At 34.6% G+C, this 107,696-nt stretch overlaps 11 protein-coding genes, 2 long non-coding RNA genes, 1 other non-coding gene and 4 pseudogenes across 15 annotated transcripts; 9 read left to right on the top strand and 9 right to left on the bottom strand.

The window, feature by feature from the left end:
* Nucleotides 1–1,213: 1,213 nt before the first annotated feature.
* On the bottom strand, nt 1,214–3,592 carry LOC104725355 (11-beta-hydroxysteroid dehydrogenase-like 6). Its single transcript, XM_010444014.3, has 6 exons — nt 3,091–3,592; nt 2,819–3,011; nt 2,410–2,495; nt 2,178–2,309; nt 1,912–2,076; nt 1,214–1,594 (listed from the first exon to the last, which is right to left on the bottom strand). The coding sequence occupies exons 1-6, from the start codon at nt 3,271–3,273 to the stop codon at nt 1,325–1,327; spliced, it is 1,029 nt and encodes a 342-aa protein (XP_010442316.1). The 5' UTR covers nt 3,274–3,592; the 3' UTR covers nt 1,214–1,324.
* Nucleotides 3,593–6,162: 2,570 nt separating this feature from the next.
* On the top strand, nt 6,163–8,066 carry LOC147948850 (uncharacterized; annotated as a pseudogene).
* An 858-nt stretch (nt 8,067–8,924) lies between these two features.
* On the top strand, nt 8,925–14,604 carry LOC104725361 (protein MICRORCHIDIA 4). Of its 2 annotated transcripts, none has more exons than XM_010444027.3 (21): nt 8,925–9,196; nt 9,792–10,185; nt 10,301–10,375; nt 10,457–10,491; nt 10,590–10,668; nt 10,766–10,858; nt 10,944–11,028; nt 11,158–11,233; nt 11,611–11,739; nt 11,883–11,981; nt 12,075–12,176; nt 12,387–12,548; nt 12,656–12,751; nt 12,854–12,905; nt 12,987–13,098; nt 13,196–13,269; nt 13,347–13,696; nt 13,784–13,863; nt 13,959–14,043; nt 14,129–14,251; nt 14,336–14,604. In XM_010444027.3, the coding sequence occupies exons 1-21, from the start codon at nt 9,167–9,169 to the stop codon at nt 14,390–14,392; spliced, it is 2,388 nt and encodes a 795-aa protein (XP_010442329.2). In that variant the 5' UTR covers nt 8,925–9,166; the 3' UTR covers nt 14,393–14,604. The 2 variants fall into 2 exon arrangements, with proteins under 2 accessions (XP_010442329.2, XP_087341852.1); XM_087485726.1 differs by having other exon boundaries at nt 8,976–9,196; nt 9,789–10,185.
* A 263-nt stretch (nt 14,605–14,867) lies between these two features.
* On the bottom strand, nt 14,868–16,742 carry LOC104725377 (bidirectional sugar transporter SWEET10). Its single transcript, XM_010444043.3, has 6 exons — nt 16,405–16,742; nt 16,227–16,263; nt 15,929–16,139; nt 15,675–15,836; nt 15,459–15,578; nt 14,868–15,348 (listed from the first exon to the last, which is right to left on the bottom strand). Exons 1-6 carry the CDS (start codon nt 16,448–16,450, stop codon nt 15,055–15,057), a joined length of 870 nt encoding a protein of 289 aa, XP_010442345.1. The 5' UTR covers nt 16,451–16,742; the 3' UTR covers nt 14,868–15,054.
* An 8,281-nt stretch (nt 16,743–25,023) lies between these two features.
* LOC104725387 (bidirectional sugar transporter SWEET13) lies at nt 25,024–27,390 on the bottom strand. The gene is made up of 6 exons (XM_010444056.2): nt 27,061–27,390; nt 26,906–26,942; nt 26,604–26,817; nt 26,312–26,473; nt 26,018–26,137; nt 25,024–25,549 (listed from the first exon to the last, which is right to left on the bottom strand). The coding sequence occupies exons 1-6, from the start codon at nt 27,104–27,106 to the stop codon at nt 25,241–25,243; spliced, it is 888 nt and encodes a 295-aa protein (XP_010442358.1). The 5' UTR covers nt 27,107–27,390; the 3' UTR covers nt 25,024–25,240.
* Nucleotides 27,391–35,963: 8,573 nt separating this feature from the next.
* On the top strand, nt 35,964–38,156 carry LOC147948851 (uncharacterized protein At3g43530-like; annotated as a pseudogene).
* Nucleotides 38,157–38,401: 245 nt separating this feature from the next.
* Nucleotides 38,402–39,193, bottom strand: LOC104725397 (uncharacterized). The gene is made up of 2 exons (XR_015573752.1): nt 38,871–39,193; nt 38,402–38,795 (listed from the first exon to the last, which is right to left on the bottom strand). It is a non-coding gene; the product is annotated as an uncharacterized LOC104725397 (long non-coding RNA).
* Nucleotides 39,194–40,075: 882 nt separating this feature from the next.
* LOC147948852 (uncharacterized) lies at nt 40,076–41,947 on the bottom strand. Its single transcript, XM_087468886.1, has 4 exons — nt 41,482–41,947; nt 40,839–41,333; nt 40,631–40,757; nt 40,076–40,517 (listed from the first exon to the last, which is right to left on the bottom strand). The coding sequence occupies exons 1-4, from the start codon at nt 41,945–41,947 to the stop codon at nt 40,076–40,078; spliced, it is 1,530 nt and encodes a 509-aa protein (XP_087325012.1).
* A 2,054-nt stretch (nt 41,948–44,001) lies between these two features.
* Nucleotides 44,002–44,073, top strand: TRNAQ-UUG (transfer RNA glutamine (anticodon UUG)). Its single transcript has one exon. It is a non-coding gene; the product is annotated as a tRNA-Gln (tRNA).
* Nucleotides 44,074–44,602: 529 nt separating this feature from the next.
* Nucleotides 44,603–45,601, bottom strand: LOC104725407 (mitochondrial import inner membrane translocase subunit TIM8). Its single transcript, XM_010444073.3, has 2 exons — nt 45,447–45,601; nt 44,603–45,012 (listed from the first exon to the last, which is right to left on the bottom strand). The coding sequence occupies exons 1-2, from the start codon at nt 45,492–45,494 to the stop codon at nt 44,827–44,829; spliced, it is 234 nt and encodes a 77-aa protein (XP_010442375.1). The 5' UTR covers nt 45,495–45,601; the 3' UTR covers nt 44,603–44,826.
* Nucleotides 45,602–52,565: 6,964 nt separating this feature from the next.
* Nucleotides 52,566–53,953, top strand: LOC104725416 (NAC domain-containing protein 83-like). Its single transcript, XM_010444082.3, has 3 exons — nt 52,566–52,771; nt 52,872–53,143; nt 53,563–53,953. Exons 1-3 carry the CDS (start codon nt 52,585–52,587, stop codon nt 53,683–53,685), a joined length of 582 nt encoding a protein of 193 aa, XP_010442384.3. The 5' UTR covers nt 52,566–52,584; the 3' UTR covers nt 53,686–53,953.
* A 1,091-nt stretch (nt 53,954–55,044) lies between these two features.
* On the top strand, nt 55,045–56,462 carry LOC104752423 (uncharacterized). The gene is made up of 3 exons (XM_010474554.2): nt 55,045–55,870; nt 56,138–56,202; nt 56,286–56,462. The coding sequence occupies exons 1-3, from the start codon at nt 55,258–55,260 to the stop codon at nt 56,448–56,450; spliced, it is 843 nt and encodes a 280-aa protein (XP_010472856.2). The 5' UTR covers nt 55,045–55,257; the 3' UTR covers nt 56,451–56,462.
* An 11,263-nt stretch (nt 56,463–67,725) lies between these two features.
* Nucleotides 67,726–68,222, top strand: LOC147948853 (uncharacterized protein At4g04775-like). Its single transcript, XM_087468890.1, has 2 exons — nt 67,726–67,905; nt 67,998–68,222. Exons 1-2 carry the CDS (start codon nt 67,726–67,728, stop codon nt 68,220–68,222), a joined length of 405 nt encoding a protein of 134 aa, XP_087325016.1.
* A 2,286-nt stretch (nt 68,223–70,508) lies between these two features.
* LOC147948854 (uncharacterized) lies at nt 70,509–71,164 on the bottom strand (annotated as a pseudogene).
* Nucleotides 71,165–88,280: 17,116 nt separating this feature from the next.
* Nucleotides 88,281–91,519, top strand: LOC104725426 (uncharacterized). The gene is made up of 11 exons (XM_010444093.3): nt 88,281–88,747; nt 88,834–88,919; nt 89,097–89,205; nt 89,308–89,375; nt 89,483–89,560; nt 90,090–90,154; nt 90,393–90,459; nt 90,570–90,752; nt 90,922–90,978; nt 91,082–91,177; nt 91,268–91,519. Exons 1-11 carry the CDS (start codon nt 88,468–88,470, stop codon nt 91,400–91,402), a joined length of 1,224 nt encoding a protein of 407 aa, XP_010442395.1. The 5' UTR covers nt 88,281–88,467; the 3' UTR covers nt 91,403–91,519.
* Nucleotides 91,520–91,654: 135 nt separating this feature from the next.
* LOC104752442 (uncharacterized) lies at nt 91,655–97,954 on the bottom strand. The gene is made up of 6 exons (XM_010474581.2): nt 97,909–97,954; nt 97,518–97,570; nt 97,314–97,418; nt 96,804–97,024; nt 96,421–96,648; nt 91,655–91,849 (listed from the first exon to the last, which is right to left on the bottom strand). Exons 1-6 carry the CDS (start codon nt 97,952–97,954, stop codon nt 91,768–91,770), a joined length of 735 nt encoding a protein of 244 aa, XP_010472883.2. The 3' UTR covers nt 91,655–91,767.
* A 3,464-nt stretch (nt 97,955–101,418) lies between these two features.
* On the bottom strand, nt 101,419–101,800 carry LOC147948855 (uncharacterized). The gene is made up of 2 exons (XR_015580634.1): nt 101,648–101,800; nt 101,419–101,558 (listed from the first exon to the last, which is right to left on the bottom strand). It is a non-coding gene; the product is annotated as an uncharacterized LOC147948855 (long non-coding RNA).
* Nucleotides 101,801–105,130: 3,330 nt separating this feature from the next.
* On the top strand, nt 105,131–106,527 carry LOC104752452 (F-box/kelch-repeat protein At4g23580 pseudogene; annotated as a pseudogene).
* Nucleotides 106,528–107,696: the final 1,169 nt, after the last annotated feature.

Below are 107,696 nucleotides of genomic sequence, written 5' to 3' on the forward strand. Positions count from 1 at the left end.
TAATTTTTATCCTAATTTTTCCTAGCTGGTGGTGAATCATGCAATATGCGTTGCTCATAATTTAGTTTTTGAAGCTTTTCAATCTTCTCACAAGCCATTTTATATGCACATTTTAATATAACAAGTTTAGATAATTAGTTCAAATATTCTCCTTGTGTAGTCTAAAACATTGACTTAACAAAGTCAGAAATGTAGAAGGTGATGTAATGCGCACCTATTTCTTTAGAGTAAAAAATCGACATGTTCATTAATAATAATGTGAAATTTCATATTCAAATACACAAATAAAATTAGGGAGTGTTATCCTTGTACTTACACTTGCACTTGGCAGGATTCAAACCTCCTTCAACTCCTTTTGTATCTCATATCTACATTTATAGCTGTCAAATGGGCGGGCCGCCCATGGACATGCCCATGTCCATATACATATAGGCGGACTATGGGCGGACCAAAAAATAAATGGTCTATTTGGGCATTAGACCATTTTTGTCCATGGACCATATGGTCTTTAACCAGATGGACAATGGGCTTGCCCACCTACCAAAATTAACATGTTTTTATTTTAAAAATATTTTTATGAGAAAATCCATTTAGAACTAAACAATTTTCAATTATTATATTTTACATTTATAAATTTTTATTTTCATAAAACAGATAAATTATTGTATTGGCGAAAAAATGATTTTACGCTTTTGACGGAAAAACACAATTTTACGGTTTTGGCGGGAAAACGTAATTTTACGGTTTTGGCGGAAAAACGTAATTTTACGGATTTAGCGGAAAAACGTAATTTAACGGATTTGGCGGGAAAACACAATTTTACGGTTTTGGCAGGAAAACGTAACTTTACGGATTTAGCAGAAAAACGTAATTTTACGGATGTGGCAGGAAAACACAATTTTACGGTTTTAGCGGAAAAACGTAACTTTACAGTTTTGGCGAGAAAACGCAATTTTACGAATTTTGGAGAGAAAACACAATTTTACGGTTTTATGTAGACTACATTCAATGTAGACTACATTGAATGTTAGAAACTCTTCAAAGAAAGAGCTCGAGTTAAATTATTTTACCGTGTTTTCATTTTGCATAAATTAGTTTGCATCCAACATACGGTCGTTTGAAGAGTTAATTTATACGACGAAACAGTATCATTTGTCAATTAATCAGTGACCAATCACAAACAATATTAAGTGTAACTAATTAAAACAGGATATGTCATATGAGTCATTTTCAATTTGGCCAATCTATCGAGAGTCCGTAGTCATCTTGTTTTGGTTTAAATGAAAACAACACAAGAAAAGGACTAAAATATCGATATAACTAATTAGTAATGCGGTAAAGAGAAGAAGGATCTAAAGGCATTGGCTACATCAAGGATCTTCTTGGTAGGAGCTTCCGTCACTGGCAATGTTGGTCCGGCCATCAGCAGCCAACGGGCTATGGACTCTGTTACTTCTGAACAAAACACCTTCCACAATATTACACAACCGATCCAGCTGGGTTCCAACAAGTACCTATCTCCTCTACACACACTCTTCATTATCGCCTTCGCACACCTCTCTGCTGATTCCACTGGCAATACGCTTACTTGCACCTAATTCATATATATTCATTCTATCAACTTTACATAGCAGCTAGTAGTTTAAGGTAACTGTAACTGGTGAATTATATTTGACCGTAAATGGAAATGAATTGGATCCTAAATCAAACAAAGCTTAGTGAATAGCTGGATTCCATCAAAAGATTACAGTTGACGTTGACAATAATTCTATATTTAAGTTCATGACTCTTAACTATAACTTCTATTCATTTTGATTTTATATAACCACAAATAATTACTATTAATTAAGCCCATACTCCCATACTTTTTAATCATATAAGAAAATTAGAAATTTAACCAGGAATGCTTACATCTCTTAGCTCTTTATCCACAACGAGGTTGCCATCCTTTGTCATGAACTTGCCTCGGCTCAATTCCGAGTCAACGACCCCTGGTGCTACTATTGTAATACCTATCTCTGATCCAAACTCTGTTCTTAGTGTTTCGTAAAAGGCGATCAGAGCGGCTTTACTTGCCTGAATTCATTGACAGAAAATTAAGGTATATCAAATTAATCTTTGAGATATATAACGCGGTTAAGTAAATTATAAGAGGCAAATGGATACAAAAATGTTACACAATAAAAGCTCAATCTAGGTGACGCAATGTAACCACATCCAGAAGCAATCGCGACAATCCTTCCTCTGGACTTCTTTAGGTATGGAGACGCATAGAATGTACAATACACAGATCCCCAGAAGTTTATGTCCTATGCAACAAAGGAAAAAAAATCAAAAATGGTTACAAACTACAAAGGGTTAGTAGAAAACATATTTTCTTAGAAAGATCTTTGGTCCGAGTCAATTGACCATAGCCGGCGAAGCCTTAGAGAGATCATCGATGTCTTCAAACAAATAGAGTGGAGCAACTCCAGCATTCGTCACTAGATGATCCACTGCTCAATTTAACCATTCAAAAGAAAATTATTATTTTAGTTTACTATATTCTCCTCCAGTACTTTTTTGGATTGTCCAATCTACTTATGTTGCATTGATTCATATGAATAATATAATTATAGTTTCAAATATATATCACTTTTCATGTGTTTTCTATGTAAAGTGCAAAGTGTCAATGCAAATTAATTATGTTACTTATGTAAAAAGATACCAGAGAGCCTAGCTAGGTTACAGTTTTAATAATTGCAAAAACGAAAAAAAAAAAGATTATGTCATAATAAATTGTAAATGCAAACAAACTATTTAGTACTTCTTGACTTACATCGGCCAAAATGAAGAACCGTGGCTCGGATAAAACGCTCACAATCTTCTAGTTTGGAAACATCCGCGACTAAGGGCATAACTTCAGGGGAGCCATAGAGCTCAGCTAGAGCCGCGACATGGAAGAGAGGATCTCCTCTTATGTCAACTAGTGCTAAATACGCTCCTCTCTTCCCATACTCATACGCTAGAGCCTATACACACACTATCACACCCATGACCCATATATACTTAACCCTAACCATGGATTTGTTTGTTTGTTTGTTGACTTACCTCGCCGATGCCAGAAGCTGCTCCGGTGATGACAACAACTTTTCCGGCGACATTTTCCGGGAACAGATTCCGGCAGATGGAGACAACGGATTTGAGCCTTTGGTAAGTTGGGTAGAAGACGAGAAGTGCATACAAGGTTAAAAGAGGAAACAAGAAGTTGATGATCTTGTTAATTGGATCCATGCATGGAGGACTTTGCTTCACTATGGTCTTTACTGTTCTACCTCTTTTTTTCTCTTCTTTATTCTGCTGGAAGCTCTCATGGCAATGTGGCAATCCTACAAGCTGATATACCAACACGTGTTTTGGACATAATCTACACAACCTCAATTACATATGGTACAAGAGAATTGCGAAAGAGCATTGAATGACGTGTGTAAGCAAAAGTAGGGAGGTGGATTGGGCTTAAGACTATATTGTACAATTAATGGTTCAAAAATTAAAAATCCATCCATTCTCTTTTCAACACTTTACATCATTTTTTCTTACTTCTACTTTCATTATTCAACATATTATTTGAATTTTAACCTTTATAATAATTTTGTTTGATAAAATTCAATACCTTAATCATGAGGCAGTAGGCTATTAGTTCTAACCATAGAAGATGTTGATCTAGGCCAAAGATTGATTCTCCCCAAACGCAGAATTATTAAATAATTTTATATTATAATTAGGAAAATTAAATTACATAAATTATTGTTAATATTTTATTTTATGTTTTAATTTATTTATGTAATTAATTTTTAAAAATTAAAATAATAATTATTAAAACAAACAAAGTTACAAATCTTTCAAAAGCAATACGATAAAAAATGCACAAAACAACTAATAAAACACATAACATAATTAGAACAATATACTCAACTGACAAACAATAAAACTTTTAAATCACATATAGAGAAATAAACATATTTTCAATCACGGAACATTCTGAATTTTACGCATATGTATTTGACTAGATCTGCTTTCAATTCGTGATGTACATTTGAACCACATAATTTGGATCTTGCACGCACATGATTTTCCAATGGAGGTAATACCTCGATTAAGAATGGTTGTGGTTTACGAAAACCACTTGCCTTATATTGATCATAATCAGTCCAAGGTTGAACATATATATTTCGTTCATCCTCCTCAATCATATTACGTAATATGATACATGACCACATGATGATAGCCAAATTAGTTATGTCCCACATGCAAACGTCTCAAATAATTTTAAATTGAGCTTGTAACACTACAAATGCATGTTCGATGTTTTTCCGACATCTTTCTTGATGTTGTGCAAATAACTTGTCTGGTTCACTTTGAGCAAATCGAATTGATTTGACAAAAGTTTGATAAGAAGGATAAATACCATCAGCTAGATAGTATGCGATATTATAGAAACATTTGTTCACAAAGAAGTTCACTCTTGAAATATTTTTCTTGTTCAACATCATCGAACAGTAGTAAACGATCTAAAATATTTATATCATTCAATGTGTCGGGGAACCCAAAAAAGGAATGCCATATCTAGAGATCATGAGATGAAACTGATTCAAGAATAACAGTGGTAGTTCTCTTATCTCCCTGGGTAAATTGACTTTCTCACGTCGTAGGACAATTTTTCCATTCCCAGTGCATGCAATCAATACTCCTAATCTTCCATGCAAAACCTCACTTCTCGCTAACATATAATCTTTGTAGGTCATCTTGAGTTAGAGCTTTGAGATAGACTTTCTCATACAATTGTATGATTCTTTTACAGAATCTTCGTATGCACTCAAATGTTGTAGTACCTCAATATTTTGATGTATTCCTCGATTTCGGCAGCCGCTACACGATATGCTAACATTCACATGGCCGTAATACATTTTCTTAATGAAGATATACCTTCGTTATTGGCTGCATGCATCAACTCGTTATGTGAAGTAGTTGTCACTTCTTAATAGGTCCTCTCGTTCGGTGAAGTAGTCGTTAATCAATTCTTTGGTTCGCGGCTACATGATCTATCTTGGAGTATTTTCTCTTGCTATGAACATGATAGTCTTCCTCTATTTTGTTTCGACCCTCTTTAAACTGGTTCACAATATATCCTTTTTTCAATTTCTGACTTTTTTTTAAAAAAATTTCGATATCAAACAAAAATTTAGATGGATCCATTTTTCTATTTTTTTTGTAAGATGAGATTTTTGTTATTGGTACAGTGAGGTTTCATTTATAAGAATTGAGTGGTTGAAATCATCGGATTCCTAACAAAATTTAGATTTACTTAATCAAGAGATATGTATTAGATTCTCTGAAAAATCTGAAAGTCACGGATCATATTGTTGGAGAAAAAGCCAAACATACATTATTAAAGAAGAAAAAACCAAAATATATTAGATTATTTGATAAAAGTCGAAAGTGACATATTATATTGTTGGAGAAAGAGCCAAACACACATTATGAAAGAAGAAAAAAACAAACACACACTATTAAAACACACAGAAATATACACCCATTAATCACATCCTTCCCCACACACATATAGATGATAGATCTCCCTTCTCCTTCTCTTAACCCTCCTCAAGGCTCTCTTTGCTCTCAGCATCAAACTCACCACCTTTCTCCTTCTCTCCCAGAAGCGACGAAGCCCTCCCCCCCCCCCCCCCCCCCCCAACAAAGAGAGGCTGCTCTTGACTTTTTCAAGGAGACCTAGGGTTTCCAACCCAAACCAAGCCAAACCGATCAATTTTGAAACAAACCGAACAACCACCAATTTAGTGGTGTTGACCGACACCCTCCATGGTGTCGATCGACACCCACCCAAAATTGGGTTCAGAATGTTACAGGGTGACACCATCTTTAATTTTTTCAAAGTCCTTAAGAATGTTCCATACATGATCAAATTTCTAACCAGATTTAAATATCATCACTTGAAGCACCACTTTGACGTCTATTTTTATATTGTTTGATGCATGCATGCAGTTTTCTTGCTGCTCTCTCGATATTTTGAAACCAACATTGGAGAGATTTTTGAACGTTCACTCTAGGTTTCCATTTTTCCATTATCGAAAGCTTCCGCCACACGATCCCAGAAATGATCGGATGGTTGATAATGACCTGTAATTGGAGCTTGAGAAATTTCTAGGTAGACATGACATAAATATTTATCTTCTTTTAAGAAAATAAGAGAAGGTGAAGATGTTATAATTTTGTGGAATGGTTGATTGGAAATAAAAATCAAAGATGGTATAAATAGATGTTTTTCAAAATTCTCACATTTTTAAATCATTTTCTGATGAATCAACAATTCAAATACAAAGCTATTATAAGATTCTCACGCTAGCCATGACAAGATTTGACATTATGATGACAAAGTGGTGCCAATATTTACACATTTTGTATTACACTATGTCAAGATTTGACAATATGCATGGTTCCAAGATTCTAACAAATTTTAATTCATTATGAGAATGAATAATGGTACAATGACAAAAAGATAGCAATATTTTCACGTTTTTCATTCAATTATGAAAAATATAACAATACAATAACAAAATGTGACTATCCAATATACTTTATATTTCTATAAATACCATTATAACTCTACAATGGTCATAAAATATTCTTACTAATAACACTATCTTCACCTTAGTTTTTGTTATCACTTAAAATAAATTTAATTTTAATATTCTACCAGATTTTCATATTTCATCATCTTTTCAAAATATGGAAATAGATTGTCAAAAAAAAAAAAAAAATAGAAATTATCAATAATCTCAACCAAGAAGACCAAACTATACTTCTTGCTATCGCTAATAATAACTAGATCATCCAATACCTTCTCAACAGACAAAGCAGCAATGTAATCCATGGTGGCTCAGTTCAAGGACGCTCTTTCATACACCAATATCGAGAAAATGCATATTATAGACTGATCAATGATTACTTTTCAGAGAATCCAATCTATAATGATGTTATGTTTCATATAAGGTATCATATGTCCGTTCCATATTCCTCCGTATTATTAATGTAGTTGAAGATCATGACAACTACTTCACACAGAGAAGAGATACAACTGGTAGATTAGGATTATCATCCCTTCAAAAAGGAAAGACCGTCTTTTGAATGCTAGCATATGGGATACCAGAGGATGTGACAGACGAGTATGTTAAGATAGACGAATTGACAACAATCAAAAGCATGAATAAATTTTGTCGAGCCATAATGGATATATTTTCAGAGCAATACTTACGATCACCAACAACTAATAATGTTGCCAGACTTCTTTACATCGGTGAAAAACGAGGTTTTTCAGGAATGTTGGATAGCTTAGATTGCATGCACTGGGAAGTAGAAAAATTGTCATACCGCTTGGTCTCGATAATATTAGGGACGTAGTGGATCACCAACTATCATTCTTGAAGTAGTGGCAGATTATGATCTTTGGATATAGCAGACATATTTTGGAATGTCGGGAACCAATAATGACATCAATTTATTGGAGTCTTTCCATTTATTCTCCAATCTAGCTCAAGGTATTGCTCCTCCTACGCATTATATCATTTAAGAAAAATAATATAATATGAGTTATTATTTAACTGATGGTATATATCTGAAGTGGTCTACCATAGTGCAAACTATTCACGAGCCAAGAGGGCCTAAAAAGTATTTTGCTACACAACAAGAAGCATGTAGGAAAGATGTAGAGCATGCATTTGGAGTTCTTCAATCACGTTTTGCAATTGTGAAAGGACCATATCGTTTTTGGAAGAAAAAACTGTGATTAATGATATAATGACTATATGTATAATTTTACATAACATGATAATCGAGGATGAGTGTGATCTTAATGCACCAATTGAAGTTGGAAGAGAAGCTCCACCATCCGAGATTGAAATACCGGATGATAAAATACTCAATTTCAAGAATTTCTTGCTCGATATAGACAAATCAAAGATAAAGAGGCTCATTTTTGGGAAAAATACACTAATGATGATATTTACTAAAATGTATTAGTCATTTGTTTTCTATTTATGAGATGTAATAAAATTATATTTTTCAAGTTTAATTTTAATAATATTTTAATTTTATTGATTTTTTGTTAAATTTAAAATAAATAGACATAATTTGTAGATTTTAAAACTAAAGGGTTATAGTAGAAATTAAGAACAAAATAAAAATATATAATAAACTGAAAATATTTGTTATAGAGTAACAAATAGAATAACCATTGGAGTAAATTTCTACCTTATTTTTAGAGATCTCTATATTTGGAGTAAAATATAGAGACAACCATTGGAGATGGTCTAAGTTTTGCGATTTTTCTTTTTAACATGAAAGTTTTGCGGTTAAGAATTTTTAAGGGGTATAACTATAAATTTAGTAAGGGATAATGGCAATTATTTTTTCCGCTCATCGTTCTGCAAAAAGCTTTCAGATCTGAAATGGCAAATTGATTTTTAAAAGCTAGTGACTGTTGCTGTTCAAATTAAAGCTAGGCTTTCTATCGCTGTTTTATCCAGAAATTCTGAAATGTTCAATCTAGAGTTGCATCGACAAATCTGAATGAGAGGAAAAGAAATAGTGAAGGAAAAACATGAGCTTTTTTTTGTCGTTAGTAGCTGTCGCTGCGACAGATTTACCAAACAGGGCAATCCTTATTTTGTTATTGATGGGCCTTGTTGTTTAAATCCAACACAGTGTGACTTTATTTTCTAAAATTTCACAGCCCATTTAAAATCGATAATTTATATAATCCTTAATTTAAAATAATTTTTACATTAAAAATCTCAACCGTTCACTTTCGAAGATTTTGTTAAGGATAGATACAATGAAATGAACAAATCATAATCCAATGAAATCTCAAGTGATAAGATTGAAATCTTAAAAGATAATAAAAAATATATTTCATGGTCAGTTTTTATCCGATATTTTTTTTTTTTTTTGCCAGCCGATATATAAACTGTAGATAACTCAGAATCTTTAAAGAACAGTTCAGAAAATTATAAAAATTCTCTATACAAAAGCAAGTTATCTTGCAATTAGAGATTCCGAAGAGTCAACAATCTCATCAACAAAGTGAGATTTATGATTTCGATAGGATTCGATGGTTCGTATTCGTAGATCAAGATATACGGTAAATACTATACCATGAAAATTTTCTAATTTTTTTTAGTAAAGTATGAAAATAACAAATGGAAAATGTTGTTAAGATTCCTATTTTGATTAAAAAAAATCAACAACTAAATTTCTGAATTTGGATTGACAAGATTAAATATTTGGTAGATAAGAGAAATCATTTACTTTTGGATCTCTATATATGCAGTATGCTGCTATGCTAGCTACTTGAATTTTTTCTTCTTTCTCATGTCTTACGAAAAAAACACTTCTATTCCAATCAAAACTATATCTCTCTTTAACAATCCTATAAGCTGCTCATAAATTGTTTTCACATCTTCATTCTTTTATTTTGTTTTTTTTTTCGATGAGTTTTATCAAATTGGTAAAAAAAGGTAAGTTCAGAAAAACTGACATAAACGACAGCGTTTTCCAAATCAGTAAATTCGAATTGGCTTTTCAAGTTCTTAACCTTTTTGCTATTCTCGAGAGATCTTTCCCAACTTTTCGAACAAAAACAAAAATAAAAAAATCGATTCTTGTTCTTCTCTAATTCAAATCATCTTCTTCGATTCTTGTTCTTGTTCGTTTTAATGGAAACTCGCGTGAAGCAGGAGAATCTTGTACCAACTACGACTACTCTCGCTACTTGGAAACCCGCCGCTGGGAACAGCACCGTTCCGCGGCGAGAATCCAGAGATGTTATCGAAGTTAGTAGTAGCGACGACGAAGGAGGATCCGAGTTAGGGGAAACCGTAGACCGAAGACTCGGTAACGATATTTCTGGGACGAAGAGAGCGAGAGGTGATTCTGTAGCCTCGTCGGCGAAAAAGCTAGCGGTTATGATTCCGGATGATGAGGAAGGGTTTGCGCAGGTTTTGGCTCTCCCGGCGACTCCTTTTAACGTTGTGGCGGCGCCTTCTCCTTCGCCTTGGGGAAGTTGTAAACAATTTTGGAAAGCTGGGGATTATGAAGGAACATCGGGTGGTGATTGGGAAATTTCTGCTGGTATAATTTGCTTTGTGTGATTTTGTTTATATTTCTCGGATTCTTTTGTTAATGGAACTTAGGAGAATAAATTGGGAATGTTAGTGATGGATTTTGTGTAAACTTGTGGTTTTAGGTGGCTTTGATCATGTAAGAGTACATCCTAAGTTCCTGCATTCTAATGCAACAAGTCACAAATGGTCCCTTGGAGGTACGCAACTTTGATGCAATCTATTTGAACACAATGTTTTATGTAATGGGAATGGTGGTTAAACAATGTTAACTCTTGCAGCGTTCGCTGAGCTTTTGGACAATGCTTTGGATGAGGTGTGATGTTTTTCTGATTTTTTAGAAATTTTACAAAGATGCGGATTTGGATTACTGGTTTGGTAGTATTGGTTGGTTACTCATCTTCTGATTATCAGGTTCAAACAGGAGCTACATATGTTAATGTAGACATGATCCAGAACAGGAAAGATGGAAGCAAGATGGTCTTGATTGAGGGTATACAGTTGATTTTTGTATTTGGTGTATCAAATTTTGACATTCCAGCGCTTTCTTGATCCTCATCTATGGATCATCCTTTATGTTTGAAATGCAGATGATGGAGGTGGGATGAATCCTGAAAAGATGCGGCACTGCATGTCTCTAGGATATTCTGCTAAGAGCAAACTTGCAGACACCATTGGACAATGTAACCATTTCTTTTTCCTGCAAGATAAATATATATATATCAAATGTTTTAGTTCAAGACTCTTAAATTTATTTACTTTTTATAGATGGTAATGGATTCAAGACTAGTACAATGAGACTCGGAGCTGATGTCATTGTTTTCTCACGTTGCAGTGGAAAAGATGGGAAGAGGTTAGTTATCTGTTACCACACCATTACCCCTGTCAGCTATCATGTTTATATAGTATCGATTGAAAAAATCAACAATGGCTATAGTTATATACATCTGACCATAGTTCTATTTACCTGATGTTTCTTTAGCTCGACACAGAGCATTGGCCTTCTATCATATACATTTCTAAAGAGCACCGGAAAAGAGGACATAGTTGTACCCATGGTAAGCTACTTTTATTTCACTGTATGGAACTATGGGTAAAAATCCACTTGATAATTTCGAATGGTGATTGTTAGCATGTGATTCAATTTTGAGCATTAATTAAGTTACATACACCGTTCATTTCAGCATTCTTTTGTTTGAAATACTGTTCTCATTTAACGTTAAAGGAAATGTAAAACAGAAATACGTCTACTCATCTTTCATTTTCAGGAGCAAAATATATTATGCAGAGAAAGCTAACATTGTCCTGTTCTCAGGATATCACTCATACGATTAAAATGACTTCATAACCAAAACATATATATTTTTTAGTTTGGTAGGCTTTTGTAGTCAGTTTATCTCTTCTAATCTTCTTCTGATGATGATTTAAATGAAAGCTTGACTATGAAAGAAGAGGTTCTGAATGGTGTCCAATAATGAGGTCCTCGGTTAGTGATTGGGATAAAAATGTGGACACAGTGGTTCAATGGTCGCCGTTTGCTAACGAAGAAGATCTTCTTCGTCAGGTAAAGCTCTTTCCTTTGTTACATGAGAGCCTTTATTACAAGGAGAAGCAAAAGAAAAACAAAGGAGTCGGTTCCCAAACGCTACTACTTCTTTACTAATATGTGAGAATTTTCCCACTAATCTTTTGCTCTGATTATTGTAGTTTAATCTAGTGAAGAATCATGGCACAAGGATAATCATATATAACCTCTGGGAAGATGACCAAGGAATGCTAGAACTTGATTTTGACACTGATCCACATGTATGTGTTTTTATTGCTGGATATACATAGATTACGTTCTGCAATGATGTAGAAGTTTCTGTGTCCATATAATCTACGTGTGGTTTATTGCAGGATATCCAGCTTCGAGGGGTCAATCGGGATGAGAAAAATATTGATATGGCTTCTCGATTCCCTAACTCCAGACACTTCCTGACATACAAGCACTCACTCAGGGTATAAATATTCTTTCCTTAGTTGTGGTAATTTTCGAAGTTAGTTTGGTTCAGTCTCCTGCTAAAATCACTATGATATTTCTTAAATGATTGAATCTGACGAATCTGGTGGTGGGTAGATATCAAAGCTTGATTTTGAATGATTATGAATCTCCTTATTGTTGGCTGCATTTTCGTTTCTTTTATTTGTTACCATTTTTCATGTTCACAGAGTTACGCATCTATTCTCTACCTAAAGATTACGCATGGGTTCCGTATCATTCTCCGAGGAAAAGATGTTGAGTATCACAACATAGTAAATGACATGATGCATACAGAAAAAATTACTTATCGGCCAAAAGAAGGGGCTGACGGATGCACTAAGTACTCAAATGTATGTTTTCATAATTTAACATAGTTAGAATTCTTCCTGTACTTAAATTAATGATATCAAGCAGCTTATGCCGAAAATTTTGGCTGCGTGTGCGCAATCTTTCACAGTTGTCTGCTGTTGTGACCATTGGATTTGTGAAGGATGCAAAACATCATGTGGATGTTCAAGGCTTCAATGTTTACCACAAAAATCGCCTAATAAAGGTTTCTGTTTCTTTTTGCTACTTTTTCCCACTCTACCTTAAAATGTGGCGAAAACAATATCAGCTTTACACTTTCCTTTAATATCTTCTCACTTGTTTTCAGCCATTTTGGAGGATATGGAATGCAGCAGGAAGTGATGGTCGTGGAGTCATCGGTATTGTTTTTAACTGGAAGGTCTAATATTTGATAAGCCTTATTGACGAGAAGTCTAATGTTAGTTCATTCTGCTACTAAGGTGTCTTGGAAGCTAATTTCGTTGAGCCTGCCCATGATAAGCAAGGGTTTGAGCGCACAACAGTTTTGTCTAGACTTGAGGCACGGCTACTTCAGATGCAGAAGGATTATTGGTCTGATTCTCTTCTCGTGCTTTTTAAATCATGCTTCCTAAGCTTGACTGGTTCATTGGACTATTCGGGTTGATGTTTTCGTTCTGCTTTTACGCAGGAAATCTAAATGTCACAAAATTGGATATGCTTCGAGGCAAGGCAAAAAGTCTGCTAAGAATACTGAAGACAGAGGTACAATATATTTTTACTATACTTCGACACTTAAACTTGTACTGAACAATCTCTTGGAAATGTTTCCCACTTTGTAGAATCATCACCAGAATATGATCGTAAAGGATCTGTCTCATCCAGTAGAAGGACCGCTGCTTCGAGCTTTAAAACTTCAACTGCTACTCCAAGCTTTAAAACTTCAACCGCAGCTTCAGAAAAATTCAACACAAGATCAAATGTGAATGGAGGAGGAAAAGGATCGGTGAAAGATTCTAGAGACACCGGGTATAAATCATCAGAGAAAGGTGCTAAACTTGGAAACTCCTCTTCCAAATCTAACCAACGCGCAAAGCCTCAAGGAGCTCGTGCTTTGGAGGTCGTCAATAGTGATGATGACTATGATCCTGATTCTTCACCAGAAAGAAATGTCACTGACCTTCCTGAGAAGGTCCCATCCTATTCTTTATTTTCCCTATGGACTCTTTCTCCAGTATATAGAATTTGAGAACATAACCTTTTCTACTTCTTCTCTCAGAGTTCCGAACTACCCAAGCCTCAGTCTGGTTCGCCTACCCTCAGTCAATTGGAGCAAGAGAATAAAGAGTTAAGAGAGAGGTTTGTTACCACCTTACGTACCATGTTAATTTGTCTATAAGATTTTTTTGTGTGTGTTAACATTGGAAGCTGTGCTTTTTTTTTTGGTTTCTCAGGGTCGATAAAAAAGAAGAAGTTTTCCTGTTACTGCAAAAGGACCTGCGACGTGAGAAAGAGCTTCGCAAAACACTTGAAGCTGAGGTAACTTCTACTTTCTGACATTTACTGTGTCTGCATGCAAACCTATAACAACACACTCACTGATGAATTCCTCCTGTCATTACAGGTTGAAGCAGTAAAGAAAAAGTTAGAAGAGACGGAGAAAGAGCAAAAGGATTTAATCGATGTTTTCTCCGAGGAAAGAGACAGACGCGACATGGAGGAAGAAAATCTCAGAAATAAGCTAGAGGTTCTGATCATCCGTTCAAACAACATTTCTGTAATTAGTATTTTAGATTTCAAGAATTAAAATGACTTGACTTTGTGGTTGCAGGAGGCGTCAAACACAATCCAGAAGTTGTTAGGTGGAAAAGCTGGAGGCAGAAGATAGAGCGTTGTAACCAGACGTTAGAGTTGCATTGATGATAGTACTGAGGGGCATCTTACATAATTGACTGAGTAGGTTGTTTGCTTTAAATCCTCTTTTTGTTGTGGTGTATGGTCTCTAGCCTGACCAAACCAGAGTTAGGAAAGAAGTGGGATATTGTTGTAAAGTGAGGTTATTGGTTTAATGTTTGAAACATTTGAATTTGGTTCTCGGCATTTCCAACCTACCCGGACGCAACCTCTCCTTAATCCAACTAACTCACCAATGTTGGCTTTAGTCAATATGATTAGAATCATTATATAACTTTTACAAATTCTCTTACATTTTGTCCCATAAAAAAAGATTAATATCTACCCAAATTAATATAATAGTTTTTTTTTCTTTTTTTTTGTGCAAAAAAAATATAATAGTTTTCTTTGTTTTCTTTTTAGAGCAACTACAGTATATCATTTTTCTTTGTTAAAAAGGAACCCATATATAATAGACAAACGACATATTCATTTATTTAAAATTAATAAGACATATTTTACATTCGAGATGAGAGAGGGAGAGAGATACACGATGACGTTGACCAGACCCAAATTAAACATTGAACCCTAACTTAACATGCAAGCAAATTGAGAGACAAACACACACACATCGACTCTTGATAGTAAAAGAGCTAATTAATTCTTAGAAATGAGAAATGCTTCTTTGTTGTCCTTAATCTTCTCAATGTCTCCTTTGATCTTCTCGTCTCGGTCAATGGTATCTTCCATGTCTGCACTGTCCTGTGGCACCAAAGTTCTCATCTGTGAGTTGCAAACCATCGAACTTAGCCTCACAACGTCGACGACATGCTCAGAGATGTCCTGAAGCTTGATCACTGACGGCTCCAGAACTTTCGTCCCAGGTTTCTTGTAGATCACGAAAAGTATCATCTGAAGCACTCCAAAGATGAAACCCAAAACATTTGGCAGCTGGAAAATATATATATTATCAAGATTAGAGAAAACACATTAGGTTTTAGCGACAGCCGATCATAATAAATAAGAGCTAGATACAAATATTAAGACTAGAAGACACTTACGGCAATGTTCTTGTCTTTAAGGAGAAGCCCGTAGAAAAACCACATGATAGCTGATAAGGTTAGGAAGAAGGAGAGACCGAACGGCATGAACTCGGCACTCTTCGTTTTGATCACTTTCCTCTGTGTGTCAATTAATATTTTTTTAATATAATTTTTATAGTCGATAAGAAAAAAGAAAAAAAAAATTGAAATGGTAACTAAGAAAACGAGGCTTACAATGATGCCAAGGGGAGCAACAAAAACAGACAGAGCAAAGACCATACAAATGTATCCAAGAACTTGAACACGTTTATTGCCATGAGTCAGAAAGTACGTCAACAAGAAGATTAGGCCGAACGCGAAAACGTCCACAAAGAGAACGAACTTCACCGTTAGAATCTGCCATAATGGAAGAAGACGTTCCGTTAAAGATATAGTAATTCTTGTGTGTAAACTCAAGACAATAAGTTATATTCATATAGAATAAGGACCTTTTCCTTCTTAGGAGCGTAGAAGAAGTATAAGGAGATGTAGACGATCTGTACGACAAAGGCAAAGGAGTTGATCGTGATCAACATCATAGCATCTTTCTTGATCATCGCGTAGTACAGCCATAGCATCGCACTGAACAGGGAAATCACGTAAGGGACCGACTGATACCCTTCAGATGATTTCCTCTTGTATATACGAATGAACGTCGGTCTAAATATATAAACAACACGTATTAATGCTTGAGTTAAAACGTTATTTTTATACGACGAATGTGCAAAAGAGTTATAGACTACTTACATTGGGGCAAGGCAGACGAAAAAGGAGATGATATTTCCTACAATATAGTTATTGTTATATGTTAGAATTTCACGATGTCTCATGTAAATGCATGCATTTTTGAATGTGTACGTAAATGTGAGAAGATATACACTAAGTCACTAAGTAACGCATTAAGAATAAGGACGAAAAAATATACCTAGAATGCCAAAGACAGTAGCCAAGACGGCTTGTGAAATTGCCATTTTTTATCTCTCTCTCTCTCAACGTAATGAAATGCTTCTTTAGAATATAAAGAAAAGAAAAATATTAATTCTAGTTAGAAAACTCTCCCTCTCTCTTCCTCTATTAAAGAGAACGCAAGTGAACGAACGGGTAAACTCTACAGGATCATACTGAGAATCTGTTCAAATCTATGATGCAATTCCAGATTGAGAAGTGTGGTGATTTATATAGGGAGAAGAGGAGAAAAGTGTATCAACTTGCAAAATGTGTCTGCGAGTGAGAGGAAGAGTTTGAACTCAATGGGGTTGTATAGTGGAGAAAAAAAGAATCAAAGAGCATTATCTATACTTTACAGTTGTATACTTCATACCCGATTGCCTCGGAAGGTTCCCTTTTTTTTTCACCTAAGCCTAATCTTACCCATCTTTTGATTTTATGATTCACGTACTATACACTACAACTTAATATGTTACTTAGTTTGTTTTTTTTCGAATAAAATGTAAACTTTATTCGAAAAAATACAGTTTTACAATATTTGCAGCGTATTTTAAACTGTTTCATTTTACAAATTTCCAAAAATAAAAACTCTTAGAAAAATAGCTGCGAAGATGTCATCTCGATGCAAACCAAGTCACCATATAACCATCAAACTTTTATGGTTACGTAGTTTCTTCGTTTTATGTAAACCGTTTATGTGACGACCTTTTAGATCTTACTCAAATACTCGTTTCGTCAAGAAGAATATATTGGTCAATATAGCATAATATAATTCATAAATTAATATAATCCGTTAGCATTAATCGTGCATGAAATTTAACCAAAAAACGCAATTGTATGAATTGCATCTGACCAATAAAGCAGTAAGTCTTTTGTAAATTTGCCATGAAATATTGCTCAAACATGTGAGGAATAGAATCCTCTCAATTTCAAAAATTGTCACATAATTTTCACTCTACATATCTCTACATATAATATCTTCAATGAGTAGGGTAATTTCACCATTTTTTTTATTCATCTCTAATGAAAAAAAAAAAACAAAGAAACGAATGATGGTTGTGCGCACATTGATGTCGGCATGCGAAATTAACCTAAATCTTATCTCATAAATTCTGTGGGAAATAATCAAACCCTAAAACCTAAAATGGGTGGGTATCTATCCAACTCAGCAACTTATGAGCACTAAAACCTTAAAAATCTTGCAAGTACCATTCTGGTACATTCTAGTGGACCAAAGTTTTGGCCTTTCTGACGTGTCACCAACCATAGTAGGTGTTGAGATGTTTACTGTTTACAACTCTCTTTGCTTAGGGTTTTACTAGTGCAATGAGAGCAAGTTGGTCTTTTACCTAAACCGAATTGTCATGCTCATAGTTTGGTTTCCAAATTGAAAGGACTCGTTTAGAGAAATACCCTTTTGAAATCTTTCCGCCAACATATTTACAAAAAAATCTATTTCCCCCTCAACATTATATTGAACTATGTAATTTCTTTGAAACAAATGATGAAAGCTGCAATAATCAATACAATTCTAGTAGGTGTGGATCCATAGTGTGTAGAATAGAGTTATTTGCTTTATAATTTTTTGTGATGTTAATCATTTTCTTTTTCTTGTTGTTCTCTTGTCTATATAGTAAATTGGTATATTATAAAGTAATGTATGTTATGTCAACCATTTTAATTACATGAAGTGCGTAAACCTTCTTCAAACCAGCTGCGAAGAGTGAAAACCTACAATCGAAATTTAAATGATCCTTAGACTTAACCATACGGGCCAACGAATACAATATAGCTAGCGGGGAATTAAAGAAGATAATAACAAGTTTTTTGAGTTCTTTGTTTTTTTTTTTGGTATGAAAACCAAATACGTACATCTTTACAAGATTAACATAGAAATAACATACTTGAACCATTTCTCTTGTATAATATGGTATCGAAGTGACAAAATTAAATACCTAAAATTGATTATCATTTTTTAATAAATAGTTGAATATCGTCTTTTCTATTTATTATATAACACTACTAATGTAGACATACTAAAACATTTCATTTCTCGACAAATTTATCGACCCATAATCCAATTTCTAATAGGTAGAGTAACGCGATGTAATGAAGTCAATCTTTCGTGGAAAAAACTGCATAACTCGGTCGATTTTGATGGTCAGTTGAACGTATCTCGATTACAAAGATAAATTTAGTTAATTTTTTTGTGAGTAGAATTTTGAGGGAAACTTTAATTGGTTTTTCAATCATGTCTAGACTGCCTTACTTTTCGTATAGTGTGTATAGATGTTGAACCATATACAAATTTATTAAACTCGTGTAGTCGATTTGCTTTAGTAATTCATTTCTATCTAAAGTATTCCGTTCATTGTTCTTGTAATTACTTTTGTTTTTCTTCTTGGTTTCGGTTGACTTTTGGATAAGTCCACATATAAATTGAGTTAACGAATAAAGTGAAATTGCATTAACATTTTTCTCGAAAATAATATATACTTATAGTAAAATTCTATACGTATGAGTTTGATACTCTCAGAATAAAATCTATTCGCAACGCCCATTGTCTTTGTTTTCTCGCATAGCTAATAGTTTTGACATATTACTCCATATATGCTCTAAAATTTTCGAACCATTATTATTTGAACCATTATACGATTCTTTTATTTTAAATTTTCCTAATACATATATGCTCAAGTGCTCAACTAAAAAGATATTACAGAGTCTCGTTGGACAGTCATTATCTAAAAAGAAACCAACATTTTAGCGTGGTAGTCATATACCTTTTGGCTTTATATCTTTATATATTCTTCGGTTTTATGACAAGTGTCCTTTTAGGATATTTTCTTATTTCACAAAATGAGTATATATATATATATATATATATATAATGCATAGCTTAGATATATTTTGTAAAAATGTGTGAGACAACTTTAATGTCAAAATACAAAATATTTTTTGGAATATATCGTAAATAGTTGCATGTTCTTTCCGTATAGATAAATCACTATGAACTTCAATGCTAATGCAACAACATATATATACTGATTGATATACACATTAGATATACGATTACAATGAATTCTCTTAATTAGATATACCAAACTTGAATTACTGATTTAAGTAGCAAGTGGTAGACCACTAATATAGGGTAACTTAAAGATAATTAGGAACGACAATTGATGGTATCATATAAAGTTAATTAGCCAAAGGATACAAAAGGAATCAAAACTGTTCATCCCTAATACTACGAGCACCTTAATATTATTAATTGTTGGACGTAACATGGTTTTAATTTGGCGATTGCCACTTAATTAAGAGTGGCCTTTATGATGTGTATGACATTGATGGCAGTGAAAGATACTGAGAATCTTTACAATCTAAGTGCAAACGAGAACAGATCCAGTGTCTTAGAGCCGAACTGTTTTTTTTTTTTTTCCTAATTGTAAGAGAATGTTCTGTTTTACGTCTACACAAAGATTCCCCTATTCTTTTTTTGCTCGTCAGAGTAATGGTACCGCCCTCACATAAGATCTTTGTTTCTTAAAAAGTGGTTTCAAAAAAAAAAAAAATCTTGAATATTCGATCATCATTGACATCTACGCACGATGGACATATTAAGGAATATACTTGACTCTCTTTTTTCTATGAATGCTCTTTTCAGTTTTAATGACGTTTCTTGGTGTGGTTTCTTATTCATAAATGGATTTGCAGAAAGTTTACTTTTTAATATTGATTAGTTAAAAATTCTCGTTTTACAAAGACCTAACATTGGATTCCCATTTACGTGCTCGGATACGTAATTGTTTTTGAGCCTTGATTAATAAAGTATAGGAGCTTCAACCAAGTCATACTAAGTTTTTAATTATATTCACACGTTAGAAAGGGTAGTTAATGAATGTTTTCTTGATAGGGAGAGTCCAATAACAAGATTTAGGGAGACAAATTACATAATCGTAGTAAGGCAAAATCAAATTAAGTAAATGAAAATAAGAAAGAAAAAAATGAAAATTCCATAAATCTAAATTATCTTCGTTTAAATGAAAACGTAACTCTTTTCAATAACATGATATTTATTCATGCAACGTGTTACTTTTTTCTTTATAAATTTATATAATTCTTGTTTATCACATGTCGTCTAAAGTTCTAATTAAGCACCACCGGTAAAAATCATCATTTCCGTATAATGAAATAAAATGTGCAATATATCATCCAAAAGTGGTTAAAAGTTGATTAACAATCATAATTATATTTCTATAGCTATTTTCTCAAATGCTTACCTAGAATTTGTTATTGGCTGCAAATACTCATTATAATAATATGTAAGCCGCTTGGAGTCCGGTTTAATTTTGCTTATGTAAGAAACAAAATGCAACACATAGTGGACCAAAATCTAGTATGTGGTTCCGAAGCATTCCCTCTCTCTTTTCGATGCTACTTTGATTTTCTGACATCACATGGTCACATAGGTAATAATAATAATAATAATAATAATAATAATAATAGGTTGCAGTGATGAGTGATCTATTTTAGCTGCAGGGTATTATTCAATAGGCTAACGTTGTTGGTTTTTCCATTCAACTGGGCTTTGTGAAAAAACAAAAGGGCTTAATTTGAGGCTGCATATATTTCACTGTATAATGATGTGGTGGTTACTTAAGACAAGCAATTTGATGCTATTGCTGTTGTCGGTTTTGTCCGATGTCACCTTTTGTCTTCAACCAGTCAACATCCATCGTTTCCTATCGAACTTCATCTTTAGGTCTCTCGAGTCTATGGCCATAAATGGAGACATATGGTTTGTCATCGTTTTAGTGAACCATTTCTCAATTATTTCACCATTCAAAGACTATTATTATCTACATACGCTTTTGATTTAAAAAGTGGGAAAAGAGAGAAATTTAACTATTAAAAAAAAGAGGAGAAAAAATATGCATACGGCCGTAATAATGCACACTACGTAAATATTAAATTCTTTGAATGAGGATGGTTCTGTAGAATGTTTTTTCAATCATCACAAGACTAATAGTTAGGTTCAAACAATATCATTTACTGTATGGATAAAGAAAAAAAGAGCTTATGTACTTTTCATCAGGTGATTAATTCAGTTGGACACATTGCAAACCAAACTGACTTTGTCGTAAATGATATATTAATATAAGGTTCCGATTAGCTAGAAACTGTGGAATCTATTTCCTAGGATGCATGCATTACGATCTACATGTATGATATATACACACCGACGTAACATGATTTATCTTTTCTTTTCTTTTTTTGCGATGAAGATTACATCATATCAATTTATTTTCAGAGTCTTTTTATGATAATTTATTGGTTATCTTCAGATCAAGAAAGTTTTAGACCGAGTCCGTAGTCTCTTCAGATCATCGACCAAAAAGAATATATAGAAATATCAATTTATTTTCAGAGTCTTTTTATGATAATTTATTGGTTATCTTCAGATCAAGAAAGTTTTAGACCGAGTCCGTAGTCTCTTCAGATCATCGACCAAAAAGAATATATATAAGTATTTTAGTTCACTCCCCATTGCCAGCATTCGCATTCGTGATCATAAAAACATTAAACCTTTGGATAGCTAGTTGATACATCGATTGAACTACTGACGTCCAGGAAGTTTTAGATTGTTGGTTTATTTTTATTTTTTTTTATAGTTTGATCAGCCACTCTAATACATATGGTGAATACACATTCCATCATTATTCTTTTCTATATATAAAATTGTACTTGAATTCGGATTTGATATGAAAAAAATAGTTTTGTTCTAACCGGTTGAGAATCTAATTATAACTGGTCGTAATTTATATTTCATACATAATTTATACTTGAGCTAGCAAAGTGCATAGGTGCAAAATATAAGGATGTAGATTCGTTTTTATTTTGTGTCAAGAAAAAAATATGTTTAGGTTGGAAGAATTATAAGCAAACAACGGACGTGGAATCTGGACAGGACGACCGTTGTGAAATTATAAATGGGTACAAAAGACTTTTGTGTAGTGGTAGACAATTTGCTCCTCCCCTTTTGGGTTCCCATGTGAAACCTCATATGATCTTACGTAAGTACGTGTCTTTTCTTAATTTTGGACTGTAAGGAGATAACTGTTTTCTTTCGTCTTATATATGCTAATTCAAATCTATCCCTATTTACACATTACAATATCCGACTTTTCTAAGGAAAAAGAACAAGAAAAAAATAATCATTGTAAGCTTCCATCGACTAGAAGGGGTGAAAATTACTTGCTTTTTGCAAAAAAATTCTTTGACTGAAGAAAACCCTTAAATGTTTTGACAGAAATAGAATATGTTTATATTTTATATTTATCGTAAACATTTTTCAATTCAACTTGCTAGGGCGGCTATAGAAATTTGGTTTAACTTATCAAACCTCTTATTCAATTAATGATTTGACGCTAAAACCAAACAAAAATGTTAGTTTTGTTTTTTTTTTTTTTTTTGTAAATTTGTGTAGCAAAGTCAAGAGGACAAGATCTTAGGTGGAACCAGAACGATTCTGAAATTTTGATTCTGCTTTTAGGTCCTTACAAATATTTTTGTTTGTTCATTACAGAGTTACGAACTTTTAACCTGAAAAATAATTATGCCTCTTTCATATTCATGTTCGATTTTCTACACTCGAGAAAATGAACAGTTTACCTGAACACTTTCTACTCTCTGTACTCTCTAGTATGACTCATTATCATTTTTTTTTTTTGCATGTTATAATCATTACTGTAATTATATTGTGATGAGCTAGTGGATCGTATTTAAGTGTGAAGTCTCTATGTGGGTTTAGATTTTTTTTTTTTAACCAAACATTAAATTATTGGTTGCCCAAACTGGAGGATAAGAATTTACAAAAAAAAAAATCAGAAATTAAAGATCTCGAAGAACGAGCTAGACAATCTGTCCTCACATTTGACTTATGCGGGAACCTGGAAAGAGTGAAGGAGGAGAAGGATGATCTGAGTGAAGTGAAATCGTCCAACAGATTCGAGAAGGCAGGCCAATCTTCCGGTGACTGCACCATCGCGACTAACTCTGAGCAATCTGTCTCAAAATTTTGATAGTCAGCGCCAACTGCCAGGAGGGACTCCATAGCCCAAATCAAGGCTTGTAACTCCGAGTGTAGGGGTGAAAGGCTGCGAGTATGACTCTGAGCTCCCAAAAGTAGCGTCTTATCTTCACTATTACAAAACCACCAACCAAGACCTATAAGAGGGTATAAACTTTTCCAAGAGCCATCAATCTGGCAACAGGGGAAAGGATCCCTGACTTCCAAAGTTGGCGAAGAATCCAAATATCGCACAGAGAAGGACTTAGCCTCTTCCCATAGTAATTTGTCATTAACCGCCTGATTCATAATATCCATTGGCTCTGTCTCTGTTCCCTGAAAACTTTTTTATTCCTATTCTTCCAAATTGACCATAAAATCTAGAAAAAATTTGAATACATACCTCAAACTTCATAGAGAATTTGAAATCTATACTAAATTTTTTTAGTCTTTGAAATGTACCTTATGTATTCAACTAAATGACTATATTATCCTCAATTACAAATTAAATTAAAATAAATACAATATAATTAAATTAATTCATTTGAAAAAATTATTTTTAAAAACATTGTGTAAACTAGATATTCAGAATTTTGCTAAAATTTTTTAATTTGAATTATTTAAAATTTAAAAATTTAAAAATTCGGTATTATTTAGTAATTTAATTTTAAAAATTTAGTATATAAAAATTTAAATAAAATTAATTAGAATTATTTTTTCCATTTATGTTTAGTAAATGTTTTAGATAATATTAGTTTTAAATAAATGTATAATTCACTAATAATTCTTCAGTTTTTTTCATTTAATAAAAAAGTTTTGAAAAATAATTATATATTTTAATTTATTTTGAAAATTGTTAACTTTATAAAATAATAAAAAATTGTAAGATTTTAGAAAATAAATCAACAGTTCAAACAAATCGACTATGTAACAAATCAATTATTAAAAGAATAATTTGACTTTTTAATATAAGTCAACAAAGAAAAAACATAAATCAACAGGATATAGGTTCGAATACACTTCGAATACACGGAGCCAAATGGGAAACCATCGGGTATTAGCGAAACACTTTACAACTTAACCATCTGTTTCCGTAAACGCTCTTAACAAAAAATTATTTAAACGGAGTACCCAATTAGTAAGAAATGGAGGGAGTATATCATTAATTAGATGATAATTTGTTAAGCCTTCTACAGTTCTACCCAATTAAGACTGAAACCTCAAAGTTTCACTTTCACACCGCTCATAAAAAAGAAAGTACTTCAATTTTCAAGGACGCTAGGAGGTGGGCCTATCCCGTTCAAGAGGCCTTCCTTATAAAGTGAACACAATTTGCCAAGGATTTGGAAGATTAATTACTGATAATTCAATTTTACAGTTGAAATTGATAATAAAAACTGTAAAGTCTATAAATAAAAAAAATCGCATGAGTTGGAAGATTAACTACTGATTTTATTTTATTTTCTTGTGACCAATCTAGAGAGGATTCAAATGATATTGAGTACTAGTATAGCAGAGATAGTTTATAAATTTAGTTTAAAAACTAATTCATTTATTGATCATAGCACAATTTCCAGATACCTGGAAAGAAAATGATGAGAAAAAAAAGAAGAAGAAGTGGTACATGAGAGAACTAAATAAAAGAGACGAAGACCACAAAATCCGAAAAAAAGGGAGAAGAAAAGTTAGCTAGAGTGCACAACTCAAACAATGCATTATTAATGAGTCTCTATATAAGAGTCACTACTTAAACTTGGTTTTGGTTCTGGACATCCTTGCTAGTCTGGTCTTCCGCATCGTTCATGTTCTGGCTCTTGACCTCGGTCACTTGAATCTGAGTCTCAAGAACATTGTGAACAGCAGGCGGTTGATGAACCGTCGAATCCGAAATCGGACCGGGTGTAATGGTTGTTAGCTTCGCTATATCGATGGAGTGTTCGGACGCAACCGCTTTGGATTTGTCTGTCTTCTGAGCCACCGGAGTTTTGTAGTACTTGAAAATTATGTAGAGAATCATTTGAACAGCTCCTAAGAACGCGCCCAATACATTTGGAAGCTTCAATAATAAACAAAATATGTGTAAAGGACATTAATATTCCATCTATTGTCGACAAAAGAAGTTGGCAAAGAAAAATAACAAAGAGAAATTACCGACATCGCAACAGAACAAATTAGATTTTTTGTTTCTAGTATATATCTTATTGTACACTCAATTCCTTAGCACATTTAGTGGGGGTCCAATTATTTTATAATAATGCTACTAATGAAGCGAAATGTGTGTACGGTTCAAAATCATATATTCGATGCCACGACATTCATATTCGACTATAAGTATTTAAAAATATAGTTTGAAATGAGGAAAAAAGACAAAGGTAACTACTGTTTTTTACTTTATTAAAGAACCACCCACAATAATAATCTAATCATTTTATGTTGTGCTGTCCTTTACAATATGCTTAGAAGTTAGAAATGATATAGAAACAGAATATAAATAATAATTGAGAATTATATGAATAAAACTCACCGCAACGTAGAAGTCTTTAATAGCAAGACCGTAGAATAGCCACGTGACAGCGCTTAACGTAAGAAACAACGATAAAGAGAAGGGCATAAACTCCACACTTCTTGTACGTACCACCACTCTCTGCACCAAAATTAGTAGTTTTTAACTATTTTACTTTTCCCAAAGTGAAACTATATAATATGCTCCATATAACCAGGAAAGGAAAGACAAAACAACTTTTTTTTGTATTATTTAGGCCCACTATATATAGGTCCAATTACGCAAAACATGGCTCGTTCGAACTTATAAACGTACCATGATACTCAAAGGAGCTGCGAACACACTAACGGAAAATCCAACGCAAATCCCTCCGAGCACTTTCTCACGTGTGGAACCTTTGGTTAAGAGCTCGCAGACAAGAACAATGACAGCAAACCCCAAAAAGTTCAAGAGACCAAGAACTTTCAGAGTGGATATCTGCAACATAAGCATCTAGTTATTAGCAAGCCGGACACAATAGCATTTACGTATGTGCATGTTTATGATCAACGTGAAAGCTACAATAAAACTTATAGAAAGGTATAGAAAAAGATGTTTCAACACATACTCTGGTTTTTTTGTTAGCATAGGTTACAAAGAGGACGATGTAGATGGTTTCGATGACGCATCCGACAGCGTTTATGGTGATGAGAAGGAAACCTGATCCATCCTTTTGCATAGCGTAGTAAATCCAAAGCATCGCGCTGAAAATTGCGGAAAGATAGGGAAGAGACTGAAATCCTTCTGTAGATTTCTTCTTGACGATCCGTATGAAAGTGGGTCTAAATAATACCAAAAAAAAATTGTTGAATTATTTTGAAACATCGACAAATATAAAGGAGATACTTGTAAGAACACGTTGATGCTTACACTGGGGCCAAGAACACGACGAATGATATGATGTTACCTGCAAATTTATTGTGTAATAAACATTGTGAGTTTTTAAAACGTAATTTAAAGTGTTGGTAGAGTTTGTTAGTATATATGATGAACCTTTCTGTGAATGCTTATATATACACACGTACCCATGATTCCGAACACAAACGCCCATACATTGTGAGTTAGAGCCATTTCTTGCTGTTTTCTCCCTTTGTTTGGTCGGACTATCGGAAAGTTATGAATGGGAAAATAAGTATTAAAAGACCAAGATCAGAAAGAGAGAGACAGAGATCTTGGAGCCTCTTCTAACCCTTGAAAGCCAAGCTCTAGTTTGTGAGTTTTAGCTATGAATTTACAATGCCAATGTTACAAGATATATATAGAGGGTTCACATGTGAAAGGGTGCAACGTTAGTACGTTTAAGACGACATCGTTTACAGAGCGGTGAGAGAAGGACATGTCACATTATTGGTCTCAGATATTTCTAATAATTGTTTTCTTTTAAATAGAAATTAAATGTATGACATTTTCATGTGGTATGCACTCTTGGCGTCTATTTTATTAGTATCAAACTTTTTTTTCTGATACCAAACTTAGATCTATATTTTATTATCGTACTCATACGAATGGAGCTTCAACAATTTTTTTCCTTTAAAACCAAAAAGAAAAACTTAAAAGAACGGTCGATAGAGGTTTCCTTATAAAGCCATTTAACGAGTGGTTACTTATTGTTTAGCGGTAACCAATAAGCCCCGGATCGGGTGTTAGCTTTCTAGTGAACCATTCAAGTAATATTTATCATTAATACGCCTTTTCATTCAATTTAAATCACCTTTTATAGTATATGATTCTCTAATTAATACTTAATTGGGAGAATCGAGCCAAACGATTCCCTAAATACCTTTTAGTTTTACTTACATTAGCCAATCAACATATATAGCTGATGGCTGATATTAAGTCATGTCACAGAAATTTGAGTTAAAAAGACTAGTTTATGACTTAAAACGACTTTAAGGACTTGTATGTTGGATTTGTTTATACGACTTGCAACAATTTGTATGTGTATTTAATTAGCCGTATTAAATTGCTTATAGAGGATATAAAATTTGTTGTAACAACAAAGAAGTTTAGTATATGTAAAACGAAAAAGTCACATCGAAGTTGCCATCGGACGGTACAACCTTTATAAATCCTAACCGTGATCGCTCCTTCTGTGTTCATCGTACCAGTCAACATGAACACTTTCCATTGAGTCTGCGCCACGTGTGCCATATTTTATGTTGCTTATGAGCATCATCATACTCCATGTTTTGGCAGCCAAAATTAGGTCCGTAACTAATTTATTAATACTCTTATTATAGTCTCATTTGTGTTTATCTCTTCATCTTATTTAAAATAAAAAACTTGTGTGACCAAAGTATATCCCTAATTTTTTATTCTTCCAAATAATCAATCTATTTATTACTAATTGCATTAGGGAGTTGGTAATGTTTTAAAATATTTCATCCAAACAGAAACGATCTCATAGTTAACTAGTCATTTTAGAGTATAAACCACTAAATTTTTTAAGAAGAAATGATTACAAAGAAAAATACAAATAGTATACTTTTCACTCTTATGTATAATTTTTTCTACCATATAAAAAAATTAAAGAAATAAAATAAGAATAGAGCTGTATTGCGTTTTATCTTAACGTGACTGTCGTGTGGTTATAGGTAGGATTCAACATCATACTTCTTGATGTTCCACTTGGCTACTTTTCGTGTTATCTAAATTTATCTACATTTACACAAAATGATATCATATCGAAGCAAATTGTCTCATTAACCTTTTCTTTTCTATATAATAAATCTCTATTATTAATATTTGCTTCCACCAGCTTGAACAAAACTTTATCGACTAGTTTGTGACAAATGAAAACATAAAGTTATAAAACATCACATGGGGATGTTATATATTTGAGCTGACTAAAGTGGATTGGTCACAAATTAATTGTTGCAGTTTAGAGAAAAACAAAATAATTACAGAAGTTTCCGATTTGTATCTTAATATACACTTGTTAAAAATTATTGTTGATATACTTGTTATTTTAATAAGTAAGAAATTAGAAAGAGAGACTTGAATATTTTTGGCATATTTCATTTTTGGATAAATCTATGATTTCCATTTTGGTTCCGTATTTCAAGTCATTTACAAATATGTGCATATCGACTTTGTCAATAACCCTAAAGGTTGTTGTCCTCTCGTTCTTTTTCTTATGAATTTGAAATCATGCAATGTAGTAAAGCGGTTATCACATCAGTTGATCGAGAGAAACACGTTTACAAAATTTAAAACATTTCATCCCGATCATCATAGCCCCTACAGTGAAGTAAAATAGTTAAAGTCTCTTGCATCTTCTTCTTCTTCTTCTTCTTTTTGACATCAGTCTCACTTGCATCTTCTTAAAACTTTGAAAGATGATGAAATTTCGTGACTTTTTAAAGTTAGGACCGCTTCTTTTCATGTCCTTTCGAAATGCAAAAGAAGACAATTTCTTATTATCAGTTTGACTTACTACTAAAAACTATATGTATATGGGGTAATTCACATTTGGCATAAGTTTTGGTTAACAACTAATGAGAAGATAGTTCCTTAATTATATTTATAGTATTCTTGATTTTTCTTTATCAGTATTATACCCCAGAGAGTTGAATTAAAAACTTACATACCCAATTTTTGAAATTCATCAAGATATTCAATCACCAGACTAGGAACTGTGAGACAAAAAGAAAATTTACTTTTCATGGAGTATATAAATTTGTGGAAAAGGTAACTAAAATTGATCACAGTAGTTCCATTCTATTGTTGTTGTCTCGTGATCGCCGTATCTATATATGAAAAAAAAAAAAAGCGTCAATCAATGTCAGAGCTTCTTGGGTGTGTGTGAATGTGCAATAGAATCAGTGTAAAATTGATAGTGATGATAGTGATGACTCATCGTTTGCTTTTACTTGTCGTTTACCATTCCAAGACAGTCTCTTGGTAAGCGTAGATTAAAACATCACATGACTCTATCTACTCATATAGACATTGCCCGCCCGGTTCTATTGTGTGCCGTTCGTGCCCATGCCACTTGTCACCATGGACCGACGCTCACCTTTTTAAGCACATTTTTTTGTTTTATCTTTTTGTAATTTACCTTTTATTCTTTGTTTGTTCCTTGGCCATTTTTGTCCTTCACTAACAATTTTAACATCACAAGAAAAAAATATGCACGCAATTATATTGGAATTGATAATTTAGTATGTTAGGTAGATTTGATCCCAAGAAACAAGAATGATTGAAAGATGGTGAATGTCAAAGAATGTAATTCTTGTTTACAAAGTAAAATTGTAAAATGTTTAAATTAATTATAAAACGATTTCTAAGGAGTTTGCATGTTGCCAAAAAAATATACATTCGTACGTAGAAAACGAGACTATTAAAATAAATTGTACAATACAACATAACTTGAACATAATAAAAAAACAGTTAACCGTCAATTTTGGATAATATATCCAATGATTTTGTTTTGTGATTCGGAGAAAATTGATGGGTGTCATGTGAATATTTTTTATTTGATTATTTCTATCTCTAAAAGACGTCTTTTAACATCTTTTAAACAAATTTCATAATTAAATATAGATGATCGATCTAGAGAAGAAGACTTTATGATTGGATATAGTATGTTTTATTTACTAAAAGTCTTATTGTTGCTATACAGATATTAATGAAATTTACCTATTTTCGCTCAAGAACTTCGGACGGTAAAGTTATTAATTATGAGGTGGTGAAACATATGCATTGTTACAGCTAATTTCAGAAGAAGAAAAAATCAGCCTAGGACTGGTTACCCGTTTGGGTTCGGCTATTACCCGTTCGGGTTCGGGTTAATGGATAATGGAAAATAGAACCCATTCGGATATTTTACTATGTTTGGGTTCGGTTCGGTTCGGGTAGTACCGGGTTCGGATCGGTTTGGGTTACAATTTTCAGAACCCAATTAGTACCCGAACTATCGGGTACCCGAAAAAATATAATTAAAATTAATAAATTTAAATAAATTTAGTTAAAGTTTGACTTATGTGACAATATATTTTAGATATTTTGATTATTTTTGATATTTAGGTATAAAACTAAATGAAATATTCAAAATTATAATCATAACTTTAGGGTAATTGCATTATATTAATGATAAATATTATAAATATGTTTATATGTTCGGGTTTATTGGGTACCCAAACGGGTATCGGGTATTACCCGACCCTAACCCGAACCCACGGGTATTAGAAAATAGAACCCAATAGAGTTTTATAGGCAAACCCGAACCCAACCCGAACCCGGTTTTTCGGGTCGGATTCCCGGTTGGGTATTTGGGTACGGTTTTTATGCCCAGGCCTAAATCAGCCTAAATTAAAAAATTAACGGTCCATTTCTAACCCCAATAGTTTGGAACGCCGGTTGACTGGTCATGTAATCATGAGTTATATTTTAGGATTTTTATGCTCTCTCACACCATACTACAAAACTTCAAATTGTTTTAGGAGATCATTCACCATAAAAGGAGTGCAAGTTAATTTTGATAACGTTTTTCTCAAAAAGCTGGTAAATTATACGTAGCGTTACCATATACTTATGTGGCTTTTTAGCTCTAACAACATGGAATCATATTAAGTGTCGATATATGAGTTAAAAATATTTTAGCAACAAAACAAAAACTTTTGAATTTGCGGATTGATGGCAATGAATCATGTGGCAGCACTGAGATATTTTTCGAGTCTTCAGAACTAAGTGAAGCATTTAATAAGTAAAGTGAGTCGGAGCAAGACGAAATAAATAAATAAAGCAAAAGCACAAAGTAAATATATGAAGATGGTACGATACAAGGAAGGAACGATCAGGAACACCTGTTCTTACTTTCCCGTCGAATAATGATATAATTAACCCTTTATCAAAAACAAAATGATACATGGTGTACACATAACTTTTTAATTGTTTACTTTTACATCATGCATTCTAGTAGAGTACATGTTTCTGATGTTTCTATTTTAAAGCATTCAAATTAATCTTTTAATGATTTAACATTTTTCTAATTAGACATTTTATATACATTATATATATATATATATATATATATATATATTTGGATGATTTTTGGAATTGATATCTCCTCTAGTCTTAGTTGTATATATATATTGATTATAGCTTTTCGTATGTTCACCATTGATTAAATCATATAGTCAAATGAAGGGCCCCAAACTCAAATAAGATACTTCAGTTTTAAAAAGGTGAAATATTGCAGTTTTTATTTGTTTTCACAAACTATTAATTTGTCATGTACTAGGAGGATAGGAAAGTCTGAAACTCTACGCGTTTTATATTTTCAACAATCAGTGAGATCTTTTTGGTCCACTGATTATATTTCTCTGGTTCACAACAACTTGAAAGTATCGTGAGATCAAAATTCACTTAATGTTAGCTGTCACAGACTTCAGTTTATAAAATGTTTTAACAAATTATATAATGAACAGAAACATCTAAATGATAAATAATATAGGGAATATGCACTAGATACCACAAAAATCAAAAGTAATTAAAAAACTAGCATAGGGCCCACAGGACATTCTCTCTCCTTATATATAATTACTTTTATACCCATTACATATATTACATGTTATTTTTTAAAATATCATATCATTTTTGTTTTTTGAACGAAATTATATATCGGTTTGGGTTCACAAATGAAATGATTAGGATTTAAATTTTACAATTAGAACGAAATTATATGTCGGTTTGGGTTCACAAATGAGATGGTTAGGGTTTAGATTTTACAATTAGAACGAAATTATATGTCGGTTTGGGTTCATAAATAAGATGGTTAGGGTTTAGATTTTACAATTAAAACAAAATTATATGTCGGTTTGGATACATAAATAAGATGGTTAGGATTTACATTTTACAATAAGAACAAAACTATATATCGGTTTGGGTTCACAAATGAGATGGTTAAGGTTTAGATTTTACAATTATAACGAAATTATATGTCGGTTTGGGTTCACAAATGAGATTGTTAGGGTTTAGATTTTACAATTAAAACAAAATTAGATGGTTAGGGTTTAGATTTTACAATTAAAACGAGACTATTTGTCGGTTTGGGTTTACAACTAAACGTTATTTAGTTCAATATAACATGTAAAATATAAATATTACATGCTATTTTTAAAAATCACACCAAATCTTTCATTCTTTCTATCTAACAATAAAACAAAAAGGGTGATTGTGTCTTTTTACTCCAAAAAAACGTGGACCCTATGGTATTTACCTATAAAAAAATGTTGTTGTGGTATTTTCTTTATTTTTCTTCGTATTTGTGCTATCTACTAATATTACCCAATAATAAACATGCCAAAACACTTCACATGAAACATCCAATTCCGATTAACTATATTACGATCGTAATTTCTTTTACTTATACCATATATACTTCGTCCGTTTAGATCAAATCTTGTTTTATTAAAAAAATCAATGTAAAATTTTGAGATTTTTTTTAAAAATTTGATCCCTACTATTTTAATACATATATTGATCTATAGATTTCTTTTTAGTGTAAAACAAAAATAATTAGATTTTATACAAGTGTGACTTTTTTTTGTCAATCATACAAGTGTGACTGTGAGAGAACTTCTAGTGTTGATCACATCACATCAAGTGTTTTTTTTTTTTTTATTAACATCAAGTGTTTCCTAACTTAGCAATTTACAATAACTATAATGTCTATGTTAAACTTTAAAAAATCTAAGGATGTTAAATACTTAAAAGTTAATTAAATATTCATTGCGTTAAAAAGGTGATATTATAAGAAAAATACAAATAAAAATTACGATGGATCCTAAATACTAGGTTACTAAATAGTAAAATACTCACCTAGCTAGCCTTTTTTATGATAAAGGATACTCACCTAGTAAGATTAACAATAATAATAATTAGTGTGACAGTTCTTTTTTTTTTTTTTTTTTTTTTTTGTGATTTGGTCTGTCTCTTTGTTTTCTTCCCTTCGACCACATGGAATCTTGTACCAGCAAACTTTGTCTCCAAATCCTTCATGTTTTAAAATACATTTTACATGGGATGGCTCATGTTCATAAGTTGATTGAGTGGCCTGTATAACTGAGTATTATCATCTTCAGATTCTACACAATGATATCCACATATATTGTTTCCGGTTGATGAAGAGTGCCACATCATTCGTTATTAAGGAGATGACCGCTGGTATTTTGATATGCCTAAATGGTCCGGTGTTGGCATGTTGCAGACTAGAAAATCCATTTTTTTTTCTTTTTGAGTCATTAAAATACTAAAAAGTTTGAAATCAACCTTGTATAATCTTTTACATTTGACACACTTTATAGGGGCAGTTTCCAATCTTTCAGTTGAAATCAACCTTGTATAATCTTTCTTTTTCATTTTTGGATATTGCGTCAAAAATATTTTCGATTGGAAATTCATTAATTTCTTTCAAAATTCTCCAAAGAGAGCAATATATCCCCTATAAATTAATAAAGAAGCACACTTGATAAAAAAGCTGATTTGTCAGCGTTACACTGCTCAATACACTTTTATCAAATATCCCTCAAAACATCTACTTATTTACAACTCCATGCCATTATATTTATTATAAAAAACAAATCTATAATCATCTCCTCTCACCTCATTATTATTTATATAAATATATCATTAACATATATAAGCTAATGTTCTTTTCTATAAGTTTTTAAAAATAAAAAATTTAATCAACAATTAAAATCAGAAATGTATTTAATTATCAATTTTATAACATATTTAATAATTAAAAATAAATTAAATTTCACAAACAATAAAAAAATTACTCATTTATTTACCACTTTTATACATTTTTCTCATTGAGTTTTTTAAACTTATGATTAGTTTAAATTAAATAGATTAGTCTAAAAAGTAGTTTTTTATCTATTTAATGGTATAGTGATGTAGATGATAATGTTAAACATAAAATATGTGAATTAGATTTTTGTAAACACAAAAACACATCAAAAATTTCTACACCACCTTAAAATTCTTTTCCAAGTTCAAATATTTCACGGGTAAAACGTATTTTACCGAAAGTAAACGCAAATTTGAATAAACAAAAAAAAATTTTTACTTACATATTTTGTTTTACACAAAATAAATCTTAAATCTCAAATAATAATTTTGCTTATAATATTTTATTTAAATCGATTTATCTCGCACATAGTGCGGGTTGGTACCTAGTGTAAATATACAGAGAACCATATATGAGCATGCCAAAGACTGAATCATATATAGGAATAAATCAAGCAAACTAGACGAAACAATGATACATTTTTGGGAATCTTTTCGGGGAAAAGGGTGTCAATGTTCAAAAGACAAGTAAGGAGATATCTACAGTAATTTAAAATTGTACCCATGACAATAGTTACATCCGTATATATAATCTGAGAAGTTCCTAAAAGATTTCTGACAATCTCAAAAGTCTCTCTCTTTTTTGGTATTTCTTTTTGATTTTTTTTTAAATCGAGAAAGTGGTGTTTTACATTATTGTCCAAAGAAAACTAAGATATTTACAAAAAATATCTGGGTAATATCTACCCAACCAAACGAAATCGGATCTAAGACCCGATTTAAAAAAAAAAACAGAATCAGATCTACTGAATCGGTATCTTTTAAAAAAAAAACTGTAAAATTTATGTTTAAAACCACTCTCTCTCGCCACTCTTCTCTTTCTTCGGGAAAACTTGAATCGATTTGGGTGAAACTGTAGAACTAGGGTTTTCTCGTTTTCTTTCAATCAACCAAAAATCAAGTAAGAAGATGGTGAAAACAAGGGGGGGGAGGTCGTGTGAGGAGGAGTGATCGTTTGAAAGAAAAGAAGATCTCACAAGGAGATGGTGGTTCGAAAGCAAAATCCGATTCGCTGGAAGTAGGTGTGTCGGGTTTGAGTCTGGCGACAGTAGGAGGAGAGAGAGCTTTGAGTATGGTGGCGGAAGAAAGTGAAACTCGAGTTTCGGAGGAACCCAATCCGTTGGTCGAAGGAGAAAATGCGAACGAAGGAGAGAAAGCAAAATCCAGTACTCCGGAATCAAGTAATCGAGAAGAAGATAATGAAGAAGGAGGAGATAACGAGAGATCTACTTCTGTGGAATCAAGCGATGGAGAAGAAGAAGGAAACGATGAAGGGGAAGAAGAAAACGATGAAGGAGAAGAAGGTGAAGAAGGGGAAGAAAAAGACGATGAAGGGGAAGAAGAAAACGATGAAGGAGAAGAATGAGAAGAAAAAAACGATGAAGGAGAAGAAGAAGAAGAAGATAAGGAGGGAAGTTCGAACTCGGCAGGTAACTCGAGAAGGAGTACAAGCGAAAGTGAGAGGGAGAACGAGGAGCACAACGATGCAAGTGTAAGTACAACTAGTCTGTGTCATTCGGAATTGAATTGGAATTTCAAATCGATCTAGTAGAACTAGTAGAACTGGTGCAACTATTGGGTGTAGAACTAGTAGAACTGGTACAACTAGGTGGTGTATAACTGGTACAACTAGGTGGTGTATAACTGGTACAACTAGTTGGTATATAACTGGTAGAACTCATGTAAAACTGATATTGTTGCAGGAATCAGAGGAGGAAACAGAAGCGATACAACCTTTAGGAATGCACTTCAAGCCTAGTCAGTACAACAAGAAAATCAAGCTATCGACAAGGTGTCATATTTTTGAAACTTTGACAACGCTTGAAAATTAGAGCATCCACTGACTAGTTTTGAGAGGGATTGGTTTGAGAAACATCCACAATTCAAGCACATTTTCCACATGCCAAGGGACCCAAACCACAAGCTTATGGGAATGTGGTTGCTCTTACTTCGAACGGCAGAAATTGAAAAAAAGAAGGAAGCATGGTTTGTCGTGAATGGTGTTCCAATCAGTTATGGTCTGAGAGAAATACGCGTTGATGTCTGGATTAGATTGTCGGTGCTATCCACTTGATTACAAGGAAGCCAGCAGTAACGAGTTTCGAATGAAGTATTTTTTACGAAAAAAGGTTAGACTTCAAGATGTGAGGGAAAAGCTAATGGTAATGCAACCAGGTCGTACTCGTGATAGGTTGAAGATGGCGGTTCTCTACTTTTTAGGAAGCATCATTGTAGGCCATACAAAAGACTCGGGGAAAGATGCTGCGGGTATCAATGATTTTGTTGTAAGAGCAGTGAATGATCTAGATTTTTGTGTGTCTTTTCCTTGGGGGAGATTATCATTCGATAACATGCTAGAAGAGATTTCCCATACAATGAGGCATTTTAAAGGGGTCATGCATAAAGAGGGTGCTTTATGGCCTGTTCCAGGTTTCTGTATTCCATTGGAGGTTAGTTAGTTTAAAATTTGAAGTCTTTTCATTGTTGATATTTCTTATAAGTGAAGCTGATTTTAGTTTTTTTTTTTGTGTTGTGTAGTTTTTACTATTTGAGGCAGTTCCAATTTTGGGGAACACTTACATTGACCATATTCCTGAGGCGGATGAAAGTTGTCCTAGGATGTGCAGGAGGAAATTTAAGAGTACCGGTCAGAAAGGTTTTCCTCTAACGAATATAGGTGATACACTTGGTACAACAACGGTTAGTTATCCTAATAACTGAAATTATTTATCATTTGAATAAATTGGTTTGTAATGTATCTAAAGTAGGTCTTTTACACATGCAATTGCTAGTGTGATCCCTCATATTGATGAAGAAATTCCTCTTCTCAATTTAATCATGAAAGAAGCTGAGGAAGACGATACCCATGATGTCGTTGTTGCCAGTTGGATATGGCGCCTTCGTAGAGGACTACCTGTACTTTTAGAGGAGATGTACACAGCAGATGTGGCTTCTCATTCAGGACAAAACGATGCGAATGAGGAAATAGACGGCAATGAACAACCGAGAGAAAATACTATTGAGTTGGTGGATCTTCTGAGCACCATGAAGCAGGATATGAAAAACCAGTTCGATTACATTTCGGTGAAGATTGATGGGCTTGAAAAAAGGATTGAACTGTTGGAAGTATATGTGAAAGTGCAAGAGAAATCAAAGGTAATACTTCGTAATACTATAGTAATACTTGGTAATACTAGAAGGTTAACAATATTTGGTTTCATGTCAGGCGCCTGTAGATGATGAACAACCGAGTACTTCGCAATAAGGAGGAAGAGGGACGAAGAGAAAAAGGTCTAAGAAGTAGTAAAACTATGTTATTTTATTTGATTTGTTATCGTAGTACTAGTAAAACTATGTAAAACTTCGTTATTTTCTTGGATTTGCGATTGATAATACTAGTAAAACTATGTTATTTTCTTAAGGATTTGTGATTGGTATTACTAGTAAAACTATGTAAAAATACGTTATTTTCTTGGATTTGCCGTTCGTATTTTTGGTAAAACTAAGTAAAACTAAACAAAACTAGAGAATTCATAGAAAAATATAGAACATGATTCAACAAGAGAAGTCATCAAGAAATTAATTCAACAAGAGAATTCATATAAAAGATAAGAAACTGATTCAACAAGTTTTAAACCAACGTAGAAGATCGACTCAGATATTATTAATCAAAACACAATCTATCCAGGAGATCAACTCGACCGGAAAGCAACTCCACCTCCTCCCTTAGTTTGGCAATCTCGCCATTTTTCTCCTTAAGCTGCATCTGCAAATTATAGATCTGAGTATGATGGGGGTCGAATTCCTTCAATCTCTCCCAATGGTTATCAACATCCTTCCTTAAGTTTTTTGTTTCTTCTTCAATTGCATCAGCCAAAATTTTCCGCATGTGCAATCCATCATCCTGCAAAATATAATATATCAACGAACAGAGATCATACTCAGATTTCTCAATTGTATTTGATTTAATTTAATTTACCTTATACTTAACGCAAGTAAACCATCTATTTTTCTCTGTTTCTGTTGGAGAGATCTCTTGGACGATTTGTTCGCCACATGGGCATATTCGAGGCATGCCCAAATCACCATCGGCTATGGCTTGTCGCAACGTTTCTAACTTCCTCGTCCTCTTCTGATCAGCATAGTATGGGTCGGCCTCAAATTGTTCCATAGTCTGAGAAGAGAGAAATTATAGATCTAGAATTCGACTTTTAAGATGAGAGAAGAGAAGACTTTCAGTTTCAAAGAAAATGAATGAATGGATGAGAATGAGGAGAGAGAAGACAATGGATGAGAGTGATTGAGTTGAGAAAAATCTTCGAGGGTGTGTGAAGAAAGAAAAAAGGAAATTTTGGCCACGTGTAAAAGATGTGTGGGTTCACACTGCGTGTTCACACTGTATGTTCACACTATGTGTTCACACATAGTTTTACCGATTAATGCAGTTGCACTAAACTTCCACATAGTTGTACTTTAGAGGTTTCTCAGTTTAATTAGTTATACTAAACCTTAACATTACTTTTTTTAGTTTTACAGTTGATTAAACTTAATTAACATACAATTACAAGCTTTTTGCAACTTCATAAGTTAAAACTTATAATTCTATAACTTTTTCATCCTTACTTGGTTATTATTTACAAAGTGACATTAAAAGTGTAAGGAAACACTTGTTGAGATTCTTTCATAAATAAATTAAAATTAGTATATTTTGGAAAATTATTCTTTTATAGTAGAAACCTATGTAGAACATTTATACAATATGTTCAATATGTATAGAACTAAATGTTAGTACTAATTTTATTATTTTCAGTAGTACCAATTTTACCATTTTTACCAGTTGTATCTTAGTTGTGCCATTTCTACTCTCTTATATGCACTTATTTTGAAAGAAGAAAACATTAATAGACTTCAAATTAAGTTTCAAATTAAGTTTAAAGAGGGAGTTATGCCATAAAAAAGTAGAGAGTAGTCAAACCAAACACAATTGATACATGAAGAGGTGAATCAAACATGAACATTATCTCCAAATAACAACCATTGGAGTCTTTGTCTCCGACGCCTTTTATTATGCGTCCTAGGTCGAGTTTTTGGTCGTTTTTCCCCAGCAGATGCATACCTTTTTGTTTTTTTTTCCTCTTTTTTTTTTCCAATCCGGAGAAATGATCTGCATATCTTGGACTTCATTTAGGACATCCCATCGAGACTTATCAGGTACCAAATAAATTGTCCTGCAATATGCAATTGCCCACAGCTCCGTCCAATAATACTTAGAACACAACTCATGTAACTCGTATCCTTACCTCCATATTTTTGGAATGTAATGAAAGACGCCAATGCATGCACACAAGGATACTTTTGTATATCGAAAAACCTGCAACTGCAACTTCTCAATCGCAACTTCACCAAATAAGGCTTTCCGTCACTGTCAATGACATTGTATTCAAGTTCGAAACCATTTAGCTCTGTCACCTTTAGTTTCTCAGCAGTTGCCCATAAATCATGTAAATAGTTCTCCACTAAAGGCACCAATTTATTTGCGACTGATCCAGACACAGCATCTTTCCGATGTTCATTAAACCATTCAGAGAATTTTTTAAGTATTGCATCAAGGAGTACCTCCTTGCATCTTTAAATACGCTGTTCATCGATTCAACACAGTTGCTTGTGTCTAGGTTGTATCTATCTCCTGGAAAAACACATCTTGCCTATCTTTCTTTCTGGGTAGATTCTTCAAGATACTTGACAGCAGATTGATATCTTGTCGTAAAAGAAGCGTAAGCAATGTTGAACTCAGCCACTGTGTAAAACCTACTACACTCCATGAATCTCCATGCAACAACGTCTTTGTTGACGTTACGAGCATGACCTTTCACATTTTAGGATAAATGCCATATACAAAAACCATGATGAGCCAGAGGATACACATTAGCTATGGCTTTTATGAGACTTGTATTTCTGCCAGTCATAAATACTATTTCAGAAGAATTCCCAACAACAGTTTTCAACATCTCCAAAAACCAATTCCAACTTGCATCATTCTCACCATAAAGAACACCAAACGCCAAGGGATAATGGTGACGGTTAGGATCTTGAGCTGATGCAAAAACAAGAACACCCTTATATCCGTTCTTTAGAAAAGTTGCATCCATAGTTATAACTTTCCTCATGACTTTAAATCCTTCAACGCTAGCTCCCAAAGCTATGAACAAGTACATGAATTTATTATTCTCATTGCAATGCACATATGATCTTTTACCATGATTAACCTTCTCTAACATGTGCAGATAACATCGCAGCATCTTGTAGCTTTCTTCTGGGCTACCTTTCAAATCAGTAACAGCTTGATTTTTCCCTCTCAACGCCGTGGAATATGATATATCAACACCTAATTTTGTCTTGACAAGATCCATGATAATTTTCGGAGGTGGAGTTTCCATTTGCCCTGGATAATCACCATGTAAAAGAGAAGCAACTAATTGTGGAGTGTCTTGTCTCTTACTTACTGTTGCTTGAACTTTGACTAGCCCGAGAGCATGTATGCATTTTGTTGTGCCTTCTAATCGAGAAAATATATGTATCTCGAATCCTACCAGCTCGTAAACCCCAATTGCATCCTTCTTTAGGACATTTGAGCACATAACGCACCTTGTCCGACTTTATTATTTCAAAACTAAAACAGTTAGCAAATGAAGCTCTATCCACCACATATTGCAATGCCTTCTTGTTTGGAAATTCTTGAAGTTTAGTCAGACCCAAACCATCATCCCATGGTTCAATATACTTACACGGTTCTACAATAGGGCGTGGTTCAGTATATTCATCACCTTCATCACGTGATGCAGATTCACCCTCTTTATTAGAATCACCCTCTACAGCATTTTCTTTGCCTACGTAGACAACAATGGCGTTAGGTCCGATTTCACCATCGTTCGCATGTTGGTTTTCAAAGTTCATACCAACAGAACTTTGGTCCACTATGGGAACTGTGGGCATTGTGGGCACTATAAGAACTTGCTCAGGCTGAGGCTCAGAAGGGATGACATTCACAAACAACATACATCTTTGCTTCTTATAATTAACGGAGTCTAGATACATTAACATCCTCATCATCATTAAGCTCACAATGCTCCAATGTTTCTACCAGTAGTGGCTTTTAGCTCAGCTGCAACTGAACGTTACTTTCAACAAACCCAAGCTTCATGAGTATCCTTGCTTTTAACATCAACAATGTTATATTCCTCTTGAACATTATACTATACATGCGACCTTCAAATTTAAAATGTAGGCTGACGTTCTCGCATATTGTATCCTGCCAAACCAACCAATAAAAAAAAATCTAAATTAGTACTACTACTAGTTTTACTAGTTGTACTACATGAATCAGTATTACTAGTTTTACTAAACATACCAGTATTACCAGTTTCACCACCTTCTTTCTCCTATCAAAATCGAATCGAATGGTAAACGAGTTCTAATCTTCTTAATTCACTGAAATCGAAAGCCAAATCCCTTTCTTATCTAATAGATAGCTCAATCGACCCATAAACCTTTGTAAAACACCTAATGTGCTAAGCTTTCTTCGATCTAAATCCAATTGAATTTCTAAATTTACAAATCAAAAACAAATTCAACCAAAAGCTACTCTAATGTGAAGTAAGCACCTGCATTTTGAAGAACAACTTGATTCAACTCGAGTTGGTGAAGAACGACAGCAGTAGGAGCTCCGACGACAGAAGAATCGCCGGCGGCTGGGTTGAGAAGTCAGTAACCAGGTCGGGTTTCTCGGGTTGAAAGAAACTGGGTTTATTTTTTTATTTAAAAATTTTAATCTAATTCAGTGAAACAAGAAAGGTAAAATCGTCTCACCACCTTTTATTAAAAAAGGTGGGGGTATGAATAATAGAGAAGGAGATAGGAGTTTTATCAAAAAAATTTAGGGACTTATGAGATTATCCCTCTATATAATGTGACATTTGTTATACCACCTACTTTGATGAATGTCCTACTCATCAATAAGTTGAATCCATATAACTGTAAATTTTATTATCCTCTTCAACTTTCCACATTTAGAAATCAACAGTTGCGTGGTCAAATCCAAAAAAAACATTGTACGTGTCTGAATAACTAGGTAGATCCATGTTCCACAATAAATTTACAATTTTAATAAATACTTTGATCCCAACCTATTTAGAAATTTAATTATTATTTTAATTTAATCATGTAACAAGATTCAAGACATTTTAATGTCGTATACGACACATTCTTAGTACGATTCTTATCCCTTTTCGCCAAAAAAAAAGTTCATTTATAACAACAACTCAGAAGTTATTTATGATATACGTCTACAACAAAAACATTTTTGCAATTCCACATTCCAATTTCAAAAGTTGCAAGACAACTCCATAAGGACCTTAACCAATTAAAATCCGCAAGAAATCCTTCCACTATTAACACCGTATATCGTAAGAAAAAAAGAACTTGAATGTGGTTTTTCGTTTGATGAAAATGGTAGCTTGCTTGTTTTTTTACCTATTAATACTTAACAAAGGGTTTGCTGAGTTTGGATCAATGAAGTTTACAGTAAAATCAACCCAAAAAAAAAAAGGTTTAAACGATATTGTATGGTAAAAATTAAGATAGTTGTGTTTTAGTAATTAAAATTTAGAATTCAGTTTATCAAAAAAAAAAAGTGATGCTTTTACACATTATAAATGGGTTATCGACGGATTTTACCGATATATATATAAATGGGTTACACATTATATTGTTGATGGAACATAACTCATCGTTTTCGTTTGAGTAAAAAAACACACATGAGACAAACATATCGTGTTTCTCCAACATAAAATTGTATTTAAAATTTATATTTCTAATTTGGGAAAATTTTCTACGGGTTTAGCTTGTAAGAGAATGAATTTCAAAGTTAATCTACATAAAAATTTGAAAAAATGAATCTGCTAAAAGTTAAGTTGGTTTTTGTTAAACTTTCATATTGTATAGCTGGTTTTATCGGATGAATGGTTTTTGGCATTTTCTTGTGACGGAGGAAAGATTTGCGGAAACGTTTAGCATTATCGGATTATCTATAAGGCTTCCATTTGCGCAAGTAAGGTTCTATGGTGTAGTGGTTAGCACTCTGGACTTTGAATCCAGCGACCTGGGTTCGACTCCCGGTAGGACCTTTATTTTTGCGTCCCATTTTATTTTCTCGTAGGTTCAGCCCATTTGCTATATAATATAGATATATGGGCCATCTTCCATACCATAACTTAATTACTTTTGGCAAGTGGCTTTTAAACGTAACACAATATAGACAAATTGAAATGTGTTGAAATCTGATTACTGGACTTAAAGATACAGAAGCAGTCGATTTAATCAAACAAGGACTTGCTTTCTTAATTTGATCATAGCTTAGCGGCTGAAATTATTAACCTTAGAATATAATTCTGTTTCTGTCGTCAAATAAGAGATAATTTCTTACTCTACTCACTCTTTACCAAGTTTGTTCCACCTCTTTTATTATCTCAACACTTTGCGCATCCATATAAAAAACCCCACAGGAATCCAAAAGCCTTACGGCCTTTGGTTCATGACTTCATTGGCCAACCATTCTGTACCATGACATGATGATTGTTACTCTAATGTTGCGCAATTTCATCACAATCTCAATGTGACATAAACCTGCAACCACATCCTAGTACTACAGCTCTCTCCTTACTAAAATCACATTATCCCACAATTGTTTCTGAATACATATAACTAGCCATCAATAACAATCTCAATCACATAACCAAACCATAAAGATTTCCTAAAAACACATATCCGAGAATACTCTTTGCAAAATCACTAGAGTGAAAAGGAGTTCAACACTTGCCAAGAGCAACAAAAGGATAATAAAATCGGAAACAAGTATGAGAATCAACTTCTCATCGAAGTTACTGCGACTGAAAGCGTTTCATGATGATCATACTCATATCCATGTAGCGTTGCGCGCAATGAGTGAGGCAAGAAGTCTCGCTTGAGCTGAACTTACTTCCAGGTGAGCTAGTGATGCATTTGTCCCAGCACACACTTGTTAGTTTTGCCACCATTTCATTCACCATCGCTCTTTCTTTCTCTTGCTGCCACAAACACAATTTTATTACATTCCACCAAAACATAAACCCAACTACCCAAGACAAAAAGAAAAAAAAAACATGACTTTGCATAAACCCAGACAAAACCAATTCTTGCAAACACATATTTGTACATCACTATATTCAAATTCAACTTGAGTCTAATCAAACCAACTAAACCAATTAGAAAGATCAGATCTTTAGACCAACCAAAGCTATTCTCTTCCTTAAAGAGGAGTCAAAGGAGATGGTTTCTAATGATTCCAGACAGGACTTAAAGACATCTTCTACTTACAATTCCGTTGTCCTAAAGCAGAACAGTGAGTTCAACTACGAGACCAGAGCTAAAGTTTCCATCTGAATCGACTTTAAAGAAAAAGAAAGACTTTAAATTGGGGGAAACAATTAACTATTCGTGAAAAAACCAATCGGAGACTTACGTTGAGGAATTGAAGCAATTCAGGGTTGTTGGCGAGGTTAGGATCCATGTCGGTTGAGTTTGAGGGAGCGTCTCTGCTTGAAGAAGAAGAAGAAGATGAATGAAAGAATGAATCAAAAGTTTTCTCAGCGACTGAAAACCCTAAAACAAAAACCCCCAAAGGATACACTTAAAAAGTTCAAGAGACGCCGCTTACTTGCTTATTGGGTCAAAAGCCCATTACAAGCCCAAATGTAACGTATTGCTCATATTCAGCTCAAATATAGTAGTGAACGTTTGTAAGTTGGATTTTATTAGGTGCTGATATGTTCTCCCGATTATCTTCCACAAATGTTTGTATTGGCATTTAGGCCGTTGCGGTTGTTAACGATTGGTGATACTGATAATCATATAAACCGTTTTATACAGTGTCGAACTGCTTTCAAAAGCTCCTTTTGGCAAGTATTCGTGTATCATGTTTGTCAGTGGCGGAGCTAGGAATTTAGTTTATCAGGGTCAAAAAAATTTTTAAAGGGTCAATTATGCTATTAAATATTTTTATAGGGGTCAATTGTGCTATTTTATAAGGGTCAATTTGATTTTTTTCCTTAAAATTCAGCAAAATTTAAAAATTCACCAGGGTCATTTGACCCACATAATACTATACTAGTTCCGCCACTGATGTTTGTGGTTCTTAAATCCTGATTAATTAGTGTAACTCTTATGAAAAAAATTCTTGGCATGTCTTTTACATAACTAGATTTTAACCCGCAATATACCACATGCATATAATTTTTATTATTATTTATATTTTATATTGTATTTATTTGTTAAATATTGGATGTTTTGTAAATAGAATAATAACTAAACTTTCCAACCGTTTGTGCGGCTAAATGTTTATATTAATTTTTTAACCTACAATATACTTTATAACCATTTGTTTGTTATATTTAGTTTGTTTTATTTAGTGTTTGAGATTCTATTTTGATTTTTAATTATTATAACAAAAAATAAGGATTCTAAATACATAATAAGTCATTTATACACTATGATTAAGTCACATTTTTTTAATGATTTAATTATTTTACACAATCTTAGTTAAATAAACTTGATTTTATATGTCAAATATTCTAATATTAATAGTGTTGACAGATAATAAAATGAGGATTTAAGCCGTATTAGTACAAATTAATAATATTTTATTAATTCTAATATGTCCTCTTTATAACTCATCTACTACATAACTTTATGATATAGTAGTTTAAACTTTTTAAATTTTACATATTCGTAATATTTTAAAATTTTAATAAGTTTATATATATATTAATTATAATATTTAAATAAATATAAACCGAAGTTCTTCTTACGTTAAGAATCAAAGCCCACAGATTTTGGAAAACAAAATGATAATCAAATTGTTGTTTTCTTTGTTTGCAAAGGATTCAGAAATAGAATATCTTCAAAACAAAATAGAAAGTGTAATTAAATATATCATAGTTTATGTTTCCATATTGATTGCTGTAATTTTTTTAGTTGGAATGGAACGTAAAATATTTAGGAAACAAAATCTGGAGTAATGCTATTTTGGAATTTTTTAGGGATTAACTTTGTAAATAAGTACAAATAAAAGGGTAGAACCCAAAATGTACTTAAAAAATGTATATATAGATATCTATAAAGGTAATCGGGAAGATCTACGAATTTGATCATTTATTTTGCAAGTTTGTCACATTACTTTTGATACTTGATACAATTTTTGGAGCATACTAAGCTTTGACTAGTTATATGGAGCAGTATTATGATGTACAAATTTGTGGACAAATTAAAATAACTAGTCAAAGCTTACACAAATTAAAGTAATATAGAAAAGCTGGCTAGTAACGACACTGGCTAAAACAACGTTACTTAACCCGTTAGAATTTGATGTTTCAGAATCTTGGATGTTACGTCGTTTTAAGAGCTATATTAGGAGATGGAAACTTTAATTGCTTCATATGAGCGTTAGCTTCCTCTAATTTACTTGACAAATTTAGTATGCTCTAGGATAAATTTCTGCATTTTTTTAAAATACAATTAAGCACGAAGAAGAGACTAGAACCATATCAATAACTTGAGACTAGAACCATATCAATATCAAGTTATCAACCCATCAATTGACAAGATTACGTTATAAAAGAAATGAAACTTTTCATCGATGTACTGTATGTCGTTGCTTAAGCAATGTCGCCACCAAATCATATAAATTTAAAGTAAACAAAAAAAAAAAACTGAAAACAAAATTAAATAAAGAAAATGGAAAGCCAACATCTTCGAGGTGAAGAAAAGTACCAAATCCAAATTGCTGCGTGGGAGGAGTAAAACATATGATTCTAAATTGACTAATTTTTAAAGCTTTTCTATTGTTTTTATTAGTTATAGACCAAATAAAGCTTTCTCGAATTTAAAAACATTATTTATTTATTATTTTTTTTTTTTTTGTAATCTTGAGTGATCTATGTGAGATCAGCACTAAACCGGAAGTATATAACTACAGCAGTACAACATGTGTTGTAACCACAACATACTTAATATGCTTGACTAATTTCAAAGGTCAGCCAGTCCAATTAGTAGAGAAAGCTTGTCTTACCAAAATTTCAATTTTATGCTAAACTGAAAAAAAAAATGATATAGGCTGCGATTGGTGACATATGTAATGCGGAATTGAGAAAAATAAAGTAAAAACCACACTTTGTACACCATTCACATTACATATGACAATTTACGGTTTTCAACCAAAAAAATAAAAAAATGAAATTTCCGGATTTATAGTGTTAATATTACACAGGACCGCACTTCAACAACTCAACACACTTTTATCCAGCGGTTTTACTTAAAATCCGCAAGAGTTATTGACCAGTGAAAAAAAAACTTTTTTTTTGTTTACTAAAATTTCTTATGTGTATCTATCTTTCCAAAAATCACATATACAAGTAAAAAAATCTTTAATGTTTTTAATATATTGATAGTTTAATTAATATATAGTTATAAATAATTTATAACTAGATGATAACCCGCACTGTGCAGTGCGGGAAAATATTTATGTAAATTTTGATTTATTAGTTACAAAATAATAGTATTATCTCTATTTGATTTATTCTACGTATTTTATAATTTATAAATTTAATTTACTTAGTTTCATACTCCGGTTTCGACTATAGTCGGTACAATAAACTTAACGACTTACCATTATTAGGTTTTGGGTATATTGCTTAAATTTTTTAGAATTGGTAGAATCAAGAAAACCCTTATTTACTTGTGATCCGATTTATAATTTGTAGCGGTATTGAGTCAACGTAAAAATTGAATTAAAGTGCAAGAAAATTATATGAGTGGGAGGTAGAATGGAGTATAACAAAATATTTTTGTTACTAAAACTCATCGATCTCAGTGCAAAATCATAAAATTTGAATATTTATAAGTATCAAATAAGTTAACCCGTAAAATATATATATATATGTTTTGAATAGTGTGACAGGACAATATATTACCTCTCCTACGATAGAGAATTTAGTCGATTTGTTAATCATCTCATTATATTAAATTATATATATCAAATCCTCTGAAATTTTGAACTGTTTAGATAGTGGAGGCTTAATAGTTTTCCACACTACTTACTATTTAATAGTTTCATAGTTTTCCGCACTATTTAATAGTTTTCCAAACTCCCAAATGTCATTTTGATCCTTTGATGAATTGATTATATATATCAAATCATCAATTGTAAAAAATTTACTAAAAAAAATTGTAACCCGTACTGTTTAGATAGTGGAGGCTTAATAGTTTTCTGTGGATAATTATTTTTATTTTTATTTCGAATGATCAAAAGTGAAAGAGTATATCTATAATGAGTATATCTTGACTGAAGAATATTTCATTTTAGATAGTTAGCACATGGAAATATATAGATAGTTACCCGTGCTATATATTTTATAATCTTTTATATTTCATTTACTTAGTTTCATACTTTAATTTCAAGCCGTTTTAGCTACATGATATAATGTTCAAATCCGTGAATCATATAAATTTGGTAAAATCCTAAAAATAAAACAAAACCTGTATTGAAGCGGTCATATTTAGAAATCTTGATTTAACTTTTTGATTTATTTTTTAGTTATATATATTATATTAAATAAAATACAATATTTGTGATTTCTTAGATTTTAATAAAATGTCTCTGCGTCGATGTGCATTGCAAACAAATATTTAATAAATTAGATATAATATTTTTATATTTTAAAATATAAGCAAAATTGTATCTTAGTTTTAAGATATATATGTCATTATTAAATGATTTAGGATGCATATATTTAATCTTAGTTTTATAGATAAAATTAATTTTTGTAATTGTTCTAAATAGTTTATTATTGTTTCCTAAAATTTCTGAAACAAAAAATGAATTCTGTTAAAATAATTCCAAAAATATTGGGCTATAAAAAAATAAAATTGTTTTATAAGATTTATTATTGTTCTAAAATATTATTTAAAAATATTTATAATATATTTACGTGAATCAATTAAGATTTTACATAACCAAGATTTTTTTTCTGATTTTATAAGTTTTTTTGAGTTGAAAAATAAAAAGAAAATAATTAATTAACACTAAAAATAAACTATATTAATATTTACGTGAATTTGTTTTTTTATTAACTATATTAATAAAAATCTGTTTTCTGGTTGCAACAAATTAATAATAATATTTTGTAATTAAATACAGTGGCATTTTGTGTAATATCTTACATGGAGTAAGGTTATTTGTTTAAAGAGTTGCTTAAATAATATAATAAAGATAATCACATTCTATAGAATATCATTCATTAAATATATGTTGTTTTATATATATTTGGAGTGTTTTTGTTCTCAATAATACAAAGCGGTCATGTGATTCAATACTTATCAATCTATACTTTTGTAATGCAAAAATTTATTATAGTAATAAGTTATATATTTCATTTGTAAGTAGACAAATATAATTAGAATGTTTAGTATTTTATAGTGATAATACTCTATTTTAATAATATTTAATGTATAAAATCAATTTAGTTATTAAAAACTAAACTTTCATTAAAACAAAACATACAATAATATACAATCATACTAGTTATTTTTATTTTTATTTTTATTTTTCGAAACAACTTATTATTGATTTATTTATTTATAACATATTTATATATTATTGTGAATCGCAATTATTTACATATTTAGATTTATTTTTTTGAAATAATTGTATTGTAAACTGCAATTATTTTTTCACCAATCAAGAATCACTCAGTACCGCTAATTTTGAATAAACCGCACTTGTCCCGTATATTTATTTCTTCTACATGAACCGCAGTTGAACCGTACCGCACTATCAAACTTTTTGTCCCACACAGCTAAATACACTGTTACCATTCGGACTTCGGAGCCATAATTTGATTTGTAAGAACCAGACAACACAATCATCCGACAACATAGACGGAGACAGTCTCTTCTTCCTAGCATACACAGTCTCTTCGTCTTGCCTTAGATATTACTATTACTAGGTCACAAACAAGTTGAACTCAGCCTAGAACTAGAGCGAGTTGCTAACAAGTTAAACTATTATCAAATATGGCGTGGCATTCGAACTCAAGATTCTGCAAAAGGAATCTAAAACACTATTTCCAAGTTCCAACCAGATTAAACTAATCGCAATTCCAATGAAACAATCATCTTTACTCATTTCATTTTCTTTTCGTAGTCTTTTGAAAGACAGATTATGTAGCTTTATTTCTAGTGTATATAAAGAAAACATTATACAAAAAGGAGTAAAACCTAAATGCTCTTTGTAAAATTCAAAGTCTGATGCTGGAAAGTTGCAGCAAAAAATTAGAACAACTTTGTTTTGGTGGGCTTTGGGAGCTTTATTGATCCAAGGAAAAAGAAGAAGAATAAAAGGCAAAACCACCAGTCCAAAGACAAACATATATACAATAATATATCTAAAATAATTGAAATTAAAGAAGTGCATGAGAGTAGAAAATTGAGTCAGACCAACAATCTCATAACTTACTCGTTAAGTCAGCTGCGTCCTCAAATCTTTAAGTTGGGATCGACTTGGACTCTCTTTCAATTTCACTTTTGTTTTCCGAATATACTTTCTTTTATTTTTTTTCTTATTTCTTCATCATTGCTTATGCCTATTTACTTAGACTTCTTGTTTTAAAAAATTGTATCGTACGCCCCGACATTATTATTTCACATGCGAAATTATAAAGACAAAGAAAGTTCTGATTCCGCGATGATATACGTTTTCTTTTTCCACGTACGAAAAGTGGATTTTGAACTACAAAATTTTACGTTAAACCTCCAGAACCATTTCGTTTACCAATATATCTTTTATGTAAGTCATTTTTCTAATACATATATCATTCCGACATCATTATTTCACATGCGCTTCTCTAAGAAAAAAGGTCGCATGAATAGTTTTACATGCATGATATGTTCCTAAACGAATTTTTTTTGTTTTCTTATATTAGAAAATATAGATTTCTGATAAATATGCGTAATGATGTAGTATGTAACTATGTTTAAGAGAGCTCTTAAAAATAAAAATAAAAAAGAGTACATAAAGAGCTTTCCAAATGTTTAAATTAGTTCTGGGTCAAATCAACCGTTGTTAGTACGTAATGCGATCGTTTTAATTATTGACAATGTATATGCATCATGCATGGTATGGTAACTAATGAAACAGCGTGAATATACATATGGTTTTACCTTGATAATTTAGTTTTAGTTGGAAAAAAAAAACCAACTTTGTCCAAAAAAAGGAACTAATTACCTTTACCAAAACATAAAGTAATAACTACTTATTAAAATAGAAAATAATACTCGTTCTATTCAAAATCCTAACAACGTTGACTGCATGGGTATGTATGCACAACAATTTTATTAAGGTGATCATTTAAATAAACTCAAATAAAACAATCTCTGAATTTGATGTTATATTTAAAAAAAATTATCTATTTATCTCTAGAAAATAATACGTAGAAAGTTTTAAAAGGAAAAGTAGAATTAGCTTTTGCCAAACTAAAGGTGACACACTCGTATAAGTATATAAACAACCTAAACCAAACACAAAGGATACTGATAAGGAAGCACTGATGGACATCTCTGCGCAGAGATTTGCCATGAACGGAAGAAGCATGAGACTCCCTCCTGGGTTTCGGTTTGATCCCGATGATGAAGATCTTGTGTTCGAGTATCTCGCCAAGAAGGTCCTCCACCGTCAGATGGACTTCGATCTCCCTGAGCTCCGTTCTTGCAATGTTGATCCTTGGGACTTGCTAGGTTTGCTACAAACTCTTTTATCTAATTACTATACCATATCACATTTAAATGTATTGCTCAATGTGGTTTAATAGATGTTGTACGTACACATTTGTTGTAGGAGAAAAGAACAAGGAAGTGTATTACTTCGTGAAGAAGGAAGAACGAGAGAGGAAGGGAAGAGAGACGTTATCAGGTTATTGGGAAGAGTGTGAAGAAGAGGAAGTAATGGAGGCTGGTGATCGTGAATGTAGTCATTTAGAAGGAAGGAGAAAGACATTTGCTTTCTATATTGGGAAAAGACCTCGAGGAACAATAACTCCATGGATCATGTATGAGTTCCGACTTATTTCCTCTAGAGCTACAAGATGGTCAACGTCCCTTTTGTCTCGGGTAAGCCACTCGTCTCTTATTAGTTCGGACACTACATTGGACTCTAATCTTTGGGGAATTATTTATAACGCCACTAATGTTTAGTGTAATTACTTAACAAACATAATAGTTAGAGTAACACAAATTTCCGGAGAAAAAAAAAGAAAAACCTTCATCAGATTTCAGCTTGAATATTTATTAAAATGTCATTTTGATTTGAATTTTTGAAAAAAGAAAAATTAATAAGCCAATATTTAAGGAATCCTAAATTACCGATTTTTTTTTCTTTTTCAAAATATATCATCCTATATTATGTGTCATTTTACTCATCCTTCCTTAATATTTTTCTGCGATATATACTTTGTTTGTAATAGTTTCCAGCTACTAATATATACCAATGTTTTGATTAGTTTGGGTTATTTTTTTTTTTGGGTTTTCAGGGTGATTTAGGGAAATGGAGGGCAGTGAAGGTGGTGGTGAAGGAAGAGAATGAGGAAGAGATGGTGGAGGATGAGCTCGAGTCGGACGAGTCTGATGGCGAAGAAGTTATTCAAAGCCGGTGACGATCATGGTTGATGCCAAATATATGTATTGGTTTTGTGGTGAATCCGATCCATTTGAGTTTAGTTAGTAACTTATAGTATTGTTAGAATATTAGAGAATATCTAAATGAAAATGAGGATATATGCTTAAATTTGTCTTATTATCTTCCAAGCCCTTTGGAATGTAATTAAGGTTGTGGTGAAAGATGCCACAAGTTGCTTTCACTCTCCCGTCTTATTTTGTTCTTGTCCAATTATATATATAGACTAAATTATCTATTATCTTTCATCATTAGTGTTTTCTTTTTAAACTCGAGATTTATAAATCTAGGATTTTCTAAATCCATGCATGGTAAATTCGTTGGGATGATTGACTTGATTTGATCAAACAATGAGAGATCTGTAACCGTAGTTGATTAATTTAGCATAATGAGCAATATGCATGTATGTAATATTTTCCCATGTACTTCAGTAGCACACAAGAGATATTAAGATTTAACTCACTTAACACATACAGATTAAGTTTGCAACCAACCAATTTCATGTTGAGCAAGAAGCCTTTAGATTTTATCTTTAGCCCTCACACAAATCTTACTAACAAAACGGAGTCAAAGCAACTGAAAAAGCTCCCTTCTACTTCTGTATATATTCGGCGTGATCAACTAGCATCGCATAGTTGTACGTACATAGATGTGTGGGTTAAGACAAGTCTCCCTGACAACGCTCAAACTAAGATGTCATATCATCTAACTGATAACTCCATCCTTGCCAACAGATCATTACGTCCCAACAGCTCCGCTTCTCTTCAAACTGCTCCTTGGCATTTTAATTTAATATCTTGGTCATGGTATATATACGTTATGCTGTGAGAAAATATTCGTGTTCGCCAAGTTACTAGCGTACAGTTACAAATCTCTTACAACTAGCTAGAGGAATCTAACATGTGGATGTCAGGAAACATCGATGTGATGTATTCAGAGGACACTGACGTAGTGACGTTCAAGTCAGTAAACGAATCCACGAAGCTTTGATAGAAAAATATAAAATAAAAATAAAATAAATAAAAACAAAAAAAACAAGAAGAAATATAAATGAGTTGTCATGACAACGGGTTTAAAATAAAAATCTGCTGTTGAGCCGAGTCAACTAGATAGCCTTGAGATTGCGGTTACCCAAAAGACTTCGAAGTTTGTTTGTGGGGTGGTTTTATATTGATCAAACAAAAATAATCTTACAGATATTGATGTTAAGACCAAACTGTAAGTCAAAAATGACAATAGGAATGAAGATGTCACTTAGAAACCAACTCCTGTATTTGCCAAAATAAATCACTATTTACCAAAATTAGCAAATAAATTGCAACTAGCCAATCAACCCATCACACAATCTCAACCCTATAATCTCACCTTCTCTCCCTTCTTCTTCTCGGATTCCTAAATATTATCTTTCACTCATCGTCCTCCCAATTTATTGGCTCTCTCTTCTCTCCTCTCCTTTGCCTATTTTCTAACATCTTCTCCCGCCACCCACCCCCTGCCGTATGATCTTTCTGGTGGCGGCGATTACACCATCAATTTGTTAGTTTTTATTAATATGGGTTGCGGTGGCTCGAGGCTTGGAGGTGTGGCGGCTGTCAGGGCCGGAGAAGGAGGCGTTGTGCCACTTCCGGCGGGAATTCGTCCACTTCTAAGGCGAAGGTTAGAGGAGATGAAGAAAAGGAGCCATGCAAGCGTCTTGAAAGGGAGCCAGACGCAGTCTAAGAAGGAGCTTCTTCGTCACGGCTCTTCTGATGACGGAGAAGACACTGACGGCAGTCTGAAGTCGTCGGCTAAGGTGGCTCCGGCACCTGATCATCACGTGGAAGAGAAGAAAGAGGTTATTTTAGAGAAGGTTCCGTCAAGAGATGATGTCAAAGAGGTGAATGAGGAAGAAGTGGTTGTTAAGAAACAAGGAGATGAAAATCATCGACAAGATGTTGTGAAGAAACAAGAGGAGGATAATAAAGAGGTTGTGAAGAAACAAGAAGAGGATATTCATCATGAGGATGTGACCATCAATGTTAAGAAGGAAGGAGAAGATGTCAAGAATCATGATGATGACGAAAGGAGTGTCATTAGCAACTTTGATGAAAGAATGATAGGTCCTGGATCTCCAAGCTTTAGGGTTTATTGCATCGATGTTCCTTCTTCTGATGATGATGATGAAGGTAAATCATACGTCCTTACAATAACACATATATATATATATATATATATATATATATATATATACAAGTGTACGTGCCAAATAGAAAGGTCAAGAATAATAAATATCCGTATGTATATGATTGCTAGGAATGCTAGTTTTATTTTTACCAAAACTATATTTCATCATGTAGTACTTTCACCTTTCTATGTATTTCTATGGTTGCCGATGCATCCTAAGGTTCGCAGTTGGGCTTATAATTGGAAAAATTATCTATTCATTAATGCAGAAAAAGATGGAGAAGACACAAGAAAATCGATGGAAATCGAAAGTGTCATGACAGAGATAAAAGAGGTGACTCACATTTGATTCACATTATTGATTTGATTTATGCGAGGCTTGATAATAATGATACTGTATATGTTTTGTATATATAGGACGGAAGCATCGTCAAAAAGGAGAAAAGGGAAAGGAGAGGGAAGAGGTTTGGAATCGGATTGCCGAAGAAGTATTTAGCCAATGTGACTGCACCGTGCTATGCTGGTGGAGGATGCATGGGGAACACTCATTCTCGTTTGGTGCAAGAGAAACCGAGACAGTGATATCGATAAAAATTATATATGTCGTTTGCCATCTGCCTTTATTTGTTGAAGTAAGAACGGTGAGGTGCACGTACTTACGTGACTGTGAGTAATCAAAACCACCCAACCACGGATACGAATTTAGACCTTTGATTTATTTCAACTTTTTAAGAGACCTTAATTGTTTCAGAATCTGTACACCTCTTCTTCATATTTGCTTTCTTTGATCAGGGTAAGTTAGTGTTTAAAGAATTTACTTTTTCCATGTGGAAAGATGTAAGTAATTTAATTTGTGCAATTAAAAAGTGTTGTTTAAATATGAAACTTATTGTTTAACAAAAAAATTGTTCAGATTACCCACTGGAAATAAAATTAGAGCAACATAGAAAACTGGCATTATATATAGAAGGAAAAAAAACATAGTAAAAGGTGTAAGTAATTGAACTTGTGCAATCAAGAAATGCTCTCTAATTGTAATATATATATATATATATATATATATATATATATATATATATATATATATATATATTCATCGTTAACACAGTTTATCACTAGAATTTAGTTTGTGTTTGTCTATATATGAACGGTTAAATAGGGGTGTCAAACCATACAAAATTTGTTTTAATTAGGAGGCTACGAAATTAATTTCGTGAGTTTTGGCAAGCAACCCATTTTAGATTGTGGGTTTAGAAACATGAATTCTAACTTGTTTTTATTCGAACGTCAGTACTAGCAACTTCAATCCTGATTAAATTACAATCTAGGATTGTTTTTTTTTTGGGTGAATTACTCAAATGTTACTCATTTTAGGTAATATTACCAGAATCTACAAAAAACTTTTTTATTACTAGAATGTTTCAGGTATTTTCAAAATACCCAGCGTGCCCCTGTTTTATGTTATCGGAAAAAACGTTATTACAAAAATGCCATTGCCACGTCAGACGCCACGTCAGAAATCGCTGACGTGTACCATAACTCAGCCGTAACGCGATACAGAGTATGTTGCGGCTGAATTATAGGTATGTTGCGGCTGAGTTACTCAAAAAAACATTTGAGTAAGAGCGGACGGCTGACTTATGAAAATCTGGCTGAGTTACGTTTATAAGTCAGCCAAGAGTTATGGCTGACTTATTAAATTTGGCTGAGTTATGCGCATAACTCAGCTGTAGTAATGGCTGAGTTTTCACCTGATGGTTGAGTTGTCAAGATTTTGGCTGAGTTATCGCTACGACACGGTTGAGTTGTCAAAATTTTGACTGAGTTATCACAACGACACGGCTGAGTTGCCATTTTCCGACTGGCTGAGTTATGAAAAATGGCTGACTTATGAGATGTAGGTACGGCCGAGTTATGGTAAAAAACTATAACTCAGCCGTAATAGGCTGACTTATCGACAAGTCAGCCGTTTGACGGCTGACTTATTGGCAAAAAATTAATTACTAGAATGTTTTTCAGTTACGGCTGACTTATCAAACGATACGGCTGAGTTACATATTTTCAGTTCATGAAGCGGCTGAGTTTGGCAGCAGTTTTTTTTGCTTTTTAATTACTGTAATGTTTTTCGTGTTGTGGCTGAGTTTTAGTTAGGCTGAGTTATGGTATTGTTTCATGGCTGATTTGCCACGTCGGATGCAGCATCCATGTCAGCATTCCATGTCATCATCTTTTTCTCTGGAAATACGAAACGTCGTTCGACTCTGGTTCTTCAACTGGTTAATAAGTGAACTATTTTTCCTTCTTATTCACCTTGTTCTTCTACTTCTTCTTCACTTTCTTCTTCACACCTTGTTCTTCTACTTTTGTTCTTCTCCACCTTGTTCTTCATTATATTTCATGGATCCAGTGCCGGTACTAGTTGTGTCCGGTAATTGGATAAAGACACAGAGATATGTATTTAACTCCGACGAGAGAGGGTGTATAGTTGTGCAGATAGATGGAGGCACAACATACGACAAGCTTGTTAAGGTTGTTCTTGAAGACTACGGATTGGACTCGTTTAGACATGAGCTAAAGCTGAGCTACATGTTCTCGAACAGGGCAATGAAACATATGGTGCATGATACTCCACCAGTTTTTGTCTCCAATGATCGACAGTTGCAATGTTTTTTGGGTCTATGGAAAACCGATCAGCTACGTCTCTGTGTAGAGTTTTCGGCGAAAGAGTCTACAGAAACTAGTGGAGCTAGAGGAAGTATGATTCGGCGAAGCAGAGACTCGAAAGCAGAATCTACCCCCGAAGTGTGCGGTGGGGGATTTGAAGGCACTTGTTTTGATTATGGTAAGATTGTTGACAAAGAAAACGAAGAAGAAGCTGTTGAAGTAGCATCTGACGAAGAAGAAGACGATGAATTTTCAACCCGATTTGATGTTTTCGACGACTCCGATGGTGAGTCATCTGATGACGAGAAGTTTTCTGTATTGGGCGAGCCTCAGAGTACAGTGGAAGACCCACCTACTCCGCCTCCTCAGAAGAAAGCTCATAGAGATGATAACTTTGCCGGATCGAAGATGAATCCGGAGGCTATTAGGTTGGAGGTGTCAACGCTAAAAATTGTTGTAGGACAACGATACAGTAGCAAAAAGCAGTTCAGGAATCACGTGAAACTTATTTCGGTTAGGGATGGATTTGATTTTAATGTACCAGTCTCAAATCCGAGACAAGTGGTTTTTAGGTGTTGGGTTAAAGGATGTATTTGGAGAGTTCGTGCATCTGTACAAGGAGATGACCCGGATTTTCATGTTCGTGTATACGATTCGGAACACACATGTTCTGTGACGGAACGTTCTACTAGATGCCGTCAATCAACAGCTGATGTACTGGCAGGTCTTTACAGGGACTATCTTGGTGATCTTGGTCCGGATGTTAAACCTAAAAGTGTCGGAGTCATTTTCAATAAGCAATTTAGTCTAAAGGTAATTACTATGTTTCGACTGACTTATTGATAATAATGGTTGAGTTATAGGTATGTATAGGCTGAGTTAATTATTGATAACAATGGCTGAGTTATAGGTATGTATAGGCTGAATTATTTACATTTTACGGCTCATTTATTGATTATTTAAGGCTGACTTATTCGAATGTATCGGCTGAGTTATTTATATATTATGGCTGATTTATTAATTTGTTGGTGTCGACAGATGGGTTATTGGAAGGCATATCGAACGCTGCTGAATGCAAGGCAGATCCATCAGGGAACTCCTGAGGAAAGTTTTAGCGAGTTGCCTTCTTACATATTCAAGTTAAAAAGGGAAAATCCGGGTACAGTCACGCGTCTTCAAATAGGTGATGAAGATAGATTCAAATATGTTTTTATTGCTTTTGGTGCGAGTATTGCTGGGTTTGCTTTCATGCGCAAAGTTGTTGTTGTCGACGGAACGTTTCTCCATGGTAGTTACAAAGGGACACTTCTAACAGCCCTAGCTCAGGATGGTAACTTTCAAATTTTCCCATTAGCTTTCGCTGTTGTTGACACTGAAAATTATGAGTCTTGGCGTTGGTTCTTTACACAACTCAAAGTTGCCATTCCAGACGAAAAGGATCTTGCGGTAATCTCCGACAGACATCAGTCAATAGGGAAAGCGATTCGTCAAGTGTATCCGTTGGCTTCACGTGGAATTTGCACTTACCATTTGTATAAGAACATCTTGGTGAAGTTCAAAGGAAAACATTTGTTCCCTCTGGTGAAAAAAGCGGCAAAGTGTTTTAGGCTAACTGATTTTAATGAGGCTTTCAATGAGATTGAAGCACGTCATCCCGAACTACATGGATACCTCCAACGAGCTGATGTCCGAATGTGGGCGCGTGTTCATTTCCCGGGTGAAAGGTACAATTTAATGACAACGAATATTGCAGAATCAATGAACCATGCACTGTCAATGCTAGAAGTCTTCCTATAGTTCAACTTCTAGAATCGATACGGGATATGATGACCATATGGTTTTCTAAACGGAGAGAGGATGCGAAATCGCAGCAAACAACGCTCACTCTAGGTGTTGAGAAACTATTACAGGTAATTTTACATAAGTCAGTCGTCAATGTTGATAACTCAGCCGTAACAGTTACCATATCTCTGCCGTAATTGTTTCCTTATCTCAGCCATTACCATTATAGTTTCCATAACTCAGCCATTGTTGTTTCAATAACTCAGCTATAATTGTTTTCATAACTCAGCCTAAAGCGTTTTGTTTTTTGTTCTACTCCCTTATAGGACCTTGTCATCGGAGCAAGACTTATGGAGGTACAAACGATTGATGCTGTACGTGTTCAAGTGAAATATGGATCATCTTTGCATGTTGTAAATTTAGAAATAAAAAGTTGCACATGCCGTCGTTTCGACCACGAGAAAATACCATGCATCCATGCAATCGCAGCTGCAGAGCATATGGATATGTCTCGTATATCCATGTGCGATACGAAATTTAGGAGTGTCGATTTGGTTAACGGATGGGCTGGTTCAATCATGCCTCCAGATGAATCATTCCCTGCTCCTGAAATTGTGGATAATCAGAAGTGCTTGCCTCCGATTGTTGTGAACCAGCCAGGAAGACCAAAGAAGCGTAGGATTAAATCATCTTTGGAAGTTGCCACTGAAAATAAACGCCCTAGGAAGCAACACGCATGTTCGCGATGTAAGCAAGTTGGGCACAATGCGAAAACTTGTGCTCTATAGTTTATATTGTGTTATTACTCATCTGTCAAAGTATTATTACTTTATTTTGTGGTATTACTCATCTGTCAAGTAGTATAACTCTGCCATAACACACTATAACTCAGCCATAACACACTATAACTCAGCCATCACATGAATCGACGATATATTTCGTCCTGTATCATGATAACTCAGTCGTAATAAACTATAACTCAGCCATATAATCAGTCGTATAAATCAGTCGTTTGATTGTTTCTTTGATAACTCAGTCATGACATGAATCGACTATATATTTCGTTTTCCCGTAAAAGCTATAACTCAGCCGTAAATTTTATAACTCAGCCATGACATTAAACTTCACTAAAATCGTTTTGATTAGTTTCCATTACACTTCATCCAAACAACAACAAAAAATATATATAATAACAACGCCTAAACGAGAGATCTCTGGTCGGGGGAGCCCGATCGAAAAGTTTCGCCACCAACCCTCTAGCGTTCTGGACGGTCCTGCAATCGCAGAACGGGAGCTGGGCCAGATATGTCAGTCTCCAATGGTTCCTCCACTGCGAGTTCATTCACCGCAATTCGACAGAAATCTCGTACCCGTTGTAAGGCCTCTAGCCTTTCGATTGGCAATCCGGAGCCTCTGGACATCATGTCCTCTATAAAGGCACATGGGCCTTCAAGAAGATGGCGCTTGCGGAAGGCTTCACCCGACGACTCCAGGAAATTGACGTATCGGATTAACCTAGTCAAGCAAGCTCGATAGGCCCAGACATCCGTCACGAACGGGAAGGCGGTTTCCCTCAAGGGTTCGCGATCGCCTTTCTGGAGATCGGGTACATCCATCTGATCGACCAGTTCTTTGCACGCCTTGTGCTCATCAACTAGACGGACCATTCGCCAGTGTGCCAAGAAGTAACCTTCGACGATAAGGTCTTCCAAGACTAGAATGGTTCCCTCTAAACGGTAAAAACGATGGAGCTGGTCAAGTTTTAGCCGAAGCGCCCGAATATACGCGCTCATCCTCTTTCGCCGAGCTCGGTACTCTCGGAGTTCTAGTTGAAGGGGAGACACACCGGGGTCGACTGTATTTGAGTTTGGAGCGACCTCACGAGATCGGGACGTCTCTCCTACCTCCTGTGGAATGGGATTTTCCGGCCCCCGATTGCCGGATGCGGCGGCTATCCTTTCCCGGGCCTGTCTCAGCAATGCGGATCGAGTTCTTGCTGGCATCCTTCTATTTCTTACGCTGGTGGAAGTTTGAATGATTTATTCCCCAAACCTTCATCCCTATTTATATAGAGTCATGGGATGTAACCGCCGCTGAGTCCACCAATCAGACTGCAGCGAAAATTCCGCTGTGTCCCGAGAATAACTATAAAAGACCGTGCAACACATTTAATGAATCGCGTCTTTCGTTTTCCCGTAAAGCTATAACTCAGCCGTTAAGCAATATTTTGGCAAGTTAACCTAATAATTACAAAAACATTTCTTTTGATAACTCAGCCATATAGATCAGTCGTTTGTTTTCATATTGTCTTTTTCGATAACTCAGTCATAACTCACTATAACTCAACCATGACATGAATCGACTATATCTTTCGTTTTCCCGTAAAGCTATAACTCAGCCGTTAAGCAATATTTTGGCAAGTTAACCTAATAATAGACGCAACCTTTCTTTTGATAACTCAGCCATATAGATTGTTCATTTTGATATTTCATCCGTTATTCACTATAACTCAGCCGTCACATGAATCGACGTGACCTTTCGTGTTCCCGTAAAACTATAACTCAGTCAATACATGAGAGTAGATACTAAAATGTGGAAGCATGAAAGGTGGATACATAGAATTAGCCGAAGAAAAAAAGGGACGTTTAATACATGAAAAAGATGGGAAACTATACGACTAAATGGAAAACAATTATTTTAAAATAAACAGAAATTAGAGTCACGAATTGATAAGGTAAAACTAAAAATCACTGCTGGAAACCCTAAAGGATCTCCGAGACTTTGAGGGACAACCACAGAAGGTAACAGTTTTCGCACATGATTTCATAGTCTCCGTAGCGGAGAGAATGGAAACCATAATTCAAACAACACATCACAGCACAAGTGGGTGAAGGGAGTGGCGGGCTGTCAGGATAGCGATGGGAGGCTGAGTATGAGTTTTTCCGGGCCGTCCTATAACGAGATAAATCATCCAGAAAATAATTACCGGTTACAATGGCATCCGAAGACTTCAGAGGATAATGATTTGCATCAAACAGCTGGAGGTAATGGACGGCCATATCCTCATTCCCTTGACAAATACTTAGTACCCCACATGCTAAGGTGGCATAACCATTGGCCGATACAATACGACTGAGAATATCAATCCCACGCTGGATATCTCTATCCTCAGCCACAACCCTTAGCCCTTCGAAGTAAATGGCAATGGGGTTGCCGGCCTCAAAGCATTTGACGAAGAAAAGCCTGTGCTGTCCTTCATTTTGGAGGCTACCATCAGGGGCATTGGATGTGTTGATTTCTGATAGATCAGTACAAAGCCAATATATAGCAGCTGTCTTTAGAACTTCATCACTGTATACTGCATTTTTCCCCCTATAACCAGCCCTTAAAATAGAACCAAGTGCGGTCCATCCACCATATTCTGCAGCATTTTCTGCAACAAGGGAAACGATTTTGATGAAAACATCGTCGGGGAGATCCGGCATCTTGGGTGCTAGCGCGGACATAGTGTTGAAAAAAATAATTTTATTCTAGTTTGTAGTTGAGAGGTAATAGACTAAAAACGGGAATATTATAACTCAGACACTTGGTTCTATTTGTAGTTGAGAGGTAATAAATAGACTAATGATTTTAGGGTTAAGCATATTTTGGCGGGAAACCATAAATTATTCATGTAAAACAGCCATAACATGAATCGACGTGACCTTTCGCTTTCCCGTAAAACTATAACTCAGCCGTAAAGCAATATTTTGGCGGAAAACTAAACAATAAAATTATTGCAAGTTAACCTAATTTATTGGTAAGCAATATTTTGGCGGGAAACCATAAGTTATTCCTGTAAAAGACGCATCGACGAGACCTTTTCAGATTATTCCTACTGATAATTCAGCCATTACTAACTAGAACTCAGTCAATACATGAATCGATGAGAATTATGGCTGAGTTATCATTAGAAACGAAGGTCATTTCTTCAAATTGTTTATAATGATAACTCAGTCATCATTCTCTATAACTCAGCCGTCACATGACCTGTAACTCAGCTATATAGATTGTTCCTATAACTCAGTCATAACTCACTATAACTCGGCCGTTAAGCAATATTTTTGCAAGTTAACCTAATAATAGAATCGACCTTTCTTTTGATAACTCAGCCATATATATTGTTCATTTTGATAACTCATCCGTTATTTACTATAACTCAGCCGTCACATGAATCGACGTGACCTTTCATGTTCCCGTAAAACTATAACTCAGCCAATACATGAGAGTAGATACTAAAATGTGGAAGCATGAAAGGTGGATACATAGAATTAGCCGAAGAAAAAAGGGACGTTTAATACATGAAAAAGATGGGAAACTATACGAATAAATGGAAAACAATTATTTTAAAATAAACAGAAATTAGAGTCACAAATTGATAAGGTAAAACTGGAAATCACTGCTAGAAACCCTAAAGGATCTTAGAGACTTTGAGGGACAACCACCAAAGGTAACAGTTTTTGCACTTGATTTCAAAGTCTCCGAAGCAGAGAGAACGGGAACACATCACAGCACAAGTGGGTGAAGGGAGTGGCGGGCTGTCAGGATAGCGATGGGAGGCTGAGTATGACTTTTTCCGAGCCGTATCAAAACGAGATAAATCATCCAGAAAATAATTACCGCTTACAATGGTATCCGAAGACATCAGAGGATAATGATTTGCATCAAACAGCTGGAGATAATGGATGGCCATATCCTCATTCCCTTGACAAATACTTAGTACCCCACATGCTAAGGTGGCATGACAATCGGCCGGTATAATACGACTGAGAATATCAATCCCACGCTGGATATCTCTATCCTCAGCCACAACCCTTAGCCCTTCGAAGTAAATGGCAATGGGGTTGCCGGCGTCAAAGCATTTGACGAAGAAAGGCCTGTGCCGCCCTTCATTTTGGAGGCCACCATCAGGGGCGTTGGATGTGTTGATTTCTGATGAGGGATCAATACAAAGGCAATAGATAGCAGTTGTCTTTATAACTTCATCACTATATACTGCATTTTTCCCCCTACGACCAGCCCTTAAAATAGAACCAAGTGCGGTCCATCCACCATATTCTGCAGCATTTTCTGCAACAAGGGAAACGATTTTGATGAAAACGTCGTCGGGGAGATCCGGCATCTTGGGTGCTAGCGCGGACATAGTGTTGAAAAAAATAATTTTATTCTAGTTTGTAGTTGAGAGGTAATAGACTAAAAACGGGAATATTATAACTCAGGCACTTGGTTCTATTTGTAGTTGAGAAGTAATAAATAGACTAATGATTTTAGGGTTAAGCATATTTTGGCGGGAAACCATAAGTTATTCATGTAATAGACTAATAATCCTAGTGATAACTCAGCCGTCAAGTCATATATATATTTCAGCCATCACTTACTATAACTCAGCCATTACATGAATATACGAGACCTTTCGTTTTCCCGTAAAACTATAACTCAGCCGTTAAGCAAAATTTTGGCGGGAAACCGTAAGTTAACCTAATAATAGACGCGACCTTTCTTTTGATATCTATAACTCAGCCATCACATGAATCCATAAAACTATAACTCAGCCGTTAACTAATATTTTAGCGGGAAACCATAAGTTAACCTAATAATCGACGTGACCTTTCGTTTTTCTATTGTTTTTCCTTTATATTCTCTTAATTCATTGTATCGTATTTTGGTGGGAAACCATAAGCTATTCATGTAATAGACTAATAATCCTAGTGATAACTCAGCCGTCAAGTTATATATATATATATATATATATATATATATTTCAGCCATCACTTACTATAACTCAGCCATCACATGAATATACAAGACCTTTCGTTTTCCCGTAAAAAACTATAACTCAGCCGTTAAGCGATATTTTGGCGGGAAACCGTAAGTTAACCTAATAATAGACGCGACCTGTCTTTTGATAACTATAACTCAGCCATAACATGAATCCGTAAAAATATAACTCAGCTGTAAAGCAATATTTTGGCGGGAAACCATAAGTTAACCTAATAGTCGACGTGACCTTTCGTTTTTCCAAAAGTTAACCTATTGTTTTTCCTTTAAATTCTCTTAATTCATTGTATCGTTTCGGTTTCTTACTCATTGTATCGTTTCGGTTTCTTACTCATTGTATCGTTTCCTTCTTCTCCGCTCACAATATATTGCACCTACAAATCTCCTCTACAACCAATATCAATATATCCTTCGATCATTGCATATGTAAGTCTCCTCTCCATCCCCTCTCAATCTATTGCATATTTTCCAATCATTGCACCTATCAGTTGGTGACGGTTGTTTTTATTTTGATAGCCGAGCTATGGACGGAGAGGGTTCCAGTAGACGTCAAAAACGCAAGGCAGACGAAGCATTATCGCCAGCAAGAGTCCCAGAAGCTTACGAGTGGGAAGAGGAATCACTAATGGGTGTGTCCGAAGCCTTTTCTCAGACAAGGGCCGCGGTCGAGGCGGAGTCAAAGTGTCGCTACGCAGAAATTCTGCGTATGATGGATGAGCATATGAAAAAGAAGGAAGAGAAGACCGTCCTCGTGCATCAAGTGGAACTAATCGACGCTCAACTAAACCAACTGAATCAAATCTTGGCTGGAGAACTTGTCGACTTAGCGACAGAGCACAAGAAGTTAGAGGAGATGAGAGAGATTGCGGAGGCCGATGCCGACCTGTGTGTGGTTCCTCCTCCTGTTGATTGGGATTAACTAAAAGCTCATGGTTCCTCCTCCTCTTAATCGGTTTTTAGAAGTTAATTCCATTGTAATGTCGTCTCTTCTTCTTTATGAACCCTGAACTTGTTTGATTTTTATTTCTTTTTGTAATGTTTCATATTAATATAACTCAGCCGGTATTATGATAAATCAGCCACTAAAGATTTATAAATCAGCCGTCACATGAATCGTTGAGAGTTTTCGTTTTCCCATAAATATTGTAACTCAGCCGCAAAGTCATATATATCAGCCATTTATTTTCATAAAGTTTCTTGAGGTAACTCAGCCATACTCACTCTAACTCAGCCGTAACATGAATCGGTGCGACATTTCGAATTCCCGTAAATATGATATCTCAGCCGTCAAATCATATATATCATTCATTTACTTTCAAATTTTTTCTTGTGATAACTCAGCCATAAGTCACTATAACTCAGCCGTTACGTGACTTTTCGTTTTCCAATAATGGTTATAACTCAGCCGTAAAGCGATATTTTGGCGGGAAACCATAAGTTAACCTAATAATTTTAAAATCCAGTTGTTGGCGGGAAACCATAAGTTAACCTAATAATATTAATATTTAATTGTCGAGTGATGTTCTTCTTCTTAAAAACGAAAATCCCCAAATGTCGAATGCTTAAACCCTAAAAAATCAAATTCTCGTAAATCATGAGCAATGTATCTGGAGATTCGAGTTGTGCATCAAATGTCCGAGAGAGAGGACGAGGTACATTTGTTGGCGTACCTAAGAGATGTTGGTGTCGAGAAGCAATCGTGGCAAAAAATTCGAAATCGGAGTCAAATCCTTGTCGACGATACTTCCGTTGTGGGTATGCAGCTGCGAAGAAGGTAGAGTCTGTTCTTGGTTATGTTGAATCTGTTTTTGTTGGTTTATATTGAATCTGTTCTTGTTCCAATTGTTGTCTCCATCACCTTGATAGCTTATGAATGATGAACACGTCTTCAAGTGGGTCGATGAGGCACTGTTGGATGAGGTAGAGTCTTTCTCTGTTCAAACTGAAAAACTACAAATGGAGCTTGGGAAGGAGCTATTTGAGAGGGTTGAAGATGCAAAATCAGAATTGAAAGCAAGGATGAAGGTTATGATAGTTGTGATAGTTTTTGGTTATATAATCATGTTTGGTCTATTTAAGATAGCAGGATGAGATAGTGTATGATGGGATTATGTTTCCATAATGTTGTTGTTAATGGTTATGGATTCCAAGCAAACTAATGTTGTTGTTAGTGGTGTTTTATCAATCTTTTTTACTAACTCAGCCATATATTTACTATAACTCATCCATAACTTACTATAACTCAGCCGTCACATGACCTTTCGTTTTCCCGTAAATATTATAACTCAGCCGTCAAGTTATATATATCATTCATTTACAAGAGTATATCTGGTTTTTAGAAAGTTTTAAAAGGTTTTACAAATTGTTTATAATGATATATATCAATTTTATTTGCTTTTCTAAAAGCTTTACAAGTTGTTTCTAATATTAAAACAGTAGACTCTGAATAAAATATTTTTAAAATAGAGTTTACAAGACTGAAATATTTTAAACACTCCCCCTTCATAAGGAGTGTTCACCGGTCCGATTAGGGTGGCCTCCCAACGGAAAATGTCGTCATCAACAGTTACTAAAAAAAAGTCAAACACTCAGGATGGGAGCGGACCGTATAGATCGGACTCCAACGGTTCTTCCACCACCAGCTTGCTCAGTTCAGATCGCCAGATCTGACAATCCCGCCTTAAGGATTCAAGCCTTTCCATCGGCACTTCGGAGCCCTTGGACACCATCTCCTCCAAGAAGGCACATGGACCTTCTACGTCATGGCTTTCGCGGAAGAAATAGTCCGTTGACTCCAAGTGGTTGATGTACCGCCTCAGCCTCTCCAGGCAAGCTCGGTAGGCCAAGACTTCCGTGTTGTGCGGGAAGTCAGAATTTCCCAAAGGTTCGTAATCACCTTCGGGTAAGTTGGGCACCACCATACGGGAGACCTGTTCTACGCAAGAGGCATGCTCAGCAAGTAGACGAGTCATGCGCCACTTCGTCAGAAAAAAACCTTCGGCGATGAGCTCATCCAGGACTCGGATAGTCCCTTCCAATCGGCAGAGACGAAAGACTTGCTCGAATTTAAGACGAAATGCTTTAATATAAGCGCCAAGTCTCTTGCGGCGAGCTCGGTACATCCGGAGTTCCCTTTGCAAAGGATTAAAGTAACGGGATTGAGACGGAGACTCTTGAGGGGGGGCATTATCCGACGCATTTGGACCGAAACCGCTAGTTCTAGCGGCTGTCAGTTCTCGGGCCCGTTTCAACCATGCAGATCGAGTAGTCACTGGCATCTTTGCTAGTTTCGTTCTAGTTTGGAATGCTCTTAACATTTCCAACCCTTTCCCTATTTATACTAAAACTTGGAACGCAACCCCTATTGATTCCACTGCCGGGAAACCATAAGTTAACCAAATAATAGGCGGGAAACCATAAGTTAACCAAATAATAGAACGTGTAAAAATCACTATAAGTCTATAAAAATCCTACATTACGGATTTATAATTGGTACGATATCTCAGCCATTACGGATTTATAAATCAATATATATCAGATTGTTTCTAGTGATAACTCAGCCATAACTCAGCTGTCAAGTGAAAATATCAGCCATTACTCTTTTGATAACTCAGCCATAACTCACTATAACTCAGTCGTAACTTGACCTTTCGTTTTCCCGTAAATAATATAACTCTTTTGATAACTCAGCCGTTATAATATATCATTCATTTACCCGTCAAGTCATATATATCACTCATTTACTTTAAAATTGTTTCTTGTGATAACTCAGCCATTACTCAGACGTCACATGACCATTCGTTCTACCGTAAATATTATAACTCAGTCATCAAGTCATATATATCACTTTACTCAGCCATAATGTTACTATCTCAACCATAACTCAGCTGTCACATGAATCGACGAGACCTTTCGTTTTCTCGTAAATATAATAAATCAGCCGTCACATGACCTTTCGTTTTCCCGAAAATACAATAACTCAGCCATAAAATCATATTTTGGCGGGAAAAAATAGTTATATGATTTGGCGGTATTACGGTATCAAGGCAACTAACACCAGTTAGACAACACCATTTTAGCTGTATTACGATATCTCAGCCATTGCGGATTTATAAATCACTAAAACTCAGCCGTTATATTAATCGACGAGACCTTTCGTTTTCCCTTAAATACCATAGCTCAGCCATACATTAGTATAACTCAGTCATTTGCTTTCAGATTGTTTGTTGTGATAACTCAGCCATTACGTTACTGAAATATTTAATTAAAAAAGGAGTTTACAACAGCAGAGACTGAAATATTTAATTAAAAAGAACAAATATAAGATAAATTATTCAAGAGTTCTTAAAAATAGATTTGAACTATTTAAGTTCATATTCAGTTTCCACTCCCAGCATATTGATTAGTCATCTCTCTAGCCATGGCGTCAAACCTTCTCCTATCAGATTTGTAGAGGTTAGCAAGGTATTCAATGGTCTGTTCCTCATCATTGACCTCTGGTTCAATTAACTTCTCCACTAATTCCTTGGAAACCTTAACAATGGACATGGGAGTCCACCAGTCGCGCCTTAAACGTTTTAGGTGAATGCCTCCCCTATCTGCTACATTTGGGTGGCAAATTCTTGTAATGAAAACAACATGCATAATCAAGAAATTTTATTTAAAAAACTATTGAGTTGCTGCAAAAAAGGAGTACTAATAATCATGCTTGCTAAAATAAAAAGGAGTATAATCAAAAATAGATACCTTGGGGGGACTACTTGGGTAATCAGGTGGAAAAGTAAGCCTAAGTTTAAACACTCCCCCTTCATAAGGAGTATTTACTGGTCCGATTAGAGTAGCCTCCCAACGGAAAATGTCGTCATCAACAGTTACTAAAAAAAAGGCAAACACTCAATCTCTTTTATCCTTAACAGTAAAACAAATCTACTCTGAAGATGTATGTGTTTACCTGCTGTGATGTTTGGCGAAAGATCCCTGTTCAGACATCTCAGATCAGTCCTTATAAGGCTTGAAGGAGAACAACGGGCCATTTCTGACGGATTGAAGGAAGAATGTAAATAGATTTTTCGAATCTGAGAGATGATTTAGGAGTTTTCGTGAGACAAATGTTTGATGAGTAAGTCCGATAGCAAAAAGTATTTATAATACGCAAAACGTCGCTTTGGTTTACAAAAAGTACCCCTTCGGCTTCATAAGCGACGCTTCGCGTATTACGCCTTCAATCAATTACGGTTTTACAAGTCTCTGATAGCGCTGTTTCGAACTATAACTCAGCCTTAACGTTACTATCTCAACCATAACTCACTATAACTCAGCCGTCACATGACCTTTTGTTTTCTCGTTACTATTATAACTCAGACGTCAAGTCATATATATCACTCATTTACTTTCAAATTGTTTCTTGTGATAACTCAGCCATGACATGACCTTTTTTTTTCCGTAAATATTATAACTCAGCCGTCAAGTCATATATATCACTCATTTACTTTCATATTGTTTCTTGTGATAACTCAGCCATTAATGAGAGGAGAGGAGATACTAAATTGTGGAAAATAGGGACCTTTAATACATGAAAAAAGATACTCGCTTTTAATACAAGAAATGGAAAATAATTATTTTAAAATAAACAGACTTTAGAGTCGCGAGTTGATAAGGTAAAACTGGAATTCACTGCTGGAAACCCTAAAGGATCTCAGAGACTTTGATGGACAACCACCAAAGGTAACAGTTTTTGCAAATGATTTCAAAGATGTCTCCACAGTGGAGAGGAAGGAGACCGTTGAGATGATGGAGACCGTCTTCTAAATAACACATCACAGCACAAACGGGTGAAGGGAGTAGCGGGTTGTCAGGATAGCGAAGGGAGACTGTGTATGAGTTTTTTCGGGCCGTCTTATAACGAGATAACTCAAACATAAAATAATTACCGGTTAACATGGCATCCGAAGACTTCAGAGGATAATGATTCGCATCAAACAGCTGGAGGTAATGGACGGCCATATCCTCATTCCCTTGAAAAATACTTAGTACCCCACATGCTAAGGTGGCATAACCGTCGGCCGGTACAATACGACTGAGAATATCAATCCCACGCTGGATATCTCTATCCTCAGCCACAACCCTTAGCCCTTCGTAGTAAATGGCAATGGGGTTGCCGGCCTCAAAGCATTTGACGAAGAAAGGCCTGTGCCGCCCTTCATTTTGGAGGCTACCATCAGGGGCATTGGATGTGTTGATTTCTGATGGATCAGTACAAAGCCAATATATAGCAGCTGTCTTTAGAACTTCATCACTGTATACTGCATTTTTCCCCCTATGACCAGCCCTTAAAATAGAATCAAGTGAGGACCATCCACCATATTCTGCAGCATTTTATGCAACAAGGGAAACGATTTTTATGAAAACATCGTCGGGGAAATCCGGCATCTTGGGTGCTCGAGCGGACAGAGTGTTGTAAAAAATAATTTTATTCTAGTTTGTAGTTGAGAGGTAATAGACTAAAGTAACGGGAATACTTGTATATATACAGAGATGGAATAATATTATATTATTTGGTTGGACCAGAGTACAAGAAAGTTTTCCCGTAAATATTACAACTCAGCTGTAAAGTGAATATATCAGCCATTACTCTTTCGATAACTCAGCCATACCCCACTATAACTCAGTCGTAACATGACCTTTCGTTTTCCCGTAAATAATAGTATAACTCAGCCGTCAAATCATATATATCATTCATTTACCTTTAAAAATTTTCTTCTAATAACCCAGCCATTACTCTCTATAACTCAGTTATAATATGTCCTTTTGTTTCCCGTATATATTATAACTCAGCCGTCAAGCGATATTTTGGCGGGAAACCATAAGTTAACCTAATAATAAACGCGACCTTTCGTTTTTCCTATTGTTTTTCCTTTATATTTTCCTCATTCATATGTCTGACTCTCTTTCATCTCTTTCATCTCTTCTTCGTTTCTATTGTTTCTCTTTATCTTCTCTTAAATCACAGATCTGTCTATCTGTTACATCTTCCTATCGACATGGAAGTTGTTCCTCACATCGATGGACAGTTTTTTAGAGATGTCGAAGCGATCATCTGCGCCACTGGTCGAGAGAATATTCCGGTTCTAAACCCTGGTGTGGGTTCCTTGGTTGACAAAACCACTGTTACGTGGTTCAAGTTCCTTCACGTTCTCTCTATCGCGATCGGAGGAATACTTCAACACAACTGGTACCATGCGTGGCCGACGTACCGCTTGATTCCCTTCCACTTTAAGAGACGGTGGTTTCTCCTCCTCGCGGTAAGATCAATAAAACAAACCATATTGATATTATTCTTTACTCTTACCGTTCCTTTCCTTCAATTGTAGCGTAAATACACGTGGGATCCAAAGCATACTTTAACGGTCTGGACGCAGTTTAATTTGGTGGCTAGAACGATATTCAGATCCCAGATACGTGCTCTCAGGAGGATATGGGCGAGTGGTGGCAATAAACCCAAGATGCTGACTAGCATAGTTTGGAATGATTTGGTCGATATGTTTGAAGAATTTGGCCCAGATGACGTCGGTTTCAAAAAGTGATTGTCATTGTACTTTTGTGTCGTCTTCTACATGAACTAATGAACTATGAACTACGAACTATGATTTTGTGTTTTTTTTTATTTTTTTATTTCGTTTTGTTAGTACTTTCATAGTAATATAAGGGAAGGGAATCAGTCGTTATTACGATATCTCAGGCATCACAGAATCATAACTCAATCATAAAGTTCAATAAGTCAACCACATTATAGAATAACTCAGACATCACTTTACCGTAACACTTTGAATAATTATTTTAAATTTAGATTTGAGTTATAATAATTTTAATTTAAATTGTCGGACAAATACTTTTACAAAAAATAAAAATGCGTGAAACGTTTTAATAATATCGAGAGACGTTTTAATACTTTAAGAAAAATAAAATTCAAAATTCGAATAATAGTTATTTAATTATTTGCAATAATATCTTGTGATAAAAAGCTCACTTTATGAATTTATTATGCGTGTGGATTTGAGCAGGCACAGAATTAGTGATTTTTCACGCTTCCCTAACAACACTTTTTGTAATATCGAGAGATGTTTTAATACTTATTAGTAATCTGACAGAACAAAAGACCCAAGAAAGAAAGAAGAATACGTTTTCATATCTTCATATTATTGAGAAGACCCTAAACAATAACTCAGCCATAACGTTACCATAACTCAGCCAACCCCAATTTAGAATGACTATATAACTGACCAAACCGATCCAAACCGGAAACTAATTTTTCCATTATTTTCGGTTAATTACGGTTATATTCGGCTTGCTATCGGTTATTTTAAGTTAATCGACCTAATTTGGATAACATTTGGGTTATTTATGGTTATTTTAATTTTGAGTTATAATAGTTATAATTTACAAATATTTCATAAGTCAGCCGTTTATGTCGACAACTCAGCCGTATCAGTCAAATGTTTGAGAAATACTTTTATTAAAATTTTTTTTTTAATTCAAATTCAAATTTTAAATTCTTTTTAAATAAAAAATCGCTAAAATCTTACTTATTACGCGTGTGGTTCTTAACAGTAAACATAATTATTGTTTGTGTCTCTCCAACAACACTTTTTGTCTTCTCGAGAAGGTATATAATAAATTAATATACCGTAAACGATAACTCAGCAATAACTTTACCATATCTCAGCCAACCCCAAATTAGAATGAATAAATAACCGACCAACCGAACCAAACCGGAAACTATTTTTACATTATTTTCGGTTAGTTACGGTTATATTCGGCCTGCTATCGGTTATATTAAGTTAATCGACCTAATTTGGATAACATTTGAGTTATTTATGGTTATATAGTCGTCTAACCGACACATAACCGGAAATAACCGAAAAGTAATTTCAGAATTTTTTAAAAAATTTGAAAAATGGTTATCATATTAGTATATCCAAATTACCACCTTAAACCAAACACAATATAACCAAAACCAAACTGTTATATTAAAACCCATAATATTGAAAATATGAAACATACATATCTAACCCTAACCCTAACCCTAACCCTAACCCCTAAACGTCATGTGTTGTATGTTTTACACATCCTTGGTGAGAATGTGTAAAAATCAATATTTGTATATAATTATTACTTTTCATTGCTTATAGTGATTGTAATATTCCTTTTTTCATTCTATATTTTAATTTTGAGTTATAATAATTATAATTTACAAATATTTCATAAGTCAGCCGTTTATGTCGACAACTCAGCCGTATCAGTCAAATGTTTGAGAAATACTTTTATTAAAAAAAAATTTTAATAACCGACACATAACCGGAAATAAACGAAAAATAATTTCAAAATTGGAAATATGAAACATACACCTCTAACCCTAACACTAACCCTAACCCCTAAATGTCATGTTTTGAATGTTTTACACATTTTGATCAGAATGTGTAAAAATCAATCTTTGTCTATAATTATTACTTTTCATTGCTTATAGTGATTGTCATATTCCTTTTTTCATTCTATATTTTAATTTTGAGTTATAATAATTTTAATTTACAAATATTTCATAAGTCAGCCGTGTGAAGTATGTAAATCAGCCGTAACTTAACCGTAAACCAGCCATAATTTTGAAAATAGACAAATTAAAGTTTTACAAATCCAAGTACAACGAGATAACAAACGAAACGAAGGAAGGACATAATGCATTATTTAATTTGGATCAAAAAAACCAGGTGCCTCATTGTAGAATTCTGCAGCCATTTTAACCCGTATAGCCTGGATATTTTGATCACTGATTCCATCGAAAGACACACCAAGCGCTAGACATTCAATAAACTTTAAAGCGTACACGCCACAGTCACCAACCTGAACGTTTTGAGGGACCTTGGAGGCACTCTTCCTCCTGAAACCGAACTGACTGGCAGTAGGTGTACGAATTTCGTGAGGAACGTTCGCGTTCATCATTGCTGGAATCATCTGTGTAAACGCCCTACAATCATTCAGCATTGTAAGCTCACTCTTTTCGGTTACTTGTCCCACGATGCTATCATAGCAATCAATATGCCTTCTCTTTAGATCCACGTGCAGCGCCACCCAGTGATTGCCTCCAGTTTCTGGACAAATATACAGGTGATCCACATCTTCTATCCACTTCAAATTAGTCGGTTCATCTAGTGGTAACAAACCTTTAACTAACTCTTCATAACTATTGCCAGTCATTTTAAAAAACTTGGGTTTCATATTGAACATCGTATAATCACCAATCATCGATCTAGTGAACCACGGGTCTATAAACGCAATGCGTTTGTTGTGGAATGGGAAGGGATCTCGTTTGTACCTAATACTGAGGAGTCTCATAAACGCGCCCAAGTGCTGTAAAACAGAAAACTGATTAGTAAACAACAACTCAGCCATAATGTAATATAAGTCAGTCGTAAACAATAACAAATCATACCACTGCCACCTACTGTCAATATGTATTATATCTCAGCCGTAAACATAATAACTCAGCCATCACTTATAATATCTCAGCCGTAAACATAATAACTCAGACATCAAGTTAAACTTACTTTATCAGACAGCCACCCAAATGTACCAGACGGCCAGTTATTTCTTTCGGTGATGAGAGTCCTATAGAATTCAATATTTGATGTTGACTTGCCAAATGGTGTACCCCTAAGAAAAAAATAAGAACAGGTTAATATAATTTTAACAAGATGTGATTAACAAGGGTCTAAAGGGTCATACTCGGCTTTCTTTAGGTACTCCAAAAGTTTCTGCAACTTGACCGGATCAACAGGTGCCAGAGGATCATATATTCTAGGTCCAGGTGAACAGTTCTTCCTCATGCACGTCAGTCCGTTGTCCCCAATATAAGGAAAAGTCCTCTCTTGTGTAGCTTGTAGTTTATTCAATGAACTTCCATCCGGGGACACCTTAACATTCTCCAGCCTTAAAGCTTTGATTCTATCAAGCCTAATCTTTTCCTCCTCATCATCCTCAGATTCAGGTTCAAGGATATTGTATTCAGCCATAATCTTGGCTGTCATATCACATATACTGCTGTCAGCAGCGTCGGCACCAGCGTTTGCACCAGCTTTGGATACTCCCTCATTCAAATCAGATCCCAATTGATTGATTTGATTAGGCTTAGTAGTCTTTCTAACTCTTTTCTTTGGCGGATTATTTCCATCCTTCTCTTCCGCCAACTCTTTGACCTTCTTTGCAGCCGCCGCCTCATCTTCTGCTTTCTTTTCCGCAAACTCTTTGACCTTCTTCGCAGCCGCCGCCTCATCTTTGGCCTTCTTTGCCGCCAACTCTTTGTTCTTCTTCGCAGCGGCCGCCTCAACTTTGGCCTTCTTTGCATTTAATTCTTCGTCCTTCTTTCCATCATTGGCATTTTTCCTCGTGTTAGTCCGTTGAATTGGTTTCGTAGCAGCTGGAGACTTCTCAATGAAATTAAGAAGATGATCTTTATCAAACTCATCTTTATCAAACTCTTTATTCAGATTCCTACTGACCCCAGCCAAACCACTGCCAACTACCTGTATAACATAAGCGAAGACAATTAAAGATAATGATAACTCAACCTAAACAATCTGGAAACTCAGCCATAAGATTAACATAATTCAGACATTACCGGAGGACTGTTGACAGAGTAGTTTTGGTGCATTTTTCCTGGAACTGCTGGTACTGGTGGACTTTTTGGTGACAACAGTTCATCAATAAGGTTCTTTATTTTGAAATTTTTACAAGTGTTTTGTGACAACAGTTCATCCCCAAGGTCTTCAACATTGTTTTGGCCAGTTTGCCCAACACCCAAGGAAAGCACGTGCTCTTTCATCTGCTTGAGATCACTCTCAACAGAACGAAACCTGGTTTCAAACCTTTCATTCATCCTCTCTTCTATTCTATCTCCAATGCTTTTTTCCAAGGTGTCAAACCTTGAGGTTAAATTAGACACCAACTCAATAAGAGTTCCAACCGGTCCACCACCCTGACTGTTGGAAACTACCACCTTCTGTTCAGCTCCTTCACCAAATCCACCACCCTGACTGTTGGAAACTACCACCTTCTGTTCAGCTCCTTCACCAGATCCACCACCCTGACTGTTGGAAACTACCACCTTCTTGACTTTCTGCTTCTTTGCGGGAGGAGAGTCAGAATCAACATCCCAAAAACCTTTAACAAACTTATCCTCATGTATGTCTTGGATAAGGCGATCAACTGCTGGGTCATCTTTTTGATCTGGCCACGTATCAAATAGCTCCCGTACATCATCCTTCATAACCATTTTAGTCACACGCAGCTGTAACATAAGAGAATATGAGACCCATCAGGGAATAATAACTCAGCCAACACTAAACAATAACTCAGCCAACACTAAACCATAACTCAGCCGTTACTAAACAATAAATTAGTCATAACTAAATCATAGCGAAGCCATTACTAAACAATCACTCAACCAGATATAAACCTTACCTCACCAAGCGCTTTGATCTCTTTAGCAATTACCGATACCATCGTAGAACGTGTACGGTTTCCACCCCATTGAAGCATCGGTATGCCACCATCATTAGCTGATGCATTCCCAAACCGTTCTCCAAAGCATTTAATGGACTCATACGCCCAAGCCTGTAACACGGGTGTAAACCCACTGAGGGTGTACGACTTTCCCGTAGGGTTCAGCATCTTTATGGAATCAACAAGAGCTTCAAATGCTGACCGACCCCACGGATACGTCTTCATTGCTTCATCATCAAAAACTCTTTTGGCACTTTCATATGGAATTCTAGAGTTATGATGCAAACCATAAAGTCCAATGTGTTGAAGAAGCAATAGCCCCAACCATTTACGATGATCAAGGTTAACCCATCCCCGGCACACTTTTAATGCTTCCCTGAGTTCAAGTAGCGTTGGACCTGCCCCACCAGGCACTTTCAAAAGTCGGAAGAACTTTTTGTGTTCCTCTTCAAGTTCAAACTGTTCAGTAGGCATTGGGTCTATGTTTAACCCCGTCAGATAATGAAATTCATTCAAACCAAACCTGATAGGTTGACCGCCGACCACAAACCAAAGCTCCTTCTTATGTACCCTTAACTGGTTACATAGTAGGAAATGAACAACCTTACCAGACCAGACGAATTGGCTATCAACTAGCTTAGAGATTATTCCAATTGGTACTTTCTTCGTTTCATCCCACACATCCAGTCCTATTGATTCCCTAATCTGAGGTAATTCTAACATCCTGAAATTTGTGTTTACATCTCTAGACTCTATTTTAGCGTATAGTCTTGGTGGGTAATCCCTTGCTTGTTCTTCAGAAATATCCTTCGCCATCTGATAGTAAAGCATAAAATAAATCAGCCATAACATATGGCAAACACAAGGCATATAATAACTCCGCCATAATACATAACTCAGTCGTAAAGCATAAGATAACTCAGTCCAAACTCAGCCATCCAAGATGGCGACAATCACCCGTATCTCAAAAATAAATAGGAAGACACATACCGGAACTCGAAGACGAGACGGCTTAGACGGAAACGAACAAGACCAGCGCCGACGAAGAGAAGAAAGAGCGAATGAGGATATCGAGCGAGGACGGCGAGAGATGACGGCGGGAGAGTAGAAAAAGACAGATTATCGCCGGTGCAATTAGGGTTAGATTTCGCCGACGATAAGGACAGAGAGTTTTTTTTTCCACGGTTTAAAAATCGTTCACTTTCCCTCTCATTGTAACTGTCGATGCTGGAAAGATAACTCAGCAGTCATAAACGGTATCTCAGCCAACCCTCAAATTAGAATGATTAAATAACCGACTAAACCGAACCGAACCGAAAAAATAATTTTTCCCAATTTGGTATTTTTGTATTGGTATGTTTGCCTAGTTTTCTTATATTCGGCTTATTTCGGTTATATTATGCTAATCTACCTAATTACAATATATTTTGGGATATTTATTGTAAGATATTCATCTAACCGACCAATAACCGGAAATAACCAAAAATTAATTTCAAAATTTTAAAATTTCTTAAAAAAAATTATTTTCAAAATGGTTCAACCATAAGTATATCCATATTACCACCTTAATCCAAACACATTATATCCAAAACCAAACTGTTATATTAAAAACAAATAATGTTACCTCATCTAACTCTAAACCCTAAACCCTAACCCTAACCCTAACCCCTAAACAACATGTTTTGGTATGTTTGACACATTTTGATCAGAATGTGTAAAAATCACTCTTTTTGTCTATAATTATTATTTTTATTGGTTATAATAATAGTAATATTCATTTTGCCATTCTAAATTTTAATTTTGAGTTATAATAACCTTATTTTACAAATATCTCATAACTCAGCCGTTTAAGTCAATAACCCAGCCACTACTTAGTCAAATTACTGGCCCTTTCTTTAATAATAAATAAAAATACATGACAAATTTGAATTCAAATTTTTGAATTTATTTTTAATAATAAATCGTTTAAAATATTTTTATTAAGCGTATGGATGATAACAAGAAACATAATTATTGTTTGCGTCTCCCCAACAACCCTTTTTGCATTCCCGAGCGGGTATATAATAAATTAATAGGGTGGCCGTCGGATAACTCAGCCGTAAAACCATTATTATGGCCGTTGCATAAGTCAGCCATAACAAAGTTGTTAATTTAACTGACTATCCTAAGTCAGTCGTGTAAAGAACACAACTCAGCCTTCAAGTATATTACTGTCAAACGACGTCGTTCGATATATTGTTTTAGTATAAATTAAGGGATTTGGTGTGATTTATTGCTTCAGTAATCGAGATCGAGTCAAGATGATGGCAAATAGAGATATATACGGCGGCAAATCCAGGGCTGATGAGAAAACTGCTTCTGAAGCACTAGCTGAGGTAGATCTCTAGACTATCTGAAATCTCAAAGCATTATCTTAATATTGTGTTTGTGGAACTGTAGGAACTGAATCGTAATGAAATAAATATGAAAATGAGGTACGGCAAAATCCGGAGGCGAGACAAGGGCGTTCCAATCGGGTGTAATTGCGGTGCGGTGCTTCTCGTTGCCACTTCTAATGATCCTACCACGAGAGGAGAACGTTATTTCAGTTGTCCGTATGACATCACAGATGTAAAGATTTTTGTACTCTTATTGTTGAGTTTTGTGTTCTGTTTCTGACTTTTTTTTAGTCTAATATGAATTATGTACTATTTGTAAGGGTCCCGGTCAAGGCTGCGGTTTCAGGAAGTGGTGGACTGATGCAGTGCGCGAAGAGTTTAGGGTTACTCAGGAGGAGAAGAATGAGATGAAGCAGGACTTGGATGCAACCAAGAAGCGCATCAAGATTCAAGAAGAAATGATCTTGTATTTGGAAAAGAAATATGACGCGCTGGAGAAGAAGTTTGAGAGCTTGAACAAGTATCTGTGAGATTAGTCAAGCTCCGTTGTTTTTTTTTTTTTTTTTTGGAATTGATATGAACTTTCTATGTTGTGGTGTTTTATCAATCTATTTTAATAACTCAGTCATGATTAATTATAACTCAGTCATCATTAATTATAACTCAGCCGTCATAGACGATATCTCAGCCAACCCTCAAACTAGAATGACTAAATAACCGACTTAACCGAACCGATCGATAAAATAAATTTTCCAATTTGATATTTTTGAATTGGTATGTTTGGTTTATTTCGGATATATTCGGCTTAATTTCGGTTATATTAGGCTAATCTACTTTATTACAATATATTTTGGGTTATTTATTAGAATGCCTAAATAACCGACTAAACCGAACCGACCGATAAAATAAATTTTCCAATTTGATATTTTGAATTGGTATGTTTAATTAATTTCGGATATATTCGGCTTAATTTCTGTTATATTAGGCTAATCTACTTAATTACAATATATTTTGGGTTATTTATGGTTAGATATTAATATAACCGACCCATAACCGGAAATAACCAAATATTTTTTGATTTTTTGATTTTTTAAAAAAATATTCAAATGGTAATAATATTATTATATCCATATTACCACCTTAAACTATACACATTAAAACACATTAGAACCAAATCCAAAAATCAAATAATCTGAACCCTACATCTCAAACCCTAAACCCCAACCCTAACCCTAACCCTAACCCCTAAACGTCATGTGTTGTATGTTTTACACATCCTTGGTGAGAATGTGTAAAAATCAATCTTTCTCTATAATTATTACTTTTTATTGGTTATAATAATTGTAATATTCATAATTCAATTTTACATTTAAATGTTGAGTTATAATAATGTAAATTTACAAATATTTTATAAGTCAGCCGTGTAAGTCAATAACTCAGCCATCACTTAGTCAATTTGTCGGAATTTTAAGATTTTTTATTCGAATTTTGAGTTCAATTTTTTAATTATTTTGTATAATATATTGTGAAAAAACTAACTTTATAAATTGATTACGCGTGTGGATCTGAGCAGGCATATAATTATTGTTTGGGCTTCCCCAACAACACTTTTAGTAATATCGAGGCACGGCACGAAAGACTAAACGAAGCCGTACCAAGTTCATAACTCAGCCATAACTCACTCATCCGTACGAAGTAGATAACTCAGCCGTTCGAAATCTATAACTCAGCCATAACATATATGTTTATTCAATATTTAATTATAACTCAGCCGTGTGAAGTACATAACTCATCCGTAACATTGAAAAGATACTAAACAAAGAACTTTCTTATCCAAGTACAATTCCTACCAAAAGAAATCCAGATGTTTTTTTACATATCCAAGTACAATTCCTACCAAAAGAAATCCAAAGGTTTTTTTACATATCCAAAGTGCAAGTCCTACCTACCAAAAGAAATACAAATGTTTTTTACGTGAACTGATTCATAAAATCAGGTGACTCATCGAAGATTTCTGCTGCCATTTTAACACGTATACCCTGGATGTTTTGATCACAGATTCCATCGAAAGACACACCAAGCGCTAGACATTCTATAAACTTTAAAGCGTACACGCCACAGTCACCAACCTGTACGTTTTGAGGGACCTTGGAGACTGTCCTCCTCCTGAAGGTAAACTGTTTGTAAGTAGGTGTACGAATTTCGTGAGGAACGTTCGCGTTCATCATTGCTGGAATCATCCGCGTAAACGCCCTACAAGCATTCAGCATTCTAAGCTCACTCTCTCCGGTTACTTGTCCCACGATGCTATCATAGCAATCAATATGCCTTCTGTTGAGATCCACGTGCAGCGCCACCCAGTGATCACCTCCAATTTGTGGAGCAATATACAGGTGATCCACATCTTCTATCCACTTCAAATTAGTTTGTTCATCTGATGGAATCAAACCTTTAACTAATTCTTCATAACAATTGCCAGTCATTGTAAAAAACTTGGGTTCGGACTTGAACAACGGATAATGACGGTGAACCATTTCACTGGTGAACCACGGGTCTATAAACGCAATGCGTTTGTTGTGGAATGGGAAGGGATCTCGTTTGTACCTACACCTAAGGACTCTCATAAACGCGCCCAAGTGCTGTACAACAGAAAACTGAGTAGTAAACAACAACGCAGCCATAATGTAATATAAGTCAGACAACGACAACAATAACTAAGACATTAAGATAAACTTACTTCATCAGTAACCCACCCATATTTACCATATTCTTCTGGCTTCACTGGCCATTCCTTTCGTTCGGTGATTAGCACCCTATAGAATTCAATTTCCATTCCGCCTTTGCCTAACGGGATATTCCTAACAAACAAATAAACACAAGTTAATATAATGTTAACAAGCTGTTATTAACTTGTTAAGCAAAAGGGTCTAAAGGGTCATACTCGGCTTTCTTTAGGTACTCCAAAAGTTTCTGCAACTTCACCGGATCAACAGGTGCCAGAGGATCATATATTCTAGGTCCAGGTGAACAGTTCTTCCTTATGCACGTCAGTCCGTTGTCTCCAATATTAGGGAAAATCCAGCTTGGATGATCTTGTTGTGTATTCAATGCACTCCCATCCGCTGACAGCTTAACACTCTCCAGCCTTAAAGCTTTAATTCTATCAAGCCTAATCTTTTCCTCCTCATCATCCTCAGATTCAGGTTCAAGTGAGTCGGCTTCAGCAAAATACTCGTCTGTAATATCTTCTGCACCAGCTTCTGCACCAGTTTCTGCACCAGCTTCTGCACCAGCTTCTGAACCTCCAGGTAGTACAAATTTCAACGGCTTAACACCAGCAGCCACAACAGCAGCAGTAGGATTTGTAGGCGCCCTACCTCTACCTCTACCTCTACATGTACCTCTACCTCTACCTCTACCTCTACCTCCACCTCTACCTCCAGCCGCAGCTACTTCTTTAGCCTGCTTTGCCGCAGCTACTTCTTTGGGCTTCTTTAACGCAGCTACTTCTTTGGCCTTCTCTGCCGCCTCTAACTCTTTGGCCTCCTCTGCCGCCTCTAACTCTTTAACATTTCTCCTCGTGGAAGGCCATCTTTTCGTATCAGCTGGTCTCTTAGTAGCTGGAGACTTCTTAGCATCTGGAGAAGTCAAATAGTTCTTTTCCTGTATATTAAAATTATAATAACTCAGCCTAAATATTCTGAAAAATCAGCCATAAAACAAAGATGAATCAGACATTACCTTCTCTCCCGCCTCTAACTCTTTGGCCTTCTCTGACGCCTCTAACTCTTTGGCATTTCTCCTCGTGGAAGGCCTTGTTTTCGTATCAGCTGGTTTCTTAGCAGCTGGAGACTTCTTAGGAGAAGTCAAAGAGTTCTTTTCCTGTATATCATAGCGAAGACAATTAAAATTATAATAACTCAGCCTAAACATTCTGAAACATCAGCCATAAAACAAAGATAAACCAGACATTACCGGCTCTCCCGCCTCTAACTCTTTGGCCTTCTATGACGCCTCTAACTCTTTGGCATTTCTCCTCGTGGAAGGCCCTGTTTTCGTATCAGCTGGTTTCTTAGCATCTGGAGACTTCTTAGGAGAAGTCAAAGAGTTCTTTTCTTGTATATCATAGCGAAGACAATTGAAATTATAATAACTCAGCCTAAACATTTTGAAAAATCAGCCATAAAACAAAGATAAACCAGACATTACCGGAACTTTTGGTGGACCTTTTGATGTCTGAAGTTCCTGTCCATGTCCCAGGTTATTTAGTTCCTGTCCCATTTTTAAAGTCTGGTCAGTCGTGCTCTTTGAAAGCACGAGCTCTTTCATCTGTTTGAGGTCCGTCTCAAAAGATCCAAGCCTGGTTTCAATCCTTTCATCCATCTTCTTCTCTAGATTCGCCGATACATTTTCAATGTTCCTATCAACGGTGTCAAACCTTGTGTATAACTTAGAGATCAATTCGTAGAGATCATCTTCCCCAGCATCTTCCTCCTCACTTACCTTTTTTCCTTTCTTCTTCCTCTCCTGTGCAACTCCTTCACTAGTTTCCTGACTGTTGAAAACTTTCATCTTCTGAACTTTCCGCTTCTTTGCGGGAGGAGATTCAGACTCAACAACTGCTTCAGCTTTCTTTTTCTTTTTCTTCTTATCACTCCCCTTAACATCCCAAAAACCTTTAACAAACGTATTCAGATGTATGTCTTCGATCAGGCGATCGATTGCTGGGTCGTCTTCTTCTTCTGGCCACAAATGAAATAGCTCGCAGCCATTTTCCTTCATAACCATATTAATCACACGCAGCTGTAACATAAGAGATTATGAAACCCATCAGTAAGTTTTAACTCAGTCATTACTAATGAAAGCATAAATCAGTCATTACTAAAACATAACTCAGCCAACACTAAAGCATAAATCATCCATTACTAAAACATAACTCAGCCGTTACTAAACAATAACTCAGCCATAACTACATCATAACTCATCCATTACTAAACAATCACTCAACCAGATATAAACCTTACCTCACCAAGCGCTTTGATCTCTTCAGCAATTGCGGTTTCCAGCGATGAACGTGTACGGTTTCCACCCCATTGAAGCATCGGTATGCCACCATCATTAGCTGATGCATTCCCAAACCGTTCTCCAAAGCATTTGATGGACTCATACGCCCAAGCCTGTAACACAGGTGTAAACCCATTGAGGATGTACGACTTTCCCGTAGGGTTCAACATCTTTATGGAATCAACAAGAGCTTCAAATGCTGACCGACCCCACGGATACGTCTTCATTGCTTCATCATCAAAAACTCTTTTGGCACTTTCATATGGAATTCTAGAGTTATGATGCAAACCATAAAGTCCAATGTGTTGAAGAAGCAACAGCCCCAACCATTTACGATGATCAAGGTTAACCCATCCCCGGCACACTCTTAATGCTTCCCTGAGTTCAAGTAGCGTTGGACCTGCCCCACCAGGCACTTTCAAAAGTCTGAAGAAATCTTTGTGTTCCTCTTCAAGTTCAAACCGTTCAGTAGGCATTGGGTCTATGTTTAACCCCGTCAGAAAATGAAACTCATTCAACCCAAACCTGATAGGTTGACCGCCGACCACAAACCAAAGCTCCTTCTTATGTACCCTTAACTGGTTACATAGTAGGAAATGAACAACCTTACCAGACCAGACGAATTGGCTATCAACTAGCTTAGAGATTATTCCAATAGGTACTTTCTTCGTTTCTTCCCACGCATCCAGTCCTATTGATTCCCTAATCTGAGGGAATTCTTTCATCCTGAAATTTGTGTTTATATCTCTAGACTCTATTTTAGCGTATAGTCTTGGGGGGTAATCCCTTGCTTGTTCTTCAGAAGAAATAATCACCATCGACATCTGTTATAGTTCATAAGTAAATCATAAAATGAATCAGCCATAACATAAAACAAACTCATACACAAAGCATAACATAACTCAGCCACAAACACATAACTCAGATCTAAAGCACAAAATATCTCAGTCACAACTCATCCGTCAGCAAAATAAAACAAACAGTAAATCAGCCATCGAATCGAATAAATCTAACAAATCAGCCATAAACCCTAAAATAACTGAGCCGCAACATAAAACAAAAAGTAAATCAGCCATCGAATCGAATAGATCTAACAAATCAGCCGTCATTAAGAACGGCGACAATCAGTGGTAAATCATCGAAAAAACCCACATTCAGCCGGAAAACTCGAAACTAAACAGTCGACACATACCGGATAGACGAAGACGAAGAAGACGAAGAAGACGAAGAGATAGAGAGAACCAATTGAAGAAAGAGAGTGCGACGACGAAGAAAGACGGTGAGAGATGACAGTGAGAGATGACGGCGAGAGATGACGGCGGGAGATTGACGGCAAGAGAGTGGACAATGACAGTATCGCCGGCGATGAGAGACGAGAGTTTCGATAATTTTTTTTTCTCGCGGTTTGTGAATAGTTAAAACTATTCACTTTCCCTCTCTTTGATATAAACGAGAGAAAACAAAACTGTGGATCTTAAAAAAACTGCTTAATGACGTGTTAATTCATATCTGATGTGTATTTTAATTTGTTGATGTGTATTTTTTTTTTTTTTTTTTACTCAAATTCGGAAAACAAAACCCAAGGGGTAAATTGTAATTACACCCAGGGCACTAAACATTCTAGTAATTTTCAAAAGATTTATAGATTTGAGTAATAAACCAACTTTTGGATAACATTTGAGTAATTTTTTTTTTTTTTTTGTTAAAATCTAGGATTGTTTGGGTTAACTTCGTTTAAGTTTTTTGTCCGCAGTCGGGAAGTGGCTATCTATTTTCTATAAACATCTAAAAGTGTAACCATAATCCAATTTATGAAATTAGATTTTAACTCTAAAATGACAACTAAAAATAAACAGAGGAAGAATAATTCTACACATGAAATTAGTTTTCAATTCATTAAGTTTTTTTGTTTTTGTTTTGTTTTTTTTTTTTAATTTGGTTTTTTAAGTATAAACCAATTGTAAGAATATATCAAACTTGAAAAACTCATCTATTTAGATGATCATTTTCAAACATTTAATTATATAACATTTGATTTTCAAACTCATGTAATAATGAATTGATAATATTGAAATTATTAAAAATTCAAGAAGACTTTAAAAAAAAAAAATTCAAGAAGACTTTATTAAACAAGAAACTATATAGTATAATAAATAACATTAAAAATTCCGACAAAACATAAGAATAAGATTAAAATTTTAGTTAAAGACAAAATTAAATAACCCGTAATAAGGTTTTTGCTCAATTGCGTCACAAATTGTTAGAGATCATTTGGGTTTATTTCAATCAATCTCAGGTCATTCGTAAATAAGGTTTCCAGATCCAGGGGTTTCAAAAACAAAATGGAGGAGTCACCGCACTCGAATTTGCTTCCCGAAGTCGATTCCTTACCCGATGGATTCGTCGACAGCGCTACAGAGCCACCACCTCTCAATTCTCCGAAGACCAACCATGAAGCTGTTGCCGTCGAGAAAACAGAGAAGCCGAGAACTTTCCCCGTTCCCTTGTGTGAAACAGATGGTAATGATGACGACGACGTAGATGACCTAATTCAAGATTCGAGCAAGCTTAGCTTAGAGCATAAAGAAGAGGAAGAAGCTTCTCCTCCTGTTTGTCAAACATGTGAGTAGTAGTAAATGACCTAATTCAAGATTCAAGCAAGCTTTACTTCCTTTTGTAACCTGACGTTTGCTTTTGTTGAGGTATAGTATCAGAAGGGTCAACTCAAAATCCAACCTTTGCTAAGGAAACAGAGTCGAGTCAGAGTATGGATTCGCTCAAACCCAAGAAACAAGTTAGTATTTTTATGTTCTGTCTTTGATGAACTATCACTATCTTTGGGATATCAAAATGTTGATAGGATTGAATCTTGTGTGTTAAGATGAGTAGCAGGAATTGCTGTGTATGTTCATTGTTGTTTTGAGAAGTAATATATGATTTGTCCTGATTTTTCCTGATGTTGAAAATGCAGGAGACGGTTGAGACTAAGCGTAAGGGTTCAAAGAATATGTTTAAATCAGAGAAAGAGTTTCTTGAATTCATGCTCAAGTATCAGCAAGTACTTTCTGAAAGAGATTCGGGTAAATAGGAAATCAGTAAAGCTAAGCTAGTTTTGTGTTACTTTAATTGCTGTATGGTTTATATAGTCTGTACTCATCTTTTTCTCCTTTTTTTAACTGTAGCTATTACTGTTCGTGACAAGCTTGAATCGCTTTGTAGAGAGTTACAACGTCAAAACAAAATGTTGATGGTATGTTCTTTCTTCTAGTTTAGTCAACTTGGTGTGCCATGTTTTCTTGTCTTGTTTTGAGGGACTAAGTTTTTGGTATGTGAATTGAATGTACCTTTGTATAACAGGAAGAATGCAAGCGGGTGTCAACTGAGGGACAGAGTTTAAGATCAGATTTATCGACAAAGTTCCAGGATGCAATAAAGGTAGTTGACCACATTTTAGTTCTATGTGAATACTTCCCAGCGTTTTGATATTTACTGAATATTGAAAATCTGAGCCATTTTGCCTTTGGTATTGGCAGTTCTAGAGAGGAACAAGTATTGTGTAAATAGCTTTGTTCTGTGTTCCTAAGTAGGCAAATCCTAAATGCACATCATTCTTGGTCCTTGTTCTATTCCGTTAGGAGGTTATCTCCATTAATCTTCTGTGCTATATGCTTTGGAGAGTCATGAAAACCTCTTTTTCTTCTTTGTGAAAATCTCTACACTAATATTGGCCCATGTTAGTATCGAAATCGTACAGACCTATTTAGTCCTTTGAAATAATTGGAACTCACTTTATATATATAGTAGAAAATCGTTTCAAGTTATAGATTGATAGAAATAAGTTTGATGAATTGCTTGTAAGCTTTTGCAACATCAGAAACTTACGAAAACGAAAGCAGAATATTCTACTTAATTCACTATTTTTTACTCTCTACCATACTGAATACTGATCCTCTTTGGTTAATAGGATGTGAGCATTAAGTTGGACGAGCAAAAGGATGAAAGCCTCGCACAGCTAAAAGAAAATGAGATGTAAGCCAAACGAACTCCATCATAACGTTTTCACTTGTAAAATAAGAAAATTCTAGTATATTTACTATGTAGGTATAGTTTTGTTGTAGATTAAGTCAAAACAGCAGTACAAATATGCTTATCACATTCTCCAAACTATATTCTTACATGCGTATAAATTATAAAACGGCTTCGCCTGTACCAGCTCGGTAACATATTATAAATGTCCTTTACAGTGGATTTGTTTCTTAATTTCCAGGTTGAGGACGAAGTTGAAGCACCTGGCTGATCAATATACACTTTCAGAACAACAACATGAGCAAAGAGTAATTTACATATTCGTTTTTCCAACTATATATGAAGCATCATTTAGCCAAAAAAAAAATTGGCTTAACTGTGATGTATACTTGACAACATCTCATTTTCGAATGAACAGTTGAAGCAGAAGACACTTGAGCTACAGATCTCTGCTTTAAAAATTAAACAGCATGAGGAGAAACTCATCCATGAACAATCTCAGATGAAAGTTTATGCAGACCAAGTTTCTCAGCTTTTATCTACTGAGAAAAATTTGCGGTTGCAGCTAACTGCTGATGGAGATAAATTCCAGCAGTTCCAGGTCTGCTCTCTTCTCCTTTTACACTTCCTAAATAAGTCTTTTATCATCTTCTCGATTCAATATGATCACCGATAGTTATATTGCTTGATTTGGGTGTGATGCAATTCTCTTTTAATATAGTCGATATTATATGAAAAGAAAGTAAAGTGAAAGACTTTTGGTTATGCAGGACGCGTTGGTGAAGAGCAACGAGGTGTTTGAAACATTCAAACAAGAAATCGATAAGGTAACACCATTGTACTGTCTTCATTGTTCTTTGAAAGACCAGACGTTTTATTTCTCTGAGATCTTATTAAACTTGATCCTGTGTCTATTGGTGTTTTGAGTAGATGTCAAAAGCAATCAAAGAACTTAGGAAAGAAAACGCATTCTTGAAGAGCAAAAGTGAGAAGTCGGACATCACTCTCATAGAACTCGTTGAAGAGGTAAAAGACAAACGAAACCGTCTGGTTTTTTAATTGTAGATTTTGTTTATGAAATCAGTAAAATCACGGTTTTTGGTTGACATTGAACAGCGTGAAAGATTGAAGAAACTGTTGGAGAAGACTAAGAAACAGAAAGATAAGCTTGAGTCGCTATGCAGATCCCTTCAAGCTGAAAGAAAACAGAAGGAAACTAACAGTGCCGATTCTGCTGCGGTTCAACCATGAAGCAGAGAAAGACTATGAATTCAGTTTTTTGCTTGTTTTGTTTTGTCAGAGTTTTGAACTAATTAGCACTTCAGATTTTATTTATTTATAAAAAAAACTGCAAAATTCACTTGACAATGTCATATAACATCAAATTGACTGTGCCCTTTGCGAGCTAACACTATTTATTTCACAAACTCAAATTAGTTATGAACATAATATTATATAAGCAAAACATAAAAACTTGCATAAATTATGAAACAGCGGGAGTCACAATACAAGAGTTTTCCTTATTCAAGTTAAACACACATGAACATAAAAATTACTGATGTTGGTCGATAAAGACATTATAGCAGTAACAAAACAAAAAAAACGACCAATACATACTAGCTGTGGTTGGTCACCATTGCTTCATCACCATCCTCTTCATCATCAGAATCCTCTTCATCAGAAGAAGTGCAATGCATCCTGCATTGAAAGATAATGAATTCCCTTGAGGGATCATGTATTGACATTGAGGAAAATATATACACGGTCATGAACCGTAATTACAGGGATTACAAATGATACACAAGTGATTACACTTGATATGCAAGTATCGTATCAATCAGAATTAATTACAGAATATGTCTAATATCTATCACCCTCCCGCAGTTTAAATGTCGGGTCTACAGACGGTTAAGCTGGAACGGAAATCATTGAACAGCATGGTGGGTAGACCTTTTGTGAAGATATCTGCGAACTGAAGTGAAGAGGGGACATGAAGAACCTTGACTTGACCCATTGCCACCTTTTCTCGGACAAAGTGGATATCGATTTCTATATGTTTGGTCCGTTGATGCTTTACTGGGTTGGTAGCAAGGTAAACTGTGCTGACATTGTCACAGTAGACGATGGAGGCTTTTGTGATGGGGCAGCCAAGTTCAAGCAACATGCTGCGTATCCAACAAAGCTCCGCAACTGTATTGGCCACACCTTTGTACTCAGATTCTGCACTTGAGCGAGAGACGGTAGGTTGTCGTTTAGAAGACCAAGAGATCAAGTTAGAGCCAAGGTAAACACAGTAGCCTGAGGTGGAACGACGGGTGTTTGGACAGCCGCCCCAATCAGCATCAGAGTAAGCTGTGAGTGTGTCGATAGAACCTTTGAGAAGCTGTAAACCATGAGTCTTGGTCCCTTGAACGTATCTGATGATCCGCTTGAGAGCTTGAAGATGAGGTTGACGTGGAGAGTGCATGAAGAGGCAGATTTGTGGGACTGCATAGGAGATATCTGGACGAGTGAAGGTTAGGTACTGCAATGCTCCAGCCAAGCGCCTATAAGCCGTGGGATCGGAGACCAGATCACCGACGTCAGCAGAGAGTTTCGAGTTCACATCGACAGGTGTTTGACAGGGTTTGCAAGTAGACATGCCAGCTCTATTGATGATGTCTTGTGCGTATGTTGCTTGGCTGAGAAAGAGACCGTTGGTGTTGAAGTCCGCTTTAATGCCAAGGAAGAAACTCAGTCGTCCCATGTGTGTCATCGGGAACTCTGTTTTGAGGGAGGCAATGATCAAGTGAAGAAAAGAGTCATCCGAGGCAGTGAGAATAATGTCGTCCACGTATAGCAGGATATACGCCTGTTGTGTCCCTTTCCGGCAAACAAATAAAGAAGCATCAGTTTTACAAGAGTGAAAACCAAGAGTGCGGATATATTTTGCAAACCGTGCATTCCAAGCTCGTGGGGCTTAGCTTTACGTAGCTTGCACACATAGTCAGGATGCTCTGGATCGACAAAGCCTGGTGGTTGATGCATGTAGACTGTTTCATCGAGATCGCCGTGGAGGAATGCATTTTGGACATCAAGCTGATGGATTGGCCAGTTACGAGCAAGACTGACATTGAGAACAGTCCTAATAGTTGCTGGCTTGACAACAGGGCTGAATGTTTCATCAAAATCAATGCCAGCTTCCTGAGATTTACCATTAGCTACCAAACGAGCTTTATGACGTGTTAGTGACCCACCTGCATCGTATTTGTGTTTGAACAGCCACATAGATCGGACAATATTTGCCCCTTTAGGGCGAGGAACCAGATCCCACGTCTTAGTCTTAATCATAGCACCATGCTCATCTGTCATTGCCGGGTTCCAATTAGGATCATCAAGGGCGGTGAGATGACTTTTTGGTAGAGGAGAGACAGAGGTGAGAAGCGATAGGACCTATTTGGGTTTGCGAATGCCATGCTTGCTTCTCGTGGTCATTGAGTGACCAGAGGGAGCAGGAGGAGCAGGCGGTTCAGCAACGATGGTGGGAGCAGGTTGGTTCGGTGGAGGTGGGGGAGCTGGTTGGGTCGTTGGAGGAGTGGGTAGTGAGTTGTGAAGAATATTTTGAAAGATAGCAGAAGGTTCATCAGGGAGGTCGAGAAACTCATAGGGTTGAAGTGAGGGTTGTTTTTCCGCGGTTGGAAATACAGACTCATCAAAGAGGACGTGGCGAGAGATGATAATCTTATTGGTTTTGAGATCAAGACACCGATAGCCACGATGATGAGAAGGGTAACCAAGAAAAAGACAAGGTGTGGAACGGGGTGATAGTTTGTGTAGATTGGAATGGTTTAGGTTGGGAAAACAAAGACACCCAAATACACGTAAGTGTTCATAAGAGGGTACTTTGTGGAAAAGTATAGAGTAGGGAATTTGATTGTTAATGGCAGAGGAAGGAAGAATATTGAGAAGGTGAACTGAGACATGAAGGGCTTCAACCCAATATGTAGGAGAGAGGTGAGCTTGGATTAGAAGAGCCCGGATCATGTTATTGATCGTACGAATCATACGTTCGGATTTTCCATTTTGTTGAGACGTATGAGGACAAGAAAATCGAACGTGTATGCCATGTGTATCAAAGTAGTGGTGAAAATCAGAGTTATTATATTCACCACCATTATCACACTGAAATGATTTGATTGTGGCATTGAATTGAGTTTGAATATACTGGAGGAAGTGTAGAAATTTGGAGAAGACTTCGCTTTTGTGACGAAGAGGATAGACCCATAGGAAGTGAGAGTGATGATCAAGGAAGAGAACATAGTAGCGAATACCACTGATGCTTGGGACAGGGGAGGTCCAAACATCAGAGTGTATCAGCTCAAAAGGTTTAGAAACTGTAGAATCAGATGGATAAAAAGAAAGTTTTATTGATTTTCCCAAATGACAAGCCGTACAAGAATGAAAACTGTCATTTTTATTACAACGAATGGAATGAGAAGAAATAACAGAACGAAGAGTGGCATTATTCGTATGACCGAGACGTTTGTGCCATAGGCTCGGCGATGCAAGGAAAGCAAATGAGGTTGACGAAGAGGGATTGAGTGGAGCTGGGATTGGGTACAGATCACTGGAGCTGTTGCTGCAGAGTAGAGTCTGTCGTGTCTGAAGATCCTTCACAGAGAAACCAAAGGGATCAAATTCAACAGAACACCAATTATCTGTCGTGAATTTACGAACAGACACAAGATTTTTGACAATTTGAGGGGTTACAAGAATCTGTTTTAGAGAAAGGGGGCGAGAACGAGAGGGAATGAAAGAGGAACCAGAAGAAGTAACTGGAATTGATGATCCGTTTCCAACAATGACAGAGTGCTTGATGTTAGTATTAAGATTAGAGTGAATCATACCTGCGGAGGCGGCTAAATGAGCGGTGGCTCCGGTGTCCATGTACCAGTCGGCAGCAGAGGGATCAGCTAGCGTCATCGTGTTAAAAGCATGGGCAAAGTCTGTCGTAGGCTGCTGATCGGTGATGTGCGCTTGTGGTGGATGAGGAAACGAAGGTCGAGAACCAAGGAGGCCACGAGTTTGTGGATTCATAGGCGACCATGGCATGGGCTGATTTGGCCAATTCGGATATGGACTGGGCCAGTAATTAGGGGCCCAAGTAGGAAAATTAGGTCTGAAGGTGTTGTGACGACCTCTAAACCTGTTGTTGTTGTGGCGGCGAGTGCCTCTGGTGTTGTAGGATGAGCGAGGAGCTGGGCGACCGGTCACCGTGAGGGCCGAGGAAGAGGAAGCATAGTCGCTGTGGCTGGCGACTGGTTTCTGCACTTTCTTGAGACGTGATTCCTCCATCTCAAGCATGGATTTAGCAGTTTCGAAGCTTGGAAAGGGGTCTTTGTGTTTGATTACATTGATGATGTAATCAAACTTGCCATTCAAACCATTAAGGAGATACATGACAAGAGTGCGGTCAGAGACAGGGGCATCAACATTCGCAAGTAGATCGGAGATAGACTTGAGTTTCTGAGAATAGTCCTGAATTGATTGGTCGCCGATTTCGAGCGTACGGAGATCGTTATCAAGTTGGATCGCGCGTGCCTCTTTGTTATTGCGGAACTGATTCTCAATGCGGAGCCAGATGTCACGCGCGGAACCGCCGGTTTTAAATGAGCTGCGGAAGAGTTGTTGGAGCCAGAGTGCCATATAGCCAAAGCTTCACCAAACCGTCACGTTTCTTCCATGGGATGTCGTCTGGGCCAGTGGGAAGAGAGGTGCCGTCAATGTGTCCAGAGATGTCAAAAGCAAGACAGTGAGTGAGAAACAGCTCTCGCCAGGCGTCATAGTTGTGGTCATCAAGATCCAGGATCAGGGGGATGTAAGATTTGATGTTGGTGACACCAAAAGCTCGATCGGTGTTAGCAGCAGGGACAGCCATTGAAAACGAAGAAAGAGAGAAAGAAGTGAAGGAAAGGAAGGAGAAAAAGACACTCAAGAGAGAAAGAAAATCAGAGGCAAGGAGGCTCTGATACCATGAAAGATAATGAATTTCCTTGAGGGATCATGTATTGACATTGAGGAAAATATATACACGGTCATGAACCGTAATTACAGGGATTACAAATGATACACAAGTGATTACACTTGATATGCAAGTATCGTATCAATCAGAATTAATTACAGAATATGTCTAATATCTATCATTAACAAGAGCAAAAAACAACCAAAAACTAATGAGAAGTTCCTTTGTTATCAAGATTCAAGACTTAAGAACAGATTAATGAATGTACCTGGGATCTATACGACCACCATTTATTCGATGTATACGACTACCATGAGCTTTTAATGGGAGTCGGTGGCTAGCCATACGGCAACGTTGACAACCTTTGAAGTTATGATAGACATAGTACTCTTCTCTACGACTAGCCATCACAACTTCAAGCTTCAACTTTCCCAAGACACTACCATGGAGTAGCAACGCCTTCTCTGGACCTCTTCTCAGATTAATGAAAGCATATCTGCAAAAAAAAAAAAAAAAAAAAAAAAAAAAAAAAAAAAAAAAAAAAAGAGAAAGCCAAGGAAAAAAGAAAGTCGTCAGTCGTTTTGTGTGCATTTTAACTTCGAGTTTGTCACAAACAAATAGGAGCTAGATGAAGAAGCTTAAGTCACAAACCCTAAGGGAGAACCGGTATGACACTCTATGGGAACAAAAACCCTTGTGATCTTTCCACATGAAGCGAAATGTTTTTCCAGTGTGCTCTTGATAACATCCCTGGGGAAGGAACAATCAAATCCTCTAACGAATATGGTATCCAGATTGTTTCCCTCGGCACCTCCAATTTCAAAACAGCACTCGACTATCGGTTCCACCATTTTATTTGGAGTTTCTTTCTCCTATATATATAGACGAAAATATTTAGTGAAAACACGATAGGAGTGAATCACTCAGTCGAAAGTTTCAATTTTTAAGAAACGTTTGAAATCAAACAAAAGATCAGCTACAAAGTTTACAGTATTATTACCTTCACAACCTACAAATTAAGCAAATAGTCCTAGAAAACACACTTATATATGTAGAGGTTTACAATTAAACATATAGATCAGAAACGAAGTTTACAGCATCATTTCACAAAGATAGAGTCATAGAAAAACACTTATATACAGAATAAAAATAAACATATACCTTCGATAATATATCCTCTAGATCAGCCTTTGTCAGTGAATTATCCTGTAGGGTTTTGATAACTTCGGACATCTCTTTCAAAGATTTAGTAATTTCATCGATTTCCTGCCATTAAATAAATTAGAAAAAAAAAAGCACAAATAATTATTTGAGATGAAAAGTAATACGAAGTTATTGTCAAACTTTCTAGGTTCCAGAGTATACCTTCTTTTGCTTCTTAAGAATTGCTACCACTGAATCATCAGACTCTCCCTTAGCTAGAGAGAGAGAGAAAAAAAAAGTATTAAAATTTCAATAACCTTAAAAACTCAAATTAAAAAAAAAAAAAAATCATTCAAGTACAGACCTATATTTGCAAGTTTTTTTACAAAAGACATCCAAAACTAAAGCAGAGATATCCTATGTGGATGGGTATAATAAAAATATTTAATAAAAAGAAAAAAATCAAGATTGACACACAATAGTATATGTATATGCATATGTCTGATTCTTGTTAAAAAAAAAATTCCAGTCAAATTGTGAAAAACCATTAATAGAGAATTTTTTTGTTAAACACTGAGTAAAGAAGAAAGCCATATAAGGAAGAAAATTATACATCGGCTGTGGATGCAGAACATTTCTTCAGAAATATCTTTATCCATGGAAAAGTATTAAATGAAAAGAGAAGAGCGACAGCTAGGTTGTGCAGAGACGAAAACCCTAGACAAGTAATCCTTTTTATTCTAGGTTTGCCCACCTTTTTTTATTCTCTAAAGACGATAAAATCGATCAGTTTAAATTTACTTATTAGGTGGATATATTTGGTTATACCGGGTATTTCTGATTGGTTATTAAATTTAAGTTTTCCTTGATCATATATAGTTTAGTATATATATATATATTTTTTTTTGCAAAAAAATAAAATAAACTGTTTCTCGAGATTATCATAGCTTAAACATGAACATGAAAGCAGTCGATTGCTCTCCTCCTCGCTCTTCAACAAGCCCTAGACCTAGGCTTCAACAGAGTTTCTTTTGCTTCAGATTCGCTTCTGCTAACCAAAGCACTCCATTGAGAGTCCTTCCCGAAGGAGCTTTGTTTGCATTTAACTTGAGTTTGTCCACAAATTGGAGGAAGAAGCTAAGTCATAAACCCTAATCGGTTTACACTATACGGGAACAAAAACCCTTCTGATCGTAAAGGAGTAAATACATTGCTAGAAAAATCAAAAATTTTGAAATTGAAATCAATTGTGCATCCTGAAGGAGTAAATTACATAACTAGAAATTAAAAACGTGTTTTGTCTTTTGAGTTCTTTCATATTCCAATGACCAAAATAAACCATCGTTGAATAATAAAGAGGTACTGGTTCAGGATAGTACTCTAACAGAGTGGTCAAAACTGAACCAAATTAATTAAACGGTTGAATCATATAAACAGTTAAGCTTAAATTTACTTTCTCAAGCAGTTAAGCTTTGTGTTTATTACTCCATACTAGTATATAACCCCGTGCTATGCACGGATATAATTTGTTTATTTTAATGATAATTCTTTTAGATTCTTAACGTAATATTAAATCAATACTGTTAAATCAAAAAAAAAAAAATTCACTACTGTTAAAATGAATTTAATATTTTGGATTTTGTAATCCGTATATTACGATTTGATAGAAATACAGTTACAGATTTTTATCATAATTTGAGGGAGGAGTGGACAAAAAAAAGAGTTACAGTAGAACTTCTATAAATCAATACTCGGTAAATTAATAATCTCTATAAATTAATAAATTTCTCCGGTCCCAAGTTGGGACTAACGTAATTTTGGACACTATTCGATAATATAATAAAATAATAATTTTTTTGAAACTTCTTTGTAAATATATGGTCTCATCAATAATATAAAATAATAATTATCTAACATTATCTAAATATATAAGTATATATCTACACATTAATTTTTATTAGAGTTTATTTTTAATATTTTTTACTATATAAAAATATTTGAGTGTTATCTTCAAAACATGATAATTGTTATTTTTATTGTAATAAATTTTATAAAAATATTAGTTATAAAGATTAAATCTTATTTTTAATATTATTTTACCAAATTAGGCAAGTCTCTATAAATTAATAATTATTAATTTATAGATAAATTAAAACCTGTATAAATAAATAAAATTTCAAGGTCCCGACTTTATTAATTTATAGAGGTTTTACTGTAATTATTAAAATGATACTCAAGAGTTTCTCATCTCTATGAAAATGTCCGGTGGTTTTTTAGTGTTGGTATCTATAAAGAGGGGTACCTGGAAGAGTAGAAAAAAAAATTGCCTTGTCGTGAGGTTAGTATGAATATGTTCTTTTCACTCTTAGCGTCACTCTGTTTCGACCATAATGAACTCCTGGTATGAAACTGGTTTGTAACAGATTTCTATCACTGAAAAATGAAAACAGAGAGAGTTATAGACTATTGACCCAAAAAAATGAGAGAGAGAGAGAGTTAGAGACTTGAGGTGGCCAATATGTGATGTTAACAACTTACATTGTTTCCAAAAGAAGGTGACCATGGTTTCATTTTCATGGCTGAAATGTAGAGATTTAGTAGGACATTAAAAAAAATCTATCATTTTGTTGATGAGCATTTTATCGAATAATTTTGGAAAGAAATTTGCTAGGGTATTGGTTTTTATATTGGATTTTAAAGAAGTTATTAGAGAAAGTTGAGATCATGGAAGATGGAGATCGTGGAGATATTAGAGATTGAAGAAGCATTTTAATTGGAGAGAGGAACATATAAAATTGTTTATTTATTATTCTGAAAACATGAATCTTCTTGTATTATCCGATAATTTAGGAGAGTAACAGCCGAATTTCTTTTTATTTTGTTATATTTTTAAATTAAAAATAAAACCCATGTGGCACATATTTATTGGTCAGGTGACTTATGAATCTATACTATTAAAAGAGAAGCATTTTTTATAAGTAGACATAGGGTTAAAGATTATTACATGAAATGCCGTTAAAAACAGAATAAGGATATGTATAACTTAGAGCAAAACATACACAATTAATATATGAACTGTATATAATACAAGTGTATCCAAATAGACCTGTAAGCAAATTAAATACTAAGAAAGAAAGAATATTCTAATTAATTGTAATAAATTTTGAAACAAGAATTACGAATATCAAATCCGATCTCAACACATTCAACTAAGCCGAGATTTCCAAGCTTAATTTCGAATTATCTACGGAAAAAAAGACCACGACATACAAATTTTTTTGGAAAGTTGGTACTAGAGTTACAATTTCTGTTTTGGTTGATTTATATAAAATATATTATATATTCACAATCATAATTAGCAGCACAGAAACGGAAACAAGTAAACAACATTAACGACATATAAGGGAATGTTGATACTATGATTACAATTTCTGTAATATTCCATTTTTAAAAATTGTATTCTATAATCACAATCATAGTTACTAATATATTACTACCATATTCCAATGCTTTTGATTTAATCCTGTTAAAACGTTTCCAAAACTATGATAAGATGAAGATATTCTCTACTAGCTCATCAAGATATCCGGCAAGCCAACTACTACTAACCCTACCCTACAATCTTTACATACCAATATAAATATGACTCTTACTCGCATAATTTACACACACAAAATACGAAAAAACTTGCTCTCTCCCAAATAGAAACGAAGTTTTACTTATTATCATGACTGCCACCATTGGCCTTCTACGAGATGTTCGCTAAGTAAAACCTACAATAGGTATTATTTGATTCATTTTCTCTGTATTATTTAACAAAAACATAAATATGAGAAATATTAGTAAGTTATTTTTCTTTTTCTTATGGATAATTTTTTTTGATCCAGATTCAATAGTAAGATATAATATTAATATTAATATAGAAGCTTGATTTTCAAACTTTTAGCAGTGTCCATTCACATTGACCTAAAGTTAAGAGACTGTTAAATCAACTACCCCATCATCTAAGCAGTCTCTACATTTGAACGAAGTGTATTCAACCAATAAACATGAAGATATGTGAAGAAAAATATGGAATGTCGATTGCTAAAATCTAAGATGGTGAGCAGAAGGATGATGTGGATTTGACTGACAAGAAAATCGATACACTGAAGCTGATGTGTTTGAGGAAACAGTCGAATTAAGTAACCTGCAGATTTTTGTTTTGGGCGTGGATAGTGAGCTATTGATCTGAGTTTGGATCCATTGATTCCTTGCATGCACCTGAAACTCTATCTATCTATCAGTAATATAGACCTAAAAGAAATCTTGTAACCTGTTCAGATATAAAGTAAAAATATAAATAGTTTTACCTTGGTATAGAATCTAAAATCAATTGTTCCAAATAATTATCTCTGGAGATGGATTGATAGAGGAGGAAGGAAGGCTGAAGAATCGCCTCTTCACCTGTTTCTTTCAGAAAATTTCCCACTCTAAGTTTTGGTAAAGTTATACACACTTTTTGTGTTTTTTTTTCTATTGAAAACCAAAGTTATCATCGACGCTTTGTTTTTTTTTTTTTGTCAAAAGTATTAGAACTTTATTGCACATAACAGGGCATATAAAGCCCAACAAATTACATAAATGATTTTCAGATATAATTTATTTAAAAGATAGTGTGGTAAAACCACTATTATTTCCATGTTGTTAATTCTAATTATGTGGTAAACCATTATTATTTCAAACATGTACAAGAATATCTAAATAAAAAAAATTCACTAAAATTGAAATAAGAAACAATAGATTAATTGAATTCATTTCTAAAATTCAAAGTGGGGAAACCTAATTTTTCATTTAGTTAACTAATTTCTTAAGTTAAGCAAAATATTTAGATATATAAGTTAAGTCATTTTTAAAAATATCCTATTATATTATACATAGATATTTATTTATTTATTAAATTACTTGTGATCATTTAGATTATCTGAATTGAAAATAATAAATGTAAGAAGGGAACGAAAAAATATTATCTAAATATTCTTTATAAAATATATGACAAAAATCTGGATAAACTAATTTCTTTTTTGGTACCTATATTCAATTCTCAAATCTCACTTGAGTAACTGACTAACTGTACATGTCAACTTCGGATTGGTAGAAAAAAACTGGGTTTTTTTTTTTGTAAACTTTAGATAGTTTGAGAATCTTAAAACGAAAAATTTATCTCAATCCCTTTAATATATAATTATCTATATTGGAATTTTTTTTTTAATTAAAATACATGTTATCCATGGGCTTTGCAAAATTTTAACGTGATGAATGCAGACATTTCTCCTATGGGTTTTTACGGAAAAAATAGAAAAATTGTTACGGGCAAGCCTATCGAATTGGATTTATTCAGGTAGACAATTTAGATCATTTGATTTGAGAAGTTTTAATAGTTTAGCCCGGTTTGATAGTTCTTGGGGCGGGACAAGACGGGTTTTCGGTCCCAAATAGATACATCATTTTTTTCTTACCATTTTTTTAATGTAATCTCATCATTTGTTGTCTAACCAAATAAAAAATAAATTGAATACTAAACTTATAGTATGAGATAGGGTTATGAATATTAATAACATTCCTAAAAAAATATGTTTGCATCAATAATTTCATACATATACGTTATATATTGCAAATATGATAACAAATTTTTGTTTTGAAATCATCCCCGCACGTACGTGCGGGTCCGAATCTAGTTATAAGATAAAGGATATACTAGATTAGGATCCACATATACGCGAGTTTATATTTAAAAAGTTATAGTCCATGTAAAAAAACTAAAAGAAGAGAAAATAATATCAGATGATATGTAAAATATATAATTTAATTATTTTTAACTTTTATAATTATTAATTAATTAATTAATTTTCAATTTTTTTTTTTTTTACAAATTTAGAAGCTGTTACTATAATGATATGTAAATAATATTTAAAATTTTAATCACACCAACCATAAATTTAAGCATACAGAGTTAGGGTTTGAAATCTAAAAAATATGTTAAAAATCCACTTACAAAAACAAATATAAACAAATTTAGTGATGATAAGTCGAAATATAGTTTTAAAATAATTTTGTGGCAAAAGATATTTTTATTTAATATCACATATGATTTATGTTGATATCAACCATCCAAAAATTTTAGCTACACTTTTACAATTTTGTTAAAAGGAGGAATTTATATACTAATTTTCAAAACTATCCTCTTTCTAAGACTTTATTAAAAATGCTACTAAAAATCTGTTATTTATTCAAATATGTGTGTAAGCTAATAAAAATATACACAAATCATTTTTGAGCTATCTACCATTCATTTGTTTATAGAATCTTTGAATCTTTAATAAATTTTGAGAAACAAAACAATTTATCTCATAATCTCAATTAGGTCAAAAAAGAATAAGAAAACCAAAATACACAAAATAATATACATTATATTATATATAAAAACTTGAATAACAAAAAAATTAAACTTTGACACTATAACAATTATTGTTATTTTCATATGTATGTTTAACACATAATTTTTGCAAGATGGATTGTAGTATATGTTGTTTAATTTTCTTTCATAATTATTAAGATATGTATAATGATAAAAAGATTAAGTTAAAAATTAAATCTAGACTTATCTTAACGAAAAAAAAATCAGTTGTCACAATCCTCTTAATGAAAATTGCCCAATTAAACAAAGTTGAAAGCAGTGTTTTTGAATAAATTATTTAAATATAAGACGGTCTATGATTATATAGAAGTGAGTATTTACAAAATTTAGAAATAATAATTAACTTTATATTTTCCTTAATCTATTTTTCAATTTTTTTTAGAATTAATAACTTAAACATAAAATTAAATAAATAATATTATAATTTTGAATTTTAGGAAATATATATATATATAATCTCCTTATAGTTATTTAAAAAAACTTTGCATTTTTTAATAAATTCTGTAATTTTTTATAATTATCTTTTCACATAATTAATATTTTTTAAAACAAAATATTTTATTTTTGTTGTAATCAAATTTCTCCTATTAAATAATAACTTTTATACATGTCAAATCTGAGATTGATAACTTGACACATGTCAAAATCTTGCATTTTTTAATAAATTCTGTAATTTTTTATAATTATCTTTTCACATTATTAATATTTTTAAAACAAAACATTTTATTTTTGTTGTAAATCGAATTTCTTCTATTAAATATTAACTTTTACAAATGTCAAAATTTGAGATTGATAACTTGACACATGTCAAAATCTTGTTAATGGCTAACTTTCAAAACCCAACTTTATATAATAAGATCCTTATAGTTATTTAAAAAAACTTTGCATTTTTTAATAAATTCTGTAATTTTTTATAATTATCTTTTCACATTATTAATATTTTTTAAAACAAAATATTTTATTTTTGTTGTAATCAAATTTCTCCTATTAAATATTAACTTTTACACATGTCAAAATCTGAGATTGATAACTTGACACATGTCAAAATCTTGCATTTTTTAATAAATTCTATAGTTTTTTATAATTATCTTTTCACATTATTAATATTTTTTAAAACAAAATATTTTATTTTTTTTGTAATCAAATTTTTCCTATTAAATATTAATTTTTATACATGTCAAAATCTGAGATTGATAATTTGACACATGTCTAAATCTTGTTAATGGCTAATTTTCAAAACTCAACTTTATATAATAAGATTGACACATGTTACTAATTTGAAACTCAGCTTTATATATAAAATATATATATATATATATATATATATATATATATTATAGATATATTACACAAACATAAAAAGGGATTCCTAATTGGATTAGGTCTAACAAGAATTACAGAATACACATTAGATTAGGAATAATAATTCCCTATATAACGATGTTCTTGGTGGAGACATAAAAAAGCAAGCAAGAATAAAAATCGCAAGGCAGAAAAATAAAGTTTATTGACCACACTTCTACGTACGGCCATGAATGGAGAAGAGTTATCTTTTAAAAATAGGCGACCACCAACAATTATGATGCTTCGGGATGATCTGATATTAAACTGTTTGGCCCGCGTCTCAAGACTACACTACCCAACCCTTTCCTTAGTTTCCAAGAAGTTTGGTTCTTTCCTTACTTCAACGGAGCTTTACCAGACCCGATCTCTTTTAGGCTGCACCGAGAATTGTCTCTACATATGCTTACAAAGCTGTGACGACTCTAACACACTAAGTTGGTTTACTCTATGTCGGAGACCAAATAGCTCCAAAAAAGTACTGGTGCCGATCTTTCTTGATTCTATTTCTCCCTCGACACTTAGGTCGGATGTTGCAATGATTGGTTCTGATATGTACGTCATTGGCAATACATCAGTATGTATCGTCTAACTTCAAGGTCATTGACTGTCGTTCTCACACATTTCGTGAGGCACCAAGCATGCAGGTGGCACGTGTGTTCCCATCTGCTTGCGTCGTTGATGAAAAAATAATATATGTAATTGGAGGCCACGAAAATCTCGATTCGACGAATTGGATAGAAGTTTTTGATACGAAGACCCAAACTTGGGAGTTTTTACAGATCCCTGGCGAGGAGTTATGCAAAAGCTTTAAGTACGATAGTGTTGGGTATGAAGGAACTATCTATGTGAGGTCCAAGGGAAAACTAGGGACTTGTAAGCTGAACAAAGGTAGATGGAGAGCGGTAGACTTAGCAATGGATAGTGGATGGACTCTCGCATCATCTTATTGTGTGATAGAGAATATGTTCTACCGTTACAATAACGTGATGATCGATTGGTATGATCACAAAGAAAAGTTATGGACAACTTTGAAGGGTTTGGAAAACTTGCCTACTTATCCTCGTATCCGTAATGGTAAACTGGTGGATTATGGAGGGAAAATGGTGGTTTTGTGGGAAGAGTATGTGTATGATAAGAACCACAAAGAGGAAAAGACAATTTGGTGTGCGGAAATTGCGATTGAAAGACGCCAAAACGGAGAGATTTGGGGGACGATAAATTGGTTTGACGTTGTCTTTACAACCAATGAGCCATACAGTACCATTTGATGATTGTTGTTGGTTCAGTTTAAACCGAACCAAACCAATTGAACAGAAGAAATTTCAATCGTGTAGGGTTTTGTGCATTGATTTTATATGATTCGGTTTGCATCTTCATGGATTCGGTTCGTTTTAAAAAAAATTTGCGAATCTCTGATAAAATTAAATGTAAGTATAAATTGTGTCACATCCCCTCTATAATCTTCAACAACAAATGGAATAATAAATAATGTTGGAAAAGAAAAAGAAAAATAATATTATAAAATGTCAACCATTGATGCTGACCAATATTGTTAATCGGACGGCTCCTGTAAATTTGATGATGCAGACCTACTCTTATATTTCCATCTAATTGAAATTATTTTTGCTGTGTTAAGAAAAATTAGTGCCCTTTCGCTCACGCTTTGAGTCGTCTCTCTTCTCTCTTCTTAATCCGCCGTATCACCATATATAGTATACCTTCTTTTGATCCAGAGTATACCTTCTTTTGCTTCTTAAGAATTGCTACCACTGAATCATCAGACTTTCCCTTAGCGAGAGAGAGAGAGAGAGAGAGAAGAAGGTATACTCTGGATCATATATAGTTTAAATTTGCTTATTAGGTGGATTTTGGTTATACCGGGTATTTCTCATTGGTTATTAATTTAAGTTTTACTTGATCATATATATTTTAGCTTTTTTATATTTGCAAAAAAACAAACAAACTGTTTCTCGAGATTATTATAGCTAAAACATGAACATGAAAGCAGTGGATCTTGCCATTTGGGTCAATTCGGCTCGAAGAAGTACCTTCCCATCATTCACCACAAAATGGAAGAGTCTTTGTTCGGGGACATGGAACAGAGGGAGCTAGTTCTAGCGGGTAACCACCCAAGAAGTTAGTTCTATGGAGAGTTCTTGGGGTCAGCCAAAGCAGTTCGACTGCTTAGCTAACCCACATGATAGAATGGTCCCCTCTTCAAAGTTAAATAGATTGTGTTAACCACACACACAACAAACACACGTTTCTTTTGGTAAATCAAGTATATCCTTCATTTGTGAATTGATGATGTTTAAATACACAAGAAGAAATAAACTAGCCCACTAAATCTACAGTTAAGATATGTGACTAAGTGGAGATAGAATTTCCCTTAATTTAGGATAAACAAAGACAAGATAATCTCAACTTTATCTTCGACCTAGATAATGTCGGTTTACTCCAGTTAACTGGTTATGTTCTCATCACCACATCCATCCCTGAGTTACTTTGAAGAGCAAGTTAGCGGAGCCGAGTTTCACTCGCAGCACATGGAGCGCGTCGTGAACTTCTTGGATGGCCGTGCGTGTTCATGCATGCGTGTC

This window comes from Camelina sativa, chromosome 2, assembly GCF_030686135.1.
Source record: "Camelina sativa cultivar CO46 ecotype springtype chromosome 2, ASM3068613v1".
In the NCBI taxonomy this organism is placed as follows: Eukaryota; Viridiplantae; Streptophyta; class Magnoliopsida; order Brassicales; family Brassicaceae; genus Camelina; species Camelina sativa.

Coding starts and splice junctions, on each gene's coding strand:
- LOC104725355 (XM_010444014.3), bottom strand. CDS start 3,273: ATGGATCCAATTAACAAGATCATCAACTTCTTGTTTCCTCTTTTAACC. Junction 2,077..2,177: donor CTAGATTGAGCTTTTATTGT/GTAACATTTTTG, acceptor CAATGAATTCAG/GCAAGTAAAGCCGCTCTGAT. Junction 1,595..1,911: donor TGGATAAAGAGCTAAGAGAT/GTAAGCATTCCT, acceptor TATATGAATTAG/GTGCAAGTAAGCGTATTGCC.
- LOC104725361 (XM_087485726.1), top strand. CDS start 9,167: ATGGTTCGTATTCGTAGATCAAGATATACG. Junction 10,669..10,765: donor CAAGATGGTCTTGATTGAGG/GTATACAGTTGA, acceptor TTTGAAATGCAG/ATGATGGAGGTGGGATGAAT. Junction 12,177..12,386: donor CATACAAGCACTCACTCAGG/GTATAAATATTC, acceptor TCATGTTCACAG/AGTTACGCATCTATTCTCTA.
- LOC104725377 (XM_010444043.3), bottom strand. CDS start 16,450: ATGGCAATTTCACAAGCCGTCTTGGCTACTGTCTTTGGCATTCTAG. Junction 15,579..15,674: donor TTGCTCCCCTTGGCATCATT/GTAAGCCTCGTT, acceptor ATTGACACACAG/AGGAAAGTGATCAAAACGAA. Junction 15,349..15,458: donor TTAAAGACAAGAACATTGCC/GTAAGTGTCTTC, acceptor TATATTTTCCAG/CTGCCAAATGTTTTGGGTTT.
- LOC104725387 (XM_010444056.2), bottom strand. CDS start 27,106: ATGGCTCTAACTCACAATGTATGGGCGTTTGTGTTCGGAATCATGG. Junction 26,818..26,905: donor GTCGTGTTCTTGGCCCCAGT/GTAAGCATCAAC, acceptor GGTATTATTTAG/ACCCACTTTCATACGGATCG. Junction 25,550..26,017: donor TTAAAGACTTCTACGTTGCG/GTGAGTTTTATT, acceptor TTATTATTGAAG/CTTCCAAATGTATTGGGCGC.
- LOC147948852 (XM_087468886.1), bottom strand. CDS start 41,947: ATGTTGTTTGTGAATGTCATCCCTTCTGAGCCTCAGCCTGAGCAAGTT. Junction 40,758..40,838: donor TATGACTGGCAGAAATACAA/GTCTCATAAAAG, acceptor AAAATGTGAAAG/GTCATGCTCGTAACGTCAAC. Junction 40,518..40,630: donor AGATATCAATCTGCTGTCAA/GTATCTTGAAGA, acceptor GCGTATTTAAAG/ATGCAAGGAGGTACTCCTTG.
- LOC104725407 (XM_010444073.3), bottom strand. CDS start 45,494: ATGGATCCTAACCTCGCCAACAACCCTGAATTGCTTCAATTCCTCAAC. Junction 45,013..45,446: donor AATTGCTTCAATTCCTCAAC/GTAAGTCTCCGA, acceptor TGTTTGTGGCAG/CAAGAGAAAGAAAGAGCGAT.
- LOC104725416 (XM_010444082.3), top strand. CDS start 52,585: ATGGACATCTCTGCGCAGAGATTTGCCATGAACGGAAGAAGCATGAGA. Junction 52,772..52,871: donor TGATCCTTGGGACTTGCTAG/GTTTGCTACAAA, acceptor CATTTGTTGTAG/GAGAAAAGAACAAGGAAGTG. Junction 53,144..53,562: donor CAACGTCCCTTTTGTCTCGG/GTAAGCCACTCG, acceptor TTGGGTTTTCAG/GGTGATTTAGGGAAATGGAG.
- LOC104752423 (XM_010474554.2), top strand. CDS start 55,258: ATGGGTTGCGGTGGCTCGAGGCTTGGAGGTGTGGCGGCTGTCAGGGCC. Junction 55,871..56,137: donor TTCTGATGATGATGATGAAG/GTAAATCATACG, acceptor TCATTAATGCAG/AAAAAGATGGAGAAGACACA. Junction 56,203..56,285: donor TCATGACAGAGATAAAAGAG/GTGACTCACATT, acceptor TTGTATATATAG/GACGGAAGCATCGTCAAAAA.
- LOC147948853 (XM_087468890.1), top strand. CDS start 67,726: ATGAGCAATGTATCTGGAGATTCGAGTTGTGCATCAAATGTCCGAGAG. Junction 67,906..67,997: donor GGTATGCAGCTGCGAAGAAG/GTAGAGTCTGTT, acceptor TCACCTTGATAG/CTTATGAATGATGAACACGT.
- LOC104725426 (XM_010444093.3), top strand. CDS start 88,468: ATGGAGGAGTCACCGCACTCGAATTTGCTTCCCGAAGTCGATTCCTTA. Junction 88,748..88,833: donor TCCTCCTGTTTGTCAAACAT/GTGAGTAGTAGT, acceptor GTTGAGGTATAG/TATCAGAAGGGTCAACTCAA. Junction 90,155..90,392: donor CAGCTAAAAGAAAATGAGAT/GTAAGCCAAACG, acceptor CTTAATTTCCAG/GTTGAGGACGAAGTTGAAGC.
- LOC104752442 (XM_010474581.2), bottom strand. CDS start 97,954: ATGGATAAAGATATTTCTGAAGAAATGTTCTGCATCCACAGCCGAT. Junction 97,571..97,908: donor GTTCTGCATCCACAGCCGAT/GTATAATTTTCT, acceptor CTCTCTCTCTAG/CTAAGGGAGAGTCTGATGAT. Junction 96,649..96,803: donor CATACCGGTTCTCCCTTAGG/GTTTGTGACTTA, acceptor TTTTTTTTGCAG/ATATGCTTTCATTAATCTGA.